Below are 120,140 nucleotides of genomic sequence, written 5' to 3'. Positions count from 1 at the left end.
GTGACACAGTGACTGGGACAGAACACAGGGCGGGTGACACAGTGACTGGGACAGAGCACACGGCGGGTGACACGGTGGCTGAGACACAACATGGGGGGGTGACACAGTGACTGGGACAGGACACAGAAGGGGTGACTCAGTAACTGTGACAAAACACGGGGAGGTGACTCAGTAACTGGGATAGAACACGGGGGGGGGGGGGGGGGTGACAGAGTGGCTTGGATAGAACACTTCATCGCTTCATGGGTGGGGGTAGTGCTTTTTTTGTACAGTGGGAATGAAGAGTGGGGATCCAATGTTCTTTTACACATCCAGCATTCATTAAGCAAATACACCTAAGTACATGGGACCTATGATTTGTGTAGTTTCGTGTTTAATATTAAATTGATAAATATAAAACATGTGTCCCTTCCACAAGGATATATATATATATATATATATATATATATATATCTATCTATATCTATATATATATATATATATATATATAGAATAGTCACAGAACAAAGTCCCGGGAAGCCGCACTGACACTCTCAAACCGGTCAAAATGAATGTTATATTAACACATATCTCCATAACTCTTCAGCCAAGGTGTAGACAGAACCAGCACACTGCTTAATATTCAATCAGCTTTTTACTTCATAAAGCAGGTATAGCAAGTAAGCACATTGACACTTTGGCACCAGGCACTATGGCACCTTAACTGATTTTCCCCTGAGGAAGGAGCACCGAAAACGGCTGTTTGGGATCTTGCCAGTCTATATTTGCTACACATGATGAGTATTTGCAGAGTCCTGATTTTTGTGCTTACTTGCTATACCTGCTATATGAAGTAAAAAGCTGATTGAATATTAAGCAGTGTGCTGGTTCTGTCTACACCTTGGCTGAAGAGTTATGGATGGACATGTGTTATATATATATATATGAAACAAAACGGGCGGCACTCGGAGTCTCAATCTTAATATTCAAAGTGCAGTGACTTTATTGTCAACATAGACTTCAACGTTTCGGGGTCGCAGCCCCGTCGTCAGGATAAGTGACATACATGTAATACAGTGTTTAAATACCTTAGAGTGTAGGATGACTCCTCCCGTCAGTGTGGAACACGCTGCCCGGATCCCGGCCGCGTCGCCCGGTCCCTCCGGAAATGACACAGCGCCGGTCCGCCCAGCACGGCGCGTTGACACTGTGAATAGGGTTGTCATGGTTACTCACAACATAAATGAAGAGGAAGTGTTTAATACTCCCATGAACAGTTCTAAATAATAAATATGAAGATGATATACTGTAAAGTGCAAACGTGCCAGAAAATAATAAATACTGTGCAAAAAAATGTGAACTAAAAAACACACGAACAAGAAAAACGTAATCATTTAAAAAAAATTGTTATAGTTAATATACTTTATAGCAAATTTTGTTGCTCAACTTCCTTCACATAATTCAAATAAAAAATCCATTAAATAATAATGACCTAATGGGGCACGAGGTCTGTATGGTGCTACTTGTAAAACACTTCCTATACATATTAACCCCTAGATAGGGGTTACCTGATAGGAGATCTCAAGAAAGCGCAAGATAGAGCCCTTAGGTTATCACAGGAAGAATTACTTAAGCCCAAGGAGAAAAAAACCCTGGATGGCAGATTCCCGTGGGTCACACAATTTAATTCTAGTAGTACACACCTGTCTAAAAGAGTAAAACAACTATGGCCGATAGTGTCTTCCGACAAAGATCTTGGTGAGGTTCACAATTCCAAATTATTAGTAAGTCATACCAGAAATAAGAGCATCAGAGATTATGTAGTTAAAACGGACATCTCTGAATTTGAGAAACCGAAAGCACATTTCCTAAGTAGGAAGCAAGGATGTTACCGCTGTAGTGGCTGCACGACATGTAGCTATCTCATCCAAGGTGATAATTTCAGACATCCGCATACTGGCAAAATATACACAATCCTGTATCCGTTATCGTGTGATTCGAAATTTGTGATATATCTCCTGACTTGTCCGTGCGGATTAGACTATGTGGGCAAAACAGACTGTGCCTTCAAGACACGAATGGCACAGCACAGATATGCCATACGGGAAGCTATCAAGAAAGGGGACAGTGAGCAACCCGTGGCCAGGCATTTTGCAAATGCCAAACACAGCATGGCCACGTTAAGATATAAAATTATTGATCATGTTCCCAAGTCTCTAAGAGGGGGGGACAGATCTAAGAAGTTGCTGCAATTGGAATCCAGATGGATCCATAGACTAAATACTGTTCATCCTAAAGGTCTTAATGAGTCCCTGAATCTTCGTTGCTTCCTATGATGAGTCTAGTTATGACTCTAACACTGCCAGAACAACAGTTTCCCCACACATTTTCCATAGTTGGTAATATGTATAGGAAGGGTTTTACAAGTAGCACCATACAGACCTCGTGCCCCATTAGGTCATTATTATTTTATGGATTTTTTATTTGAATTATGTGAAGGAAGTTGAGCAACAAAATTTGCTATAAAGTATATTAACTATAACAATTTTTTTAAATGATTACGTTTTTCTTGTTCGTGTGTTTTTTAGTTCACATATTTTTTTGCACAGTATTTATTATTTTCTGGCACGTTTGCACTTTACAGTATATCATCTTCATATTTATTGTTTAGAACTGTTCATGGGAGTATTAAACACTTCCTCTTCATTTATGTTGTGAGTAACCATGACAACCCTATTCACAGTGTCAACGCGCCGTGCTGGGCGGACCGGCGCTGTGTCATTTCCGGAGGGACCGGGCGACGCGGCCGGGATCCGGGCAGCGTGTTTCACACTGACGGGAGGAGTCATCCTACACTCTAAGGTATTTAAACACTGTATTACATGTATGTCACTTATCCTGAAGACGGGGCTGCGACCCCGAAACGTTGAAGTCTATGTTGACAATAAAGTCCCTGCACTTTGAATATTAAGATTGAGACTCCGAGTGCCGCCCGTTTTGTTTCCTCTATTGCTGGGCTGTGGCCCTGTGGGAAGGCACCGTGAGCACTATATTTTATTTCAAGGGACTGCTGAGTGCCGGGTCGTTTTGCACCATTTATATATATATATATATATATATATTGTAACACTGTAGGGGTGCAAGGCGCCTTTTCCTGGGGAATATGGCCGCACGCAGCAGCTGAGGAACAACACAAGTCCAGTTTCTGGTACAACTGACCCCGGCCAGTTTTATTGAAACAGAAAATAAAACAAACCCCAAAATAAAAATACCTTGCCTGTCCGGCACTAACTAAACATAAGATATTTTCCTAACTGTCACTAAACAAAACACAGAGTTCTTCAGTACATACTGTATAGCTTACTTGCATCAGAAAACGTGTCTCTCACACACAGATCCTGCAGCCTTCCCAGGCAGTCTGCCCATACTAATCAGGTTAGAAGCACTATAACACTCTTACACAGCTGAAACCCTGATTAGCCCTCTGTGAGGCCAAAGACCCGAACTGGGCCCAATGTCTAGAACTCGCCTTATCTCTCTCTCAGAGCCTTTACCCAGCTTTTACAGCAAACTGAAAAGGTTCAGACAAAACAAAAAGCATTTTTCCTAGAAGTTAACATTTTCTAAAACATGTAAGACAAGAACCTGGGACAAATATACCTGCCCTCAAACACTATCCCAGTGTTCTTGTCACATATCCCCCTCCCCTGTTTCGACCTAGGGGCCGGAACACTTGTAGCCCCCAAACAGAAGATGCGAGACAATGCATCTGCGTTGGCCAATTGTGTTCCCGGTCTATGTTCAACAGTAAACTTAAAATCCTGCAACGCTAGAAACCATCTAGTTACCCGAGCATTCTTGCCTCTATTTACATACATCCATTTTAAAGGGGCATGATCCGTCACTAGTCTGAATTGTCTACCCAAGAGGTAATATCTCAAGGTATCTAGTGCCCACTTAATGGCCAAAGCCTCCTTTTCCACAATGGCATACCTTTTTTCATGCTCATTGAGTTTCCTACTCAAATAAATGATAGGGTGTTCGTCCCCATCTCTGGTTTGGGACAGCACAGCACCTATCCCTACCTCTGAGGCATCTGTCTGTACCACAAATTCTTTTGAAAAATCTGGTGTTATCAACACCGGTTGTGAACACAAAGCCACTTTTAACGCTTGGAACGCCTTTTCTGCATCAGGGTTCCATTTCACCACATTTGACTGCTTCCCTTTGGTAAGGTCTGACAACGGCACCGCTGTGGTCGCAAAATTGGGAATAAACCGTCTATAGTACCCAGTAATTCCCAAAAAAGCCCTTACCTGTTTTTTATTCACTGGACGAGGCCAGTTTTGAATAGCATCAACTTTATTCAATTGGGGCCTAATCAGACCTCTGCCTATGGTGAAGCCCAAGTATTTGACCTCCTCCATTGCGAGGCAGCACTTCTTTGGGTTAGCAGTTAACCCTGCCTCTCTGATTGAGTCCAGTACTGCTTGTACTTTAACCAAATGGGACCCCCAGTCTTTACTGTGAATTACCACATCATCCAAATAGGCAGCTGCATATTTTCTATGGGGCCTCAAAATTTTATCCATCGCCCGTTGAAAGGTTGCTGGAGCCCCATGCAACCCAAAGGGTAACATCTTATACTGGTACAGCCCCTCCGGAACCGAAAAGGCTGTTTTTTCTTTGGCGCTATCAGATAAAGGTATTTGCCAGTAACCTTTGGTCAGGTCCAATGTGGTGAGAAACCTGGCTGTTCCCAGCCTTTCTACAAGCTCATCCACACGGGGCATGGGGTATGCGTCAAACTTGGACACCTCATTTAACTTACGAAAGTCATTACAGAAGCGTATGCTACCGTCGGGCTTCGGGATGAGCACTATGGGACTGGACCACTCACTGTTAGACTCCTCTATGACTCCAAGTTCTAACATGGTTTTAACTTCTTTAGAAATAGCTTCTCGCTGAGCTTCAGGAATCCTATATGGCTTTAAATGAACCCTGACCCCTGGTTCTGTGACAATGTCATGTTTTATTATGGTCGTTCGGCCAGGCAGCTCTGAAAATACCTCCCTATTTTGGATGAGAAATTCTTTAACCTGATTGTTCTGATCAGCTGACAATGTCTCTGACACCTTCACTGCGGGAAGCAACCGGGGTGAAGACACCGAAGGGCAAGGCTCCGCTGACAAAGACAACCTATCTTTCCAGGGTTTGATTAAGTTAACATGGTAGATCTGTTCGGGTTTTCTCTTTCCCGGCTGGTATACTTTGTAATTAACCTCATTCACTTTTTCCCTAATCTCAAATGGACCCTGCCATTTAGCTAGGAATTTGCTTTCCACAGTGGGTACCAAAACAAGAACTCTATCTCCAGGAGCAAATTCCCGTATCTTGGCACTCCGGTTATAGACCCTCTGTTGAGCACTTTGGGCCTGTTCCATGTGCTCTCTGACAACAGGTACCACGGCTGCAATCCTATCCTGCATTTGTGTTACATGCTCAATAACGCTTCTATAAGGAGTGGGCTGTCCTTCCCACGTCTCTTTGGCAATATCCAACAGCCCTCTGGGGTGTCTACCATACAACAAATCAAATGGAGAAAACCCCGTAGAGGACTGAGGAACTTCTCTGATGGCCATTAACAAGTAGGGCAACAAACAATCCCAGTTTTTCCCATCTCTCTCAACAACCTTTTTTAACATACTTTTTAATGTTTTATTAAACCTTTCCACCAACCCGTCAGTTTGGGGATGGTAGATGGACGTCCTGAGGTGAGTGACCTTAAATAACTTGCACAATTCTTTCATGATCCTTGACATAAATGGAGTACCTTGGTCAGTCAAAATTTCTTTTGGTATTCCCACTCTACTAAATACCTGCACCAGCTCCCTAGCTATCGCCTTGGTTGTGATAGTGCGTAAAGGGACAGCCTCAGGATATCGAGTGGCATAGTCCATAATTACCAGGATATACTGATGGCCCCGAGCAGACTTTAACAAGGGCCCCACGAGATCCATGGCTATTCTGTCAAACGGGACCTCTATAATAGGCATGGGAACTAGTGGGCTCCTGAAATGGGGTCTAGGGGCATGATACTGGCATTCAAGACAGGAAGAACAATATTCAGACACTTCTTTATAAACCCCTGGCCAAAAGAACCTTTGTAAAACTCTTTCAGTGGTTTTTTCTGCCCCTAAATGTCCTGCGGTAACGTGACTATGAGCTAAATCTAGTACCGTTCTCCGATAAGGCTGGGGAACTACCAACTGTTCCACCACATCCTCACCCCTTTTGACAATGTGGTACAAGAGCTCATTACAGATGGCCATGTGGGGATACGTAACCCTGTCACCTGGTACCACAGGTTCCCCATTAACAATCTTAACATTCTCTCTAGCCTTTATTAAGGTAGGATCCTTTAACTGTTCAGACGCAAACAGATCCTTCTTTACCTCCAGGTCAGGCACGCTTTCAGTTCTAACTACTATGTCTCTGTTCCCAGCAAGAGGGTCCTCACTGGACTCCCCATCTGTCACTTCCCCAGCCAAACTAGCAAAAGGCAAAGGGCCAGAAAGTTCCGAAGACCCACGTACATCCATAAAATCACCGGTATTATCAACTGGCTTTTTACTTCTCACATCTGTAGATAACCGTGATTCCCACAGTTTCCAAAAATGAGGAAAATCCCTCCCTATTATGGCCTCATGCACCAAGGTAGGGACCAGTCCCACTTTAACTATTGCTGACCCACAACAAGTTTCTATATTCACCTCAGCAGTGGCATAATGTTGGGTATCCCCATGTATGCAAGTTACCCCAATAGGTATTTGCTGGACCTTTAAGGGGTTCACTAACCCAGCTTTCACGAGGGTAACTAAACTTCCAGAATCTAGCAAGGCCTCTACCCGGTTACCCTCTAAGAACACATCACACATTTGTTTTTCCAGCTCAGGTGAAGGTACCACAGTACAGGCTAACCTAGCAAAGAAAGACATTCTGCGACATTCAAAGGCAGCATCACATTGCATGGGTTCTTGCGTGACTGGGCAATTGGCAATAACATGACCTGGCATACCACACCTAAAACATTTAATCACACGATTATCAACCCGTTTGGGCAGCATAGACCGTTCTAGCCCCATTGGCCTGTTTCCAGGGCCAGTGTTTACAGTCTCTCCAGCCTTGCGTTCTCTTAACCGCCCAGCAACGTTTTCCCACGGAACAGTCTTACCAGTCTTTACTGAAGGGCGCTGTCGAGGATCTATGGGTTGCTGGGTGGTCATCAGTAGTTCCTCTGCTGCCAAATACCTCTCTACCATGTCCACTAATTGGTCAGCAGTACCCGGGTTTCCATGGCTCACCCACTTGCGCAGGACCATGGGCAAAGATCTCAAGTAGCGGTCCATGACGACTCTTTCCACCATCTGGGGACCAGTTAATGTCTCTGGCTGTAGCCATTTTTTTGTTAGCTGAATAAGGTCGTGCATCTGGGAGCGCGGAGGCTTCTCCATGGCGTACAGCCAACGGTGCACCCGTTGTGCTCGTACTGACAGCGTGACTCCCAGGCGGGTCAGGATCTCAGTCTTTAGTTTATCATAGTCCCGAGCCTCAGCAGGGCTTAAATCAAAGTAAGCTTTTTGGGGCTCACCTGACAGGAAAGGTGCCAGCAGACTGGCCCACTGTGCTTTCGGCCAGTTCTCACGCTCGGCAGTCCTTTCAAACGTGGTCAGATAGGCCTCCACATCATCAGCCTCTGTCATTTTCTGCAGGAAGTGACTGGCCCGTATAGAACTAGAGCTGGTTGGAGCACTGACGGCCACATCTCCAACCCGAGCTGCAAGTCTCTGCACCACTTCTGCTAAGGCCTCTCTATCCTGACGCTGTTGCCTGTAAAGTTCATCAACAACTGCCTGCTGTTGTCTCTTATTTTCCTCCATTGCCACCTGCTGCTGTCTGTTGGCCTCCTGCTGTAGTCTCCAATTTTCCTCCATTGCCACCTGCTGTTGTCTCCTATTTTCCTCCATTGCCACCTGCTGCTGTCGGTTGGCCTCCTGCTGAGCCGCTGTAGCTTGCAGCAAGGCTTTAAGCAGATCCTCCATGTCGACAGATTTTTCAGGCGGCTTTGTAGCTGCTTTCACCCAGGACATATATCAAACCCTCAGGGGTGAGTCTCAGTAACTTCACACTGGGCTGTATCTGCATAAACCACCGTTTTCTGCAGGCCTCACAAAGCTGCTGCTTTCACTTATGCGCAGAACGGTGTGCTCGCATTCTCCACCAAGTTGTAACACTGTAGGGGTGCAAGGCGCCTTTTCCTGGGGAATATGGCCGCACGCAGCAGCTGAGGAACAACACAAGTCCAGTTTCTGGTACAACTGACCCGGCCAGTTTTATTGAAACAGAAAATAAAACAAACCCCAAAATAAAAATACCTTGCCTGTCCGGCACTAACTAAACATAAGATATTCCTAACTGTCACTAAACAAAACACAGAGTTCTTCAGTACATACTGTATAGCTTACTTGCATCAGAAAACGTGTCTCTCACACACAGATCCTGCAGCCTTCCCAGGCAGTCTGCCCATACTAATCAGGTTAGAAGCACTATAACACTCTTACACAGCTGAAACCCTGATTAGCCCTCTGTGAGGCCAAAGACCCGAACTGGGCCCAATGTCTAGAACTCGCCTTATCTCTCTCTCAGAGCCTTTACCCAGCTTTTACAGCAAACTGAAAAGGTTCAGACAAAACAAAAAGCATTTTTCCTAGAAGTTAACATTTTCTAAAACATGTAAGACAAGAACCTGGGACAAATATACCTGCCCTCAAACACTATCCCAGTGTTCTTGTCACAATATATACATATATATATACACACACACATACATATATATACATACACACACACACACACACACACACACACACACACACACAGATGGGTCCATGTTTGTCTTGACCTTTAATAGGATTAACTGAGACTGGGCAGTCGGACTTTAGGGGTCATTCCAAGTTGATCGCTCGCTAGCAGTTTTTAGCAGCCGTGCAAACGCTATGCCGCCTCCCACTGGGAGTGTATCTTGGCAGAAGTGCGAACGAAAAGGATCGCAGCGCAGCTACAAAAAAAATTTGTGCAATTTCAGAGTAGCTTCAGACCTACTCAGCCCTTGCGATCACTTCAGACCATTCAGTTCCGGATTTGACATCACAAACACGCCCTGCGTTCACCCAGACACGCCTGCATTTTTCCTGGCATGCCTGCATTTTTTCGAACACTCCCTGAAAACGATCAGTTGACACCCAAAAACACCCACTTCATGTCAATCACTCTGCGGCAGCCAGTGCGACTGAAATGTATCGCTAGACCTTGTGTGAAACTACATTGGCCGCTGTGAAAGTACGTCGCGCTGCGCATTGCCTTTTTTTTGCATCATCGCTGTGCAGCGAACATTTTCAGCTAGCGATCAACTTGGAATGACCCCGTTAATCCCCTGCTGTAATGACTTAATCCCCTGCTGTATTGTTCTCTGTATTGTATTGCAGCCGATAACAATAGATGAAGGGTTTATGTTAATAAACCATGTTGTGCCTAGGCGCAGCAAACTAACCAAGATACCCATGGACCCATCTGTATCCTGTATACACTCACACACATTTTATATATATATATATATATATATATATATATATATATATATATAAAATGTAATAAATAAATTGTCAGAAATAGACCGGCACTTCCCTTTGCCTTGGATTTGCTCCGGCGCCTTCCACATTCACAGTGAAATATTGCCAGATTCAAACAAGCAGCTGCACTAAGAGACTTGATAGCTTCAAAAAAGTTGTATTACATAGACTGTAGCATACCAACGTTTCAGGGTGTGATCACCCCTTTGTTAAGCGATCAAGTCTCCAAGTGCAGCTGAATTGGGCAATATATATCTAAATCTATATATATATATATATATATATATATATATATATCATACAGTGTTGGCAGCACTCACATACTATCAACCATCAGTAAAAGCACTAGCACACCTGTAATATATACAGGTGTGCTAGTCCTGTTACTACTTGCTGAGAGTCCATGAGTGCCACCAACACTGTATGGTATATTGCTGCATATAGCTGAGGAGGGCACCCATGATGCCCAGCACATGAAACCCTTGGCAATGAGCATTACACCCAGAGCATGAAAGCCCCTAGCAACGAGCATGGAACCAAGAGCATGAAAACCCTGGCAACGAGTAGGTAATATAAAAGCCTTACTGTGGGGCATAATGTGTAGTGGGCATTGTGGTGTGTGGCATAATGTATCACGGGCATTGTGGTGTGTGGCATAATGTATCACAGGCATTATGGTATGTGGCATAATGTGTCACAGGGATTAGTGTGTGTGGCATATTGTGTCAGGGGCATTACGGTGTGTGTCATATTGTGTAACGGGCATTACGGTGTGTGGCATGATGTTTAAGGACCTTTGCTGTGTGAAATATAATGTGTATGGGGCATTACTAGAAGTAGGAAAAATAAGAATTTATTCACCGGTAATTCTATTTCTCGTAGTCCGTAGTGGATGCTGGGCCTCCGTAAGGACCATGGGGAATAGCAGCTCCGCAGGAGACTGGGCACAACTATAAAGAAAGCTTTAGGTCTAACTGGTGTGCACTGGCTCCTCCCACTATGACCCTCCTCCAGACTTCAGTTAGGATACTGTGCCCGGAAGAGCTGACACAATAAGGAAGGATTTTGAATCCCGGGTAAGACTCATACCAGCCACACCAATCACACCGTATAACTCGTGATACAATACCCAGTTAACAGTATGATAACAACTGAGCCTCTCAACAGATGGCTCAACAATAACCCTTTAGTTAAGCAATAACTATGTACAAGTATTGCAGACAATCCGCACTTGGGATGGGCGCCCAGCATCCACTACGGACTACGAGAAATAGAATTACCGGTGAGTAAATTCTTATTTTCTCTGACGTCCTAAGTGGATGCTGGGACTCCGTAAGGACCATGGGGATTATACCAAAGCTCCCAAACGGGCGGGAGAGTGCGGATTACTCTGCAGCACCGAATGAGCAAACTCTAGGTCCTCCTCAGCCAGGGTGTCAAACTTGTAGAATTTAGCAAACGTGTTTGACCCCGACCAAGTAGCTGCTCGGCAAAGTTGAAGAGCCGAGACCCCTCGGGCAGCCGCCCAAGAAGAGCCCACCTTCCTCGTGGAATGGGCTTTCACTGATTTAGGATGCGGCAGTCCAGCCGCAGAATGTGCAAGCTGAATCGTACTACAGATCCAGCGAGCAATAGTCTGCTTTGAAGCAGGTGCACCCAACTTATTGGGCGCATACAGGATAAAGAGCGAGTCAGTCTTTCTGACTCCAGCTGTCCTGGAAACATAGATTTTCAGGGCCCTGACTACGTCCAACAACTTGGAAGCCTCCAAGTCTTTTGTAGCCGCAGGCACCACGATAGGTTGGTTCAGATGAAAAGCTGATACCACTTTAGGGAGAAACTGGGGACGAGTCCTCAATTCTGCCCTATCCATATGGAAAATCAGATAAGGGCTTTTACATGACAAAGCCGCCAATTCTGATACACGCCTGGCCGAAGCCAAGGCCAACAACATGACCACTTTCCACGTGAGATATTTCAAATCCACGGTTTTCAGTGGCTCAAACCAATGTGACTTTAGGAAATCCAACACCACGTTGAGATCCCAGGGTGCCACTGGAGGCACAAAAGGGGGCTGAATATGCAGCACTCCCTTAACAAAAGTTTGAACTTCAGGTAGTGAAGCCAGTTCTCTCTGGAAGAAAATCGATAGAGCCGAAATCTGGACCTTAATGGAACCCACTTTCAGGCCCATAGTCACCCCTGACTGTAGGAAGTGCAGGAAACGGCCCAGCTGAAATTCCTCCGTTGGGGCCTTCCTGGCCTCACACCACGCAACATATTTTCGCCATATGCGGTGATAATGGTTTGCGGTTACTTCTTTCCTAGCTTTAATCAGCGTAGGAATTACTTCCTCCGGAATGCCCTTTTCCTTCAGGATCCGGTGTTCAACCGCCATGCCGTCAAACGCAGCCGCGGTAAGTCTTGGAACAGACAGGGCCCCTGCTGCAGCAGGTCTTGTCTGAGCGTTAGAGGCCATGGGTCCTCTGAGATAATTTCTTGAAGTTCCGGGTACCAAGCTCTTCTTGGCCAATCCGGAACAATGAGTATAGTTCTTACTCCTCTTCTCCGTATTATCCTCAGTACCTTTGGTATGAGAGGAAGAGGAGGGAACACATAAACCGACCGGTACATCCACGGTGTCACTAGAGCATCCACAGCTATCGCCTGCGGGTCTCTTGACCTGGTGCAATACTTTTCTAGCTTTTTGTTTAGGCGGGACGCCATCATGTCCACCTGTGGCCTTTCCCAACGGTTTACAATCAGTTGGAAAACTTCTGGATGAAGTCCCCACTCTCCCGGGTGGAGGTCGTGCCTGCTGAGGAAGTCTGCTTCCCAGTTGTCCACTCCCGGTATGAACACTGCTGACAGGGCTAACACGTGATTCTCCGCCCATCGGAGAATCCTTGTGGCTTCTGCCATCGCCGTCCTGCTTCTCGTGCCGCCCTGTCGGTTTACATGGGCGACCGCCGTGATGTTGTCTGACTGGATCAGTACCGGCTGGTTTTGAAGCAGGGGTTTTGCCTGACTTAGGGCATTGTAAATGGCCCTTAGTTCCAGAATATTTATGTGCAGGGAAGTCTCCTGACTTGACCATAGTCCTTGGAAGTTTCTTCCCTGTGTGACTGCCCCCCAGCCTCGAAGGCTGGCATCCGTGGTCACCAGGACCCAGTCCTGTATGCCGAATCTGCGGCCCTCCTGAAGATGAGCACTCTGCAGCCACCACAGCAGAGACACCCTTGTCCTTGGAGACAGGGTTATCAGCCGATGCATCTGAAGATGCGATCCGGACCACTTGTCCAACAGGTCCCACTGAAAGGTTCTTGCATGGAACCTGCCGAATGGAATTGCTTCGTAGGAAGCTACCATCTTTCCCAGGATCCGCGTGCAGTGATGCACCAACACCTGTTTTGGTTTTAGGAGGCCTCTGACTAGAGATGACAGCTCCTTGGCCTTCTCCTCCGGGAGAAACACTTTTTTCTGTTCTGTGTCCAGAACCATCCCCAGGAACAGTAGACGTGTTGTAGGGACCAGCTGCGACTTTGGAATGTTTAGAATCCAGCCGTGCTGTTGTAGCACCTCCCGAGATAGTGCTACCCCGACCAACAACTGCTCTCTGGACCTCGCCTTTATCAGAAGATCGTCCAAGTACGGGATAATTAAAACTCCCTTCTTTCGAAGGAGTATCATCATTTCGGCCATTACCTTGGTAAAGACCCTCGGAGCCGTGGATAGACCGAACGGCAACGTCTGGAATTGGTAATGACAATCCTGTACCACAAATCTGAGGTACTCCTGGTGAGGATGGTAAATGGGGACATACAGGTAAGCATCCTTGATGTCCAGTGATACCATGTAATCCCCCTCGTCCAGGCTTGCAATAACCGCCCTGAGCGATTCCATCTTGAACTTGAATTTTTTTATATATGTGTTCAAGGATTTTAAATTTAAAATGGGTCTCACCGAACCGTCCGGTTTCGGTACCACAAACATTGTGGAATAGTAACCCCGTCCTTGTTGAAGTAGGGGTACCTTTACTATCACCTGTTGTGAATACAGCTTGTGAATTGCCTGTAACACTGCCTCCCTGCCTGAGGGAGTGGTTGGCAAGGCAGATTTGAGGAAACGGCGGGGGGGGGGGGGACGTCTCGAATTCCAGCTTGTACCCGAGATACTATCTGAAAAATCCAGGGATCCACCCGTGATCGCTGAAATATTTGAGACGGGCCCCCACCGTACCTGGCTCCGCCTGTGGAGCCCCAGCGTCATGCTGTGGACTTAGAGGAAGCGGGGGAGGACTTTTGCTCCTGGGAACTAGCTGTATGCTGCAGCTTTTTTCCCCTACCTCTGCCTCTGGGCAGAAAGGACGCGCCTTTAACCCGCTTGCCCCTATTGGGCCGAAAGGACTGTACCTGATAATACGGTGCTTTCTTTGGCTGTGAGGGAACATGGGGTAAAAATGTAGACTTCCCAGCTGTTGCTGTGGAAACGAGGTCCGAGAGACCATCCCCGAACAACTCCTCACCCTTATACGGCAGAACTTCCATGTGTCGTTTGGAATCTGCATCTCCTGTCCACTGCCGAGTCCATAACCCTCTCCTGGCAGAAATGGACATTGCACTAATTTTGGATGCCAGCCGGCAAATATCCCTCTGTGCATCCCTCATGTATAAAAGTGCGTCTTTTATATGCTCTACGGTTAGCAATATAGTGTCCCTGTCTAGGGTATCTATATTTTCTGGCAGGGAATCTGACCATGCAGCTGCAGCACTGCACATCCATGCTGAAGCAATAGCTGGTCTCAGTAGAACACCTGTGTGTGTATATATAGATTTCAGGATAGCCTTCTGCTTTCTATCAGCAGATTCCTTCAGGGCGGCCGTATCCGGAGACGGTAGTGCCACCTTCTTTGACAAGCGTGTGAGCGCTTTATTCACTCTAGGGGATGTTTCCCAACGTGACCTATCCTCTGGCGGGAAAGGGTACGCCATTAGTAACCTCTTAGAAATTACCAGCTTCTTATCAGGGGAAGCCCACGCTTCTTCACACACTTCATTTAACTCCTCATATGGAGGAAAAGCTACTGGTAGTTTTTTCTCTCCAAACATAATACCCTTTTTTGTGGTACCGGGGGTAACATCAGAAATGTGCAACACATTTTTCATTGCCTCAATCATGTAACGTGTGGCCCTACTGGAAGTTACATTAGTTTCATCGTCGTCGACACTGGAGTCAGTATCCGTGTCGACATCTGTGTCTGCCATCTGAGGTAGCGGGCGTTTTAGAGCCCCTGATGGCTTTTGAGACGCCTGGGCAAGGCACAGGCTGAGAAGCCTGCTGTCCACATTAGGTATGTCGTCAAACCTTTTATGCAAGGAGTCGACACTGTCGCGTAATTCCTTCCACAGCACCATCCACTCAGGTGTCGACCCCCCAGGGGGTGACATCACATTTACAGGCATCTGCTCCGCCTCCACATAAGCCTCCTCATCAAACATGTCGACACAGCCGTACCGACACACCGCAAACACACAGGGAATGCTCTGACAGAGGACAGGACCCCACAAAGCCCTTTGGGGAGACAGAGAGAAAGTATGCCAGCACACACCAGAGCGCTATATAACACAGGGATCCCACTATAAATGAGTGTTTTCCCTTATAGCTGCTTTTTATATATATATATATATATATATATATATATATATATCCTGCGCCTAAATTTAGTGCCCCCCCCTCTCTTTTTTACCCTTCTGTAGGTTTCAGACTGCAGGGGAGAGCCAGGGAGCTTCCTTCCAGCGGAGCTGTGAGGGAAAAATGGCGCCAGTGTGCTGAGGTAGATGGCCCCGCCCCTTTTCCGGCGGACTTCTCCCGCTTTTTCTGGAATACTGGCAGGGGTATTTTTTACATCTATATAGCCTCTAGGACTATATATGATGTAGATTTGCCAGCCAAGGTGTCATATATTGCCCTCAGGGCGCCCCCCCCAGCGCCCTGCACCCATCAGTGACCGGAGTGTGAGGTGTACATGAGGAGCAATGGCGCACAGCTGCAGTGCTGTGCGCTACCTTGGTGAAGACCGAAGTCTTCTGCCGCCGATTTTCCGGACCTCTTCTTGCTTCTGGCTCTGTAAGGGGGACGGCGGCGCGGCTCCGGGAACGAACACCAAGGTCGGGTCCTGCGGTCGATCCCTCTGGAGCTAATGGTGTCCAGTAGCCTAAGAAGCCCAAACTACCACCTGTTAGGTAGGTTCGCTTCTTCTCCCCTTAATCCCTCGCTGCAGTGAGTCTGTTGCCAGCAGATCTCACTGTAAAATAAAAAACCTAAATATACTTTCTTTCTAGGAGCTCAGGAGAGCCCCTAGTGTGCATCCAGCTCAGCCGGGCACAAGATTCTAACTGAAGTCTGGAGGAGGGTCATAGTGGGAGGAGCCAGTGCACACCAGTTAGACCTAAAGCTTTCTTTATAGTTGTGCCCAGTCTCCTGCGGAGCCGCTATTCCCCATGGTCCTTACGGAGTCCCAGCATCCACTTAGGACGTCAGAGAAAATGACAAATAATATAAGGGGCATGAATCAGGATTATTTTTTTCCTGTGGTGGCCACTGTCTGGGCATGCAAGTTGCAAAACTTGGGTATAAGGTAGTCTTTTACTGCAATGCCACGCCCCTTGCAGTGAGGCCCTGCCCCCTTTTTTGAGAGTGCGCCGTATGCAAATTCTTTACTTTTCACATAGCAATGGGGGAGGGGGGGGCGCCAATAACTTTTTTGTCTTGAGGGAGAAAAATTTCTAGTTACACCACTGGGCTCATTTATCATAGATCACATATTCAATGCGATTTGGGCGCAATCTTACCACCCAGGATCACATTGCAATATACGATCACATCAAGCGGATGTATTAATCAGCACTCGCAGAGACAAGGGCTCCGAGAGCAGCCTGTCTCTGCAATGTGCTGTGAGGGCTGCTGAAGCACAGAGACCACTTCCAGGGAGGGTTCCAGGGGAACCCTCTGCCGGCTATTAATGCCATGAGCTACCTCATTTTTCAGATGTTTTGCACTCTAGATATGGGTAAATCAGGCAGCATCGCATCCCCCAGAGAAACCTATGGAGGATGCGGCTGCAGACGGGAATGGAGAGATCGCAGCCGGTAGCGGAGATGCCTGCTGCGGTCCAGCCTTCATACATCCAGGTGATACCTAAGTGGGTAATTAAGACCTGATCGTAGATGTGCTAAATTTAGCACATCTACAATCAGTTTCTCTGACATGCGGGGAGACGCCCAGCACAGGGCTAGTCCGCCCCGTATGTCAGGCCCTACATTCCCCTGTAAGGATACAAAAGCATCTCACAGCGGTGATGCTTTTGCACCCGCTGAGTAGCTCCCTGCCAGTGCAGCTCCTGTACACTGGCAGGCGGCTACCCGCCATATCCCAGGTCGCAACGGCAGCATATGAAGCCCCCGCAACGGTCTGGACACGCCTGCATTGTCCAGACCGTGCCCCGCCAACGACGTTCTAACGCTGTTGGCACACCCCCTCCCGCCCTGCGACCGTCTTTGCCTGTCAATCAGGCAGAGGCGATCGCAGCCCTGAGATGCTGTTAGCATCTCACTGGGCTCCCGGATTGCGTGTGCGCACTCCGCAAAGGGCTTCAGACTGCGATCGCTAAATTCGGAGCAATAGCTGCAAATATGCAATGATAAATGGGCCCCATAGTATGGTAAGCCTAGCTAAACTTGCATTTTAATTCAATAAGAGAGAGAGCCATTTTAATACACTCAAGCTTCTGTACTTTAACCAGGGCCGTAACTAGGTGTGTGCCAATGGTGCTTTGCCCACAGCGCAAGTGCAGTGAAGGCGCACCATCTGGCAGCACACCCCTACCTACGGCTGTTTTGGTCAGTGTTGGAGTAGTGAAATTTCCGCTGTCCGCCGGTGCCTGCCTCTGTAAGCGACGGGGAGAGCGCCATTTGGCGTTACCCGTCGTGTGGTAATTCTGGCTGTTAGCTCCGCGGCCACCTCTGAAGTGGAGAGGGAGCGCTCCTCAAGCCACCTGGCCCCGTATAGGAGCAGCCGCTGCCTCTATTGATGCCGCCAGGGAGACCTGCCGCCGCCACCTCTGAAATGGAGAGAGAGAGCGCGCCTTCATCTGCCTGGTCCCATATAGGAGCCGCCGCTGCCTCTACTGTGACACCCGCCGCAGCCTGAGCACCAGAGAGGGGACTGTGAGCGCCAGTAAATGAGTGTCTGCGCCTGGTAGTCCTGGATGCCGCATCGCCGTAACAGGTAACTTGAGACACACACACACTCTCACTCTCTGTTGCTGTAATATGTAACAAAGGGTGACTCTGCTGCTGTAATGTGTAAAACGGGACTCTGCTGCTGTAATGTGTAAAACGGGACTCTGCTGCTGTAATGTGTAAAATGGTACTCTACGTGCCGTACTGTGTAAAATACCTGCCTAATGTGTAAAAGGAAGCTCTGCCTGCCTTACTGTGTAAAAGGGAGCTATGTGGACACGCCCCTTCCCCATAAAACCACGCTCCTATATTTATCCCAGTTTTATATTTGGGGGGAGGGGGTGCCGATGCTGTTTTTTTTGCACACAGCGCTAAAATGTCTAGTTACAGCACTGACTTTAACTACAAGAAAAAAAGAAAAGCAATATTAACAAAAGATACGCAATAATTTATAAACCTAAACAAAAATTTCCTATACAATATCACTCTAATAAGTCCGGCAACACCGGAACTATTATGGGGAGGTTCCCTGATGATAACCAGGAATATCAGGAGGACAGGACATTTCCGGCAGGACAAATGAAGTCATACACCCATTACATCCGGGTGTAGTGGGCTGACGAAGTTTGTGGCATGTCCTTGACCTACTTCCGGGAATGACGTGATGGCGGTGACGTCACTTCCGGTATTGATGTGCCGGGTGCGGGGTTTACCACCGGGGACACCAGGAGGACAGGATGTTTCCGGGAGGACGTGTGAAGCCGCACACCCATTGCATCCGGGTGTAGTGGACGGAGCTTTCGGCATGTACGCGATCTACTTCCGGTAATGATGTGATGGTGGTGACGTCACTTCCGGCTATGACGTGCCGGGCGCAGGGTCGATGACAACTTCCGGGAGTTTATGATGACTTAGAGACTTGTTTGATGGCGGGAGTTCCTATTAAGATGAAAAAGAATGGAGTGGACTTTGGGAAGGGATGTTGTTGAATGTTGTAATGGGAATATTAGAAGTAGTTGATCCATGTCTGGAAATAGGTGGGACTGAATACCCAAATGAAAAGGGTATAAATATGTAGAAATGGCTCATCCTCCTTATGCCTTGAAAAAGACACTGGAGTGTCGAAACGCGTTGGCAGGAGGATTTGTTTGCTTTGGGGAGACGTCTGGGATATCAACATAGGATCTGGACGGCGAATCCCGGGGACGCCTGGTGTTACCATCTTTAATTTCGCTGTTTTGTCTGCTTATTCAGTGGACCATTTCCTTTGGTGAGAGACCACCCTTATCCCCAAGTGTTTTTAAAGTTATGTTTGTTGTGAAATAAATAGTGTTACACTATTGGAGGTTTCTATCCTTCTCTTTTTTCGGGCCCATCACCGAGGAGAGGATTATAATAAGATTTTACTTACCGATAAATCTATTTCTCGTAGTCCGTAGTGGATGCTGGGGACTCCGTCAGGACCATGGGGAATAGCGGCTCCGCAGGAGACAGGGCACAAAACTAAAGCTTTAGGATCAGGTGGTGTGTACTGGCTCCTCCCCCTATGACCCTCCTCCAAGCCTCAGTTAGGATACTGTGCCCGGACGAGCGTACACAATAAGGAAGGATATTGAATCCCGGGTAAGACTCATACCAGCCACACCAATCACACCGTATAACTTGTGATCTAAACCCAGTTAACAGTATGACAAACGTAGGAGCCTCTGAACAGACGGCTCACAACAAATAACAACCCGATTTTTTTGTAACAATAACTATGTACAAGTATTGCAGACAATCCGCACTTGGGATGGGCGCCCAGCATCCACTACGGACTACGAGAAATAGATTTATCGGTAAGTAAAATCTTATTTTCTCTGACGTCCTAAGTGGATGCTGGGGACTCCGTCAGGACCATGGGGATTATACCAAAGCTCCCAAACGGGCGGGAGAGTGCGGATGACTCTGCAGTACCGAATGAGAGAACTCCAGGTCCTCTTTAGCCAGGGTATCAAATTTTTAGAATTTTACAAACGTGTTCTCCCCCGACCACGTAGCTGCTCGGCAGAGTTGTAATGCCGAGACCCCTCGGGCAGCCGCCCAGGATGAGCCCACCTTCCTTGTGGAATGGGCCTTGACAGATTTAGGCTGTGGCAGGCCTGCCACAGAATGTGCAAGTTGAATTGTGCTACAAATCCAACGAGCAATCGTCTGCTTAGAAGCAGGAGCACCCAGCTTGTTGGGTGCATACAGTATAAACAGCGAGTCAGATTTTCTGACTCCAGCCGTCCATGAAATGTATATTTTCAATGCCCTGACAACGTCCAGCAACTTGGAATCTTCCAAATCGCTAGTAGCCGCAGGCACCACAATAGGCTGGTTCAGGTGAAACGCTGACACCACCTTAGGCAGAAACTGAGGACGCGTCCACAGTTCTGCCCTGTCCGAATGGAAAATCAGATATGGGCTCTTATACGATAAAGCCGCCAATTCTGATACTCTCCTGGCTGAAGCCAGGGCCAGTAGCATGGTTACTTTCCATGTAAGATATTTCAAATCCACCGATTTGAGTGGCTCAAACCAATGGGATTTGAGAAAATCCAAAACTACATTCAGGTCCCACGGAGACACTGGGGGCACAACCGGGGGCTGTATATGTAGTACTCCTTTTACAAAAGTCTGGACTTCAGGAACTGAAGCCAATTCTTTCTGGAAGAAAATCGACAGGGCCGAAATTTGAACCTTAATGGACCCCAATTTGAGGCCCATAGACAATCCTGTTTGCAGGAAATGTAGGAATCGACCCAGTTGAAATTCCTCCGTGGGGGCCTTCCTGGCCTCACACCACGCAACATATTTTCTCCAAATGCGGTGATAATGTTGTGCAGTCACCTCCTTCCTGGCTTTAACCAGTGTAGGAATGACCTCTTCTGGAATGCCTTTTTCCTTTAGAATTCGGCATTCAACCGCCATGCCGTCAAACGCAGCCGCGGTAAGTCTTGGAATAGACACGGTCCCTGCTGAATCAGGTCCCGTCTTAGAGGTAGAGGCCACGGATTTTCCGTGAGCATCTCCTGAAGTTCCGGGTACCAAGTTCTTCTTGGCCAATCCGGAGCCACGAGTATCGTTCTTACTCCCCTTTGCCGTATAATTCTCAGTACTTTGGGTATGAGAGGCAGAGGAGGAAACACATACACTGACTGGTACACCCACGGTGTTACCAGAGCGTCCACAGCTATTGCCTGAGGGTCTCTTGACCTGGCGCAATACCTGTCCAGTTTTTTGTTGAGGCGAGACGCCATCATATCCACCTTTGGTTTTTCCCAACGGTTCACAATCATGTGGAAGACTTCTGGATGAAGTCCCCACTCTCCCGGGTGTAGATCGTGTCTGCTGAGGAAGTCTGCTTCCCAGTTGTCTACTCCCGGAATGAACACTGCTGACAGTGCTATCACATGATCTTCCGCCCAGCGAAGAATCCTTGCAGCTTCTGCCATTGCTCTCCTGCTTCTTGTGCCGCCCTGTCTGTTTACGTGGGCGACTGCCGTGATGTTGTCCGACTGGATCAACACCGGCTGACCCTGAAGCAGGGGTTTTGCCAGGCTTAGAGCATTGTAAATTGCTCTTAGCTCCAGTATATTTATATGAAGAGACATCTCCAGGCTTGACCATACTCCCTGGAAGTTTCTTCCCTGTGTGACCGCTCCCCAGCCTCTCAGACTGGCATCCGTGGTCACCAGGACCCAGTCCTGTATGCCGAATCTGCGGCCCTCTAACAGATGAGCACTCTGCAACCACCACAGAAGAGACACCCTTGTCCGTGGCGATAAGGTTATCCGCTGATACATCTGCAGATGCGATCCGGACCATTTGTCCAGCAGATCCCACTGAAAAGTTCGTGCGTGGAATCTGCCGAATGGAATTGCTTCGTAAGAAGCCACCATCTTTCCCAGGACTCTTGTGCATTGATGCACAGACACTTTTCCTGGTTTTAGGAGGTTCCTGACAAGTTCGGATAACTCCTTGGCTTTCTCCTCCGGAAGAAACACCTTTTTCTGAACCGTGTCCAGAATCATTCCCAGGAACAGCAGACGTGTTGTCGGGGTCAACTGAGATTTTGGAAAATTCAGAATCCACCCGTGTTGTTGCAGCACTACCTGGGTTAGTGCTACTCCGTCCTCCAGCTGTTCTCTGGACCTTGCCCTTATCAGGAGATCGTCCAAGTAAGGGATAATTAATACGCCTCTTCTTCGCAGAAGAATCATCATTTCGGCCATTACCTTGGTAAAGACCCGAGGTGCCGTGGACAATCCAAACGGCAGCGTCTGAAACTGATAATGACAGTTTTGCACCACGAACCTGAGGTACCCTTGATGTGAAGGGCAAATTGGGACATGCAGGTAAGCATCCTTTATGTCCAGGGACACCATAAAGTCCCCTTCTTCCAGATTCGCTATCACTGCTCTGAGTGATTCCATCTTGAACTTGAATTTTTGTATGTACAGGTTCAAAGATTTCAGATTTAGAATAGGTCTTACCGAGCCGTCCGGCTTCGGTACCACAAATAGCGTGGAGTAATACCCCTTTCCCTGTTGTAGGAGGGGTACCTTGACTATCACCTGCTGAGAAAACAGCTTGTGAATGGCTTCCAATACCGTCGCCCTGTCTGAGGGAGACGTTGGCAAAGCAGACTTTAGGAACCGGCGAGGGGGAGACTTCTCGAATTCCAACCTGTAACCCTGAGATACTACCTGCAGGATCCAAGGGTCCACCTGTGAGCAAGCCCACTGTGCGCTGAAATTCCTGAGTCGACCCCCCACCGCTCCTGAGTCCGCTTGTACAGCCCCAGCGTCATGCTGAGGGCTTTGCAGAACCCTGGGAGGGCTTCTGTTCCTGGGCAGGGGCTGCTTGCTGCCCTCTCTTACCCCTTCCTCTGCCCCGGGGCAGATATGACTGTCCTTTTGCCCTCTTGTTCTTATAGGACCGAAAGGACTGCGGCTGAAAAGACGGTGTCTTTTTCTGTTGGGAGGGGGTCTGAGGTAAAAAGGTGGATTTTCCGGCAGTTGCCGTGGCCACCAGATCCGATAGACCTACGCCAAATAATTCCTCCCCTTTATACGGCAATACTTCCATATGTCGTTTGGAATCCGCATCGCCTGACCACTGTCGCGTCCATAAACTTCTTCTGGCAGATATGGACATCGCACTTACTCTCGATGCCAGAGTGCAAATATCCCTCTGAGCATCTCGCATATAAAGAAAAGCATCCTTTAATTGCTCTATAGTCAATAAAATACTGTCCCTATCCAGGGTATCAATATTTTCAGTCAGGGAATCCGACCAGACCACCCCAGCACTGCACATCCAGGCTGAGGCGATGGCTGGTCGCAGTATAACACCAGTATGTGTGTATATACTCTTTAGGGTAGTTTCCAGCCTCCTATCAGCTGGATCCTTGAGGGCGGCCGTATCAGGAGACGGTAACGCCACTTGTTTTGATAAGCGTGTGAGCGCCTTATCCACCCTAGGGGGTGTTTCCCAGCGCGCCCTAACCTCTGGCGGGAAAGGGTATAATGCCAATAACCTTTTTGAAATTAGCACTTTTCTATCTGGGTTAACCCACGCTTCATCACATACATCATTCAATTCCTCTGATTCAGGAAAAACTACAGGTAGTTTTTTCACCCCCCACATAATACCCCTTTTTGTGGTACTTGCAGTATCAGAGATATGCAAAGCCTCCTTCATTGCCGTGATCATATAACGTGTGGCTCTACTTGAAAATCCGTTTGTTTCTTCACCGTCGACACTAGATTCAGTGTCCGTGTCTGGGTCTGTGTCGACCGACTGAGGTAAAGGGCGTTTTACAGCCCCTGACGGTGTCTGAGACGCCTGGGCAGGTACCAACTGGTTTTCCGGCCGTCTCATGTCGTCAACTGATTTTTGTAATGTGCTGACATTATCACGTAATTCCATAAACAAAGCCATCCATTCCGGTGTCGACTCCCTGGGGGGTGACATCACCATTACCGGCAATTGCTCTGCCTCCACACCAACATCGTCCTCATACATGTCGACACACACGTACCGACACACAGCAGACACACAGGGAATGCTCTTATCGAAGACAGGACCCCACTAGCCCTTTGGGGAGACAGAGGGAGAGTTTGCCAGCACACACCCAAGCGCTATAATATATATGGGAACAACCTTATATAAGTGTTGTATCCTTATAGCAGCTTAATATATAAAATATCGCCAAAAAAGTGCCCCCCCTCTCTGTTTTACCCTGTTTCTGTAGTGCAGTGCAGGGGAGAGTCCTGGGAGCCTTCCTCACAGCGGAGCTGAGCAGGAAAATGGCGCTGTGTGCTGAGGAGAATAAGCCCCGCCCCCTATTCCGGCGGGCTTTTCTCCCGTAGTTTGTAATATCTGGCAGGGGTTAAATACATCCATATAGCCTCAAGGGCTATATGTGATGTATTTTTTAGCCATAAAAGGTATTTACATTGCTGCCCAGGGCGCCCCCAGCAGCGCCCTGCACCCTCCGTGACCGTTGGTGAGAAGTGTGTGACAAACAATGGCGCACAGCTGCAGTGCTGTGCGCTACCTTCAAGAAGACTGAAGAGCCTTCTGCCGCCGGTTTCTGGACCTTCAATCTTCAGCATCTGCAAGGGGGGTCGGCGGCGCGGCTCCGGGACGAACCCCAGGGTGAGACCTGTGTTCCGACTCCCTCTGGAGCTAATGGTGTCCAGTAGCCTAAGAAGCCAATCCATCCTGCACGCAGGTGAGTTGAACTTCTCTCCCCTAAGTCCCTCGATGCAGTGAGCCTGTTGCCAGCAGGACTCACTGAAAATAAAAAACCTAAAAACTTTTTCTAAGCAGCTCCTTAAGAGAGCCACCTAGATTGCACCCTGCTCGGACGGGCACAAAAACCTAACTGAGGCTTGGAGGAGGGTCATAGGGGGAGGAGCCAGTACACACCACCTGATCCTAAAGCTTTAGTTTTGTGCCCTGTTTCCTGCGGAGCCGCTATTCCCCATGGTCCTGACGGAGTCCCCAGCATCCACTTAGGACGTCAGAGAAAAGGGGACAGAATCCAGACTGGTGAGATTCCAGCTCATATGAAAACGTGTTTGTCTACTCTTAAAACGGTAGACATACAATTTAGGTATAAGACCTACCAAAAGATTCCCTATGTTTTTATCACTCTTTTTTTTACATACTTAATACACTATGATTGTTTGTTCTGTTTGTTTTTTATGAGCGCCAGTGGATTAAAATGGTATTCCCTTTTGATTGCATCTAAACAAAAATTATCAGACTAACCTGTAATGTAAAGTTATGATGTGCACTGCGCACTACTCATGCGCACTATACCCACCTAGTTCTCCCTCATCACGCAGAGCAGACAAGTCTGACAGAGCTAAAGGTCCCGCCCACTATCAGCAAGACCGAGACTAGCCAGGTAACGTCACTAGTGGAATGCCATAAGGCCACGCCCCTCCAGGCATCACGCGGCGGAGTCGATTGGAAAATGTCAGGCCGCTCGGTGAGAGCCGAGACCCGCAGCCGGGCCAAAGATGACATCAAGAAAGTGATGGCGGCCATCGAGAAGGTCCGCAGATGGTGAGCGTTAGCCGGGGGGGGGGGGTCAGTAAACTGGGATACGCCACACGGTATTTAGGGGAGAAGCTCGCCTACAGAAGGGACCCCGAGCCGGCAAATAACTTGGCAAGGGGGAGACGCTGATTGGACGAGTGGCTGAGTGACAGGTGAAGTAACCAGTGAGTTGGCTACGTTCCGTATCTGAGCGGTCACTGTACCTAATTGTAATAGCAGAGGGGCGTACTTAGAGGAGTGCGATATGATTGGACGGCGTAAGAAAGAGAAGCGAGTGAGTAATTGGGTGAACCACACTGAGCGAAAACTGTGGCTGTCACTGTCCTCATGGCAATGGCCCAGAGGTGCAGGTGTAATGTGGCCGGTGCGTGTAGTGGGCATGTCCCGGGTGCCAGTGCTGGGTTTCACTCCAGGTACCTGCTCTGGGTGGCCCGGCAGCTAGCCCCATTATCAGAGAAGCTGCTGAGCGGGCTGCGTGTATTCAGTTGGCGTATTCAGTTTTCCCATTTTCTGCAGTTTTTGAAACAAAAGGGTGTACTGCGACTTTTGAATCAGCCTGAATAAGCCAATGATCATCAGCACACACCTGTGCAATGTTTTCTTTAAGTAAATACTCCCCCAGTAACTAATTCATCACTTTAACAAATACCTAGGCCAAGCTCATAGCTGTCATTTTTCAAACACAACCTGCAACATGACAGTTAGGAACTGGTTGTTTGGTACTTTATCACCGTGCAATGTATCACCCTCTGAGGCTTGATATATCTGGGTCCTAATCCTAAAGAATCCTCTTTCAGGAACACTCAAGGGGAAAAAAAAAAATGGCCGTGCCCTTATATGAAGGCTGAATCGAACAAATGGAATATCCTCCCATAGGGAACTTCTGAGATGGGGGCATGGTGTTTGAGGGGCTGCCGCTACACTTCAAAAGTGATTGGACGTACCGAGCTGAAATTTGGCATGGACGCGTAGAATCGTCACCCGGTGCTGCGTGCCATATTTCAGGTCTAATAATTAAAAATGAGCAACTGGGAGCAATCTAAAGTTTAAACTGTCAGTTTTTTTCTGCTACTTCCTGTTTGGCTATTTTGGACAGTTTTCCAATGTAGTCTATGAGCACATTTTTGGGAAAGCATAACTCAGGATAGAGGACAAATTAAGACTTGGGGTTTGTTTTATTAGATAGAACTTTGTCACAACTGAGGGCTGAGGCTGACAAGAGGAAGCCTCAGTTGTAGGGGCTGAGGTGTACTTAAACTTAGAGGGATGTATCAGACCCTTAGACATGCAGGTGGAATTGTAGTACCAATGCCCAAAGGTGTAACCACGACAACAGGAGTAAAAGTTAATGGATTTTTATTAAGCACAGTTCTAGAAATATATCGGCAGTACTTTTTAAGTATGGAATGAGCAAGTAAAAACAATACAGAGTTCTTTGGAGTGCTGCAGAATAGAGAATACCTCTGGATGTGGTAATATCAAGTACAGTTCTTATAGACCAGGAGATGGAACGTCCTTAACCAAGACCCGTCTGCAGAATAGTAAAAAATAGGAACTGGCCAGCAGGTGTTGCACTGGAAGCTGGTAGTATTGTAGAATGATAATAGACTGCCGAGTATACCGGGTGGAACCGGGTCAGATGATGAACTGTGAATTATTATGCACAAAAGAAGGTAGAGTTCGATGATTCTGAAGATCGATGGTTTGTTGATAATCGATGATGGAACACTGATGATTCTTGGAAGCTGGACACCGCTGGATGCTGGTGTTAATAATAGCCTGGAGTAGAATGCAATGGCAAACTGGGCACCGCTGGAAGCTGAATGCTGGAAGCCGGTATTAACGATAGCCAGGAATATAATGCAATGGCAGACCTGGCACCGCTGGAAGCCGGTGTTAGTATTAGCCAGGAGTCAGGCTGCACCGCAAGGTGGTAAGCTGGTGCGGGTCTCTAGTGGAGTTTGGAAAACCTGAAGCAGAAACAACCACAAGGAGGAAAGACTGGTACACAGGGTTTGACAACCAAAGCACTGACAATTTCCTGGTTCAGGCACAGGATACTTATACCCGCAGCAAGGCAGGTATTGGCTGAGCAATTATGCAGATTTCAGTAGAGCAGCGGATTGGTGGAAACTGAAGCATGTGACTGAAACCAACATGGCTGCGCCCATGTCCGCACTTGGAGGGAAAGTTAATTTGGAAAACCATATGGAGACTCAGCAGCAATGGCGGCGGAGGGCAGGAGGCGCCACACTGGCAACTTGCATATTAGAACCGCATGGATGACAGCGGAGGCCGCGGCAGGCATGAGACGTTACACTGAGAAATCTGTATACTGTAAACACAGGAACGGCGGCGGAGGACCGGAGACGCCATTCTGATATTTAACATGATGTGACAGTGCTGCAAGATGACAGGAGAGAAATGCAGCATGTGGACATCAGCCACACAGGTGAGATCCGGCCCCGGACCGCTGAGCCAGTCTCAGGAGACATCTGAATGGCAAGTAATGGCGTCCAGTTACCCGGATCATGACAAGCTTGTCCTAGTGTAGTGCCTTTTGGGGTTAAGGTTTTCAGAAAGTTACATTTTTTTTTTAATTTAGTTAAATATGTTCCATTTTAAAGATAGGGCATTTCAATTTGTTGCGCCTGCGCAGTGGCCGCCAGCAGGGGGTGTACTCGAGAGGCTTCACTTGGGTGTACAAACATGGCCGACCTGCACGCATAGCCGATTTGAGCTGTGATAATATAAGTATTTAGCTCCTTTTATGTCAAACAAAACGAGTGGGCAGTGTGAGGGCTCCCTGACAGGTTTATTAGGTCAGGCACTGTGTGATTATAGTTATTTAGTCCGTGTCCGGGGTCGGCTGTTGTGGTGACGTCACATTTATGATGCGCACTGCCAGATGGGAATGAGGCGGGAGCGGGAAACACAAGTGTTCCTAATCCTAAACATTGGCAAGAACATGCCATACAGTACAGCTGGACGGTGCGTCTCAGCAGACCGGTGGCGCAACTAGCACGGTGTGAGTGTTCCCCACCAGCCACCATACCAGAGTGACCCACTACCGTGCAGCATGCCACCCCCGATCTCCCCCACCGTGCAGTAAGTGTATCCCCGCCGCTTCCCGCAGTGCCATCACACGGCTCTTAGGCAGCCGGGCATAGGCTTCCCATGTGAAGGAGAGGCGCCAGCGGCTGCTGCAGGCGGTGGGGCTGGCCGCCCTTCCTGCCCCCTTCCGGTGATGGGGACAGCAGCGGGGCTCCGGCGGCAGGGCAGATATGTGTGTCCAGTGACTTCCCTCCCCATGTGCGGGCCTGCGGAGTGTGCAGCTCAGGTTGGGGCAGGTGGCGCTCTCCCTCCCCGATGCAGCTTTGCAGCAGTCTTCCTCCCGGAGCAGAGACTGACATACGGCAGCTGAACTCCCCGACCGGCCTCAGCCCTGGAACACTGTGGCCATACTGCTGGGGAATGAACCCCGCTTTCTGGAGGCCTGGTTCAGACTGGCCAAGCTGCAGGTGGTCACTGCCTTCCGCAACATCAGCAGGGGGTGCGGAGCCTCATCACCAGCCCAGGTCTGTCTCATGTGTGCTTCATGTATGTATGTATGTATGTATGTATGTATCTATCTAGTGTGTGTGTGTGTGTGTGTGTGTGTGTGTGTGTGTGTGTGTGTGTGTGTGATGTATGAATTGTGTGAGATGTATGTATTGTGTGTGTGTGATCGATGTATGTATTGTGTGTGTGATGGATTTATGTATTGTGTGTGTGATGTATGTATGTATCTATCGTGTGTTATGAATGTATGTATGTATCTATCTATCTATCTATCGTGTGTATGTATAATGTGTGTGATGCATGTATCGTGTGTGATGTATGTATCTATCTATCTATCTATCATGTGTGTGTGATGTATGTATTGTGTGTGTGTGTGTGATCGATGTATGTATTGTGTGTGTGATGGATTTATGTATTGTGTGTGTGATGTATGTATGTATCTATCTATCTATCGTGTGTTATGAATGTATGTATGTATCTATCTATCTATCGTGTGTATGTATGTATAATGTGTGTGATGCATGTATCGTGTGTGATGTATGTATCTATCTATCTAATCTATCTATCTATCGTGTGTGTGTGTAGATAGAAGACAAAATATACACTTTGCGCGCCCTGTTGATAAAAAGAGGCTGCAGGATTCAGACGTGGATCTCACCTATCCACAAATATACTGAACAAAAAAAGAGAGGATTCCTGCGCACTTTTCCAAAGGTATCTCAGAGTATAGGTTTTAACTATAGTCACTTAGTTAGTATACAGTTCCAAATAGGAAAAACTTGTTCAGTATATCCAGTCAGGCGATCAATATTCACAGTCACTTCTTTCACGGTAAAATTATTCTGGTTCCTTCAGTTCAGATGAAGCATACACACGGTCCCCGTTCCACCTTTGTTGATATCAACCGCTTTTGGGTGAATTTAAGCAAAATACAAATGGTGGACAGACCATAGTGCATACCATTAACTTTTTATTAATTAAAAAAGTAATAAAGTGACAAAAACATGCGTACCACATATGACCTTCTGAGGAAGGCACAAGACAGAACATATAGGGGTTTTGTATAACAAAAGCTCCCCCTACAGAGCTGTACCTCCTTCCGGTCCCAGGTAGCAGTCCAACACCAACGCGTTTCAACCCCAAATCAGGTCTTTTTCAAGGTGTAAACAGGAAACTGAAGGACCAGATATTTATAGTGATTCTAATTAGACACACCTACTTCCTGTATCTGAAGGTGTGTCTATGCATTCTTAAGTCAAATAAAACATTTCCTAGCTACAGTATATCATACAATTACATATATCCCTATTGATACATAATTTGATTCCAAAATATTGTATTTATATTAGACTCTTAAAAACAACTTTTATAAATAGATTCCGTGATTTTCTTGTTATGCGTTCCATGACTGGAACGCACAGCGTCACTTCCGGTTCCGCCGGAAGTGACGTAGCGGCAATCGAACACACTAACTGGGATAATGTTTTTCATGCGCGTCACTTCCCGATACATCGGAAGAGATGTCACGCAGGAGGCCCCAATAATGATGCTCCCAGCATACATATCAATGTCACTTCCCGGAGACACGTTACGGACCTTCCCCTTCCTGAATACATGTTTAGTTTCCATAGTGATCAGCTATACACTGGAAGTGTGCCGCGTTATTTGCGTTCCATCTCAACGAGATGGAGCGCAAATAGAAAATAGAGAAAACATTATTCCTAATATAAAATTTCTAATATAAAATGTATAAATACATAGCCTCAGTTAGTAACTCAAAATTTTTAGGAAATATACTTGTTACTTAAAAACTAAGTTTTAAAACTTTGTTTTAAAATGGTGTACAATAAATTTATGAAATACTCATATTTTTTACCAATAAAAGTGCACATAAACAAGCAATAAAAGGAGAGACATTATTCAATCAAAAATCTATAAAAACCATTTCAACTCAAAATCTGTATTCAGACCTAAAGGATCTAGTGTTATTAGCTCATAAATAGATCTCATCTCTGCTTTAGCTAAAAAGGTCTCCCAGAGAAGAGAGATTGAAAGTAGGGAAGTATGACTTGCCGGCCAGCTGTAAATGTAGTCTTGGTAAGGGGGAGGCGCTAACACAGGTTATCAAGCACCAGGGGTCAGATAAGAATGTGCAGAACCCCTGATTGGAAACCTCAGATATCCTGAGACTTCAAATTTACTTTAACGCCATACTCAGTATTGGCTGATTTCAAGGAGGCACAGAACAGTTCAACCATGAAGTAGGAGTTTGCCCATGCTGCTTCTTTCCACTGAAACTCTCTCCCTCTCCTTATCAGAGTCACCACATCTCTACAAAACTTCAAACGGGGTCACAAGACCCACTTCTTCATCAAAGCCTTCCACCTCCACTCCTAACCCACTGCCCCATGCTCCTTGCTCACTGTCTCTCCCCTCTGCGTCACCCTGTTGTACTGCCCCCCCCCCCCCCCTTTAAACTGTAAGCTCACATGAGCAGGGTGCTCTTCCTTCATGTGCTTCTCCTTCCCTGACATCATCTCTCTCCCACTGCCTTCAACGGCACCAAACCTTTGGATCATATTAGAATCAGGGAGATTACAGTAGGATGTGCCGCACAAAGGGGGTAATTCCAAGTTGATCGCAGCAGGAAATTTTTTTAGCAGTTGGGCAAAACCATGTGCACTGCAGGGGTAGATATAACATGTGCAGAGAGAGATAGATTTGGGTGGGGTGAGTTCAAACTGCAATCTAAATTGCAGTGTAAAATAAAGCAACCAGTATTTACCCTGCACAGAAACAAAATAACCCACCCAAATCTAACTCTCTCTGCACATCTAACTCTCTCTGCTCCCCCTGCAGTGCACATGGTTTTGCCCAACTGCTAAAAAATTTCCTGCTGTGATCAACTTGGAATTACCCCCAAGAGTGGTGCACTGCAGAGGGGGAGTATCATACTCTGCCCAAAGGGCTTGTCTAGTTCCACAAATGGGCGAATCTATGTTTAAATGCTTGTTGTTGCAATATATTTTTATTTAACGTTAGTAACAATATATTATGGGAAGTTTTGCAAGTATTGATACTAACATTGCTGTCTTCAGTACAGGGTTAGTTTGCAACTATATATTTCCTGTGATATTTATTTTCTTATTACTCAGCACAATATACATGATAAATGTGATGCCTATGCAATTAATTACAAATGTAATTTGACCTTGTGTGAATTCATCCCTAAGCATATAAGTGTTTTTCATTTTATGAAATGTTATTTTATTGTGAACACTAGACTATCTGCCTGCAACTACCTATATTTATTGGATGTGCCGTTTTCCATACCATTACAGCATACCTCCCAACTTCTTGGCTGAGGAAGGAGGGACTTTGGCGCGGTGTAGCCGTGCCCCGCCGGTGAAAGGGGGCATGGCCTGGGGAAGGGGCATGGCTTCACGGAAGTGCTGCTATCACGAGCCACGCCCCCGGTTTTCAGCAATGAGGGGGCATGCCCAGCGCTCTCTGAGCTGCTGGCATGCCCCCTCTCCCTCAGTCTCTAGTGATTACGCACAGCGTCTATTCACCGCTGCTCTGCTAAGCAGGGCAGTGAGTGACAGAGCCTCCAAACTCCCCCCACCGCGGGACACTGCGGCCTGCGGGACAGCCCAAAAAAAACAGGACTGTCCCGCAAAAATCGGGACAGTTGGGAGGTATGTTACAGCATTAACCAAATCATTACAGACATCAGATACTGTAATTAAACAAATGTGTTTTAAACAGCAGCACCCCATGCACTATGGATGAGTGCACACACACAGCATAGATAAGAAGACCATGTGTGTGATCAAGTGCTGCTGTCTCTCTCTCTCCTGTCAGGGGTTCTCACAAGGGGGGATAATGAGAGTAGTCAGCAGTGACTCCTGAGCAGCTAGAGCAAATCACTGTTTTTGCAAAAAACTCAGTGTCACCCCTGACGAAATCTGAAGAATCCGGGAGATTTGACCTACAAAGCAGGGCAGCAGGAGATTTATGACTGAAACGGGAGCCTCCCACAGAATGCGGGTGGCTAGACAACTTATTTGGGTACTTGCTGACACAGCAATGTTTGTAAACCATGTCCATGTCCTGCAATGTTCTGTACTGTAATTCACATTTTTCTTGTTTTGCTCATACTGTTTCTGTACTTTGTAAGGCGCTGCACAGAATTCATACCTAATGTACTCAGAGCCCGATTCAGCACTGAACGCAGAAGTGCTGAAATCGTTAATTGGTATTTTCAGTATTTCTATCCATGTGCACACGCGTGAGAAGTCCGGGCGGGAACGGGGCATCAATGCAGCGCTTTGTAGGCATTGAAGCGCCGGTCAGAAGGTGCGGTCCGGACAACGCAGGCCCAGCTAGGCTGCGTAGGCAGGGGGCAACCCTTAAGACACGAGCCCATCACTGTATAACAATGCGCTCGCATTTAAGCGGGAGGGGGGGCACCCAGCATGCGGCGTGGCCTTGTCCTGTGATGGGCAGCCCCCCACATGATAGAGACTTGAGTTGTAGTTTTGCGATTTCTCGCAAAACTACAACTCATGCTGGATTGGGCCCTTAATTCAAATATTACAGAGACGTAATTGATATTAGATTGTACGACTAATTCATGTTAGGGTTAGGATTGTTATATCAACTGTGGATGGAGAAGTATGTGGAACAAGAGTTCTAACATGAAGGTCTACATCAGTGGTTGTCAGAGAAATGATTCCCATTGCCTCACTGTCCTGGTGGCGGCACAAATAAATTAGTGAAGCAATATGCAGCCATGAAAGGATGCTATAATGTATAAATGTGACATAATGATTTTAAAGAAATTACTCTTTTACATAGAGTATGTCATGTCCATTTCACCAAAACTGCTATACTAGCATGCCTATTATACAGCACATGGCACCCTTTCTATGCAAGCGTCCACCATTGCACATCTGCATCTGGAAGAAAGAGCTGACTAGAATGCAGTACAGCACGCATTGAGACAGTTTTTATATTATTACGTTTAAATAATGAGGAAAGTGGTATCAGTCACCAAGGGCAAAATATACTCTAGGTCAGTGGTTTCCAAACAATTTTGAATCACGGCGCCCTAGAATATCAGAATTTTTTTCAAGGCACCCCTAGGCCAAAAATTTCTTATTGAGAAATTTAGAAAGAAATATTACATTAAGTAGATCGCGTTTATATGTCATCCTTAGGGTCAGTTGTGTGGTGAGGGACAAGATTTGCGTCTGTTTGGCCACATATTTTATGACTGGCAGCCACCAGCACTGGTTTTGCCTATTATATTGACCATGAATAATTTGAATTGGTCCTGGACCACCAACCCAGGGCACCCCTGCAAGTGTCCCGAGGCACCCCAGGGAGCCACGGCGCACAGTTTGGGAACCTCTGCTCTAGGTGCATGTTTTGCCATTGCTCCGTGACATTCTGAGCTGTAAGGCCTCAAGGAGGCCTTTTTGCTGCAAAGCTGGGAATGATCCCTTTTCATTTGGGGTAACTCAAGCTTTCTCTAAGGGCTGAATCTTCACCTCCTCAGGAGAGAGTCACTGAGAAGTCTGGGGGCAGGGAAGCTGATGGCCACACAAACACCCCATAGACATAGATATCAGTAGACCAGAAAGCATTTGGCAGGATACATAGCAAGCATTGTCTGTGTGGGGGAGAGGTGCTCAGTAATGCATATCTGCTCACTGCTCCAGAGGCTCTTGTTCTGGTCTGCTGAGCATACGTGGGAGATGGGAAGTCACATACACGGCAGATCCCTCTTGTGTGTTCCTCACCTCACCTCCCTGTAGAAGTGAACCTGCAGCTTGCTTAGTGGTTACCTGGAGCTTTTCTGCTTGTTGCAGAACTACGAGTCTCAGCAGTCCTTAACTTGGCATTGCATGCTGGGAGTAATTATAGAAGTGAGCCGACTGGCTGGTTACTTGTTACTAGTAGGAAGCTGAGACGCACCAGTGCAGTAAACACCTCGCTTTCTCTGAGTCTGAGCGCCGTGCGTCTGTCAATAAAGTTATGTTTGATCTGGCAAAGGTGTTCTGCGCTGTTCCGCGATCGCTGCTCTGATTGGCTGGCCCGTCCCTCACGTGACTCGGGAGTGTACCGTTGCTCGGCGACCGGTGGATGCTTCGGGCAGGTAGTCCCTGGGTGCCGGGAGGAGCCGAGACGGGGAGAGGCCGCCTCCCCTGGGAGCACCGCCCACCCCCAGCATAGTCTATAACCAAGCAGCCCGCCCTCCCCACTCCACATTCCTCCTGCCCCATCCGCCGCTAGCAGCAGGTGCCATGTCTCTAGCCCAGCAGTCCCAGACCTGGTTCCCCACCCATGTCCAAGTCACTGTGTTCCAAGCCAAAGGCCTGAGGTCCAAGGGCAAAGCTGGCACTAACGATGCCTACGCCTTCATCCAGCTGGGCAAGGAGAAGTACTCCACCACCGTAGCCGAGAAGAGTTTGGCCCCGCTGTGGAAGGAAGAAGCCACCTTCGAGGTGCCCCTGCTGCACAATGACAACCAGGATCGCTGCACCGTGCGGGTCATCGTCATGCACCGGGCCCTGGTGGGCATGGACAAGTTCCTGGGACAGCTGGACCTCAACCTGTGGGAGTTGCACCAGAACAAGGGCAGGAAGAACTTGCAGTGAGTATCTGTCCACGAACAAGTGTATTTTCCCGGCAGCCTGGCTGTTGTACTCCTTCCTCTCATTATCTTTTTGCCTGTCACTTACCTACCTTATGTCTTATTTATTTCATATTAAGTAACAGATGGCAAAGAAGTAGGCTTGTCCTGTACAATGTTACAGTATGTAGCCAAAATGTAGAATGTACGAAGTATACAGTTGCTAAGTAAGTTTACACTGCAAGTTCTTTAGACTGGCTAAGGGTATGTCTTCAAAGCCACTTTGTGCAGCCCATGGTACACTGCCCTGCAGTGTAGTCACTAACAAGGGGAACATATTAAGCAGATTTAATATTATTATTATTATTATTATTATTATTCATTTGTTTGCTGTACTTAAAAAAAAAAAAAAAAAAAAAAAAAAAAACAACAACAACAAACCCCCCTACCCAAAATACAGACATAACAAATAGACTAAGCTGTGTTCAGGGTCTGCCTGGCATTTGGTAACCTGCACAGTAGGTACAGAAGACTTGTTCCTCTTATTGATTCATGTTTATGGTCTGTTGACTAGAATTCATGACAACCTACTGTATGAGGACTTATGTCAGGCATGCTTTAACGCGTTGAGTGCGACAGGTTGTCAAGAAAATTTTTGATGATCCATATGGTAGTATTTATTCTTAGTCATAAGGAACTCACGCGCACATTTAATTTAATCATGGAGAAACTGCTGATGCATTGATGTACAGTACAGAGGCAATTAGTTTGTAGTGCTGTGTACATCTTATGTTAGACTCCCATGCATCCCAGTTTTTGTTCATGGTAATATGTTGTGTAATTTGTTTTATCTAGAAAATGTTAATCTGCACAGCACTGTAAAGAAAGCCGTGCGTGGCGCACAGTCTGAGAGCGTCTCACCTGGCAGAGGTGGCTGGCAATAAAAAAGCAACATTATAATGCTTGTATTGCAAAGGTGTAATGTACAATTTCCAAATCGGGTGTGCTAGCCACCCTGTACGTTGTATTGCTGTTGTACAGCAGGGTGTTTCTTAAACCACAATGAGTGACCAGCATCATTAGACTGAAAATTAAGTTGTATCTAGTATAGTAATGGGGGTCATTCCGAGTTGATCGCTCGCTAGCAACTTTTTGCAACGCTGCGATCAGGTTAAAACTCTGCAAAATCCCGGGACTCCTGCCCCGGCATTTCAACCCTGCTATGTTCCAGGGTTGGTCCCGGGATCTTCCCGGGAACCTGATCAGTGTGAACGGGTCAATGTGCCCCGGCTCCCGTTCACACTCTATGTAGCAGGCGGCGCTTAGGAATCATGTGATCTCTTGCGCCGCCCCCGCCGCGTCACAGCTGACGTCAGCAACCCGGCAATATGCCGGGCTGCTGACTGCAGTATGCAAGGGGTCTTACCCGGGAATGTCCCTGTATGATCCCAGGACCGTATTCCCGGGTAAGACCCGCAGTTTTAGGTATGAAAGGGGTATAACAAAACAGTCTAGTTATTATTCTTTCTCGTTCTCATTCCCTATACACTGGATTAGTGTTTATGCCTAGTTTAAGACAGTTGAAACAATTAAAAAAAAAAAATGCTTCTTGGTTCTATGGCAAATCTCGCTAATAGGGCCTAATTTCAGCATTTACGTGTTAGTAAGTGAATCTGTTTCCTTTGAATGACGTTATATACTGAGCGCCTGACTTAGAGCTACATACTGTGCATCCATATACTTTGTGCAATACTGATTTTCTGCACATACACACAATATGCACCTGTATTTAGAGGTGCATATATAGTACCTTGTCTCTGCAGCTCTTTTACCTGGAAATGTGAGTCGGGGAAAACATTGTCCTAGATGTCCATTTCTAGCTTTGCATGGGGGGAAGGGGCTGCTCAATGTTAGTTATTATTAGTATTATCCTCTGTATTTATATCGTGCCACAAGGGTTCTGCAGTGCCTAACAAAACAAATGAACATGCCACCTTAAAAAAAAATAAGTTTTTCCCAGATGGTGGTGATGTATGCTTATCACTTAAAGATGCAGATGTAGCACTTTCAGACATACTACCCGGGAATTTCCTTGCTCAGACATGGGTTTTTCACAGTTAAAAAATCCTGGGTTTTTGCTTGAGACCCCCTGTCACACTACACCTGAGACCTGGGAAATTCCCAGGTCGCCCCCTTTCAGACATAAGCCTAGTCTGCCCTGGCTGCCAGGCTGCTGTCATACAGACACATACATGTCACACTCAAGCAATCACATACCCCTTTAAAACCAGCTGCTTCTCCTGGCAGCATGGAGCACAGCCCCCCAAGCAGCCCCGAACAGCCTATCGGAGGCTTCAAAGTGCGACCCAGTAGTAAAATCCTGGGTAGCACCATTCACACTTAACCCGGGTTGTTTACCCGGGACGAAGGTCCTGGGGGAAAACCATGGTCAATAGCGTTCCCGGGTTGGTACCTTTCAGACATACAAAATCCTGGTTGATGCGCACTCATGCGTAAAAATCCAGGATTTTAGAGTATGTCTGAAAGGGGTCTCAGGGGGCATTTCATAGTAATGTGCAGCTACACACAGCATTAAAGTAGATTGACATTACTCATTTTCCTACCGATTTGCAAAGTAAAATGTGCGATGTTGCAGTTGTGATGTGCCGCTGTTACGATGCCATTCTGGCCCCACATTGCCACCATTACTCTGAATTCAGTTACCCTCTAAACTGAGCCATAAGGGTGATTTTAAAAGTAAAAAAAAAAAATCCACACACTGCAGTGATAATGTTATAGATCGAAACATAACGTGCTAGCACAATCCGGTTATATTTGGGAGATTTTATGGTGCAAGCAAAATAGAAGTGATTTTCCTCCCTGACATTGATTTATTCATCACCTACTACCTACATACTCTCTGGGCCTTATTCAGAGTTGAACACAGCCCAGCCCGAACCCCGGGTGCCTGCAGCACACGGCACCTACTGTGTGTGTGCATGACCCCTCACTATGCGATCGCCGGGGGCATCAGCGTGGGGTGGCATCCGGGTGCAGCTATGTATGTGTGGGGGGGGGGTGGAGAGCAGGAAACGCAGCTGTGATTGCCGTTTTCAGGGAGGCCCGATGACGACGCCTGTATTTCCTGCGATGGGAAACACCTTGCCGGACCGCCTGTGTATGCAGGGGTCAACCTCTGTTTGAAGTTTTTGTGATGCGTTCGCAATTAAATTGCGATCACATCATGGTGCGGCGCCACACATGCTGGATGGCCTTGCCCTCTACTGGACGGCCCCTAGTGATTTTAGTGGCTGCAGATTTTGCTAAAGGTGGGTACACACTAGAGCATAGGTTCTCAAACTCGGTCCTCAGGACCCCACACAGTGCATGTTTTGCAGGTAACCCAGCAGGTGCACAGGTGTATTAATTACTCACTGACACATTTTAAAAGGTCCACAAGTGGAGCTAATTATTTGACTTGCGATTCTGTAAGGAGACCTGCAAAACATGCACTGTGTGGGGTCCTGAGGACCGAGTTTGAGAACCTGTGCACTAGAGCGACAGGGATTCGTTCTGACGTCGGAACAAATCCCCGTCAGCCCTAGATTGTGTGTACACACTGGGGCGATGCTCATAAAAGTCGGAACAAACATGTTCCGTCCTCCATTAGCAAAATACAGGACGCTAGCGACGACGCTTGGTTTTATGTTCAGCACATAGAACCAAACGTCCATCTCTAGCAGCCGCGGGAGCGCGCAATCATGCATGCACACTGAGCGATGTAGGCAAAATGTTGTTATGAAATGGCATTTCGTGCCGATATCACTCAAGCATGTACCCAGTTTAAGATTGCAAAATCTGGGACCAACTCTGTATAACCCCCTCTGTGTCCTAAAATAGAATAATCTGCTGAGGATTGTGTATACATTGGATAAGTTGTTACTTAGTGACTGGGAAAAGAGAAGGTGAAATAACTAATGTGGAAACTGTCAGCAAGCAGTGGGGCCTTTTATAGAGATTTTGTGAGTGTTGTGGTGCTTCAAGCTCTATGGAGCGCTAGTTAATATATAATGTCTTTGTTTCTCCTGTGATGCTGGCATGCGATAGCCGCACAGCCAGGTGTATGCACTGCCAGGGAACATACAGTACTCCTTGTAGAGGAGAGGCCAAAGTCACCCTGAGCATTATGTTCATGCATGCACAGAAGCTTAAAGTAGATTCTCAGTTACCTGGAGGTTGAATGCGTTGTCTGGTAGAGGGGTAACCAGATCATGCCATAATTTAATCATAGGTTTAAATAAATCTTCGGAACAAAAGGCTGAAGTTGCAGAATGATCATGTAGGATTGCTTGATCTGTGATGATGATGTTGATGAGGGGGGTACTCACGGAGCGATCGCTGCTTAAAATCTAAGCAATCTGACTAGAGTGCTTAGATTTTAAGCAGGATCGCTCCGTGTAGCCCCCACAGCGATAGCGATGCGCAGCCCCGCGCATCGCTATCGCTGGTGCTAGATTGGCCTGCCGTGCAGGCCAATCTGGGTGAAATGAACGCACCCACCACCCGTCTCCCCCCGCACGCTCAGCACACATCTCTCCCGCATCGGCCAGTGAGTACTGGCCTTTAGAGTATCAGAGAGGTACTGAGGGGGAAATAGGACATATGGGAAGCACATGAAAGAATATTTAAGACCTTTACCTCCTGATTGGACTAAACATCCCGGCATGTTCTAATAGCTTTTATCATTCTATCCTAGAATTTGTTAAATTTTTAAAAACATCCAGCCCGTTTCCTATCTTTAAGCTCCAGTAAAAGGCTCATGTACAGTTGGACATCTGTTTTAATGGCATAAAATATGCATCTCCATACCGTGCATGTATACTTCCCATGTATCTGTATGTAGGTCCTGTTGTATTTTACACTTGTGACTTGTGGTGGAAGGAAAGGGGTTATCGACCATAAGCAAAGTACAGTATGGGCACACTCGTATAATGGTGATTAGCTACGCCTGGACGCAGATACACAGAAGCTGTATCTCATGGCTGCTGCAGCAACACGCATTACAGTGGTGGCCTCTCTGCTGATGGCTCTTAATTCATTAGTGTGACTGCCTTATTATATGATATCACGGGTTGGACCACTGCAGAAAGAAAAACTTCCATTTGATTTTTCTAAGGACAAAGTAGCAGATGACTGTAATTTAATTTCACTTAAATTAATTACCCATCTGTGTGAGTTTAATTATTTTATATGATAATTGTGACTTTTCCATTTATTAATAACACCATTAAGACAATTTTCTCTTGTGTTTAATGCTTAATTGCAGCATTATATTGTACTCTGATAGGGGAACATTTACCACCAACACTGTAATCCATGTCTCTAGCCTATCTCTATCCTATCATTGGCTGACAGTAGACACACTTGTTGCTCCCCAGATATTCCTGGAACATATGCTGGAACCATCGTGAGATGTGTCTGACAGACTATACGCATGTAAATGCACTTCCTGCGTACGTTTTTACCTGCTTACATTCACTGTGCAAATCCCTTCAACTCTATATGAGCCCATGGTATATCACTGGATTTCCTAATATTGTAATATGGGCAGTGCGTGCCATTGTTCACAAGTGATCCTTTTCTTGTACATGTGCATTGTGGGAGCAGGTGTGTGGCCTCATTACGGTTATTGATCATAGGCAGCTTCTGGTGTGCACCAGGATTATACCCAGTGGTTCAAGTAGAAAAAATGTGTTATAGGTACTGCGTGTGCGCGCGTGACAAAAATATGGGTGTGACCAAATGCCACATGGGGCGTGGTCAATGAAAATGGGAGTGTGATACACCTATGACCCCAATAGTGCCAGATACATATTGCCCCCCCCCCCCCCCCCCCCCCCCCGTACCAGATACACATTGCCCCATACACACATACAGTTATAGATCAGGAATGATAGTTATTTTAGTGCTGCAGCTGCTGCTGTACTTGAAATCACCATGCCCACCGGTGATTACATACACTGCCCCACGCCGCTGACACAAATAGTATATACTACACTACAGTACACTGTACCTCAGGAGCCTGCTCCGTGTTCCTAATGCCCCCTGAGTGACCATTAAAGCTGCCACTGCGCTGCTCAAGGACAAGGAGAGAGAGGCGCGGCCACAACCCACCCAGCCAGCCCCCAGGGTCCTGTGTGTGCCCGCCGCGCCAGCGTGATTATGTCATGATCATGCTCCCAGCAGGCTAGGAAGGAGAGGCACCGAAGCAGAGACTCAGCGCACAGCGGCAGCGCTAACGGCGGCTTTGGTGAGGATACGGAGTGGCGTACCCGCGGCTAAACTCTTAACGGTACTCTGTACCCGCCCACTTGCACCACTGTAATATATATATATATATATATATATATATATATGTATGTGTATGTGTGTGTATATATATATATATATATATATATATAATTATTTATATAGCGCACACATATTCCGCAGCGCTTTACAGAGAATATTTGCTCATTCACATCAGTCCCTGCCCCAGTAGAGCTTACAATCTATACTCCCTATCACATGTACACACATTCACGCTAGGGTTAATTTTGTTGGGAGCCAATGAACCTACCTGTATATTTTTGGATTGTGGGAGGAAACCGGAGTACCCGGAGGAAACCCACGCAAGTACGGGGAGAATATACAAACTCCACACAGTTAGGGCCATGGTGGGAATCGAACCCATGACCTCAGTGCTGTGAGGCAGTAATGCTAACCATTACACCATCCGTACTGTAATATATATATATATATATATATATATATATATATATATATATATATATATAATATATATATATATATAATATATATATATAAATTAATTATTCGGTGCTGCTGTACCTCAGGCTGCTCCCCTCCGAGAGATGACATGCTGTCGTGCTCCTAATGCCGTTGTACGCCCTGACTGAATGACCCCCGCAAGTGGCGTGGCCACTGCGCTGCTCAAGGACTGAGAAATGCGCCCAGCCAGCCCCCAGGGTCCTCTGCATGCCAGCCGCGGGAGCGTGATAACGTCATGATCATGCTCCCAGCAGGCTGGGAAGGGGAGGTGCCGTCTGCGCACAACGGCACACGCAGTGCCACGGTAACTGGTAAGCACAGTTAAAGTGAGCGCCGGCTCGGCGGTGGTGGGTACGGCGCACCTGCGGCGGTGGGTACGATGTACCTGCGGCTAAATTCTTAACGGTACTCTGTACCCGCCCACTGCACCGCTGATTATACCATCCTCTTGTTATACCACTTTGTGCAAAGACCCCGAAGCGTTCTTTTTAACCCTAGATAAAACTCTGAAAATGGCTATGGGAACCGATCCCATGTGGTCTCCACATCCACAAATATTTGTGATGCCGTTTTTTTCTAATACTAGACATCATTCAGTAAGAATAGCAATTTCTGCTAAAAAGCAGTCGCTGCGATCAAATAGTTGCCGCCCAGAAATAGAGTAAAAACACCCATTGCAGAAATTGCGAACGCATCGTAATATGCGGGCTGATCGCAAAACCGTACGCAATTCCCGGAACATCAAAGATTTTTCCTATCTGCGCCAGGCAAAGTCATCCACAATTCTTGTGACACTAGAGGCTGGAAGTGGCCATAGCCGACGTTGGAGGCCCTCCTTAAAAATGCCTGGGCATGCCTGCGTTTTTCAGACACACCCAGGAAACGTCAGGTATCTGCCTAGAAACGCCGGCTTCATGTCGGTCAAACAGCGGCTGCATTGCGATCATGATGTGTATGCAATTTATGTCGCTATTTTACTCGCGCATGCGCAATCATTCGATAATCAGCAGCATTGCAAATTGCTAATTTTGCAATCCTTACTGAATAAGGTCCATTATCTGCTCATTATTTGCGTCAACAGTAGTTGAATGACTTCGTGTCTATGCAACTTAAAGCACATAACAGTACATGTTTTAATCCTATCCATACTGGAATATACATGGATGAAATGATTGAGGTACTGCTCAGTCATCTGTGCTCAAGCATGGATATCCTTAAAACATGGACTGCTAGTGTGCCTTAATGTCAGAGTTTGTGCAGTGCTACTTTATGTCCCCCCATCCCGATCGCAAGGGCTCATTACTGCCATATGCCAGTGGTGTGTAACCTCCTAGTGCAGTGATTTTCAACCTCTTTTTACTCGCGGCACACCGAACAATATTTTAAAATTGCCAAGGCACACCATCGGTTCCCCACAGAAAAAAACAAAACTCACACATTGTCCCTCACAGTTAAAAAAAAAAAAAATCCACACATACACAGAAAAAACAATCACATTGCTCCCCACATAAATCATGTTGCTCCCCACATAAATCCTATTGCTCCCCACATGAATTATTCACATTGTTCCCCCCATAAATCTATACATTCTTATTCTCCCCACATAAATACTATTGTTCCCCACAGGAGAAATAAAATAACAAATATTATCAGCTGTCCTCCTCCCTGTCCCTCAGTGGCGGGGGTTGTTCATAGTGGAGTTCTGCGAATACTGAGCAGTGGGCAGTCGGGCAGGTGTGGATGTGGGTGGGCAAAGAAAGCTGTGTACGCAGGCGGGAACTGGAAGATGTGTTTGCAGGTGGGTGGGCTGGCTGGGTGGTGAGACGCGGTGGCTGTGACCTATGATATCACACCGTTTTCAAGGCATAGGTCATGGCCGGAGCACGACTGATCCTCTAAGAAGAGCCTGGGCCAACCGTTTACTCTGAAGGTGCAGGAAGCTGCTCTGGCTCCGTGGCACACCTTGCAACTGGTCGCGGCACACTGGTTGAAAAAGCCTGTTCTAGTGGGTAATCGGCCTTAATCAGAATGAAACTTTAAATCTAAACCGCGTAGAACAATATTAAGAAATGTTCGAGAACTCCAGAGTGCTGATAACTTCCTGGAAGAAAAATACAGATAATTTCTGATTTTCTGTTCTCCTTCTAGCATTGTGGCTACTTCTAAGGATTTCCTTTTCAGATGGTTCACTGTAAATCTTTCCTCCTAGCTCTGAAAGATAAAAGCAGTGTATTTGGTATGGGTCCATATTCGTATCTCCAAAACCTTAGCAGTCCAAAAGGGGGCACTACTTTGTTCCTTTTACAGTACTATGGGCCTGATTCAGAATTGTATGTAAACCTGGTGGTTTACGTACGAATCTGATGGTGTATTCACTGTGCATGCCCAGAGCCCTGCTTGATTGCTGGTAGTTAGCAGCACCATGATTGGCAGACTGCAGCGTTTGGGGGTGACAGCTGGGACTGTGTTACTACAAAACTGTTGCGTGTCGCCCCCGTTTTTGTAGGTGTGCCCAGCCCAGGGTTTACGCCATCGGACACAGACATTCTGGACCCGATAGAGGAGATCCAACGGCCAGTCTGAGTAGGCTTCAGCGTCTTCGGGTGCGGCACTTGGGTCGCAGATGCTGGCAGGAGGTGTCTTTTCGTTGTATGGTATTGCACAGCCACTTCCCTGCGGCTTTACAGCACCGCAAATATCTGAATCAGGCCCTATGTTCCATCATCACAGCATGTATTTCATTGCAATTTCTGTTGTGTACTTTTATCTCTAATACTTGTATAGTTGAGTGTGATCCATCAAGTACCAACCAGTTAAGGTTTATTAAGCGTAATGTTCCAAAACCTTCATCTGATCTGAGGAATTAAACACACTCTTCCACCCACGTAAGTAGAGGGTCATTGCATCAAGTGGATACAACTCCTGAACCAGTGTACCTGCTTGGTTGCACGGATTGCTGGTGCCAATGGGTAAGAACCCTTACCAGAATTGCCATAAAGCACTAGATATACTCTGCAATAGAGGAATATAAGGAAAATGCTTATTTAAATAATTTATTTTTAATCTTTTTATTTTTCTGCCATGAATATAGCACATTACATAACATTTAATGTTGTAAAAAAAAGTTTGAGCTTTTCTAAGAGTTATTTTTAGATGATCTTATGGCTATTGTGTGCATGTATTTGTTTCCTGTTTTGTTAATTACATCCTAGCCCAAATAACTGGGCAGGGTTTTACAGCCAGCTGAATGTACAGTCATACAGCATGACTGTATTACTCGGAGTCACACTCCTCCTCCCACAGAGGTGCAGAACTTGCAGTATTCCTCAGTGATGCTTCTAATAGAGCAGGGATAAAGCCCAAATAATGTTAGAGAACAGAGCTGCAATGGCCTTTTACGGTATATACACAATCTACCTGCTAATTTTTAGATTGCACATGTATGCTAAAATCCAAATTGGGCTACTTGCAAATGAGAAACTCCTATTACAGTATAGTGTTTTGGAGACCTGCAATCCTCATCGTGCATTTCCTTACTGCTCACAGCCTGTATCATCTGGACACTACTGGAACACAGTGCCGGATTTCTCACTAGGCACGTGCCTACAGGTGGCACCTGCTGGGGGCGGCAAGGCAGTTGCCCCCCCCCCTCCTCCTTGCATTGGAGCAGCTGTACCGCAGTTCCTGTGTCGTCATCGATTTCCCCCACCCGTATCAGATTCAGATCAGTAGGGCGACTTGGCAGTCGTGCCCCCCCCGTGCCCAGCAATAGAGGAGCGGCACTGCAGTCTAGAGAGTCGCCTCTCCACAGCATTTTGTAATCTGAACCATAGTAGTGCCTTAGTTAACAACATTATGCCTCATAGTAGTGCCATCGCTTATTTTATGGGGTGGTCTTCAGTATGCCGGCGGTCGGGCTCCGGGCGACCAGCATACCGGCACTTATTCTCCCTCGTGGGGGTCCATGACCCCCCTGGAGGGAGAATAAAATAGTGTAGCGCGCCACCGTGCCCGTAGCGTGGCGAGCGCAGCGCGCCCGCAAGGGTCTCATTTGTGCTCGCAACACTGTCGGTAAGCCGGTGGTCGGGCTCCCGGCACCGGTATGCTGGTCGCCGGGAGCCCGGCCACCGGCATATCGTAGTGAACCCATTTTATGCCAGTACACATTATGTAACACAGTACTGCCCCTTCACATTATGACACGCAGTGCCCTCATTTCATATTGTGCGTCATTGCAGTGCCCCAGTTTATATTATGTAACATTATAATGCCCTCTAGTTAATTTTATACCACATAACAATGAGCAGGTGCAGGGGCATAACTAGGCTCCAAGGCAAAAGTCTGTAAGAGGCCCTATGTACCACCCACAGGTGAAAAATGTATATAATGCATGTAACTGTGACGGGGAACGTTGCCACTCTGAGCTGTGGCCCCCATAGCAGCTGCACTCCCTGCACCTATGGTAGCTACACCCTTGTACATATGCACTTTTTTATGGCTCTAATTGTGTGCTATGCGCATTGATCTAATGGTAAAAAGACGTCATGAGGTTGTGCGATTGTTACTTCTGTAATCATTACCTTACAGACACACCCTGTGTGACTACTGCAGAAGGGAAACAAGATGACTGCAGGCCATTTGTCAGAAACCCTCTGCAGTATGACTTTCAATCAAGCCAGAGTATGCTGCATCTGTATGTGGTAATTGGGTAAATGTATGGAGAAGTGAGCCAGTGGAGAAGTTGCCCATGACAACCAATCAGCATTGAAGTAACATTTAGAATTTGCATACTATAAAATGATACAGATAGCTGATCGGTTGCCATGGGCAACTTCTCCACTGGCTCACTTCTCCACTCTTATCACTGCTTCATACATTTACCTTAATATGTGGAGACGCATGGTGCTAGCGGGTGTGGTTCATCAAATCGACAGTGTTTAGGTCGACAATGTTTAGGTCGACAGTCACTAGGTCGACATGGATGGAAGGTCGACAGGGTTTCTAGGCCGACATGTGCTAGGTCGACATGATGATTTTTTTTTTTGTGTGTCTCGTTTTCTTCGTAGAGTGACCGGGATCCCAAATTAGTGCACCGCGTCCCCTTGCATGGCTCGCTTTGCTCGCCATGCTTCGGGCATGGTGCCTTCGCTCGGCACACTTTACCGTTCCAATCGTAGTCCACGTGGATCGTTAAGTATGAGAAAATTCAAAAAAGGAAAAAAATGTGAAAAACTCATGTCGACCTAGCACATGTCGACCTAGAAACCCTGTCGACCTTCCATCCATGTCGACCTAGTGACTGTCGACCTAGACACTGTCGATCTTCAGACCGGATCCCGGTTCTAGCACCTCCCTGGTTCTGTCACTTGCCTATGGCAATAAAGGGAAGCTTTGCTTTTATTGAAAATTATTGTCTCATGACAAATACATAAGCAAAACCATGCACACATTCACAGAGCATTAAGTTGTCTCCCTGTAAACAAGGCAGAGCTCATGATATGATGTGACTGCACATGATATTATAATACAGGGGTAGCTAGGCAATGCACTTCTCTTTGGGTACCAACATTTTTTGTTGTCCTTTTATGCCTGCAAAACCGTGTGTGTATAGTTATTTATTGATTTTGTGCAGTTTTCTCCACCAGGGACCTATTTTATTTATTTTAATCGAATTGTTGCCATTTTCTTTCTGAACATGGCCATATCATATATTTTTAATGATGTAGTAGTGACTCTGGGTGTATTATTAGTAGTAGGGACACATGGGATGACTCTGGGGTGTAGTAACAGTAGAGGGGCACATGGGATTACTCTGGGGTATAGTGACATACAGTGACTCTGGGGTGTAGTAACAGTAGTAGGGACACATGGGATGACTCTGGGGTATAGTAACAGTAGTAGTGGCATATGGTGACTCTGGGGTGTAGTAACAGTGGTAGGGACACATGGGATGACTCTAGGGTGTAGTAACAGTAGTAGGGACACATGGAATGACTCTGGGGTATAGTGACATACAGTGACTCTGGGGTGTAGTAACAGTAGTAGGGACACATGGGATGACTGGGGTATAGTAGCAGTAGTAGTGACATATGGTGACTCTGGGGTGTAGTAACAGTGGTAGGGACACATGGGATGACTCTAGGGTGTAGTAACAGTAGTAGGGACACATGGGATGACTATGGGGTGTAGTAACAGTAGTAGATACACATGGTGGCTGGTAGTACTAGTTGGGACACACGATGACAATGGAGTATAGTAATAGTAGGGACACATTGGTATACTATCCACATCCAGATGCGGTAGATATAGACATGATGCACTCAACTGTATTTATAAATATGTTGTAGTGAGTGAGCGCTTCTCACTCAACTTTGCTTCCTCCCCACCCAGCTTCTCACCCCAGTCCAAGCATCAGTGGGTAAGCAGCAATGTCTGGCCAGTCCCTCCAGCTCTTTAGGAAACTATGCTGGACACTCTTCTCCTCCGGTCACTTAGGCTATTGATGCATAGGCAGTCCCCAACTGTGTCCAGCTGACGCTGCCACTCCTCGCACTGTCCTGGATTCCACCAAAAATAGCCTAGCGTGTCATCTGAAAGAGCTTGCCTTCACCTGTTCTAATAAATGGCGTAAATAAAATATGCAGCTTAGTAATTTTCTGTTCATAATACTTTGTCCATATAAAATTGTTGATATTACATAATTGTGTCTGTCACAGGTGTGTGTGTTTTATAAATAGCCTGTACATTGAAGTTATCTATGTTTGTACAGTCTTATTTAGTGAGCTATAATAAGCTGCTCTGTAACAGCATGAGGCGAGCCAGCTCCCGGTATCTGCCGATACCGGTTACACAATAGACAGTCCCATCTTAAGCAGGCAGCAGGTCTGTCCACATTCCTGTTGCCTTTACGTGGTAATACCTCATTTCTTTGTGCTCAGTGCTTTTGTGTTATGGGCAGCCTATTCTGCCACAGCGCATTGCACAGAGACTGCTTCTACCGAGGATCTGAGCATTCTGTATTTTTATGTTTCTCAGAAAGGTAAAACTGCACCATACTTGGTGTGTATGAAGGCGTGAAACGTATGTCACGCTTGTATAACTTGACACCTCACGCTATGTATAAGCCCTATTGTGCTTTACAATTTTTTTTTTTTTATTTTTTTTTTTTTTAGTAATGACCTGATTTAAAACAAATTATTTTAGTTTAGGTTTCCTGCAAACCTAACTGCTTAGTACATAAAGGGGGAGATTCAATTGTTTGAAAAGTCAGTTGGGTGTCTGTTTTTTCCTGTCTATGAGATAGGAAAAAACAGACACCCATCTCATAGACAGGAAAAAACAGACACCCAACTGACTTTTCAAACACTTTAATTCTTCCCCAAAGGGGTATATTCAATTAAAGTCTGATCCTCTCCGACAATTCATTATTCAATAGCTGTCTGTTTCCGCCCATTTCCCCTCCCATTCCAACCATTCATTTCTGCCCTCTTATTGGCAAAAATTAAACTCATTGATCCCACTCATCCATGTGCTTTTCGGCTTGTCGGAATTTCCAACAGGGCAGAAAAACTGCACTTCAATTGAATATTGAAAGTTCAGATTATCGGCAGAAAGTGCCGTCTTTTGTTGGAACTTCTGACCGTAATTGAATACTCCCTTGACATTCAGCATGTCTACAGTGATGAAATTTCAGAATGTTGACACTGCTTTTAGGTAAACATATCCTTAATGCTGACTCCACCCCAAAAGCCTAACTGCTCTTTCCCGAATGCTCATGTACGCAATGTATGCATTAGTTTCTTATGTAGAGCAGCATATTCCATTTTTTGCTTTACAAGTTGAAACAACAGTGATAGAACAAACCACTATGTTCCTTTCAACAATATGTCTGCATACAGTACCATTCACCTTTTAAATAAAGTAAATGTTATGATAAATAAGTCATTGAGGACTTGTAAAGCACAGTATTAAAACATTTAAAAATAGTTTTATACAATAGGTTTATGAAAATATTTAAAGTAATTACTGTATTTCATGTGACCCATGTTACCAGTTCAGGCCTCGTTCATTCCCAGGCTTATCTTGTTCTGACTGTGGCATGTCATAAGTCTGATTCCTGATTAGGTCTGTGTGGAGTTTGTGTGTTCTATATGTGTTAGCATGGTATTCCTCTGTAGTCTGGGCTCCTCCTGCAATTTAAAAACATACAACTAGGGGCCTAATTCAGATGTGATCACAGCAGCATGTTTGTTAGCTAATGGGTAAAACCATGTGCATTACAGGGGGGAGGGTGGGGGCGCAGATATAACGCGTGCAGAGAAGGTTAGATTTGGGTGGGTTATATTGATTCGGTGCAGGGTAAATACTGGCTGCTTTATTTTTACACTGCAATTCGGATTTCAGTTTGAACACATCCCCACCCAAAGCTAAATCACTCTGCACATGTTATAACTGCCCCCCCTCCCCCGCAGTGCACATGGTTTTGCCCATTAGCTAACAAATTTGCTGTTGTGATCAGATCTGAATTAGGCCCAAGGTTAATTGACTGCAGACCAAATATGTGTGCACTTTTGTGTGTCAGGGAATTTAGGGAGAGATGCATCAAACATTGGAGAGAGAAAGTCTTAACCAATCAGCTTCTAACTGTCATTCTATAGGCCGTGCTTGAAAAATGACTGAAGCGGATTGGTTGTTACTTTATCTGTATCCAAGGTTTGATACATCTCCCCCTTAGATTGTACGTTCATATGAGCTAGGTATGGATATGAATTGAAAATATAATCTTTGCAGTGCTGTATGTTTTAAAGACACTGGATCAATAAACTAATATTTATTAATTTTTTTTTTTTCACTCAAGTGCATACTTCCTCCTTGTTCATTAAAACTTTGTTTTCTCTTACGTCCTAAAGGATGCTGGGTACTCCAAAAGGACCATGGGGTATAGACGGGATCTGCAGGAGCTTGGGCACACTGAAAAGACTTAAGACTGGGTGTGAACTGGCTCCTCCCTCTATGCCCCTCCTCCAGACCTCCGTTAGACTTTGTGCCCAGGACTGACTAAACACTCACAGGGGAGCTCTCCTGAGTTTCTCAGGAAAAGACTTTATTAGGTTTGTTATTTTCAGAGAGACCTGCTGGCTACAGGCTCCCTGCAGCGTGGGAGTGAGGGGAGAGAAGCAGACCTACTTCTTCTTAGTTAAGGGCTCTGCTTCTCGGCTACTGGACACCATTAGCTCCAGAGGGTTCGATCACTTGGTGCGCCTAGCTGCTTGTTCCCGGAGCACGCCGTCACCCCCTCACAGACGCCAGAAGAAAGAAGTCTGGTGAGTATGAGAAGATTAGAAGACTTCAGGACGGCAGAAGACTTCGGTGACCAGGTACAGCGCAGCGGTGACGCTGCGCTCCATGCTCCCACACACATCACTGACGGCACTCACAGGGTGCAGGGCGCTTGGGGGGGCGCCCTGGGCAGAAGGTCACTGGGGTCCGGATAGCCGGCAGAAGCATTGTCTGTGCCTCGGCACCGTTCCTCGGCCCCCGCCGGGAAGGGGCGGAGCTTAGCGCGCGGCTCACGGCTCCATCTTCTCTCTCCTCCATGCGGCTGAATGAGACGCTCGGCGGACCTCCGATCACTCCTCGCAAGTAACGGGGAGATTTTTCAGGGGGTGGCGCAGTGTGGTGCATTATTTGATTTTTTTTTAAGCAGCGCTGGTCATATATATCCCCTATAGGGATATATAGGCGCTGGGGTGTGAGCTGGCATACTCCCTCTGGGTCTCTCTCTGGGCTTCACTGTAGGCCTGTCCCCTAGCTGAGACGTTCTGAGTGTGAGTTGCTGTGTCGATTGAACGTGTCGACATGTCTGAGGCTGAATGTGATTCACCGAAGGAGGTTGTGGGGGGTGCAGTTGTGGGTCTGGATTTGGGTCTGTCGGCGCAGCCGACACCTGATTTTGCTCACGTTATTAAGTACAATCAATACGAATGTAGCTTCTTTATCAAAGAGGTTAGATAAGTCTGAGTCACAGACGCAGGTGTGGAAAGTCCATAGAGGAGGCTTTGTCTCAGGTACAGACCCCATCGGGCTCGCAAAAGCGTCCGTTTACTCAAGTGGTAAATACTGATACCGACATGGACTCTGATTCTGAGGTCGATTTTTCTGAGGCGACTTTGCATCCGCGTTTAGTGAAGAGTATTCAGTATATGATTGTGGCTATAAAGGATGTTTTACACATTTCTGATGAACCTGCGGTGCAGGAAACAAGGATTTGTTTGTTCAAAGGGAAAAAACCTGAAGTGAAGTTTCCCCCCCTCTCATGAAATGAATACTCTTTGTGAAAAGGCTTGGGAGTCGCCGGATAAGAGGTGGCAGATTCCCAAGAGGATTTACATGGCGTATCCTTTCCCCTCTGATGACAGGGAAAAATGGGAGTCGTCTCCGAATGTTGACAAAGCTCTCTCTCGTTTGTCTAAGAAGGTGGCGCTTCCGTCTCCGGACACGGCAGCTCTCAAGGATCCAGCGGATCGCAAGCTGGAGACGTCCCTGAAGTCCATTTTCGCAAATACAGGCGCATTGCTCAGACCTGCAGTGGCGTCTGTGTGGGTGAGTAGTGCTATTGCTAAATGGGCTGAGAATTTAGCTGCTGATATGGATACCCTTGATAAAGATAATGTTCTTCTGACTCTTGGTTATATCAAGGACGCTGTAGATTACCTGAAGGATGTGGCGAGGGATGTTTGTCTCTTGGGATCAAGAGCCAATGCCATGTCAATATCGGCAAGGAGGGGGTTGTGGATCCATCAATGGAATGCTGATGCCGACTCCAAGAGAACTATGGAAGCTTTACCCTTCAAAGGTAATGTCTTTGTTTAGGGACGGCTTGGCGGACCTGGTCTCTACCGCGACGGCGGGTAAGTCCTCTTTGCTTCCTTATGTTCCCACACAGCACAAAAAGGCACCACATCAGCAGATGCAGTCCTTTCGTCCTAATAAATACAGGCGTGGGAAGGGTTCGTCCTTCCTCGCTTCAAAGGGTAAAGGAAGGGGTAGGAAGTCGCTTGCCGTGTCGGGCGCCCAGGACCAAAAGTCCTCCCCTGCCTCTACCAAGTCCACCGCATGACGTTGGGGCTTCGCTGTGGGGGTCCGTCTCTCGAGTCTTCAGTCAGGTCTGGATTCTTTCAGGCCTCGATCCTTGGGTCCTGGAGATTGTATCTCAGGGATACAAGCTGGAGTTTCGGTAGGTGCCCCCTCACCGGTTTTTCGTTTCGCCCTTACCAGCGTCTCTGCTGGACAGGGAGCTGGTGTTGGCAGCGATACAAAAATTGTGTCAACAGAAGGTCATTGTTCCAGTTCCTCCGTCACAACGGGGGGAGGGGTTCTACTCAAGCCTATTTGTGGTGCCGAAACCGGACGGTTCGGTCAGACCGATTCTGAATCTAAAATCCCTCAATCCATACTTGAAAGTTTTCAAGTTCAAGATGGAATCTCTTCGAGCTGTGATTTCCAGCCTAGAAGGGGGGGATTGTATGGCGTCAGTCAACATAAAGGATGCCTACTTACACGTCCCAATATTTCCTTCGCATCAGGCCTTCCTCAGGTTTGCGATACAGGACTCTCATTACCAATTTCAGACGTTGTCGTTTGGCCTTTCCACGGCCCGAGGGTTTTCACCAAGGTCATGGCAGAAATGATGGTTCTCCTTCGCAAGCAGTGGGTTTCAATTATCCCGTACTTGGACGAGGTCCAAGGAAAGGTTGTTAAGGAGTATAGATTTGGTGCTGTTGGTGCTTCGACAGCACGGTTGGGTGCTAAATTTACCAAAATCTCAGTTGATTCCGACCACCCGGCTGTCTTTTCTGGGCATGATTCTGGACACTGAGTTAGAGTTTTTCTTCCACAAGAAAAGGCTCTAGAACTGCAGTTGTTCGTCAGGGAACTTCTGAGGCCGAAGACTGTGTCCATCTATCAATGTACGCGCGTTCTGGGGAAGATGGTGGCGGCCATTCCGTTCGGCAGGTTTCATGCCCGGGTGTTTCAGTGGGACTTGCTGAGCAAATGGTCCGGGTCTCACCTGCACATGCACCGGAAGATAAGTCTATCTCCCAGGGCCAGAATTTCTCTCCTGTGGTGGCTACAAGGGTCTCGCCTCCTAGAGGGACGCCGGTTCGGTATCCTTGATTGGGTACTTCTGACGACAGATGCGAGTCTCCGGGGCTGGGGTGCAGTCACCCAAGGTAGGAACTTCCAGGGGAGATGGTCGTTCCAGGATGCAGGTCTCCACATAAATGTTCTCGAGTTAAAAGCCATCTACAACGGCCTGCTACAGGCAAGAAGCCTTCTTCAGGGTCGACCTGTCCTGGTACAGTCAGACAACATCACAGCGGTGGCACATATCAACCGTCAAGGCGGCACAAGGAGCAGAGCGGCAATGGCGGAGGCCACAAGATTCCTTCACTGGGCGGAACAGCACCTGAGCGCCCTGTCAGCAGTCTTCCTTCCAGGAGTAGACAACTGGGAAGCAGACTTACTCAGCAGACACAATCTCCATCTGGGAGAGTGGGCTCTTCATCAAGAAGTGTTTGCAGAAGTGACAAAGCGTTGGACTCCCTCTGATAGACATGATGGTGTCTCATCTCAACAAGAAGCTTCCAAGGTATTATTCCAGGTCAAGGGACCCCCAAGCCAGTGCGGTCGATGCCCTGGTGTCTCCGTGGGTGTTCAAGTCGGTGTATGTGTTCCCTCCACTTCCTCTCATTCCAAAGGTACTGGGGATCATTCGGCGAGCAAAGGTTCAGGCGATTCTCGTAGTTCCAGATTGGCCAAGAAGGGCCTGGTATCCGGATCTTCAGGAATTACTAGTGGAAGATCCTTGGCCGCTTCCTCTAAGAGAGGACCTGTTGTTGCTGCAGGGTCCATGCGTGTTTCCCGACTTACCGCGGCTGCGTTTGACGGCATGGAAGTTGAGTGCCAGATCTTAGCTCGTAAAGGTATTCCAGGAGAGGTCATACCTACTCTCCTCAAGGCTAGGAAGGAGGTTACGGCGAAGCATTATCACCGTATCTGGAAGAAGTATGTTTCCTGGTGTGAGTTTAAGAGTGCTCCTGTGGAAGAATTTAATTTGGGGCGTTTTCTCCATTTTTTGCAGGCTGGGGTGGATGCAGGCCTGAAGTTGTGCTCCATCAAGGTGCAGATTTCGTCATTGTCTATTTTCTTTCAAAGAGAATTGGCTGCTCTCCCAGAGGTTCAGACGTTTGTGAAAGGAGGTTTGCATATCAATCCTCCGTTTGTGCCTCCTGTGGCCCCATGGGATCTGGATGTGGTCTTACAGTTTCTCATGTCTTCCTGGTTTGAGCCTTCGCGTAAGGTTGAGTTGAAGTTTCTCACCTGGAAGGTAGTCATGTTGTTGGCGCTGGCTACTGCCAGGCGGGTGTCTGAGTTGGCGGCCTTATCTCATAAAAGCCCGTACTTGGTCTTTCATTCGGATAGGGCAGAATTGAGGACTCGTCAACAATTTTTACCGAAGGTGGTCTCCTCGTTTCACACTAATCAACCTATTGTGGTACCGGTAGCCAGGGATGCTGGGGCAGTTCCAAGGTATCTGGATGCAGTGAGGGATTTGAAGATCTACATCGCCCGTACGGCGGTTGCCAGGAAAACTGAGGCTCTGTTTGTCCTGTACTCTTCCAACAAGATTGGTCATCCTGCTTCAAAACAGACTATTGCACGCTGGATTTGTAGTACGATTCAGCAGGCTCATTCTTCGGCCGGATTACCGGTGCCAAAGTCGGTGAAAGCTCATTCTACCAGGAAGGTGGGCTCGTCTTGGGCGGCTGCCCGGGGCGTCTCGGCTTTATAGCTCTGCCGAGCGGTTACTTGGTCGGGTTCAAACACTTTTGTCAAGTTCTATAAGTTTGATACCCTGGCTGATGAGGACCTTGCGTTTGCTCAGTCGGTGCTGCAGAGTTGTCCGCACTCTCCCGCCCGGTCTGGAGCTTTGGTATAAACCCCATGGTCCTTTTGGAGTCCCCAGCATCCTCTAGGACGTAAGAGAAAATAGGATTTTGGTACTTACCGGTAAATCCTTTTCTCCTAGTCCGTAGAGGATACTGGGCGCCCGTCCCAGTGCGGACTATTTTCTTGCAGTGTTCTCTTGTGGGTTCGCTTAGTTTATACACGGGTTGTGTATTTCTGTTTTCAGCTTGTTGCTGTAGTTTTTTCATACTGTTCTCTGGTTTCTTGTTACTCCGGTTGTACGGTATGGTTGTGGTGTGGGCTGGTATGTCTGTAGCCCTTAGTTTACACAAAAATCCTTTCCTCGAAATGTCAGTCTCTCCTGGGCACAGTTCCTATATAACTGAGGTCTGGAGGAGGGGCATAGAGGGAGGAGCCAGTTCATACCCAGTCTTAAGTCTTTTCAGTGTGCCCAAGCTGCTGCGGATCCCGTCTATACCCCATGGTCCTTTTGGAGTCCCCAGCATCCTCTACGGACTAGGAGAAAAGGATTTACCGGTAAGTACCAAAATCCTATTTTCCCTATTGCGCCATTTGACCTGTCTGCATAGTTTTGTGCACGGTGAACTGAGCTGTTTTCCAGTAACACTGGGAGGCTTATCATGTCTTTGACTTATTGAACTATGTTCAGCTAGGAGTCCCTCCCGCTACAAATTCCAACCAGCCTCCATTTCTCTGAACTGTGGAAAAACAAACAACACATCCCTGGTAACTAGTAGTTGAAAATCCACACTACTGTGCATTGTTCCGGGGCATTACTTGGCAGAAAGGCTGTTTTTTTTTAAATTTTATAGCACTCTAGCCACCTATGTACTATGTGACCTACTGGCACAATGTGTTTGCTCAATTTTAGGGTTCTAGTATTTGGAAGGAAATGATGCCCTCTGCTACAGGAGGTGGTCACAGTGTGGTAACCATAGCCGTAATAATAGACTACTTACAGTACATGTGTATTTTATTGTGATTTTATATATGCCTAACTAGAACAAAGAGAATGGTCTGTAATTCACATATAGATTCTTGTCTGTTTACCCTGATCCCTCTCTGGATATTTCTCTGTTCCCTGGTTTGCAAGGTAGGGTACTATGGTGGTCATTTCGAGTTGTTCGCTCGCTAGCAGTTTTTAGCAGCCGTGCAAACGCTATGCTGCCGCCCACTGGGAGCGTATTGTAGCTTGGCAGAAGTGCGAACGAAAGGATCGCAGAGCGGCTACAAAATAATTTTGTGCAGTTTCAGAGTAGCTTCAGAACTACTCGGCGCTTGCGATCACTTCAGACTATTAAGTTCCTGTTTTGACGTCACGAACATGCCCTGCGTTCGCCCAGCCACGCCTGCGTTTTTCCTGGCATGCCTGCGTTTTTTCGAACACTCCCTAAAACGGTCAGTTGACACCCATAAATGCCCTCTTCCTGTCAATCACTCTGCGGCCAGCAGTGCGACTGAAAAGGTTCGCTAGACCTTGTGTGAAACTACATCGTTCATTGTAATAGTATGACGCGCGTGCGCATTGCGCCGCAGTTTCATTTTTTTGCCTGATCGCTGCGCAGTGAACAAAAGCAGCTAACGAACAACTCTGAATGACCCCCTATGTTGGGTGTAACACTTTCTACTACATCTATAAAACAGGCTGTGTTTCCCCCTTACATGCCTGGAATTCTCCTCATTTAATACTTCAGCAGATTTCCTCATAGTAAGCATAAGAGGGAACACTTGCTGATCAGTTTAGCAATTTATGGCAAAATCTCAGAAATTCAGCAAAACTTTTTTTTTTTTTTTTACATTTATTGTGTTTTTTTTCAAACCCTGAATAACTGGGGAAGAAATTCCATATCTTTTTGTGTAATTGGCGAATCTTAATTGGCATACAAAATGCTAGTCCGTCACAAAGGATTATACATATGACGATGAATTTAATACACTTATTAAGTCTTTATTATTTTATATCTTGGCCACAATGGTGCTGCATATTGTTAAAAACACAAAACAAACTATAAATGATTTAATAAATAACTATATTTTTTGTAATTGGCAGTACAGCTATTCTTGACGCATGTAGAACAATTTCTTTACTAAATGTGATTTAAGTGGTTTGTGATCTTAATGTTTCTCTAACGTCCTAGAGGATGCTGGGGACTCCGTAAGGACTATGGGGAATAGATTGGCTCCGCAGGAGATAGGGCACTTTAAGAAAGACTTTGGATTCTGGGTGTGCACTGGCTCCTCCCTCTATGCCCCTCCTCCAGACCTCAGTTTTAGACTGTGACCAGAGGAGAATGGGTGCACTGCAGGGAGCTCTCCTGAGTTTCCTGCTTAGAAAGCATTTTTGTTAGAATTTTTTTTTTTTTTTCTCTCTTTCAGGGAGCACTGCTGGCAACAGGCTCCCTGCATCGAGGGACTGAGGAGAGAGGAGCAGACCTACTTAAATGATAGGCTCTGCTTCCTCGGCTACTGGACACTATTAGCTCCAGAGGGAGTGAACACAGGTTCGTCCTGGGTGTTCACCCCCAGAGCCGCGCCGCCGTTCTCCTCACAGAGCCAGAAGAAACGAAGCCAGAAGACGTCTAAGGTGGCAGAAGCCTTCGGCTTCGCAGAGGTAACGCACAGCACCGCAGCTGTGCGTCATTGCTCCCATACACCTCACACACTCCGGTCACTGTACGGGTGCAGGGCGCAGGGGGGGCGCCCTGGGCAGCAATAAAACACCTCTCCTATGGCAAAAGTCTATATACATGTGGGTGTAGTACGGCTGACCGGCGGTCTCCTGACCGCCGGTCAGCTTACCGACGCCGGGATCCCGGCAGCATACCGACGCCGGGATCCCGGCGGGGAGGGGCGAGTGCAGCAAGCCCCTTGCGGGCTCGCTGCGCTCGCCACGCTGCGAGCTCGGTGGCGACCGGGTACGAGTGGAAATAGTCCCTGTTGGTTGGCATGCCGACCATCGGGACATTGACCCGTCGGGCTGGTGGAGGAGGTCATGTGGCTGTCGGTCAGCTGACCGGCGGTCTCATGAATACCACCCATACATGTACAGGTGGGCACTCTACATGTATATAAAAGAGCCCCTGCCATTTTTTAGTAAGTTTGAGCGGGACAGAAGCCCGCCGCCGAGGGGGCGGGGCTTCTCCCTCAGCACTCACCAGCGCCATTTTCTCTCCACAGCACCGCTGAGCGGAAGCTCCCCGGACTTTCCCCTGCTTGGCACACGGTGTAAGGGGGTTTTAAAGTAGTGGGGGGGGCACATTATTGGCATTTACACATTAAGCAGCGCTACTGGGTAAACATTCTGTGTGTTTCTCCTGGGTCATATATAGCGCTGGGGTGTGTGCTGGCATACTCTCTCTCTGTCTCTCCAAGGGGCCTCAGGGGGAACCTGTCTTCAGAAAAGAGATTCCCTGTGTGTGTGAAGTGTGTCGGTACGTGTGTCGACATGTTTGACGAAGAAGGCTCACCTAAGGAGGAGGGAGAGTGCATGATTGTCAGGTCGCCGTCGGCAATGCCGACACCGGACTGGGTGGATTTGTGGGATGTCTTGAATGCAAATGTATATTTACTGCATAAACGGTTAGACAAGGCTGAAGCTAGGGATCAGTCAGGTGGTCAGACCATGCCTGTCCCTGTGGCACCAGAACCGTCGCGGTCTCAAAAACGCACCATATCCAAGATCACTGACACAGATAACGACACAGATACTGACTCTAGTGTCGACCTATGAGGATGCAAAATTGCAACCAAAGGTGGCAAAAAGCATTCGTTACATGATTATTGCCATTAAAGAGGTTTTGCATATCACTGAGGAACCCCCTGTCCCTGACACGAGGGTACACATGTATAAAGGGAAAAAGCCTGAGGTCACTTTTCCGTCCTCATTTGAGCTAAGCGACTTGTGCGAAAAGGCTTGGGAATCTCCAGATAGGAGACTACAAGTTCCCAAAAGGATTCTTATGGAGTATCCCTTTCCACAAAAGGACAGGATACGATTGGAATCTTCGCCTAAGGTAGACAAGGCGCCGACACGCTTATCCAAGAAGGTGGCACTGCCTTCTCAGGATACAGCTTCCCTCAAGGATCCTGCTGATCGTAAGCAGGAGGTTACCATGAAGCATATTTACACACATTCCGGTACTAGCGTTAGACCGGCTATGGCATCGGCCTGGGTCTGTAGTGCTGTCGCAGCATGGACAGTTCCTTATCTACGGAACTTGACACCCTAGATAAGGATACCATTCTAATGACCCTAGAGCATATCAAAGATGCTGCTTTATACATGAGGGATGCTCAAAGAGACATTTGTTTACTAAGCTCCAGAATAAATGCTATGTCTATTTCTGCTAGGCGACTCTTGTGGACCCGACAGTGGACGGGGGATGCCGACTCAAAGCGGCATATGGAGTCGTTACCTTACAAGGGAGAGGAGTTGTTTGGAGAAGGCCTCTCGGACCTTGTCTCTACTGCTACGGCCGGTAAATAGAATTTCTTACCTTATGTCCCCCCGCAGCATACTGAAAAGGCACCTCATTATCAAATGCAGTCCTTTCGTTCCAATAAAAGCAAGAAGGTACGGGGATTGTCCTTCCTTGCCAGAGGAAAAGGCAAGGGAAAAAAGCTGCATGCAGCTAGTTCCCAGGAGCAGAAGTCCTCCCCTACATCTGCAAAGTCCACCGCATGACGTTGGGGCTTCCCGGGGGGAGTCGGCTCAAGTGGGGGCGCGTCTTCGCTTTTTCAGCCAGGTCTGGGTTCACTCACAGGTGGATCCCTGGGCTATAGAGATTGTTTCTCAGGGATACAGGCTGGAATTCGAAGACATGCCTCCTCGCCGGTTTTTCAAATCGGCTCTGCCAGCTTCTCCGTCAGAGAGGGAGTTAGTGTTGTCTGCAATTCAAAAATTGTATCTTCAACAGGTGATAGTCAAAGTTCCTCTTCTCCAGCAAGGAAAGGGGTATTACTCAACCCTGATTGTGGTCCCGAAACCGGACGGTTCGGTCAGGCCCATTTTGAATCTAAAATCCCTGAACTTGTACTTGAAAAAGTTCAAGTTCAAGATGGAATCGCTCAGAGCGGTCATCGCCAGCCTGGAGGGGGGAGGGGGAGGGGGTTGGATGGTGTCCCTGGACATAAAGGATGCATACCTTCATGTTCCGATTTTCCCTCCTCACCAGGCGTTCCTGAGATTTGCAGTACTGGACTGTTATTACCAATTTCAGACGTTGCCGTTTGGGCTTCCCACAGCCTCGAGAATTTTCACCAAGGTAATGGCGGAAATGATGGTGCTCCTGCGCAAGCAGGGGGTCACAATTATCCCATACTTGGACGATCTCCTCATAAAGGCGAGATCTCGGGAGAAGTTGCTGGACAGCGTGTCGCTGTCGGTGAGAATGTTGAAAAGGCACGGCTGGATTCTCAATATACCGAAGTCCCAGCTAGTCCCTACAACGCGTCTGACTTTTCTGGGCCTGATTCTAGACACAGACCAGAAAAAGGTTTTTCTTCCGATGGAAAAGGCTCAGGAGCTCATAGCCCTGGTCAGGAACCTATTAAAGCTAAAAAAGTTTTCAGTGCATCACTGCACGCGTGTCCTGGGGAAGATGGTGGCATCGTACGAGGCCATCCCCTTCGGAAGGTTCCATGCGAGGACCTTTCAATGGGATCTAGTAGACAAATGGTCCGGGTCCCATTTACAAATGCATCAAAGGATCACCCTGTCTTCCAGAGCCAGAGTATCTCTCCTGTGGTGGCTGCACAGTGCTCACCTCCTAGAAGGCCGCAGGTTCAGAATTCAGGACTGGATCCTGATGACCACGGACGCAAGCCTCCGAGGTTGGGGAGCAGTCACACTGGGAAGAAATTTCCAAGGTCTCTGGTCAAATCTAGAGACTTGTCTACACATCAACGTCCTGGAATTGAGGGCCATATACAAAGCCCTACGCCAAGCGGATGCATTGCTTCGGAACAAAACGGTTCTGATTCAGTCGGATATTCATCCCGGGGGTGGACAACTGAGAAGCGGACTTCCTCAGCAGACACGACCTGCATCCAGGAGAGTGGGGACTTCATCCAGAAGTCTTCGCACAGGTCGTGGGTCGGTGGGGACTGCCTCAGATAGACATGATGGCGTCCCGTCTCAACAAAAAGCTAAAGCGGTATTGCGCCAGGTCAAGAGACCCTCAGGCGGTAGCGGTGGACGCTCTAGTGACACCTTGGGTGTTCAGGTCGGTCTATGTGTTCCCTCCTCTACCTCTCATACCCAAGGTGTTGAGAATAATAAGACTAAGCAGAGTCAGAACAATCCTCATTGTTCCAGATTGGCCACGAAGGACTTGGTATCCGGATCTGCAAGAGTTGCTCACAGAAGATCCGTGGCCTCTTCCTCTAAGACAGGACCTGCTGCAGCAGGGGCCCTGTCTGTTCCAAGACTTACTGCGGCTGCGTTTGACGGCATGGCGGTTGAACGCCGGATCCTAGCGGAAAAAGGTATTCCGGAGGAGGTCATCCCTACGCCTAATAAAGGCTAGGAAGGACGTGACATTGAAACACTATCACCGTATATGGCGTAAATATGTTTCTTGGTGTGAGGCCAGGGCTGCTCCTACGGAGGAGTTCCATTTGGGTCGTCTGCTTCACTTCCTGCAAACAGGAGTGAATTTGGGCCTAAAATTAGGGTCCATAAAGGTCCAAATTTCGGCCTTGTCCATTTTCTTTCAAAAAGTATTGGCTTCTCTTCCTGAAGTACAGACATTCGTGAAGGGGGTGCTGCATATTCAGCCTCCTTTTGTACCTCCGGTGGCGCCGTGGGATCTTAATGTGGTATTACGTTTCCTCAGGTCACCTTGGTTTGAGCCACTCAAAACAGTGGAGTTGAAATATCTCACTTGGAAAGTGGTCATGTTGTTGGCCTTGGCTTCGGCAAGGCGTGTTTCGGAATTGGCAGCTGTATCACATAAAAGCCCCTACCTGGTTTTTCACGTGGATAGGGCAGAGTTGAGGACGCGTCCTCAGTTTCTGCCAAAAGTGGTCTCATCTTTTCATATGAACCAACCTATTGTCGTGCCTGTGGCTACACGGGACTAGGAGGATTCTGAGTGCCTGGATGTGATCAGGGCTTTGAAGATTTATGTGACCAGAACAGCTAGGATCAGGAAGACTGAAGCTCTGTTTGTTCTGTATGCAGCCAACAAAGTTGGCGCTCCTGCTTCAAAGCAGTCTATTGCTCTCTGGATCTGTAACACGATTCAGCAGGCGCATTCTACGGCAGGATTGCCATTGCCTAAATCGGTTAGGGCCCATTCCACTAGGAAGGTGGGCTCTTCTTGGGCGGCTGCCTGAGGTGTCTCGGCACTACAACTATGCCGAGCTGCTACTTGGTCGGGGTCAAACACCTTTGCAAAGTTCTATAAGTTTGATACCCTGGCTGAGGAGGACCTCCTGTTTTGCTCAATCGGTGCTGCAGAGTCATCCGCACTCTCCCGCCCGTTTGGGAGCTTTGGTATAATCCCCATGGTCCTTACGGAGTTCCCAGTATCCTCTAGGACGTTAGAGAAAATAAGATTTTACTTACCGGTAAATCTATTTCTCGTAATCCGTAGAGGATGCTGGGCGCCCGTCCCAAGTGCGGACTTCTTCTGCAAGACTTGTATATAGTTCTTGCTTACATAAGGGTTATGTTATAGTTTCATCTGTTTGAACCAAGACTATGTTGTTCATGCTGGTAACTGGGTAGTTTATCACAGGTTATACGGTATGATTGGTGTGGCTGGTATGAATTTTGCCCTTGGATTAACTAAAATCCTTTCCTCGTACTGTCCGTCTCCTCTGGGCACAGTTTCCCTAACTGAGGTCTGGAGGAGGGGCATAGAGGGAGGAGCCAGTGCACACCCAGAATCCAAAGCTTTCTTAAAGTGCCCTATCTCCTGCGGAGCCCGTCTATTTCCCATGGTCCTTACGGAGTCCCCAGCATCCTCTACGGACTACGAGAAATAGATTTACCGGTAAGTAAAATCTTATTTATTACCATTAAAATATAGAGTGTAGTCATTTGCTAGTTTTACAAGTTGCTACCACCTGAGGAAGTAGCTGTTTACATTCAGGGGGGCACTAATCAAACCTAAATAGTTCTAAAAAGGGGGAGAAGTTGCCCATAGCAACAATTAAATTGTAACCATGATTTATCTAGTACATTGTATAAAATGATAGATTGCATCTGGTGCAGTTAATACATCTCCCCCATTATTGATGCTGATAATCTGGGTGCATCAGGAGTGTGGACTGAAGGAAATTGTTCTGTAGTGTCATCTTGAATCTGTCTATGGTTTTATCATATGGTGAAGGACGCCATCGCTGGGACTTGCTGGAGATCTGTTACAATCCATCTGTCTGCTTCATGTGATGGTGGTGGCTAAATGTGTCCTGGCGCCGGTCTCCTGAGTGGTGTTGGGATTCCTGGGTCGGTCACATGACCATTGTGATGCCAAATGCATCCCGATGGTGGTAGTTTCTTTGTCTATTATCTCAATCCAGTTAAGTTTTTTTAACTAATTTAGTGCAGTTGCTGTCTGGTTTTGTGACTATTGCCCTGCCATGAGATTGCTAGAATGTCTTTCCTGCTCCATGGTAGTGAAGAGACTAAACTGTTTTCAGACAACTGCCCTGTATGTGATCATAACAGGGAGAATAATGATCTGCCTTGTACAGACTTCTGTTTTAGTTGCCATCAAGTTGACAGAACAATTTAGATGTCCTGACGAATGTTCCTACGACGTGTACCCTGGACAGAGTACCCGTGGCAGTCCTGGCACTCCTTTACTGTAGGTGTTGGCAGGGACTGGTTTATTGTAATTTGAGGTCTGGCCGATAATAATGAAGATAATTAGAAGAACCCTGCTGTATTACTTAAATTTAGGCTAAGTGTCTATGGCAGTGTTTTTCAAGCACTGTGCCGTGGCACACTAGTGTGCCCTGAGCAGTCTCCAGGTGTGCCGCCATAGAAGCACAGCCAGGCCCCATCAGTGTTTTGCTGCTACTGAGGCCCTGGAACGATAAATACTGGTGGGTTTAGTGGTTGCAGAGCCAGTTCTTATTTTGGACCCGGGCAGTGTTGGGCTCTTCTGGCTTTCTCAGATGTGGCTCAGGCGTTACCTATGGAGAAGCTGCAACATGACATCATAGGACATGCAACTGCACCATGTATCACCATTATATTTGAATGTGCCTTGGAAATACTTAAATCTTGTTCAGTGTGCCGCGAGTTGTAAAATGAAAATTTCTGGTCTATGGAATGCTAATGACTTGTTTGTTCCTATATCCTGTCATGGTTAATGAGAGCCTATTTACTCCTTGCAAATGTATACAATGTCAAATATCTTACAATACTGGTTAATTCCAATATTACAGCCGAGGGATGTCATAGGCTAATGGAGTACTACTGCAGCTACAGGTTATTCCAGCCGTTCTTACATGGTTAAACAGATTACTATCATTCACTCTTTCACAATGTGTCGGCATTCTGGGTACTTCCCAAAGAGCCGGATTAATCTTAATCCCCTTCTCAATGCTGTCATTATCCACAGTGTTTATCCCCTGCTTCCAGTAGGCGATTAGGCAAAGCTCCGATAAACCCCTTGAGGACTGCACAAGGAAATGTTCTTAAAGTACCCCTCTTGTCTGCGTATAGAAGAAGCCATGTTGTAGGATGATGATATTTTGAGATTCATACTGTAGAGCTCTGGCTCTAATTACCAAATCACAACGTTGTAATCACCGGCTGCAAATGAAATAAGACTGGTGCTAAAAGGATTAAATACAAACCGTAAAGTTTCACTGCGCTGGTGCACAAAGAAATAATAGTGTCATTAGGTACGAGGAGGAAGCATTTATTATAAATAAGCACAGAAAGGGTGAGAGGTATCAAACGGGATGTAGTTGGTATCTCGACACTAGACAGCCAGAATCCATAACGTAAGTATACCGAGGATGGTTAGGTTTAGGCTGATGATGGGGGGTGTGAGGAGTAGGGATACTGCCTCTGTCGGTATTTCAAGTAGTCGGGATGCCAGGGTCGGTATTCTGACCGACTGCATCCCGTACCCAACCCATATCAAACACTGGAGAGAGATAAATTACCAACCAATCAGCTCCTAAATTTTTTTATTTTTATTTTTCAAACACAGCCTGTAACATGGCAGCTAGGAGTTGAGTCGCTTGTACTTCCCCCATTAACACTAATAAGGGAATATATTTGTATGTTTGAAAACCATACTAATAATTTGTTTACAATAATATAGTAGCTTACAATAACATTGCATCTCTAGATCAGCAATATAGAGCCAGTATATAGCAACTGTAATGCCACACCACATCATTTGAGGGGGGGGGGGGGTGCAGTGAACCTCAGGATAGTTGGGGCTTACAGATGGGAGTGATAACTTCATTAGGAAAGGAGATGTGCGGGTTCTGATTTGCTGTTTTACCCGGATCTCCAAAACGACATCTTATTGGCTATCGGCTGGGCTCTCGCATGTTTTGAGTAGCCAATAAGATAGATCAAGATAAATCCAAACTTGCGCTATTATTGGAGAGAAGAACAGAGTGAAAATGAATCCACACATCTCTAATTAGGAATATAAAATTTGAGTGCTGAAAATCCCTAATCGATCAGTAGTGCGGCCAGTGTGGGAGATGATGTACTAAACCTTCCACAGCGGTGTTGGGCAACAGGTGGCCCTCCCAAGACTTCACTCGCTGCACCCAGCTCCTGCCTGCTTTGTAATCATATTTGTTATATATTGCAGCACTTGTATAACATGCCAGCTGGTGTGTTATTAAAGTAAGGTGCCTCTGTCATTGTCCTACCCCTTTTACACTCGCAGAAAAATCCCGGGATATTGCACGTGAACGCGCATCATCCCGGGATTCTTCTCAGTGTAAATGGGTACAGGGACAATTTCCCGGGACGAGCATCCCGGGATTTCATCCCAGGTCAAAAGCAGGGTTGAACCCGGGACCGTCCCGGGAAGCTGCCAGTGTAAACGGGTATACCGGGTCAAGGCGACCCGGCACCCGTTCTCTTCATAGGAGGAGGCGGTGCTTGGAGAAGATTATCTCCAAGCACCGCCTCTGGGAGACTCGGCGGTGACGTCACTGACCCGGCAATATGCCGAGTCAGCCCGCTAATGTGAAAGGGTCATTCCCGGGAATGTGTCCCGGCAAATATACCGGGACACATTCCCGGGAATGAACTTTCCTGCGAGTGTAAAAGTGGTATAACTTACTACTGAGTAATGTGCGGCTCCTCTGAAGGTTTTGGGGGCCGCCAATGCAGCCCCTGAAGTGCATCAGATTGCTGGCGTTGTTCCACACAGATTAAAAGTTGCCCATCAGCTTATTTCTTTATACACCAGCACAGTGAACGTTTTCTATTTGCATGATGTAGAATGAACAAATATTTGAGGTCTGTTTGTGCCTCACTGGTTCCTAGTTAAATCTTTGGCTGTCTCTAACTTTGTGTCTGCATTCGGAGCCCTGAATGATGGTGGTATGAAGAGAACATGACCGTCCTGTCACACTGTGGTCACTGATGGTCGTTTTATTGTGGGGAGATTATTTAACAGGAGTTTCTAAATACTTCTTGCCTTAGACTAGAGTTCAGTCACCGCTTGCTGAGGTCGTTGGATCACTTTGTTATTTGCCACTTGAATGACCAGTTCTACAGCCCTGCCCTGACCAGACTGGGAGACCCTGCGCTGCAGACAGCCTTTGTGTGATTGGTTTTTATTTTATTCCCACTGGATTGCCAAGAAAAAAATAAATCCCATAGGACTCCAGGGAAACTATGGGGTGTGTGAGTGTATAAAAACTATTCTGATTATTATCTCCTGTAAGGTAATATAAATAACAGGCTTTACATACCTGGAAGATGTCTGTGAGAATAGTGTTGTGGTTTTCAAAATGAAATATATGCATTAATTGTGTCCGTTTAGACATCCTGATCACACTAAAGCTGGGTACACACTGTAAGATATATTACAGTGTGTACCCATATATTCCAAGCTGATCGTAGATAGGCTGAATTTAAAACCTCTACGATCAGATTCTCTGACATGCGGGGGGACGCCCAGCACAGGGCTAGTCCACCCCGCATGTCAGACCCTACCCATCCCCCACCTCCCTTCACAGTTTCGAAAGCATCGCACGCCAGCGATGCTTTTGCACCCGCCGCATAGCGCCCTGTCTACGCAGCCTAGCTGTGCTGGCAGACGGCTACCCACCATGTTTTGGGTCACAGCGGTTGCGTGTGATGTCACGCAGACACCGCGGGTCCCGCCCCAGCAACGGTCCTGCACCGTGCGCACCCCCTCCCCCAACGATGCTCTAAATCCGTTGGCACACCCCCTCTTGCCCTGGACCGCCTCTGCCTGTCAATCAGGTAGATGCGATCGCCCCAGTGAGATGCTTTCGCATCTCACTGGGTGCGCGTGCGCACAACCAAAAGGGCTTCAGGCTGCGATCACAGGCCGTTGCAGCGATCTGGTCTGAATTAGGCCCTTTGTATGATATATCACTCCGTCGTGGATTAGGACGTTATATGGTACACATCACACCGTGTATACCCCCGATACGTCATTCCCGACCATCTGTCATTGAATCGTCACGTTGGATGTGCTGTACATAAAATGGGACAATTCAACTAGAGCCGCAGGTGTAGTTACAGGCAGCATATAACAATACATTGCACCGTCACACAGTGGATTGTAGTGTGAATGGTGGATGTGATGTAGCATTACATTGCGTCGCTGAGGTGCACCGTCGCATGGTGTGTAGCCAGTTTACGTAACCTGTACTCTGGTCAGATGTCAGAATACAAAGGCAGAACAGTGTGCGTCAAACAGTCCTCTTGGTTTCCCCACCTTAAACTGCAGTGTACGTCAGCTGCAAAATGTTTTTATTAGCGGATTTCATTGGCACATACCTATCCCACAGTTATGTCAGTGGGAAGGGCACAGCAGAGATTGAGGTATATTTTTAGTTGTTGAATTGTCCTTAAGGGTGTGACATTGAAGAACCACAGAATCTGCAGACACGAACAACGTAACACCATGGCTATTGCACACCGCATATTATTATATGCTGCTCTATTTATATGCAAACACGTAAGATGTTTACCTTTGTCACACATGACTAAACTGGGCGAGTACACGTGAATGAGTTCTGTGGTAATTGTCCCGTTTATGGCTGATTTGGGTACATGAAGGTATCATAACCTCATTTTATGCAAGGGAACTTTACATCTCAATGTTCCTGTACAGAAACTCAAATCAAACAATAGAACCTTATTTTATTATTTCACAGCAGCCAAAGTAAACCACCCCACTCTAGCTGCAAGAGCTGACCTTTTATACCATTATAGACTACTGATCACATTGCATATGATGCTGTATAAGGGGCACGTACCTTACATATAATCTGATGTATCATTCGGATCAGTTGCCATTTTTTGCGGTGTATTTTATTAAGCCTTGGAGAGAAGCTAATTGGCTGGTACTTTTCTTTCTCTCTCGCTCTCGCTCTCGCTCTCGCGCTCTCGCTCTCGCTCTCGCTCTCGCTCTCGCTCTCGCTCTCGCTCTCGCTCTCGCTCTCGCTCTCGCTCTCGCTCTCTCTCGCTCTCGCTCCCTCTTCACTTTCTTTCCTTAAGCCCCAGATACACTGGACAGTATGATAACGGTATTTTTTTTGAAAGATCTGTCATTCATATCGTCCACTGTGTATGGATGAACGATGCGCACACCCGCATCCATGATTTACCGAACATGCAGCTCAGTTTTAACGATATAGTTGAGCTGCATATTTGGGGAGTGCGGGGGATGACGTCGCTGAACGATGTAGCGTTCTGCAATACAGCACTAGCCGTGTACAGGGCTTTCAAGGTGCATACAAAGGGAACGATTATACCCACGATGTGGGAGTTCCCAATCGACCAGAACAACACATCGTTTACATCGTTCCGTGTGTATTAACGATGGCGATGCTCACGCCCGCGGGTTGCTAGCGATAGCCTCAAATCTTTTGTACATGTAAGAAGATCTGAGACTGTCGTTAGCTATGCCATGCTGCCGAATGCAGCATTGTCCCCATCGTCATTAGCCGCTACTGGCATTAGCACGTGTGTATGCACTCGCCGATGCTGCCCCACCGCTACACGATGTGTCGTTCAGTGACACATCGTGCCCTGTGTACCCAGCTCTAAGACCCCCGCCTCTGTGTGTATGTTTATTATGAATGCTGCTGGCTGGTGTATTGTGCACTGCTGGCATCTGGGGACACCAAATGGTCGACATACACAAGATCGACATGTGGAAAAGGTTGACACGGAAATGGTCGACACATGAAAAGATCAACATGAGTTTTTCATGTGGTCGTCTTCTTTTTTTTTTTTTTTTTTGGGGTGTAAAATTTTACGTGGAACCCCAGTTACTGTACCATGTCTCCTCTATTTGCTTGCCATGCTTCTGGCACGGTGCCTTGCTCCACTACCCCTGAACTCTGCACAGGTCACTGCTCCCAATCATAGTCCATATGGATAGTAAAGTATGAAAGGTGAAGAGAAAAAAACCCAAAAAATCCTCATGTCGACCATTTGAATCTTTTGAAGATGTCTACCATATGCACGTTGGTCTATTGACTGACCTTTTGACTGTAAACCTATCATCCGGATACCATCCCATACAGCTAATAGAATGGATAATCTCATCTCTGATTCCTGATCTTACAGTAAGTGGTGTCATGTGGTTGTGGAGATTTGAAGTCCGGTACTCCAGCTGTGGGGTTGCCTTAAGGAAGTTTCTCCCTTGTGTGTGTGCTTTTATGCTTTGTTATAGGTGTTCCTCGTGACTGCCCATCTTGTTCTTTGTACTTTTAATTGAACAAACTGTTCTTCCTGGCATACCTGCCTTTCAAGGGGAATTTCACAATAACCTATTGTTGGAACACAAGTCCTGTACGCAGGAGCGGTCTGCCACAAGTCTGGTAATTGTTGAGCAGAAATAAGCCACGTTTTGGAAACTGAAATGAACTTCACGAAAGATCATTGATGGTCGATGGTTTTTACCATTAGGGCGATTCCATGGTAACTCAGGTTACAAGTGACACTCTAAGAAGACATTTAAACCAATATTTTTACCACATAAAATATGCTGAGGAGTACTAAATAATGATTAGCCTACTAATAATACATTCTTCTATATTTCCAAATGTTCAAAAATGAAAAATAATTGCACAGAAATTGATACAAATTGTTTGTGTGGTAACTCAGGTTACACTAAAGACACAGCTTTTTTTAAAGATCATATAATTTAATATGTCTGCTCTTATTAAGGTGTGAAGTTGCTACAATTTATTTATGAAAAAGCCACGAAATCAAAGATGATGATATAACACATTACACATGTTTATGATAAGAAATAAATTATTTATTAAAAAAATTCTTGGTAACTCAGGTTACAGGGTATGGTAACTCGGGTTACATGAGGCAAAAATGTTGATGGAAGTGCATTCTTTGGGTCCTAGTTCTTTTGATACACATAAATTTCTGTATCAAAATCATACACCATTCTATTTCCCTGCATTACTAGCCTTGGAGTTGGTAAAAGATACAGGTTATGATCATATGATACATATGATACATCAGAATCATCTACTTTAAAACGCATGCCACTTTTGCCAACCAGCTTCAGACACATGATCTTGACCTCGCCATCATCTTCCAATTCACTCTGGCAGACAGCAACATATCGATATGATGTTTTGCGCTCTCCATCAAACGTAACAAGAACATACGTTCCAGGTTTGATTTCTTCAACACTATCTGGTTCTTGAACTTGGGCTTCATCTTCTGATGGAGAAGAACTGTACACTTCCTTGTAAAAGTTATTTCTGGACCACTTGTTCACAGACTTTAGCATGTTTTGTTAACATGTAGCCTTTGGGTTCAAACTCTTCTAAATGCAGGCAATGGACTTTAGAAATTCCAGGAAAAGAAGGTGCATTATCAGATGTCTTCAAATGCATTTCCTCATTTCTGCTCTTGATCTCATCTGCAGTCATTTCAACAATTTTCACAGCAGATACTTTCTCGTATGCACGTACAAATTGGCTTGAATTAAATACAACATTGTGCCTTTGCAGAACAGAGTTTCTAACCTGGCGTTTAGTTGTACCTCCAATACCATCTACAGGCCCTTTTCCATGCGACGTTGAAAAGTAATTCCAGTTGATCCTTTTACTGTGCTATTTTTCTAGTACTTCCAAGCTTGCAACAATGAATCTGTTCTTAAATTGCGAGCTGGGACCATCTGACCATATATTTACCTCATTAACAGACTCTGGTACTTCTTCTAGTGTTCTATCTACGTAAGCAACAATAGTTTCTTTGCTATGGTCTAGGTCATCAGATTCAATAATCATTGTGTGATGCTTACCTGAATGCCAGAGAGATATTGTGAACAATCTCACTTGAGGCTGCACCCAGTGAAAGCTCATTTTTTTTCCACTGGTGTTAGTGCCATCTTACAGTAATTCTTCTACAAAACAGATAAAGATAGCTAATATTTTTTTTTTCAGTTTATACTAGTCCAGTTAATTCATATGTATCTTAGACTAAAAAAATTAGAGATGAGCGCCTGAAATTTTTCGGGTTTTGGTTTTGGGTTCGGTTCCGCGGCCGTGTTTTGGGTTCGAACGCGTTTTGGCAAAACCTCACCGAATTATTTTTGTCGGATTCGGGTGTGTTTTGGATTCGGGTGTTTTTTTCCAAAAACACTAAAAAACAGCTTAAATCATAGAATTTGGGGGTCATTTTGATCCCAAAGTATTATTAACCTCAAAAACCATAATTTACACATTTTCAGTCTATTCTGAATACCTCACACCTCACAATATTATTTTTAGTCCTAAAATTTGCACCGAGGTCGCTGTGTGAGTAAGATAAGCGACCCTAGTGGCCGACACAAACACCGGGCCCATCTAGGAGTGGCACTGCAGTGTCACGCAGGATGTCCCTTCCAAAAAACCCTCCCCAAACAGCACATGACGCAAAGAAAAAAAGAGGCGCAATGAGGTAGCTGTGTGAGTAAGATTAGCGACCCTAGTGGCCGACACAAACACCGGGCCCATCTAGGAGTGGCACTGCAGTGTCACGCAGGATGGCCCTTCCAAAAAACCCTCCCCAAACAGCACATGACGCAAAGAAAAAAAGAGGCGCAATGAGGTAGCTGACTGTGTGAGTAAGATTAGCGACCCTAGTGGCCGACACAAACACCGGGCACATCTAGGAGTGGCACTGCAGTGTCACGCAGGATGTCCCTTCCAAAAAACCCTCCCCAAACAGCACATGACGCAAAGAAAAAAAGAGGCGCAATGAGGTAGCTGTGTGAGTAAGATTAGCGACCCTAGTGGCCGACACAAACACCGGGCCCATCTAGGAGTGGCACTGCAGTGTCACGCAGGATGTCCCTTCCAAAAAACCCTCCCCAATCAGCACATGATGCAAAGAAAAAGAAAAGAAAAAAGAGGTGCAAGATGGAATTATCCTTGGGCCCTCCCACCCACCCTTATGTTGTATAAACAAAACAGGACATGCACACTTTAACCAACCCATCATTTCAGTGACAGGGTCTGCCACACGACTGTGACTGATATGACGGGTTGGTTTGGACCCCCCCCAAAAATGAAGCAATTAATCTCTCTCCTTGCACAAACTGGCTCTACAGAGGCAAGATGTCCACCTCATCATCACCCTCCGATATATCACCGTGTACATCCCCCTCCTCACAGATTATCAATTCGTCCCCACTGGAATCCACCATCTCAGCTCCCTGTGTACTTTGTGGAGGCAATTGCTGCTGGTCAATGTCTCCGCGGAGGAATTGATTATAATTCATTTTAATGAACATCATCTTCTCCACATTTTCTGGATGTAACCTCGTACGCCGATTGCTGACAAGGTGAGCGGCGGCACTAAACACTCTTTCGGAGTACACACTTGTGGGAGGGCAACTTAGGTAGAATAAAGCCAGTTTGTGCAAGGGCCTCCAAATTGCCTCTTTTTCCTGCCAGTATAAGTACGGACTGTGTGACGTGCCTACTTGGATGCGGTCACTCATATAATCCTCCACCATTCTATCAATGTTGAGAGAATCATATGCAGTGACAGTAGACGACATGTCCGTAATCGTTGTCAGGTCCTTCAGTCCGGACCAGATGTCAGCATCAGCAGTCGCTCCAGACTGCCCTGCATCACCGCCAGCGGGTGGGCTCGGAATTCTGAGCCTTTTCCTCGCACCCCCAGTTGCGGGAGAATGTGAAGGAGGAGATGTTGACAGGTCGCGTTCCGCTTGACTTGACAATTTTGTCACCAGCAGGTCTTTCAACCCCAGCAGACCTGTGTCTGCCGGAAAGAGAGATCCAAGGTAGGCTTTAAATCTAGGATCGAGCACGGTGGCCAAAATGTAGTGCTCTGATTTCAACAGATTGACCACCCGTGAATCCTTGTTAAGCGAATTAAGGGCTGCATCCACAAGTCCCACATGCCTAGCGGAATCGCTCCGTGTTAGCTCCTTCTTCAATGCCTCCAGCTTCTTCTGCAAAAGCCTGATAAGGGGAATGACCTGACTCAGGCTGGCAGTGTCTGAACTGACTTCACGTGTGGCAAGTTCAAAGGGCATCAGAACCTTGCACAACGTTGAAATCATTCTCCACTGCACTTGAGACAGGTGCATTCCATCTCCTATATCGTGCTCAATTGTATAGGCTTGAATGGCCTTTTGCTGCTCCTCCAACCTCTGAAGCATATAGAGGGTTGAATTCCACCTCGTTACCACTTCTTGCTTCAGATGATGGCAGGGCAGGTTCAGTAGTTTTTGGTGGTGCTCCAGTCTTCTGTACGTGGTGCCTGTACGCCGAAAGTGTCCCGCAATTTTTCTGGCCACCGACAGCATCTCTTGCACGCCCCTGTCGTTTTTTAAAAAATTCTGCACCACCAAATTCAAGGTATGTGCAAAACATGGGACGTGCTGGAATTTGCCCATATTTAATGCACACACAATATTGCTGGCGTTGTCCGATGCCACAAATCCACAGGAGAGTCCAATTGGGGTAAGCCATTCCGCGATGATCTTCCTCAGTTGCCGTAAGAGGTTTTCAGCTGTGTGCGTATTCTGGAAAGCGGTGATACAAAGCGTAGCCTGCCTAGGAAAGAGTTGGCGTTTGCGAGATGCTGCTACTGGTGCCGCCGCTGCTGTTCTTGCGGCGGGAGTCCATACATCTACCCAGTGGGCTGTCACAGTCATATAGTCCTGACCCTGCCCTGCTCCACTTGTCCACATGTCCGTGGTTAAGTGGACATTGGGTACAACTGCATTTTTTAGGACACTGGTGAGTCTTTTTCTGACGTCCGTGTACATTCTCGGTATCGCCTGCCTAGAGAAGTGGAACCTAGATGGTATTTGGTAACGGGGGCACACTGCCTCAATAAATTGTCTAGTTCCCTGTGAACTAACGGCGGATACCGGACGCACGTCTAACACCAACATAGTTGTCAAGGACTCAGTTATCCGCTTTGCAGTAGGATGACTGCTGTGATATTTCATCTTCCTCGCAAAGGACTGTTGAACAGTCAATTGCTTACTGGAAGTAGTACAAGTGGGCTTACGACTTCCCCTCTGGGATGACCATCGACTCCCAGCGGCAACAACAGCAGCGCCAGCAGCAGTAGGCGTTACACGCAAGGATGCATCGGAGGAATCCCAGGCAGGAGAGGACTCGTCAGACTTGCCAGTGACATGGCCTGCAGGACTATTGGCATTCCTGGGGAAGGAGGAAATTGACACTGAGGGAGTTGGTGGGGTGGTTTGCGTGAGCTTGGTTACAAGAGGAAGGGATTTACTGGTCAGTGGACTGCTTCCGCTGTCACCCAAAGTTTTTGAACTTGTCACTGACTTATTATGAATGCGCTGCAGGTGACGTATAAGGGAGGATGTTCCGAGGTGGTTAACGTCCTTACCCCTACTTATTACAGCTTGACAAAGGGAACACACGGCTTGACACCTGTTGTCCGCATTTCTGGTGAAATACCTCCACACCGAAGAGCTGATTTTTTTGGTATTTTCACCTGGCATGTCAACGGCCATATTCCTCCCACGGACAACAGGTGTCTCCCCGGGTGCCTGACTTAAACAAACCACCTCACCATCAGAATCCTCCTGGTCAATTTCCTCCCCAGCGCCAGCAACACCCATATCCTCCTCATCCTGGTGTACTTCAACACTGACATCTTCAATCTGACTATCAGGAACTGGACTGCGGGTGCTCCTTCCAGCACTTGCAGGGGGCATGCAAATAGTGGAAGGCGCATGCTCTTCACGTCCAGTGTTGGGAAGGTCAGGCATCGCAACCGACACAATTGGACTCTCCTTGTGGATTTGGGATTTCAAAGAACGCACAGTTCTTTGCGGTGCTTTTGCCAGCTTGAGTCTTTTCAGTTTTCTAGCGAGAGGCTGAGTGCTTCCATCCTCATGTGAAGCTGAACCACTAGCCATGAACATAGGCCAGGGCCTCAGCCGTTCCTTGCCACTCCGTGTGGTAAATGGCATATTGGCAAGTTTACGCTTCTCCTCCGACAATTTTATTTTAGGTTTTGGAGTCCTTTTTTTTCTGATATTTGGTGTTTTGGATTTGACATGCTCTGTACTATGACATTGGGCATCGGCCTTGGCAGACGACGTTGCTGGCATTTCATCGTCTCGGCCATGACTAGTGGCAGCAGCTTCAGCACGAGGTGAAAGTGGATCTTGATCTTTCCCTAATTTTGGAACCTCAACTTTTTTGTTCTCCATATTTTATAGGCAGAACTAAAAGGCACCTCAGGTAAACAATGGAGATGGATGGATTGGATACTAGTATACAATTATGGACGGACTGCCACGGTTAGGTGGTATAAAAAAACCACGGTTAGGTGGTATATATTGTAATACAATTATGGATGGACGGACTGCCTGCCGAGTTCCGACACAGAGGTAGCCACAGCCGTGAACTACCGCACTGTACACTGGTTGATAAAGAGATAGTAGTATACTCGTAACAACTAGTATGACTGACTATGACGGTATAAAGAATGAAAAAAAAACCACGGTTAGGTGGTATATATTGTAATACAATTATGGATGGACGGACTGCCTGCCGAGTGCCGACACAGAGGTAGCCACAGCCGTGAACTACCGCACTGTACACTGGTTGATAAAGAGATAGTAGTATACTCGTAACAACTAGTATGACACTATGACGGTATAAAGAATGAAAAAAAAACCACGGTTAGGTGGTATATATTATAATACAATTATGGATGGACGGACTGCCTGCCGACTGCCGACACAGAGGTAGCCACAGCCGTGAACTACCGCACTGTACACTGGTTGATAAAGAGATAGTAGTATACTCGTAACAACTAGTATGACACTATGACGGTATAAAGAATGAAAAAAAAACCACGGTTAGGTGGTATATATTATAATACAATTATGGATGGACGGACTGCCTGCCGAGTGCCGACACAGAGGTAGCCACAGCCGTGAACTACCGCACTGTGTACACTGGTTGATAAAGAGATAGTAGTATACTCGTAACAACTAGTATGACTATGACGACGGTATAAAGAAAGAAAAAAAAATACCACGGTTAGGTGGTATATAATTATACAATTATGGATGGACGGACTGCCTGCCGAGTGCCGACTGCCGACACAGAGGTAGCCACAGCCGTGAACTACCGCACTGTACTGTGTCTGCTGCTAATATAGACTGGTTGATAAAGAGATAGTATACAACAATATACTACTATACTGGTGGTCAGGCACTGGTCACCACTAGTCACACTGGCAGTGGCACTCCTGCAGCAAAAGTGTGCACTGTTTAATTTTAAATTAATATAATATTATGTACTCCTGGCTCCTGCTATAACAACCTGCAGTGCTCCCCAGTCTCCCCCACAATTATTATAAGCTTTTATACATTGATGTGCAGCACACTGGGCTGAGCTGAGTGCACACAGACTGAGTCACACTGTGTGACTGCTGTGTATCGTTTTTTTCAGGCAGAGAACGGATATAGCAGAGAACGGATATATTAAATAAAAGTTAACTTAACAACAACTGCACTGGTCACTGTGGTAAACTCTGTCTGCACAATCTCTCTCTCTCTCTCTCTCTCTCTCTCTTCTAATCTATTCTAATGGAGAGGACGCCAGCCACGTCCTCTCCCTATCAATCTCAATGCACGTGTGAAAATGGCGGCGACGCGCGGCTCCTTATATAGAATCCGAGTCTCGCGAGAATCTGACAGCGTCATGATGACGTTCGGGCGCGCTCGGGTTAACCGAGCAAGGCGGGAAGATCCGAGTCGCTCGGACCCGTGAAAAAAAAAGTGAAGTTCGTGCGGGTTCGGATTCAAAGAAACCGAACCCGCTCATCTCTAAAACAAAAAATCCAAATATATTGCATTAAAAAACTAGTAATAAAATGAATAGCTTGTCTTGTAACTCAGGTTACACAAGGTAACTCAGGTTACATGGTAACTCAGGTTACAGAATTTAATTGCATTTTTCATGATTTAAATGTGAATTAAATTTTTTATTTTTTATAGAGTTGAGTAATATGCATGACAAATGTATACAAAAACAAGTATAAACTAGCTGTATTATTATTTACCCTTATAAAAAAAAAAAAAAAAATCCATGTTTTGGTAACTCAGGTTACATGCTTAACAGTAGGCTTAAGAAACCTAATATTATGCAAAATCAAAAAGGTATTGGGATGTAGTTTTCAATTATTCCCAAACATAAAATATAAATGAATACAACATAGCTTTTGCTTTACTGCTAACATGTTAAAATTTAAAAAATTTTACTTCTAAATGAAAGTGAAAGAATCATATCCAACTAGCCTGAGAAACACATGGATATGTGGAAGCGGCTAATCTAGTGAAAAAAAGTGTTTTTGTTAAAAAAAAATTAGTGCTGCCACTTAATTTAACATCTTGTGCTTCAGAATAAACTGAAATAACAAATTTTACATTTTAATTTTTTTTAGTACTTTGTCCCTGTTTTCATTAGCAGAAAGCCATCAAAGTATGAACGCTACGCAGACCTAATTTATCAGGCCATTGCAGATGTTCATCAAATCCATCAATGGTGCAGCAACTCTAGCAAACCAATTGCAATTGACCATAGACCTTCCATGGTTCAGAAACAATTGATAGCCATCCCTACTTTAAATCTTTGAATTTATTTAAGTTTTGTATTTTCTTTTAGAGGGAATGCAGAAGAATCAGCCTGGGAGAGGCAAATGCAATTTAAAGCCAGACCTTCCTCACTGTGTTCCGATATCTATATCCTGAATTTTCCTAATAAAGCCTAACTGGACCTGGTGTCTGGTTTTGCAAACCGTGACGTTGACATTGTTTTTGGTTGATTGTAATTATGGGTTTTCTAGCTGTCCGAATGTCCTAGTGTAAAGTTGCATGAAATGTTCTTGAGTCGATGACACAGATTAGATTTCAATAGACTGCTTTATCATGTGAGGTGTCTTGGTCCCCTCTCATTACTTACACCACTAATATATTAAATTGATAGTATAATGACATGGGGAAGTTTGCATTTTGTCTAGTTTAAGTACAGGATGGTGTTAGCCAAGGTCACGAGTGTTACACTTTTCCCTCCTGTGCAGGACCTTTGTAGCAATGGGGACTGCAGCCCAGGCCTCCACATAAAAATAGGCCCATAATCCTGACAGTATGGAGATAACCAGCAACCTAGCAGACCACACAGTGGCTCACAGAATGGGGCCATAATGTAGATAGTGTATACCAGTAGTTCTGAAGCTCCGTCCTCAGGATCCCAAACAGTCCATGTTTTCAAGGTCACCTGGGGATCTTTAAAATGTGACAATTGATCATACACCTGTGCACCTGCTGGGTGGTCTGGAAAATGTGGGGTCCTGTGGCCTGGGTTTCAGAAACGGGTGTACATGCTTAGTGGTCACACAGCATTAGTCGCACCACCTCAGCTTCTTGCAAAAGACCCTTGATCATTATCAGTCCCAGACCAATATCTCTAGCCTTGCTCCTGTGTATTGGGGTTTGTTCTCTTGGTTTGAAACTACAGTTAATTTTTTTTATTTTTTTATTTCAATGAGAAATCTACTTTGGTGATCATGTTACTGCTTCTTAAGGGCCATAGACACAAGGAGATTTCTCCCAGAGATGTGTGCTGAGCAATCTAGCACAGACCGCTGAGCACACATCTCTCCCCCACGCACGGCACAGTGTGTGCTGAGCGAGGGGGAAAACACTCATTTCACCCACCAGTAAAATGAGCGCCTCCAACTAGGTTTGGCCTGTGTTCAGGCCAATCTAGTACCGGCGATAGGGACGCGCATCGCTATTGCTATGGGGCATACACACGGAGAGATCCGTTCTTAATTTCTAAGCAATCTGGTCAGATTGATTACAAATTAAGCACCCCCCCCTTTACCCGTATATAAAACATTTGGCGAGTTCTGACTCTTGAGAACACTGTTATTTGGTAATTGATACCTGTCAACACCATATACAGCCAGCGAGTGGGAATTGTAAGCACCCTGTAGTACTAGAGATTCACACTTGAATCCATCACATTTACTCCCACGTTCTTTTTCACGGGAGTAGTCTGTACAAAAACAATTGTCCTACAAGCTAGGATGTGTTTAGCAAGTTAATGTTCACAAAGTGAAATGGTGACATTTGGCAAAATGCCGCCAGTAGGCATACTTACTGCTGCAAAGCAGCCGCCGCAAGGTTAGGTTTGTGATGAGGGTGCTGCACCACCTATTGCCCACATTTCATCAGTGTCTAAATGGTCCGTATCAACATGCTGAACATGTTGCTTTTTGACATTGTGAGAATTACCTATTCTCGTGTCTGCTTTCTAACCATCGGTGAAGTATACCGATCCCTCCTGCTTCCAGTCTATTCAATGTGACAGATTTATTGGTTTTAGGAAGCCATACATTGTGAATACTGTGCTTCTCAGAAATGTAGCAGAGCTTGTTATGCTTTGCAAAATTTATATTGCCTTGTAAAATAGACACTGTCTGGTATATGTCATCATTCCTAAATAGCTGCGCTCTGTACATAATCTGTTTTCCGATTTCAAGCCACCTACACAGAATTTCCGAATCTCTAAAATTAGCTCATAAATGCCTCCTCTAACACTTAACTAAATGAAATAGCTAGTAAATACAGGATGCGTGTGTATAACAAGGCTTTTCTGTAGCTGAAGTGTAAGAAGAACATATGCTTTGCACGCCGACTGCTTGTTCACACCTTTCACACATTGATAAACACTTGTAAAGTGTATTAGAAATAAGACCAATAAGAATCCCTGGTTCTGTTTCCACCATTACGAACTTCCTGTGCTACCTGGTTGTAGGGATGGACATCGGAAGCCTGGCTTCCACCATTGAAACTTTCTATGTGGTTGTAACAAACTGTTACATCAAAAGAATTAGATGGAAAACACATTGCAATAGTTTGGGCATGCGCAAAATCCCATGTTTGCGTTATGTCCCGAGGTATTTTTTTTGTTAATAGTTGAATTTAGAAAACCGTTATCGACTGGTAAGAACGTTATAATCTGAAGAAAAACATGGTGTAAAACCTCCAAAGTTCTATGTACATCCCTAATCGGTTGCATTGGTAAAAGGGCAACACAGCGAAAATGCATTAAACTGCTTCTTTAAAATGGATCTAAAATGCAAATGATCCAATTTAGGGGCAGGTGGATTAAGTCTGGAGAAGTGATAAAGCAGTGATAAGTGGAAGGTGATGACTCACCAGCCAATCGTTACATGTTTGAAAAATCAGTTAGGAACTGATTGGCTGGTGTGTTATCACCTTTCACTTATCACTGCTTTATCACTTCTCCAGGCTTAATACATCTACCCCTTAGACCCAGGAAAACAATGCAGGAAACTATCGTTTCCCCTGCTCTGATTTGTAGCCTCAACTAGCTATGTGCTAGAAGCCTACATAAAGAGGGCAGATCTGTCCTAAGGGGAACATCTCCTTATAAGGCCCAGTGTACCGTCTTCTGTACAGACCTGGTCTCCCTTCATATTTCTCTGTTAGGAATTGTTGCTTTCCTGAGCAGCACAGTATCAAAGTGTGTATAACATTCAGAGAATAGAGAGCAATATAAGGTTACATCATGGAATTACCAAGCAATACATTCAGACTAAGCATTTTTAAAATCCTTTGCTATCACTGTAAGAGCATCCATATAAAATGCGCATTGCCTGAGTAGTGATTATCCGTATAGCTTCTCTTTCCTATGCAGCTCATGTTATCATGTATTTATCATATTGTAGGTGGTATCCTTTGAAATCAAAGCCTGGGAAGAAGCAAAAGGAACGTGGCCAGATCGAGGTGGAGGTGAAGTTCATGAGGAACAACATGACTGCCAGCATGTTTGATCTGTCCATGAAAGAGAAGTCCCGCTCACCATTCGGAAAGCTAAAGGACAAGATTAAGGGAAAGCGCCAGGATGGATTTCCTGACACCGCCTCCGCCATTGTCCCCAGCACGAATCAATATGGCGATGACAGCGATGACGAAATTTCCTCCGAGGGAGGAAAGAAGAAGTCTAAGCTGAAAAACCTATTTTCTAAACCAGGATTGAAGAAGAACTCCTCCATCTCTCAGTCCATGTCTGTCTTGCCCACACTTCCCCCATCCCCCTCTCAAAGGACTGTGCTAAAGCCCGGTGACTTCTCATCTGACTTCAGCCAAGCTCAAGGATCCCCAGTGTCAGAGAGTGAGTACTGCAATTTGCTCTCACTTCATTGAAGATATTCTAACTTATAATTAATTTTATACACATTTTATAGATGTAGCGCTATCCTAAAAATATGAATAACCATGCAGTAGGTTATGTGAAACCAAACTGCACCAGTCAACTGCAGAGAAAAAAGTCTGCACGATGTAGGATTGCAGCATCAGCATTCCCTAAGAACTTGTGATACCACTAAGGCACTTAGGGGCTGTTGTAGAAAGCAGTGAAAAGAGTGAAGTGGAGCAGTTGATCAGCAACCAATCAGCTGCTACATATCATTTCATAGATTGTACTTGATAAATGCTGCTTCAAATGTGATTGGTTGCTATGGGAAACTTCTTCTTCACTGGTCCATTTCTCCAATGTGTAATCCCCTTAAGGATCTATTATGTTGGCAAATACCACAACTTCAAGGGTTCGTATAGTAAACACAAGTACTTTCGCCCCATCTATGGTATGACTGGCCTTAGCAGTGTACACATCCCAGACTATGTTTACCACAAGTGCAGGGACAGTGCCTTTATACGGAGTGTTAACTCCATCCTGACATCACGTTGATAAGTTGAGTATAAATGTAGTCCCTTACCACCATTCTCCATACACTTACCTCCACCAGTTGACTGTGTGATGACAAGTTTTTTAGGGTTGCTCTCTCCGGTTAATTAATTCAATGGTTCATAAAACAAATGATTGCACTGTGTATAGGAGACAAGTTTGATTTTATTTCTGATTTATAAAATGATAATTGCTTTAATTAGAGTATTTACTTTTTGTTATGAGGTTATATCCTTTCAGCACGTTTTATTTATACCCAATTTACAGATGTTGCTGTAGCTGTTAAATAAGAGATTAAGGGGGAATTAATGATTGCAGTAAATTGCCGCACAAACAAAACCTGTCAGTTACTGCAATTTATTGCCCTATGATGTTATCGGGCAGTTTATTTGTGGCCTGTGGATACAAGATAAGTTCCCGGATACATTTGTTTTTGCAACCAACATATTCATTAATGCAGATTTATTTTCCCCTGCCTTAAGCAGGTGAAAATAGTCCACGCCACTATCAGCAGTTGGGGTTACGTGGATTAGCCCCCAGGGATCACTTAGCCATGGTAATTTATTGCGGCTAATTGAATTCCTCCCTTACTTTGACTGAGGGGCTGATATATCCAGCAATGAAAAGAGTGGAGAAGTGGACCAGTAGAGAAGACCCTATGGCAACCAATCAGCTGCTACCCATCATTTATAGAATGTACTTGATAAATGCTACCTACTTGACTGGTTGTTTTGGTTTGTTGGCTTGTTTTTGTTTTTTCCTTAATGCAAATGGAACAATGTATTTTAAATGCACTTAAAATAGTGTATTATTCTTGTCATTGTTGTGAACTGGCAATAATGCCTGTGTCCCAGTACATGATTAATGCATTAGTTGTGTAATAGCACTTCCACCCATGACCTTTTTATTTTCTTCATTCACAATAAGCTTTAGAAGACCCTTTTTAAAACTGTGTTCTTGTTTTCAGGACGATTTCCTCACATTCCTGTCATTATGACGCACAAAAGAACAGCCAGTGCAGACACCAAGCAGTGGAACCAGACCATGCCAGGAAACAAAAAAGATGGGCTGTCTTTTTTCACTGGACTGAAGTCCAAAAATGATCCAACCACTCGATCCAATTTATGTATCAATGGAAACCATGTATACATGGAAGAATCTGAGTCGAAAAGTGACAGTTCCAAGGACAGCTCTCTGACCAACTCCCCACAGATCTCTCGGAAAACTCCTCTTTATGCATCTGCTGAAAACTTGTCCTACAAAGCTTCTAAAGAACCTATAAACCCATTTGATAACACTCCCGAGAAAGGGATAACCTTTTCTGTCTCAAGTTCTAATCTGAAGTCTCTTGAACAAAATCCAACACAAAGTTCACAGGTTGAAGAGCCCAGACCTAAAACTCCTCCTTTGCCCTCTGACATCCCAAAAGAAGTCAAGGAGAATAAAAAGCCAGAAAGCAAGAAGTCCTCCTTGCTTGCTTTGGTTACTGGGAGGAAGGACACGCCTAAAACAGAGCCCATTGCTGAAGTGCCTTCAAAGAAGGAAGAACCAAAGGCATTCAACAGTCAGCAGCCTGTAGGCGTTCAAACCAAAAAAAGCTCACTGAACCCATTTAATGAAGACCGAGTTGAGGAAAAGAAACCAGAACCTCTTCCAACAGAAAGGAGTACAAAAACATCCGCAGTAAAACCTAGGTTAGTAGCCTCTTGCTTTCTCCTTGTACATGTTCTATGCCGTAACATAAATAGGTATATTCAATTGACGTCGAAAGCTGCCGTCAGTCGAAAAGACTGCAGTTTTCGATTTTTTATTTATTTTTTTTAGGTCAGAAGGGGTTCCGACCTATTCAATATTTTCGACAAGTTGAGAAATTCGACTTGTCGAAAAGCACGTGGATCGGCGGTATAGCTGCCGATCCACATGCTTGTGTCGAAAACGGGGCCTTCTTTTTCGACCATCTCAGTCCGACATAAAAAAATGTCGGACTGCGATGTGGACCCAGAGACGGGACAGCCGCGGGCAGCCAGAGCAGATCAGCGCTACAGCACAGCGCTGCAGCAGGATGTCACACAGCCGCGCCGCTCCGCTCACGGCAGCTTCCACCCGGCTCCAACAAGCTTGCTGGAGCTGGGTGGACACTGCCGTGAGGTCGGATGGCTGTGTGACATCCTTCTGCAGCGCTACTGTAGCGCTGATCTCCGTCTGCCGGCGACTGTCCCCCGCTGGTCTCCCCGCGGTCCCGCCCCCCCTCCTCCTCCTCCGGGTTCCTCATCTCAATTCGACTTGGAAAAAGTCGAATTGAGATGGGATAGAATAGGGGTTGTCGGGTCCATTCCGACAAAAGCATGTCGGAATGGATCCGACGCTAATTAAATATACCACAAAAGCTTTTGTCTACAAAATTAGCTTATTTACAAATATTTATATGTAAGGCATAAGGCTTGTTGTCCAAGACTGCACATTTACTGGTACTCTGTCACTTTCCAAGTGCTTTGACCTCTTTCTACAGGAACTAGGAAGAAACTAAAATCTTCTAATTAATAATTTGGCATCTCTAAGTGTGACCAACTACAATTTGGTGTTGCCAATATTTCAAGGTTAAATATGACTGTCCGATGCATGTAATATAGACTAGTATCCTCTCCACATTCAAGCATGTATGATGATGTTGCCAAAATTGGCGTGTGCTTGAATACGATGCGTAAAATTGTATCTGAACTTGTATAAAGACTATAAGAAGTGGGGAGTTCCTCCTTACGCTTTGTTGGTGGTATTCTACTATATCAAAAGATAGCACTCAATGGTGTACCCTAATCTATAATGTTGTGTCTGTGTACAGCCGATTTCCAATACCAGACAGGTGTTCATAAATCAAGTTCTAGAAACAGGAAGGAGAAACTTCTTGTACAGCCGCTGTTCCCCTGATCTGTTATTCCAAATTGAATCTTTCTTAACAGACAGAACAATTTCCCGGTACCCTAGTTGTGACCGCCTCTGTTTTGCATGTCTTTGAGAGTGGCATCAGTTGGAAAACTGAAATCCGGTACCTTTTGTACTGTAGAATATTTGTAACTTGGTGGATACTGCAAGGTTGCAGCAGCTGTTTGGGCAAAGTTTACTCGTATAATACATTGGTGCAAGTAGCCCAGAGCAATAAATTGAATATAAGCATTTATCACGTTTGACTAATATAGATGCCTAAAATCTGAAAACCCAAGGTCTCTAGAATACAGAGAACTGTAAATGGGATTTTTCTCTGTAATGGCTGGAACAGACCTCTGTTAGCTAATGATTAACAATGGAATGCAGTCAGTGGGAGACCTGCCAGCAAACACACCTAGCCAGAGTTCTATGCTGCTGGAAGGAAGCAGAACTGCTGTGTTTTACTGTTGTCAGGTTAATACAACTACCTAGGCCTGGCCCCCACATTCTCTCCATTCACTGCTGGTCAGATCAATTTTCTTTATACTATTTTTGAGTTGTGTGAAGAATCTGTAACTTCAACCTGAAATAAGGTCAAATAAAACAGACATTTGTAGTGGCCTATTACTGGGTTGTCCAGCTGGTGTCATGTTCTTTGTGTGCTGCCATCCCCCAATGTCCATTGATCCTTTTTTTTTAGGGTGTGGGTCATTTGATCAACAAGATTTAGGTCGACCACTATTGGTTGACATGCATTAGGTCGACATGGAAAAAGGTCGACATGGCTTCTTTTTTTAACCTCTTTTTTTTTTTTTTGGTGTCTTCTTCGCAAAGTGACAGGGAACCCCAATTAATGCACAGTGTCCCCTCTCTTCGGGCAAGTTGCCTCGTTCCGCTACCGCTGCACTCGGCACAGGTTACCGTTCCCAATTGTAGTCCATGTGGATCTTAAAGTATGAAAAAAGTCAAAAAATTAAGAAAAAAATGTGAAAAACTCATGTCGACCTAGTAATCATGTCGACCTAATGCATGTTGACCAATAGTGGGCGACCTAATGACGGTCGACCTAATGACGGTCGACCTAATTCTTGTCAACCAATGACTGTAAACACTTTTTTTTTTTATAACCTCTCTTGTAGTGCCCAGCATGCAAGCACTTAACTGTAACATATGTGGTTCTCCTGTTAATCTTGGACAGCAGTGAAAATGAGACTCACCAGTACTATGAGAGTGTGTAGCCTTCTGATTCTACCTGCAGCCTTATTTAGCTGAAATAGGAAGATCCTTGTTTCTTCAACGATTCATACTGTGATAACTTTAAAGTTTTTTCATGTATCTTTACTTATTGGGAAACTGCTGATTTCTCTGACGTCCTAGTGGATGCTGGGAACTCCGTAAGGACCATGGGGAATAGCGGGCTCCGAAGGAGGCTGGGCACTCTAGAAAGATTTATGACTACCTGGTGTACACTGGCTCCTCCCACTATGACCCTCCTCCAAGCCTCCGTTAGATTTTGTGCCCGGCCGAGGTTGGATGCACACTAGGGGCTCTCCTGAGCTCTTAGAAAGAAAGATAGACTTAGGTTTTTTATTTTCAGTGAGACCTGCTGGCAACAGGCTCACTGCAGCGAGGGACTAAGGGGAGAAGAAGCGAACTCGCCTGCTTGCAGCCGGATTGGGCTTCTTAGGCTACTGGACACCATTAGCTCCAGAGGGATCGACCGCAGGCCCAGTCCTTGGTGTTCGGTCCCGGAGCCGCGCCGCCGTCCCCCTTACAGAGCCAGAAGCAAGAAGAGGTCCGGAAAATCGGCGGCAGAAGACATCCGTCTTCTCCAAGGTAGCGCACAGCACTGCAGCTGTGCGCCATTGCTCCTCACACACACTTCACACTCCGGTCACTGAGGGTGCAGGGCGCTGGGGGGGGGGGGCGCCCTGAGAAGCAATTATAACACCTTGGCTGGCAAAAATACCACAATATATAGCCCTAGAGGCTATATATGTGGAAAATACCCCTGCCAGAATCCAGAAAAAAGCGGGAGAATAGGCCGCGGAAAAGGGGCGGAGGTATCTCCTGCAGCACACTGGCGCCATTTCTCCTTCACAGATCCACTGGAAGGAAGCTCCCTGGCTCTCCCCTGCAGTCTACACTACAGAAAAGGGTAAAAAAAAGAGAGGGGGGGCACTAAATTTAGGCGCTGTATAAATTATATAGAAAAAGCAGCTATAGGGGACATAACTCAGTTAGTCCCTGCATTATATAGCGCTCTGGTGTGTGCTGGCATACTCTCACTCTGTCCCCCCAAAGGGCTTTTGTGGGTCCTGTCCTCTGTTGGAGCATTCCTTGTGTGTGTGCGGTGTGTCGGTACGGCTGTGTCGACATGTTTGATGAGGATAATGATGTGGAGACGGAGCAGATGCCTTTAGAAGGGATGTCACCCCCTGCGGGGCAGACACCTGAGTGGTTGAGCTTATGGAAAGAAATGAGTGCACGTATAGACTCCTTACATAAGAAATTTGACGACATGCCAAATGTGGGACAGCCGACTTCTCAGCTCGTGCCTGCCCAGGCGTCGCACAGGTCATCAGGGGCTCTAAAACGCCCGCTACCTCAGACCGCAGACCCAGATGTCGACACTGATACTGACACCAGTGTCGACGACGATGAGTCTAATCTGATGCCCACTAAGGCCATTCACTGCATGATTGAGGCAATGAAAGAGGTGTTACACATTTCTGATATAAATACAGGTACCACTAAAAAGGGTATTATGTTTGGGGAGAAAAAACTGCCCGTAGTTTTTCCCCCATCAGATGAATTAAATGAAGTGTGTGAAGAAGCGTGGGCTTTCCCTGATAAAAAATTGGTAATTCCTAAGAAGGTACTAATGGCGTTCCCTTTCCCGCCAGAGGATAGGTCACGTTGGGAAACACCTCCTAGGGTGGATAAAGCGCTCACACGTTTGTCAAAAAAGGTGGCACTACCGTCTCCGGATACGGCCGCCCTCAAGGAACCTGCTGATAGAAAGCAGGAGGCGATCCTGAAGTCTGTATATACACACTCAGGCATTATACTTAGGCCAGCTATTGCGTCAGCTTGGATGTGCAGTGCTGCCGCTGCGTGGTCAGATAAACTGTCAGAAAATATTGACACATTAGACAGAGACACGATCCTGTTAACCATAGACCATATAAAAGACTCCGTCTTATATATGAGAGATGCACAGAGGGAAATCTGCCGACTGGCATCTAAAGTTAGTGCATTGTCCATTTCTGCTAGGAGAGGCTTATGGACTCGCCAGTGGACAGGAGATGCAGATTCTAAAAGGCACATGGAAGTGTTGCCATATAAGGGTGAGGAATTATTTGGGGATGGTCTCTCGGACCTAGTTTCCACAGCAACGTCTGGGAAGTCAGCATTTTTACCCCATGTCCCCTCACAGCCTAAGAAGGCGCCGTTTTATCAAGTTCAGTCCTTTCGGACCCAGAAAAACAGGCGGGTCTTTTCTATCCAGAGGTAGGGGAAAAAGGCTGCAACAAACAGCAGGTTCCCAGGAGCAAAAGTCCTCCCCCCGCTTCTTCTGCCAAGTCCGCCGCATGACGGTGGGGCTCCACAGGCGGAGCCTGGTACGGTGGGGGGCCGCCTCAAGAATTTCAGCGATCAGTGGGCTCGCTCACAGGTGGATCCCTGGATCCTTCAAATAGTATCTCAGGGGTACAAACTGGAATTCGAGGCGTCTCCACCCCACCGGTTCCTAAAATCTGCCTTGCCGATTGCTCCCTCAGACAGGGAGGCGGTGCTAGCGGCAATTCACAAGCTGTATTCCCAGCAGGTGATAATCAAGGTACCCCTACTTCAACAAGGCCGGGGTTACTATTCCACACTATTTGTGGTACCGAAACCGGACGGTTCGGCGAGACCCATTTTAAATTTGAAATCCTTGAACACATACATAAAAAAATTCAAGTTCAAGATGGAATCGCTCAGGGCGGTTATTGCAAGCCTGGACGAGGGGGATTACATGGTATCCCTGGACATCAAGGATGCTTACCTGCATGTCCCCATTTACCATCCTCACCAGGAGTACCTCAGATTTGTGGTACAGGATTGCCATTACCAATTCCAGACGCTGCCGTTTGGACTGTCCACGGCACCGAGGGTATTTACCAAGGTTATGGCGGAAATGATGATACTCCTTCAAAAAAGGGAGTTTTAATTATCCCGTACTAGGACGATCTCCTAATAAAAGCGAAGTCCAAGGAACAGTTGTTGGTGGGAGTAGCACTATCTCAGGAGGTGCTGCACCAGCACGGCTGGATTCTGAATATCCCGAAGTCACAGCTGGTTCCGACGACACGACTACTGTTCCTGGGTATGATTCTGGATACAGTCCAGAAAAAAGTGTTTCTCCCGGAGGAGAAAGCCAGGGAGTTGTCATCTCTAGTCAGAGACCTCCTGAAACTAAAACAAGTATCAGTGCATCGCTGCATGCGGGTCCTGGGAAAGATGGTGGCTTCTTACGAAGCAATTCCCTTCGGCAGGTTCCATGCCAGAATCTTTCAGTGGGACCTGTTGGACCAGTGGTCCGGATCGCATCTTCAGATGCATCGCTTGATAACCCTGTCTCCAAGAACCAGGGTGTCTCTACTGTGGTGGCTGCAGAGTGCCCATCTTCTAGAGGGCCGCAGGTTCGGCATACAGGACTGGGTCCTGGTGACCACGGATGCCAGCCTTCGAGGCTGGGGGGCAGTCACACAGGGAAGAAACTTCCAAGGACTATGGTCAAGTCAGGAGACTTCCCTTCACATAAATATTCTGGAACTAAGGGCCATCTACAATGCCCTAAGTCAAGCAAAATCCCTGCTCCTACACCAGCCGGTGCTGATCCAGTCAGACAACATCACGGCAGTCGCCCATGTAAATCGACAGGGCGGCACAAGAAGCAGGATGGCGATGGCAGAAGCCACAAGAATTCTCCGATGGGCGGAGAATCATGTACTAGCACTGTCAGCAGTGTTCATTCCGGGAGTGGACAACTGGGAAGCAGACTTCCTCAGCAGACACGACCTCCACCCGGGAGAGTGGGGACTTCATCCAGAAGTCTTCCAGATGCTGGTAAACCGTTGGGAAAAACCACAGGTGGACATGATGGCGTCCCGCCTCAACAAAAAGTTAAAAAGATATTGCGCCAGGTCAAGGGACCCTCAGGCGGTAGCTGTGGACGCTCTAGTGACACCGTGGGTGTACCAGTCGGTTTATATGTTCCCTCCTCTGCCTCTCATACCAAAGGTATTGAGAATAATAAGAAAGAGAGGAGTAAACACCATTCTCGTGGTTCCGGATTGGCCAAGACGAGCGTGGTACCCGGAACTTCAAGAGATGCTCTCAGAGGACCCGTGGCCTCTACCGCTCAGACAGGACCTGCTACAGCAGGGGCCCTGTCTGTTCCAAGACTTACCGCGGCTGCGTTTGACGGCATGGCGGTTGAACACCGGATCCTAAAGGAAAAGGGTATTCCGGAAGAAGTCATTCCTACGCTTATTAAGGCCAGGAAAGATGTTACGGCAAAGCATTATCACCGCATATGGCGGAAATATGTTGCATGGTGCGAGGCCAAAAAGGCCCCAACAGAGGAATTTCAACTAGGTCGATTTCTGCATTTCCTGCAAGCAGGAGTAAATATGGGCCTAAAACTAGGCTCCATTAAAGTACAGATCTCGGCTCTGTCGATTTTCTTTCAAAAAGAACTAGCTTCAGTACCTGAAGTTCAGACGTTTGTGAAAGGAGTGCTGCATATTCAGCCCCCATTTGTGCCTCCTGTGGCACCTTGGGATCTCAACGTGATGTTGAGTTTCTTAAAATCACATTGGTTTGAACCACTAAAAACCGTGGATCTGAAATATCTCGCGTGGAAAGTGGTCATGTTATTGGCCTTGGCTTCAGCCAGGCGAGTGTCAGAATTGGCGGCTTTATCATGTAAAAGCCCTTATCTGATTTTCCATATGGATAGGGCAGAATTGAGGACTCGTCCCCAATTTCTCCCTAAGGTGGTGTCAGCGTTTCACCTGAACCAGCCTATTGTGGTGCCTGCGGCTACTAAGGATTTGGAGGACTCCAAGTTGCTAGACGTTGTCAGGGCCCTGAAAATATGTTTCCAGGACGGCTGGAGTCAGAAAATCTGACTCGCTGTTTATCCTGTATGCACCCAACAAGCTGGGTGCTCCTGCTTCTAAGCAGTCTATTGCTCGCTGGATTTGTAGTACAATTCAGCTTGCACATTCTGTGGCAGGCCTGCCACAGCCAAAATCTGTGAATGCCCATTCCACAAGGAAGGTGGGCTCATCTTGGGCGGCTGCCCGAGGGGTCTCGGCTTTACAACTTTGCCGAGCAGCTACTTGGTCAGGGGCAAACACGTTTGCAAAATTCTACAAATTTGATACCCTGGCTGAGGAGGACCTGGAGTGTTCTCATTCGGTGCTGCAGAGTCATCCGCACTCTCCCGCCAGTTTGGGAGCTTTGGTATAATCCCCATGGTCCTTACGGAGTTCCCAGCATCCACTAGGACGTCAGAGAAAATAAGAATTTACTCACCGGTAATTCTATTTCTCGTAGTCCGTAGTGGATGCTGGGCGCCCATCCCAAGTGCGGATTGTCTGCAATACTTGTAAATAGTTATTGTTCACTAAAGGGTTATTGTTGAGCCATCTGTTGAGAGGCTCAGTTGTTTTCATACTGTAAAACTGGATATAGTATCACGAGTTGTACGGTGTGATTGGTGTGGCTGGTAAGAGTCTTACCCGGGATTCTAAATCCTTCCTTATTATGTCAGCTCGTCCGGGCACAGTGTCCTAACTGAGGCTTGGAGGAGGGTCATAGTGGGAGGAGCCAGTGCACACCAGGTAGTCATAAATCTTTCTAGAGTGCCCAGCCTCCTTCGGAGCCCGCTATTCCCCATGGTCCTTACGGAGTTCCCAGCATCCACTACGGACTACGAGAAATAGAATTACCGGTGAGTAAATTCTTATTTTTTCTGTTCTCCTAATTGTGTTCCTGTATAGTAAATATAACTGAAGAATATATCAGTTAAGAGTCTATCTTGCTATACTGCAGAATGTAAAATTTCTGTTTGTGTATGTGCTACTGTGATGATATATCCTGCACCTGATTATTGCCCACAAATAATTGGAAACCCTAGATTTAAAAAGCACCATTTTCCCAATAAACCAACGCTATGGTGGCCATTACTTTCATGCTGGGTTCCTATATGGCTATATATGGGTATATTCGGTTAGTTGTAGGGCTTACCACGGGAGGATAGCCTGGAGTTTTAACGGCCAGAGGTATTCAATATTAAGCCCATTTGCTCTCACTGCAAACCCAGGTAATGTGCATTAACCCATAGATTCTGGGTTAATTAGTACCCAGAGCTGTGGGTTAATACGCTCATGACGGCCATGGTAAGGGCAAAAAGCCCTACTTACCGTGGCTGTCTGTTCACACCTCAGGAGAATGCAAGCAGAAACCCACAGTAAGTACAGCCTGCAGGCTGCAAATTAATTGCTCCAGGCGCTACAACAAGCCCGCAGTAAGCCCTGTGGCTAATTGAATATGCCCTGTAGTGTTTGCTCACATATTAGTTTAAAGGTGTTATGGTTGGTGGTTTGCAATTATTAAATATCTAGAGAATCATTGTCTGCTAGAAAGAGAGAACCTGTAGAATATTGGCTCATAGGACTTGTGGGCAGGAACCCAATAAGAAAGCAGAGTGGAGTATGGTGAACAGGTGTCAGTTGTTTAAGGTAGTGCACAAATAGGCCGGCAATAAATACTTTTCTCTGAGCTTTACATCACTTTTCCAAAATGACTATTTTTACTCATATTTTTTATGTTTTGTAGAAATGTGCTATTGTTTCTGCGAGTCAACTGACCTGCAGGCTTTTTTTATTCTGTCCTTTTTACAGACTGGACGTGTCTTCAGAGGCTGAAACCAAAGCCAGGCTTCCTTCTTCACCTCTGTCTGACTCTTCTTCTCTTGCTGCTTCTCTATCTGGTGGGCAGGATGCTGCTACTCCTAAGACTGATTTGCACGAGTCCAGTAACACCTCTCCTAGCATGTATTCCTCCAATTCACTTGCTAAGGACTCCTCCCTTCCAGAAAGCCCCACACTAAGTGAGGGAGCTACAGAATCAACTACTGATGACGATAAGCCATCTCTGCCTTTGTTTTGGCGATCAGGTACAGCTTCAAACAAGCCCCCTGAACCGAAAGAGGTCAATGTTGTTGCCCCCTTTACTGAAAAAAACAAAGGAAAAAAGACATACGTGAAGTCTCTGCTTGACCAACTGAAAGGCAAGTCCACAAACAAAAATGATGAGAATGTAGTGGATGAAGATTTAGTGAGAGGGATATTGCCAGCGCTTCATGATACCTCACCCATCTCTGAGGAACCTCCATTTTTTCCAGAGAATAGCTTTAATGCAGGGAATGGTGGCAAGCTGTTCACCCCACACATTGACCACAAAGATCATATTGTATCAACTGAAATAAAGGAAGACCCCCATGCTCATATAAAAGACGTACCAAAGCCAACTCCGCGAGTGCAGTCTGTACCTAAAAAAGAAGAACCTGAAGATGTGAAGTCAGAACCACCCAAGCCAGCACCCAGAAGTGCAAGATCAAATAAAACCCTAGGTTCTGTGTCTGATGGCACATCTGTACAGCCTATTCAACCCAAGGAAAGATCCCCAACTGACTGTGTAATTGACAAAGTGTCTGGTGTTGGAGCATCACCTATTGATAGCCAAGTTCAGTCAGGACAAGTTGTGGCCAACATCAAAATGGCGAGTCCATTTATTGAAGAGTTCAGTTACAGATTAGATGAGCTTCCAGTCATTCCTGAAAATCCAGAAGGGACCTCTGATGATGAGCAACTGGATGTTAAAATTGACGAATCCCATAGAAGTGGTCCATATTCCTCTAAAAAAGCAGACAGTGACTCTGGAACATATAAAGAAGAGGTCAGCGTAGCTTTATCGGAGATGTCTTCTCTGCCTTCTGCAGACAAGGTCAAGGAAAACGCCTCAGACAAAGCTGACATTTTTGATAGTAAAGTTAAAAATGAGAGGAGTGATTCAGCCAAGCAACAACCACCAGAAATTCTGTCCTCTCCAAACACCTATCCTAGCTCTTCCCCACTCAGCTCTGGTTCTCTTCCAACTGATAAACCCTCCCCTCCTAGAGCAGAATCCCCGACTCTCCCAACCATTGATGGTTCTGATAAAGTGGAAAGCTCTGGCAAGAAGAAGCTGCTGCGGGCATGGGTTTCACCCTCTGAGACACATCCAATCCCTACAGTACAGAGTGGTGGAACTGTGTCTTCCAGACAGAGGTGAGAAAAACTAATGACACACACCTTCTATCTTCTACTTTTTGGTGCATCTGTCTTTATTTCTCCATACTGTAGAGTTCTGGCTGCACAGATTAAGCAATCATCTGCACTATACAACATTGACCCATATAAAAGCAGTAAATAACTGTGCCAATTACAATAAACAGCGGACTTTCTACTTTACTGCATGTGTGGAGGCTGCTAATTTATAAATGTCGCATTTTACCACACCTTGCTGGGTGTTGCCATCTAGTTTGGGGGAAATTAGTATTTATTAAATGTTAGCCCCGTTATCTCATAGCCATTTTCAGAGTGCATTATTGCTTTCTAAAAATGCATCTCTCCATTTACATCATTTGGATATATGAAATTCTTTTAAAATGATTTGTTATGCAGTTTTCCTTCCTGACCTCCCATCCAAAATATATTCACGCAGTCAACACTTGATAACTTGAATCCACTAAGTACGTTTTTTTTTTATTTCTGTGTTTCTGCAACACCATATCCTTGCTCTAGGGAGATAAAGTGCGGCTAATGCCTCACTGGCTCCTGGTACACAGATGTTCCATTCTCAAGAATATTCAGCTTACAGAGGGGGTACAATTACATTTGTAGCTTGTGGTATGTACATATACATACACACATATAGACACACACACACACACACACACACACACTGCAACATATACACACATATATATTCTATTTTCTCACACACACACATATTATGTTCTCACACACACATATATATATATATATACACACACTTCCCAAATGGGACTGGCACTCTCCTGTCAGGCGTCTCAAACCTCGGTGCCTTCTGTGGTGATGATGCAAGCTTCCGGAAAGAAACAGCGGCACTCGAGGATTTTGTAAATGGTAAAGAGTGTATTCAAAATCGTTTACATGAAGCCGACGTTTCGGGGCTCACATGCCCCTTTGTCAAGGGGTGCCGCTGTTTCTTTCCGGAAGCTTATATATATATATATATATATATATATATATATATATATATATATATATATATATATATATATATATATATATATATATATATATATATATATATATATATATATATATATATATATATATATATATATATATATATTCCAATGGATGAACCCGCACTCAAATGCTTGCTATGATATTTGAAAGGTGGGTGCCATCAGTGAAGAAATGTAGAAAGGGGACAAGCAGACTGCGGCACTCCAAATGTATAAAGGTTGTATTTAAATTACAGGGTTATGCCAGCACTGCATTGGGCAACGTTTCGGTACACACGGGTACCGTTTTCAAGCCCCATGCTGACAACCTTCAATACAACAAGTAGCATATGATATATATATATATATATATATATATATATATATATATATATATATATACACACACACACACACACACACACACACACACACACACACACACACACACACACACACACACACACACACACGTGGGTGAATATTATATATAATATGTGTGTGTTTTTTATTTTTAATACGGCTAGACCACAACAGTGAATGCAAAATAAACTATATTCTAATCCTACTGTTCCTAAAGCACATCATATGATGGCGTAATACATAGCACATGTATAGATGTGGGCTGCCCACACACTTCTGTCTGTGCCAATTTTCACACTTTATCACATTTGTTAGATGTGTTATGTAAGGCATTTTTTATTTTCCCATGATATAAGCATATCACGGTATGCAGGCAGTGACTATATAAATCGTCCTTATATCAACAACACATGTTGAATTTTACCACGTCTACATGGCGACACCTGCGCCATGGTTAAAATGTCGACACATGACTTGTCTATATAATCATTATGTTGACAATACAAATCTTGGGGTTAAGTTTGAAAATTGGTGTCAACATTGAGCGTTGACTAATCATACCGACCCTTAGAAAAACCTGCATCAGCTAATCCCTTTCAGGATACTTAATCTGTAGTCAAACAGGTGACACATACAAGTACTATTAGGGTTATTTTCCCTATGCACAAACTGCTTCTTGCTTTTTAGATTTATATCAAGAACTGGTCTGAACAGGTGCAGTTACTGCTGGAATTAGCAGGGAAACTGAGACAAGGTCCTGTATATTCCGGCTTTTTAAAATGCCAAGTGTAGTTGCAAAGCTTGGCTTTTAATTTGTACCTCTGCTCAGTTTGTTGGTTCATGAAGCACAGTACTGGGGGAAAAAACAAAACAAAGTTGTGTTTACCTACCAAACACTGACCCTGGTGGAAGCCGTAGGGTCCAGCTTTTATTAACCCAGAAAGTCACCTCTTTTATATACTGGTACAGCGGTATTGTTGTAAGTCACTGCTGTCCTGTCCCGTCCCCCTGGAACATTCATTTTGTGTGCTCATTGTCATTTATACTGGAGATATATATATATATATATATATATATATATATATATATATATATATATATATATATATATATATATATATATATATATATATATATATATATCTCGAAGTGCAGGCAGCCATTTTGTGTTCTGGGCCAATAAGTATGTGAATGCAGCCAACGGATTAAGTATGCATTCCCTTGAGATATCAAAATAACTGCATTGCTTGTGAGACTATTGGTGTATACACATCTTCATGAAAAGCCCACAATATGGCTGCTTCCGCTTTATGTAAGTAATGGGAACAGAATGTACTAAACCATGGTTATGCATCCTCTCAAAGCTCTGTACTAACACCCTTATAGTACAACCTCATAATACAAATAACAAAAGTCCATATCATTAAATTTTACACTATATTAAGTGTCTTTAGTGTTGCCCTCATTGTCACGAGGCAGATATATTAAGCCTGTAGAAGTAATAAAGTGGAAGATAACGCACCAGCCAGTCGGCTCCTAACTGTCAAGTCACAGGCTGAGTTTGAAAAATTGACAGTTAGGATTTGACTGGCTGGTGCGTTATCACCTTCCACTTTATCACTTCTCCAGGCTTAATACATCTGCCATCTTTGAAGTGACTAAACTGCCTGCTGGTTGGTGACGGTCTCCATACGGTGCAGTAGAAGTCAGAAACGGCACAATTGCTGGCTGTAAAATGATCACTTTTATTAAATATTTCTCTACTTTTTATTCTAATCCTGACTGGTTGATCAATTACTGTATTTGCCGGATGCAGTGGTCTACATTTATGTGTACCTTTAATGAGATAAATACGATTTGCGTTCCCTTTTCCTTCATCACACAAGCACAGGATAATTGCTTTATCATACAGGTAGTACATTGGGTATGATGTGTTTTGATCCTAGAAGAAACTATACTTTTTCCTGCATAATCAATATTGATCCAGATGTAGAAGATTTCTTTGTAGACCCCAGAGATATAATCGTAATGGAGCCTGTATTTAAAGAATGCTCTGTAGAACAATCCTCACCAATGCAATGCCTGAGAGTGTACACAGTGTACAGGGCACAGGCTGCCTTTTATACACAAAATAAATAAATGCCTTTTCAGTATTATAGGGACAGAGCACAGCATGTAACTATGCACAGAGTCAGTGGGGTATGCGGCAAAGTCTTGTTCTTTGCTTGTGTGTTTTTGTAAATCGCAGCATGTTTGAACTTTCTATGTACTTTAATTTTTCCAGGGGTAATGTAATTTATGTCACATATTTTTTTCCATTGATTTGATGGCATGAGCACTGGTCATCAGCGTGTTTTGTGTCCCTACAGGACTAACCCAGTGAAGCCACTGAATACAACCCAGAATAAAACAATGTCCAACTTCCCACAGCCAATCAAAGGCAATGAGAATGTGCAGAACTCGATCAATACTAAGGTAAGGTCATGGCAGCACCTACATCACTGACCTGCATGACGTGTATCCTGAGAATCGCGCTGCTGGATCACTAAGCTTCCTAGCAGTAACTTCATATCCACAAACCACAAAGGTTATGTTTAGGCTGCGGAGGAAGTGGAAAGGTCCATACACACTTAACGATATAATGAGCGACGTCGCTCATTTTCCCCCTCGTTGAGCGACGTCGCTCATTATATCGTTAAGTGTGTATGCCGCCAGCGACGATCGATGCTCGGCCCCGCGGGTCGGCAACGATCGTCGCTGTCGGTAGGGCATGTATGAAGGATGTGGACTGTCGTCCACGACCTTCATGCAGGGCTGGCGGGGGCGTGACGTCACTGAGCGATATGAGCGGTCATATCGCTCAGTGCGTACAGGCGGCCGCCGACCGGCCGGCCCGGGAGGGGGAAACGTTAGACGATGTCGCTCACAGAGCGACATCGTCTAATGTGTATGGGCCTTTAGGGTTAGGCTGCGGGGATGGGAGTATTAGGTTTAGGCATCCCTGGGGAGGGTTAGGTTTAGGCAGCGGGTAGGGGGTGGTTAGGGGCCCATTGGGGGAAAGTAAGTATACTTGCCTTCCCCGCTGTCTGTATTTTGACCGCCGGCATCCCAACCACCAGCATTTCAAACCCAACCCGTATAAACGTTTCCGGTGATCAATGACACGTCATGAAAACTAGTTTTTAATGTCTTGAGATGTTACAAACCAACAAATGGAATGTTTTTAGTACTGTATTTCTAGGTTTAGTATAGCTACAAGGCTGTGTGTGCAGGTCTCACTGTCTATGTGGAGGAACCTTGCACAGTAGGTGTTAAGGTGGCCACAAAGGTAGAAATTTTTAAAGTCCATTTGGGGGACTGGGAAATGTATTCATTTTTATCAAGACTAGTGTATAATCTGGTATTAGTATTCTGTTTGGGTGTATGAGCCAGCCGCAGTAATTGGGTGTTGTTCAGTATGCGCTTGTTTGTTCTAAGCAGTGTATAACCAGAGCTGTCCAATTGACAATGCTAAATTCCTTGTCGTATAAACAACCCTTATGAAGCTAAGAACACTGTACGCTGTTTACTTAAGAAATACCGTAATGATACGCTATTTGCGTAACGATCGCTCAGCCGTAGGCGAGACGCTCAAGCGTCACGTTCGCTCACGGCCCAGTGATCACAGGACACGTTATTGGTTATGTCTAGGGGAAAGATTCGCTGTAACGTAGCATACGCTAGAGACCACGAGGAGGTCACCAGCGGTGCAGACGCTCACAACACTATACCTTTATGTTAAACCTTATACCGACGAAACACACAGAATACCTTAATGTGAATACAGGGTGTAAATGCAACCTTGTGTAACCTGACTATCTACAAAGCTATTTGAGCGTCACCGACGCTCAAGTGAACACTTAACACTATAGTAAATACACAGATACTGGTTTAGGTTTCCAAGGCCTATTAACTGTATTATATCTAGAATACTTGTAAAAGGGGATAACAGTACATATGATACACTACAATATAACAGAGACTTCCTAACCACAGAACTAAACAATAAATACAAAAAGACAATACTACACTGACCTAAATGCAATACGATACAATACTATAATACTATAAGGTATTTAAGAGAAAAAGAGGAGAGAGGGAGATAGAGAGAGAGAGAGAGATTGGCTCGCAGAAAGACAATGATTATGGAGAGAACTTACGCACAAAGGGTATGATCGCCAGCGCCTCGATATCCAGCTCCCGATTATCAGCAGATAACCGTTGATGAGAGAGTGAGAGCTGGATGTGGTCGCCTGCCTATTTATGCCCCACACACAATGCAATCTCCTGGTCCTACAATCCCATTGTCCATTGGCCGAAGGAATTCGGCCCTGTATCATAACAAAAGGTCATAGGGTGATTCATACAGGTGGGCTGTGCTGATTTCCAACAGCTCAGGTGGGTGGGGAACTGGGTTTCCCGCCGCATACCTGAGTATGTGTAAATCATAGAAATGGACATAAACTTCTTATGTCCATAACTATTCGCACGAGCGATTAATACGCTCCAAACCAACACCGGAATATTGCTAATTAAATACTCTTCCGATGGGTACCAAACACTGCTGTATGATTCCTGTTAAACCCTTCGTACGATGCAAAGAGGGATTCCTCAGCTCTGGGACATTATACTTTAACCAAACTTACAGAAACTATCAAAGGGATCATGATCTATAAACTACATTAATTGTGAACATTTGTAACTAATGAGTCGCACGCTACGATCACATAAACTCTACCGTAAATGCGCATACTGCGCGTGCGAGTGCACGCTATTGCGGGTATGCGCTTCCACGGGAGAGCGTACGCATGCGCAGCACGGACCAGTGTGCGGTGCAAATATGGCAACGTGCATTGAGACATTTTTCTGACTTTGACAGTCCACCCTTTGGCAGTCAATAATAACTGCCACAAAATATTTAAGGAGAAAAATGTAAGTCAGGGGTTAATTGATTTCCATGGTGGGGAAAGGAAGAAGAATGGAGTAGGTGTGAAGAGGGTATGACCTAGTGAGAAAGTAGAAGCATGTGTGTATGAGTCCATGTTTGGAGGGTCATGTATCATCGTGCCGTACGTGTGGTAAATCAAGCTTCGAGGTATTGCGAAGTATACATTTGAATTCCTTCTTATCCTGTGGTACAGGTCTGTGGATGGGCTGTCAAACTCTACCGAGCTCATTTCGGCTTTCAGTTGTAACAAAATGGGGATGCACATTTTAGTTGATGATACATGAATGGGGGAGGTATGTGGTTGCTGATATCTGTGCCTGTATTCCCTATCGTCTATGTGTGTCGTTACCTGAGGGTTGTAGAGATGAAGATAAAGAACACTTACGAAAAATGCAATAATATTCTATGTCAGGGAAATGTACATTCGTCGATTGAGGTCTTGATTGGTGTCGGTTGATTGGAGTCTTCTTCTTTGTGCTTTTGCTCATAAATCGTGAGTAAAGCATACAACGTCCATGGATTTACAAAAAATGTTGGGCTATCGTGATTTTAAGGTTCCTAGGGAAACTGGGGTACCCATGGCATTGTCCATCGAAATCTTGTTTATCAGGTCGTCTGCTCTTCTTCTTTCCATCTTTCCGTTGTCGGCCCCTTGGCTCATCAAATCCTTCGTCTACGTGGGTCTTTGTACCTCGGAGGAAAACATAGAAATGGGTGAAAGACGGACCGTATACTCATTACATCATTACGTCATGGTTTCTAGCATTGGGTCATAAATCAAATCCAGGTTAATTACAGTTTCCTCACTCCTCAAGCTCATCACTTTTGTACTTTGTTTGCACCTTATTAAAGCCTGCCCGCATCTAAATATCAATCCAAACGATATAACGACACCCAAAATACATAGGAGAAACTTTCCAACATCCATTATGACTCCTTGAGCCCAGTCTCCTAAACCGGAGAACCAATTTCGCGGGTTCAACCATGACACCCAACCAGTCAGCTCATTACCTACAGCAGCAAGGGTGAGATTGTGTTTTCGACGAAATTCCCACTTTAATTGCAGAATATCGTCCATCTTTTGGTCTATGACCTCTATCGGATCCTCGGTGCTATTTGTGATATACGTGCAACACTTTATGCCGTACTGTGTTGCCAATGTAACACAATATCCGCCTGTTACTGCTGTAAGATAATTAAGAACCATCCTATGCTGAACTAGTTCTGTTTTGTAAGCTTGAAGTTCTCTTCCAGTGTATCTAAACGTGTCATCATACATTTCAGTGATATTATCTAACAAATTGGCGAGTGCGGAAATGTATCTATAATTCATCACACCTCGAGCGGTGCGAGTGAAATCTAACGCTACCAGAACCTGAATCCCGGTGGATTCATGGATAAGATCAGAGGCCGGATGCTCTAACCTTTCTGACAGTTGTCTTTTAACAAGGTGCTCGTAGTGAGTGTGAGTATAAGGAGTTTGGGCACCACGGTGTATGTCCTTCATTTTGTCATGTGTAACAGTCATTACTTCAGGCAATACTTTTCCAATATAACACAATCCTTCGGAGTTTGGGGCAAGCCACTTGTACGCCTTTCTCCCACATATGAAATATGCATCATCGGGGAGAACATAGGGGACGGAGAAGGACATGACCATGTTACAAACCTTCCAGGTGAAATCTCCTGACCCTAATTCTTCCATCTGTCTAATGCACGTATCGGTTTGTACGATATGTGCACAGTATCCTGGTGATACCTCTCCAACTTTAGTAATCCTATTTCCTAAGGTATATCGATACCGGAAAGATTTTCCTCTACTGGCTATGTGGCGTACGAGTTCTGTATCTGTAGGCATTCTATCTGCTCTGTGTGAAAAGGTCATGGTAAGGTTGCTCCATGACACTTCCCAATTTCCCGGTTTTCTAGGATTGGAGATGTTAAAACATATGAGGGACCTATCCACATGGTATTGGTGGAGCTTCAAACTAGGAGGGCTGGAGATGTTAAACCTCCGGTCCACCGGTCTCCCACCACTTAGCTCAAGTACCTCCCCTAACGTTAAAGGAAATGGTACTAGCCCTGATTTACTGTGACCCTGAGGTACTTGAGAGCATACCCAACAATCTGTTTGGTTTAACACGTTACCCACTAAGGAGTGATAGTCACTCAATGGATGCCGGTCTATATGGATATTAAAACTAGATTGACATTTCTTTATGCATCCATCTTCAACCAGATTATCACAGAGCCTACAGATACAATTTTCCTCAGCTAACAATCCATCACAATTTCTTCTATCGGATCGTTTTCTGATACTCGCCTTTGCTTGTTGGCTTGGTTGATCTTGGAAAACTACGCCTCCATCATCATAATCGGAACCCATTCCAGAACCTCTTTCGACCTCTATGGTACTCTCGCCGGAACAGACTGCTCTGGTCAACATCATGGTTAACATCAAAATCCGGATCACAGTCTCTTGGGGCAAGTCCATCTTTGAGGAGGAAATAGAGAAGAATGAGAAGGGGGAAAAAGAAATTTTAAAGGAGAGGGGATGGGAAGTGGAGAAAACAATAAAAGGGAGAGGGGAGTCGACAGCTGCTTTCGGTCTTCAAGGCTCAGGTGCCGCCTCAGTCCTCCTGGAACAGACACTCTAGTGATACAACCTCTACCGTCTGTTCCTTATCACGGGACTTCTCTGGATCAGCAACCTTCTTGCAGTGGGATGAATGGACCCAAGTCTCTCTCTCAGCAACCTTCAATGCTGTGGTGCTAGTCAATAAGACCTGGTATGGTCCTTCCCATCTATCAATAAGACAACCTGAGCGTAGAAAATTTCGTATCATTACATAATCCCCAGGTTCAATGTCATGACAATTACTATCTGGTAAATCAGGAATCACCAACTTCAGATTATCATTTTGATTCCTCAACTGCTTACTCATATTAATTAAGTACTTTACAGTTACTTCATTGTTACATTTCAAATCATCCTGAGGGTTAATCATGACATGCGGTTGTCGACCAAACAAGATTTCAAAAGGGGACAGATTAAGAGGGGACCTGGGAGTGGTTCTGATACTATACAAAACAATGGGTAAAGCTTCTGGCCACGTCAATCCTGTCTCTGCCATTACTTTACTCAATTTATTTTTAATAGTGCTGTTCACTCTTTCGACCTTCGCGCTCGCCTGTGGACGGTACGGAGTGTGCAGCTTACTATCAATTCCCATCAACTTACACATTCCTTGAAAGACATCACCTGTAAAATGGGTACCCCTATCACTTTCAATGATTCTAGGGATACCATATCTACATACAAATTCCTGCACAATTTTCTTAGCTGTAAACATAGCGGTATTTGTAGCTGCTGGAAAAGCCTCGACCCAATTCGAGAAAACATCTATGCAAACAAGTACATATTTCAAATTTCTACATGGGGGTAATTGAATGAAGTCAATTTGTATTACTTGGAAAGGGCCGCCGGCAGGTGGGATATGGGAGGGTTCTGTAGGTATTGCCTTTCCAATATTCTTTCTCAGACAGGTAAGGCATGACATTGCTCTTTTACTAGCATGAGAGGAGAATCCTGGGGCGCACCAGTATGCTCTTACCAATTTGCACATCCCCTCCTTGCCTAGATGAGTCAGCCCGTGAGCTGCTTCAGCCAGACACGGAAGGTATGCCCTGGGGGCCACTGGTTTACCATGTCCATCCGTCCAGAGCCCTGAGGACTCCTGGCCATATCCCTTTGCCTTCCAGACTGCCTTCTCCTGAGTGGAACACAAATTCTGCATTTCACACAACTTTTGTGTGTTGATGGTATTAAATACCATCAGTTGTGTGGTGTCTGTCCGTATGGGGGTAGCAGCTGCAAGCTTTGCAGCTTCGTCTGCTCGGCTGTTACCAAGGGATACTGGGTCTTGACTATATGTATGTGCTTTACATTTGATAACAGCCACTCTGTCGGGTTCCTGTATCGCTGTTAGAAGCCTTTTTATGTGAGCTGCATGCGCTATCGGTGTACCAGCTGCCGTCATGAAATTTCTGAGACGCCATAGCGCTCCGAAATCATGGACTACCCCGAACGCGTATCTAGAATCGGTGTAGATATTGGCAGACTTACCCTTAGCCAATTCACATGCTCTGGTTAGGGCGACCAGTTCAGCAACCTGGGCTGAGTGAGGTGGGCCTAGCGGTTCCGCTTCTATGGTGTCTTGGTCATCTACGACTGCGTATCCAGTACACAAGTCTCCCGAGTCTGACTGTCTGTGACAACTACCGTCCGTGTAGAACGTGAGTTCTGCATCTTCTAGTGGATTGTCACTGATGTCAGGCCTTGCGGAAAAATTTTGGGTCAAATATTCCATACAATCATGTGTATCTTCCTTTGCATTAAATCCTCCTTCCCCATCACTCTCACCTCCCACCCTTTGTGCCTGTCCAGGCACACCTGGGAGAAATGTTGCAGGGTTTAATGCGCTGCATCTCCTTATGGTGATGTTTACTGGGGCCATTAATGCCAATTCCCATCTCGTAAACCTTGCTGATGAGACATGTCTGGTTTGGGCAGAATTCAATAAGGCCGATACCGCATGTGGTGTATGGATTGTGAGGTTGTGGCCTAGCACGACATCTTCGCTTTTCGTCACTAGCAATGCTATCGCCGCAACGCTACGCAAGCATGTGGGGAGGGATCGCGCTACCGTGTCTAGCTGAGCGCTGTAGTATGCAATTGGCCTGCTGGCATCACCGTGTTTTTGTGTTAGTACACCTGCTGCGCACCCAGCACTTTCTGTTCCGTATAGTTCAAAGGGTTTCCCATAGTCTGGCATACCTAGTGCTGGTGCCTGCGTTAGGCACTGTTTGAGTCTCTCAAATGCTGTTTCAGATTCGTCTGTATGCGAAATCCGATCAGGTTTGTTTGAAGAGACCATTTCCTGCAAAGGTAGCGCCAATATGGAAAACCCTGGGATCCAATTACGGCAATACCCACACATTCCTAAAAACGTCCTGATCTGTTGCTGGGTTTGTGGCAGTGTCATGTCTCTAATGGCTTGGATTCTATCAGCGGTCAGGTGTCTCAGTCCTTGTGTTAGACAGTGTCCCAAGTATTTTACCTTAGCTTGGCATAATTGCAACTTGTCTTTGGAGACCTTGTGACCTGTGTCTGAAAGCTGAAACAGGAGCTGTTTCGTATCCTTCAGGGATGCCTCCAATGAATCAGAACACAGCAGTAGATCATCCACGTACTGTATCAACACTGATCCACTTTCCGGTTGGAAAGACTGTAAACAATCATGCAAAGCCTGAGAAAATATACTTGGACTATCTATGAAACCTTGGGGTAACCGAGTCCACGTATATTGGACTCCTCTGTATGTGAATGCAAACAAATATTGGCTGTCAGGGTGCAGAGGTACCGAAAAGAAAGCGGAGCAGAGGTCAATAACAGTGAAAAATTTGGCAGTGGGAGGAATTTGCATTAGGATGACAGCTGGATTAGGCACTACGGGGAACTGACTCTCAACTATTTTGTTAATCCCCCTTAGATCCTGCACTAGCCTGTAACCCCTCCCCCCACTCTTTTTAACAGGGAAGATGGGACTATTTGCTGTGCTGGACGTTCTTACTAGAATGCCCTGTTGTAGCAAGCGCTCTATTACCGGAAAAACTCCTAACTCCACCTCTGGCTTCAGAGGATACTGTGGGATTTTTGGAGCTATCCTACCATCTTTTACTTGTACAACTACTGGAGCTACATTTGCCATTAATCCAGTGTCCTGTCCATCTTTTGTCCAAAGCGACTCTGGTATCTGAGATGTCATCTCTTCTACTTGGGATGGATTCCTATTTGTCATAATGGAATGTGACATTAATTTTGATGGGGAGTCTAACATGTCTCGTACTTCCTGAGCGTGATTCTCAGGGATGTCCAAGAATACACCTTCAGGAGTACAATAAATGACGCAACCCATTTTACATAGTAAGTCTCTTCCCAGGAGATTGGTCGGTGCCGATGCAGCCAGCAAAAAGGAATGCTTGGTATGCAAAGGCCCTATTGTAGTCTCGGCTGGTTTGCTAACAGGGTAGTGCTGGACTACTCCTGTTACTCCTATGGCTGGAACTGTCCTACCAGTGGTTCTCATGCCCACTGTCGAATTGATCACTGACTTGGCCGCCCCTGTGTCTACAAGAAAGTTTAAAGTTTTACCGGCTACATTGATTGCAATCTCTGGTTCGCTTCCAAGACTGGCAATCAATTTAACTGGTTGCAGATTACAGGTATGGCCACACCCCTATTGGGTATGCTGACCTCCCTGAATCCCGCTGGCAGCAACTACTTGTGAGGGAGTTAGTTGGGAACTACCAGAGGCATGCCAATCTCTGTGTGGGGGATATCTTTTTGTTTCCCCTGTATGTGGCTCAAAACTCCGCCTCTGTGGACCCTGCTCCCAATGTCGTGTGTGGTGTTGTTGTCTAGGGGGTTGAAAAGATCTTTGTACATTTCTTACTCTACAGTCTCGTGCATAGTGTCCCGGTCTGTTACAAGAAAAACATGTTATTACACTTGCCTTACCCACAGGATTCGGTGGTACATACGCAGGCTGCCTTGTGGTCAGCGCCTGTATACTTACGGACATCAACTTATCACTTTGCGACTCCCTGTGCCTAGTGATATTTCTGTCGTGATCAATAGCAGCCTCTCTCAAGGTGGACACTGACAGACCTCGCCAACATGGCTGCGTGGTCTGTACCCTAGCTTTTAATGTTTCTTTCAAACCATCCATCAGTACAGATACTGCTACTTCTCGATGGTTTGGGTTGGTCTTTATGTCTTCTATACCAGTGTACTTTGCCATTTCTAATAGTGCCCGGTGAAAATATTCTATTGCCGTTTCGGACTCCTTTTGCTTAATGGAAAATATTTTATTCCATTTAACAACGGCTGGGAAATACTCTTTTAGCTGTAAATTTATCCTTTTTACATTATCCTTGTTGTACACGTCTGTAAGCGGTACATCTTTATCCAATGCACAATCAGCTAAAAACTGAGTTGCATCAACATTGGAAGGTAAACAAGCTCTTAGCAGTATCTGCCAATCCTTGTTGTTGGGTTCTACCGTGTTACCTAAATCCCTGATGTATTTTTGGCTAGCAACTAAATCCTTCCTGGGGTCAGGAAATTCGGACACTATTGTTCTTAATTCCATTCTGGAAAATGGAGTGTACATGGCAATGTTCCTTATGGGAGTGGCTCCAGACACATCTGTTTTTCCATTGGGAACTGCTATTACCCTTACAGGAGCAATTCTAACAGCCTCTTCCTGTGTAGATTCTACAGCTTGTTGTGGTACAATTGTTTCAGTGTAGTGCATGGTGCCGTACTTACCCGTTGACACGACCTCACCTATCCCTCCGCTAGGGGCTTTCACTAATCTCGTGGGTGTCGCTGTGCCTACTGTGGTCTCTGCTATGGTGGCTGCAAGAGAGAGAGCTGAAATTGTTGCTGAATCGTCTTCTTGATCACACTCCTGAGGAAGGTTCAAAACAGGGTACATCTTGCACGGGTTAATACTTGCATGAGTTATTTGGTTAACATCATTAACATTTACAGTGTTACTAAGAGTTTGTGTTTTTACAACCCAGTGCGTTTCTCTCCGCAATCAACTTCTCTCCTGCAATGTATGGTGGAGGAGGAGCTGTGGCAATCAACTTCCTGACTGCCCCAGATCCCGCCGCCAGAGCCAAACCTCTCTGTATCTCACCTTCCTGGTGCCATAACTGTAAATAATCATGATGCTGAATTCGTCTCTTTGCTGATTTTACGAGACATATCCTCCTCCTTAAATTTTGTAACACCTCTGGACTGAAGCTACCTATTCTTGGGAACTTGTCCCTGTCTTGTACAGTCATTCTCTCCCATTCATCACATAAAGATTCGGTGTGAATTCCATATTTTTCACACATTACATATCGTGCCGACCCAACTGGTCGGTTCACAGAATCAACCTGAACCAGGGTTGATCGCCCCCTACCTGAGCAACTGGCCCCCATAGTCTGTAGGTGTTGCTTAATCCTCCTTGGATTTTCTGTATCAAGGTTTTCAGCAAGCCTTTTCAGACAACCAAATTACTCCACAGTAGGCCGGCGGTGGCGGTTTACCGAGTACCCCACTCACTCGCCCACCTCGACCAATACGACCTGTAAACACCGTTATGATGCCAGCGTACTCGATACAGGGCCCCTATGGAACCTTCAGTTTACTGGAACATATGAGGGTTACCCGCAGGACACTTACTCTTTCCAGTAAAGTTGGGGTTGTTAGATAGTTCCTGAGTGACCAGCGAACTTCCCTTCCAAAAATAAAAAATTACACAAATCACGTCAGAATGTACAAATAGCGTTTGTGACCACTTTACTCTAATGGTATTTAGGTCAGATTACTAACTACTGCACACAATTACGTGTGGTCCAATCGTTCAGTACACGAGCACTATTTGTCATGTACTGAAAGACCAATGGAATCGATGTTTCCGGCCGCGATTCCTTCAGCAAGAGCTTATGGCCTATATGGGTTCTGCACCAACACCCCAGGCGTTGTGCCACTGGACTTTTATAGCGGACCTTTTACCTTACGACCTCCTGGTCTTGTTCCTTATGACCTCCTGGTCTTGTTACCTTATGGTCCGCTATACTCTAATGCTCAAATATTATTTAACCAGGGATGCCTCCCTGGCCACCGTATATGTCACTTACACGTATGTTCCTTGACGAGTACCCGACTTTCCTTTTGGTTCCACCTTAAAGTTATATAAACTTTTGTATACAAAACACACTCACTCAACACATGTACACTTTGTTTCTATATCTATTTCTGCGCAGAAATTGTCTTCAGGCCAAAAGTGTTACCAATTAGGAGCAGGATCTGTTAAACTAAATTTCAGATTTTCTAAAAACAGATTTGCGTTATTTACCGCTGTGCGTTACTTATCGCTTTGCGCTAATTATCGCTTTGCGCTAATTCAACTTTTCGTGACTTGGGCTACGTGGGCGTAACCAGACGCTACGTTGCGTAGTGAACGCTGCGTGCGTCTGCCTTTTGGATTGCGTACGCTAGTCTTTGTTAGCGACACGTGTACGCAATGCAAAGGATCCACCGTAACACAATATATTTATTTATCAATGTAGATGATCCCTGATCGTCTACCGCAATCCACACTGACTGCCTTGTATCTCAGACAAACCGTGTGTTTGTTCTATACTTTAACTATTACCTCTACTTTTAAATAACAGCAAATCTCTTTTTAGCACTTTCTATCAACTATAAAAAAAATTGGCAAACAGGAATAGTGATATACGAAATTTGAAAAAGAAATGCAGATAAATGTATGCGTACGCAAGACAAAAGAAAAATAAACAGTTTTAAAAGACACAAGCGTTTTGTTCTTACTTCCGGTTACCGGGTTCCTTCAGCACTCTTTGTCTAAGCGAAGCAGACGCTTATCCCGTCAGCAACTGCGAGATAACCTCCCACCCTTTTGCTGGGGGATAATGTCTGCTGATCTACCTAGTGCAGATGTGAAAAGGACCGGACGAGCCCGCAATTGACAATGCTAAATTCCTTGTCGTATAAACAACCCTTATGAAGCTAAGAACACTGTACGCTGTTTACTTAAGAAATACCGTAATGATACGCTATTTGCGTAACGATCGCTCAGCCGTAGGCGAGACGCTCAAGCGTCACGTTCGCTCACGGCCCAGTGATCACAGGACACGTTATTGGTTATGTCTAGGGGAAAGATTCGCTGTAACGTAGCATACGCTAGAGACCACGAGGAGGTCACCAGCGGTGCAGACGCTCACAACACTATACCTTTATGTTAAACCTTATACCGACGAAACACACAGAATACCTTAATGTGAATACAGGGTGTAAATGCAACCTTGTGTAACCTGACTATCTACAAAGCTATTTGAGCGTCACCGACGCTCAAGTGAACACTTAACACTATAGTAAATACACAGATACTGGTTTAGGTTTCCAAGGCCTATTAACTGTATTATATCTAGAATACTTGTAAAAGGGGATAACAGTACATATGATACACTACAATATAACAGAGACTTCCTAACCACAGAACTAAACAATAAATACAAAAAGACAATACTACACTGACCTAAATGCAATACGATACAATACTATAATACTATAAGGTATTTAAGAGAAAAAGAGGAGAGAGGGAGATAGAGAGAGAGAGAGAGAGATTGGCTCGCAGAAAGACAATGATTATGGAGAGAACTTACGCACAAAGGGTATGATCGCCAGCGCCTCGATATCCAGCTCCCGATTATCAGCAGATAACCGTTGATGAGAGAGTGAGAGCTGGATGTGGTCGGCCTGCCTATTTATGCCCCACACACAATGCAATCTCCTGGTCCTACAATCCCATTGTCCATTGGCCGAAGGAATTCGGCCCTGTATCATAACAAAAGGTCATAGGGTGATTCATACAGGTGGGCTGTGCTGATTTCCAACAGCTCAGGTGGGTGGGGAACTGGGTTTCCCGCCGCATACCTGAGTATGTGTAAATCATAGAAATGGACATAAACTTCTTATGTCCATAACTATTCGCACGAGCGATTAATACGCTCCAAACCAACACCGGAATATTGCTAATTAAATACTCTTCCGATGGGTACCAAACACTGCTGTATGATTCCTGTTAAACCCTTCGTACGATGCAAAGAGGGATTCCTCAGCTCTGGGACATTATACTTTAACCAAACTTACAGAAACTATCAAAGGGATCATGATCTATAAACTACATTAATTGTGAACATTTGTAACTAATGAGTCGCACGCTACGATCACATAAACTCTACCGTAAATGCGCATACTGCGCGTGCGAGTGCACGCTATTGCGGGTATGCGCTTCCACGGGAGAGCGTACGCATGCGCAGCACGGACCAGTGTGCGGTGCAAATATGGCAACGTGCATTGAGACATTTTTCTGACTTTGACACAATTCAGTCAGATGCTCCAACAAGACACCTAGGTCTGCTAGTGTATGGGGAAGCGGTAATTGGTGATCAACTGGCTTAGCTCCATATCCTGATATAGATAATAGCCATCACAACAAGATAACTAGTAATATTGTAGTTATCTGTTTGTGACATACTGAAAAGGTGCATGCTGTTCACATAAGAGTAAATGCTTATACTGATAATAAATGCTGCCCCACAAGGTTGGGCAATTTTATTCCAGGAACGGAACATTTATATGCAGACTTCTAGTAACAAAAATGAAAGCTTAAATGTTTGGTTCAAACGTATAACGAATATTCCATCAGGAAGTGACCATTCCCAATGACTCCTTATTGTGGGAGTTACTTTATAAACTGGAGTGTCACCCTGTACCAAAAGTTTCTTTAGCTACCTCACTATGGGCCTAATTCTGAGTTGATCGCAGCAGCAATTTTGTTAGCAGTTGGGCAAAACCATGTGCACTACAGGAGGGGCAGATATAACGTGCAGAGAGAGTTAGGTTTGGGTGGGGTGTATTCAAACTGAAATCTAAATTGCAGTGTAAAAATAAATCAGCCAGTATTTACCCTGCACAGAAACAAAATAACCCACCCAAATCTAACTCTCTCTGCAAATGTTATACCTGCCCCCCCTGCAGTGCACATGGTTTTGCCCAATTGCTAACAAACTTGCTGCTGCGATCAACTCAGAATTACCCCCAATGGGCCTAATTCAGACCTGATCGTAGCAGCAAATTTGTTAGCAGATGGGCAAAACCATGTGCACTGCAGGGGGGCAGATAGAACATGTGCAGAGTTAGATTTGGGTGAGTTATTTTGTTTCTGTGCAGGGTAAATACTGGCTGCTTTATTTTTACACTGCAATTTAGGTTTCACCCCACCCAAATCCTTCACTCTTTGCACATGTTATATCTGCCGCCCCCTGCAGTGAACATGGTTTTGCCCATCTGATATCCGTAGCCCAAATTTGCTGCTATGATCAGGTCTGAATTAGGCCAATACCAGCACCTGGTGCGACCAGGGAGAAGTAAAGGACTGGATTTTATTTATCTGGACCCCACATCCGGTGTCTTATTAAAGCTTCACTGCCACAGGGGATGGGATATTTTATACAAGGGAATCTGGACGTAATGGCCTCTTGCAGTGTACGTAAGGAGAAGGTCCAGAATATGGCTTCTATTTCCTGTGTATCACGGCACTATACCGCACTGCCTTTTACTGTACTGCACTATACTGCACTACACTATGCTGACACTGTCCTCGCTTATCCATGCACCCTGCCTGCACTACATCATGGAGCATGACTTCTTCCCAGCCAGTATGACTTTCCTTTCCCTGCAACGGCAGTCTCTGCCTGGCAGACAAGAACAGCTGAATCATTTTACCTAATAGATAATTACATTAATATTCATATTTCTCTTGACTAGAAAAACAAATGGCACAAACAGTAAGCGATTAATTAACTTGCTTCTGCTCTTAATAACTTTTATGGAGGAAACGTTAATGACCTAATAGGCATCCTCACATTACTGGCCCAGGCAATGTGCTTTTCATTACATCAGGAAGTGGCTTTTTCTGGAAAATCTATTACTTATGCTGGTTACATTGCTCTCCTCTAACATAATGCTCCCTGACTGTAAACCGCACATCCGTCTCATCCCTGTGTATTCGGTAGCCTGGGACCTCAGCCATTTCACACAAATTCCCCCATATATTTAATGAGTTCCATAACTGTATTCCTCTGCAGTTGGTCACACATCATAATAGGAAAGCTAATTAATATGTTTATCAATTGCAATATAAATGTTTTGTTGGGAAAAGTGCTTTGTTCATTCCTGCAGGGCCATAATTCGGGGTGGGTGGGAGGTGGCGCCCCCAGGGCATCGTTCGGGGTATCTCCGGGGTATCTGCATTTGGCTTGCCGAATAATGTATTTCTAAAACTAAAAATACATTTATAAACTGTGCAAATTAGAAACATTTTAAAATTGTAAATTGTTTTACGTAATAAACGGGGTTTGTATCTAGTACACTAGTGAACACCCGAAGCACTTTTTGAGGTGTGTTTAATATAGGGTGCAGTCCGTAGCAACCAGCTCACATTTTCATTCTGTAAAATGTGCTTAATCAGTGTGTAACTTTCTTTTGATTGACAGAAATATGACCAGTCAGATCCCGCCTCCGCGTATACCCAGCTGACACACGATGAGCTTATCCAAATAGTATTGAAGCAAAAAGAGACCATTACCAAGAAGGAAGCACATGTAAAGGAGCTAGAGGAGTACATCGACAATCTACTGGTGCGGGTCATGGAGGAGACCCCCAACATTCTGCGGAGTGGACCACAGTTCCTTAAGGCTGGGAAGATCTAAGCTCTGTAAAAGACTCCTGCATTGAACTGAATACATACCCAGTTGGAGAACTATCTCAGGCTGCAGAACGTCTTTTTGCATGCCAGAGCTGGGTGTAGTCTAGGAGTATGCATGGTTGATGTGATTGTTTGTCCTCCTGTATGTTAGTAGAGATGGAAATGGTAATTAACATTCCCGTGGTGTAACATTTGATGGTTACATAATTTTCTGTAAAATATGGACATTTGGAAAATGTAGACGATAGCTGTGGTTCAACACAAGTTAGAGGTGGTCTGCATTTAGTGCACTTTACCCTCAAACCCAAGTCTGGTGCACACCTAGGACACTTCGTTAAGAAAACACAGCTTCTTTTGGTGAGGAGGTGTGTGCTGTAGGAGGATAGATCTATAGCCGTAACTGTGGTTCCTGCGGGAGGTGGGGTCATTATGACAATTTTATGACCCCACTAAGCCGTCAGAATCTTTTATCATTGTTCTTTATTTCTTTCTCCTGGAAACGTGCAAAATTACTGGAGCTTGGGCAAACTGAGTGCACCAGACAATAATATTTTAAGCGTGTATGTTAATGTGTTCATATTCTATATTTGTATATTTATGTGCCTTGTAAATAATAGACTATCACTGTTTGCTGTAACTAGGTCATAAACTGTGCCTTCTTTATTGCAGGAAATTATATAAGATCTATATTTCTACACAAACGGATCAATATTTTATCTTAAAATAATATTTTTTTTCCAGTGAACAAAATTGTTTTTATTGATATGAGCACAAATAAAATGAGGGCATGTTGCAGCAAACATGCCATGTTGCAAAGACAATCTGTACTGCATTATATGATAGAATCTTAATTTGTTTAGATGCTGTGTGGTTTGTTTTGTTTTTTAACGTTCTATATATGTGACTTACTGTATTCCTACAGCATTATCCAACATGGAAAAAGTCCCTTTCACTGAAGATAAAATCACAATGATAGTTTAGCAAAGATACTTATGTCTTTTTATTTATAATGGAATTGATCACTATTGCAGTTAGTATCTGCTTGTGGTGCCTGGAATACCTGCAGGTCTGCCTGGATATTTCATGAAGAATTTAAAACAAAGCAGCAAGAGTTATTAATACTGAGCACATTCTGTATTTACCGCAGCCTATAAATGTATATTCAGCTACTATTATTTACCCGGGCATAGTAACCAATACCTTCACTGGCTGCTGTACGGTCTGCTGTGTTCTGGCCGTCATATAATCTGTCTCCCCCTCTATTTTTTTTATTTTTTTTGCGGGTGAGGCAGTGTAATTATAAAAGTGCCTTCTGAGTGTTAGTTAAAAAAACAAAAAACTTTTTAACTAAAGTAGTTTGACCCAACAGCTTACATCTATTATCTGCCTTTAATGGTTTTCTTTTACCAGTGCCGCTGCCTTACATCTTTGCATTGAGATGATCCTGTTGCCTGGAAAACCACAGGAAAACTCCCATCTAGTTGAAAACCACTATTGTGCCTTTAGGTGAGGGATATTAAGGGGTGTAGTACTGGTGACCGGCGGTCTCCTGACCGCCGGTCACCTTACCGACGCCGGGATCCCGGCAGCATACCGACGCCGGGATCCCGGCGGGGAGGGGCGAGTGCAGCAAGCCACTTGCGGGCTCGCTGCGCTCGCCACGCTGCGGGCTCGGTGGCGACCTGCGGTCGCCACGGGTTCTATTCCCACTCTATGGGTGTCGTGGACACCCACGAGTGGAAATAGTCCCTGTTGGTCGGCATGCCGACCATCGGGATAGTGAGCCGTCGGGCTCACGGAGGAGGTCATGTGACTGTCGGTCAGCTGACCGGCGGTCACATGAATACCACCCATATTAAGATGTGTTTTCTTTAATATAGGACAATGTGATCGATTGCTGGTCTTGAGTTGCTTCCATACTACCCAGCACTTGTTGGTTATTGTGCAGCACTTTATAAAGTATAAACTGGATGTCATTCATATATATTTTTTTTTTTTGCTTTTTTTTGTAGTGTCAAAATATTTATAACAAGAATAAACTTATTTTAATCTGGGAAACAAATATATTTGCCAGTTGTGTGTTTATTGCAATGAAATTGTAACTTACAATCCATGTCCAGAACATGTTGTCGTCCACCACCACCCCCTTTACACTGGATGTGGTAGAAACTAGAGTACAGTAGAGATGTAGCCACACCTCTGTGCCGCGATGCGTACACATGTACATACTCATCGCGGAATAGTGCAAACGCACTGTTACAGGCCGCAGCGGGGGTTCGTGCCGTAGGCTTTAATGGTGTGTACGCATGTTGCGGGCACACTAGCCGTGCCATAGCTGCATACATCTGTAGGTATATATCTACACTCAACATTCTGGACAGCCCCCCTCAGTAGACTACACCTTATGCCCAAATGCACCATTTTCACATTACAGACAGATCAGCACTAAATATTGGTTGTATATAGTGTATGTTTTTATATATTGTTAGAAAAGGAACCCATACAAGTGGTTGTATCTGAAACAACGTGTTCTAATTATAGAGCGACCACTATTTACATATGTGCTAGTGTGAGGAGTAAACACAAGATGAAATGACCTGTACATGTGATAGGGACGAGTCATTGCAGGAAGTGAAACTCTTTGTTTGTTTGTTTGTTTGTTCCACTGTGCAAATATTGGGCGGAGTCCTCCAGTCTCTATAAATAAAATGTACATGTCATGAGTATTACCTGCCGTGATTAGGTGTTCGGCATACCACAGATGTTGTAATCCTGTAATGAGCTAATCTTGTATACTAACCATAATGCCACCTCCCACTATTTTTTATTTTATAATGAATGTTTAAATAAACATAAATTAGCTTCGCTTCACTTAGCAAAAATCAGTAGCATATATAGTTCCCAGATTAGCCACGTGAAATATCCAGCCTGCATAGTTCCATTATAATTCAGACACGTTGCACACTATCAGCTGTTGTCATGCGGAATGCATCAGGACAGCCTGCTGTTCAATGTGTATCTGAGATGGTAACACCCATAGCACTTATCCACGTTCTTCAGCAATGGACATTTCTACATTTATATTTCTTATACCTCCACTTTGGAACCAGTTGCCCTCTTGCAACGGGTGTTTTTCGCTGGAACTAATTGGATAGGGGTGATAAAAAAAAAAAGAAAGAAAAAAAAAGTGAAAACACCCATTTCTCTGACGTCCTAGTGGATGCTGGGAACTCCGTAAGGACCATGGGGAATAGCGGCTCCGCAGGAGACAGGGCACATCTAAAGAAAGCTTTAGGATCACCTGGTGTGCACTGGCTCCTCCCCCTATGACCCTCCTCCAAGCCTCAGTTAGATTTTCTGTGCCCGACGAGAAGGGTGCACACTAGGGGCTCTCCTGAGCTCTTTGTGAAAGTTTTAGTTTAGGTTTATTATTTTCAGTGAGACCTGCTGGCAACAGGCTCACTGCATCGAGGGACTAAGGGGAGAAGAAGCGAACTCACCTGCGTGCAGAGTGGATTGGGCTTCTTAGGCTACTGGACATTAGCTCCAGAGGGACGATCACAGGTTCAGCCTGGATGGGTCACCGGAGCCGCGCCGCCGGCCCCCTTACAGAGCCAGAAGAGCGAAGAGGTCCGGAAAAATCGGCGGCAGAAGACTTTCCTGTCTTCAGATAAAGGTAGGCGCACAGCACCGCAGCTGTGCGCCATTGCTCTCAGCACACTTCACACTCCGGTCACTGAGGGTGCAGGGCGCTGGGGGGGCAGCGCCCTGAGACGCAATAAATCGATAGAAAACCTTTTATGGCTAAAATAAATGCATCACATATAACTCCTGGGCTATATGGATGCATTTAACCCCTGCCAAAACATACAAGAAAACGGATGATAGGCTCCGCCCCTTTCTCTGCGTCCTTATCTCCTCAGCACACTGGCGCCATTTTCCCTCACAGCTCAGTTGGAGGGAAGCTCCCTGGCTCTCCCCTGCAGTCACTACACTACAGAAAGGGGTTAAAAAAGAGAGGGGGGCACAAATTAGGCGCAGTATAAACAATACAGCAGCTATAAAGGGAAAAA

At 45.7% G+C, this 120,140-nt stretch overlaps 1 protein-coding gene across 1 annotated transcript; it reads left to right on the top strand.

The window, feature by feature from the left end:
• The first annotated feature begins 35,191 nt into the window (after window positions 1–35,191).
• RAB11FIP1 (RAB11 family interacting protein 1) lies at window positions 35,192–118,129 on the top strand. Its single transcript, XM_063925459.1, has 6 exons — window positions 35,192–35,732; window positions 82,990–83,435; window positions 84,976–85,702; window positions 94,889–96,316; window positions 100,035–100,140; window positions 115,856–118,129. The coding sequence occupies exons 1-6, from the start codon at window positions 35,383–35,385 to the stop codon at window positions 116,069–116,071; spliced, it is 3,273 nt and encodes a 1,090-aa protein (XP_063781529.1). The 5' UTR covers window positions 35,192–35,382; the 3' UTR covers window positions 116,072–118,129.
• Window positions 118,130–120,140: the final 2,011 nt, after the last annotated feature.

This window comes from Pseudophryne corroboree, chromosome 6 (genome assembly GCF_028390025.1).
Source record: "Pseudophryne corroboree isolate aPseCor3 chromosome 6, aPseCor3.hap2, whole genome shotgun sequence".
Classification (NCBI taxonomy): domain Eukaryota; kingdom Metazoa; phylum Chordata; class Amphibia; order Anura; family Myobatrachidae; genus Pseudophryne; species Pseudophryne corroboree.
This window is presented reverse-complemented; position numbering and strand designations above follow the sequence as displayed.

What these genes read in the sequence shown, in the direction of transcription:
- RAB11FIP1 (XM_063925459.1), top strand. Translation starts at nt 35,383, where the DNA reads ATGTCTCTAGCCCAGCAGTCCCAGACCTGGTTCCCCACCCATGTCCAA. An exon ending in AAGGGCAGGAAGAACTTGCA is followed by an intron (nt 35,733 to 82,989) that starts GTGAGTATCTGT and finishes ATCATATTGTAG; the next exon opens with GTGGTATCCTTTGAAATCAA. An exon ending in AGAACTCGATCAATACTAAG is followed by an intron (nt 100,141 to 115,855) that starts GTAAGGTCATGG and finishes TTTGATTGACAG; the next exon opens with AAATATGACCAGTCAGATCC.